This window comes from Venturia canescens, chromosome 8, assembly GCF_019457755.1.
Source record: "Venturia canescens isolate UGA chromosome 8, ASM1945775v1, whole genome shotgun sequence".
Taxonomy (NCBI): Eukaryota; Metazoa; Arthropoda; class Insecta; order Hymenoptera; family Ichneumonidae; genus Venturia; species Venturia canescens.
Window position 1 is genome coordinate 9853463 of NC_057428.1, and position 144179 is coordinate 9997641.

Genomic DNA, 144179 nt, shown 5'->3' on the forward strand with positions numbered 1-144179 from the left:
AGATGCGCAGGAGAGATTTTTCATTCTGAAGAGTGACATCAGTCGGCTTCATTCCAATCGTACGATGTTTAGTATTATTATAGGTCAACACCAATCCATCCACAATATCGATCCACTTGTACGATCCTCGCAGAGTAAACTGCTTCCACATCTTGCCCTTGAGTGTACGGTTAAAGCGTTCACATATCGATGCCTTCATGTTACTGAATGCTGAGTACATAGTGATTCCATAGCGTTGAAGAAGAGCTCGAAATTCATTATTATAAAACTCTTTACCACGATCAACGTGCAATTTCTTCGGTACGCGACCGTTCGCAAATACGGAGCTCATAGCATTAGTCACATCTTTGGCACTTTTTGTTTTCGTTGGAACAACCCAAGCGTACTTTGAAAAGATATCTATGATTGTTAGAAGATACTTGTAACCTTTATTGAACTGAGTGTATGCGGACATATCAACGAGATCTGTTTGCCAGGTCTCGTCTAATCCGCGCATGACTACATGGCGGCGCGGATAATTTTTTCGAGTAGGTCTATGAAGCTCTTTGGCTATTGCTGCTTTCTCCATGCTCTAACGCTACGAGTCGATCATCCAGTTGAGATATTATTTCAGAATTACGGATTGGCAATTGTTCTTGAGTTTTGATAGCCGTCTCGAGATTTTTTATGCGTTCTTCAACACGAGAATAAAGGCTCCGAATCATTTGTTCATCATCGATGACTTTTTCGAATGTTCTCAGCTTCTCCTCCAAATGAATAATGAGCTGAGAGTTGCGTGTAACGAGTTCTTGTACTGTTTCACTTTCAATACGTTGACGTTTGATATTTTCTTGAAATTGTGTTTCCAGACCGTGAAACATTATCTCATGATCATCAATGTTTTCACGCAGGGATGATGTAATGGTGTATAAAAGTCTAACTTGTTCCTGTATAGCACTTCTCATCACTTCAACAGATACAGCATCCTGTTGCTCGATAGCAGCAGCTACATTGCACAGTCTTCTATTATCCATGTCATATTGACCATTGGCGGTAATTTTGAATCCTTCACCGGGAGGACCTCGACCACCGCTGGTAATACTCTTGATCCTAGACAATTGACGACCAAACACGTCAACACTCATGATTCAAATGAATCCACGGAGTGCAGACTTGCCTAATAAATGATGTCAGCTTCGCGCAACTCTTCAATGATTGATATAATTTCGTTGGAATGACTAGAATTTCCGGCTGATTGGGAGGCAAGAAGTAACCGCAATCGATCCACTAATTCATTAGGATTATCCCAATATACATAATCCTTTGTTGTGTGTCTTTGCACAATCATGTGGCGTGGTAGAGCTTTACCGATTTTTCCTCTTGGCGATAAAAGCATGTTCGCTATAACATTTTTGTATTTAATACCTTTCATGCGAATGGGTTGGTTCGGTTTATAGTACTTCCGATGTGCATACGTGCTAGTAACAATTGCACAATAATTGTCCAAATCTGCAGCAGTTGTGATCTCTCTATTTGGCGATTTTTTGAATATCAATTCAAGCAAACCGGGGGATAGTTCGTAAGTCTTGTTCTTAATTGACAAATGACCATTGTCAAAAGTTACTGGTGAATCGCCAATCATCAAGACGCCTCCCCGCATTTTTCGAACTCCATATGATTCATCAAGCTCTTTTTGTTCGCTGGTGTCGAACATTTGTAGGTACTGCTGCAAAAGCATAGGAGATGTTTCTTGCAATATTGGTAACTCCTTCTCAGGTCGTGCTGAATGTTTTTCAGATAATGAATCTGATGAATCCTTATCGGAAAATGATTCTATTGGCTCTTGATCTTCATCATCTTCATGTGCAGTTCTGAACGTATCATTGAAATCCTCGGCCTCTTCCTTCGGAATCGGATTCTCTACTTCTCCCTCCTCTTCTCGTTTCAGCTTTTTTATATCTATTTTATTCTGCTTCTGATCAATTAGCTTTTGCAATGGGGTCACCACCGGTTTGGAAACTTCGCTCAGCTCCTTTTCGGCTGTGATTTTCCCCAATTTCATCATTCGGTACTTCCGTCGAATTGCATTGCTAGCGTTTGCTATTTGACGCAACACCTTTTTCTCGTTAATGAAATTTGCGCTTTGCATATTGACACCGGTGAGATTAGATTACAACTGCGCTCATGTCTTACGAGATTGCAAATTTATAAAACAGTCAAACCCCTTTCTATAACGACCCTCATTCAACTCTCTGTCCTTGTCTATCACAACAAATCCATATCTACTTTCGTTCCAGCACTTTGAGCACAGTTCCTTAAACTGTGTGAATGTCATATCAGTATTGACATGGTCATCATAAATATGCTTCAATTTTATTTCATCTTGACGAAACAGCACCAGTAGATTGGTATTGTCACGTACTAGATGTTTCGGAATGCGCGCATACGTTTGACAGAGATAAAAGCAGTCAACATTTCTGTGTCGTCCCATGCAAAAAAAAGCTCTTATGTTGTTCTGCTTCTCACAAGCTACATCGTCGAAAATCATGATGGAGTTCGGCTTAGCATCCTCAGGTTTAATCACTTGCTCATGTTCCGTAAAAGGAAAGTATCCCACTCCTTTCACAGTTTTAAGCAGACGCTTAAGAAATATGTATTTCGGTTGATTCAACGATTTTGCGTAAACGTATACATTCTCAAATCTCAAACCGTTGGGGTCTGTTATGAGAGTGAGAAGAGCATTAGTCTTTCCACAATTGGAAGGACCACAAAATACTGCTCGGACACTGCTTGGCAATAATTCTCCATGACGTCTCTCTCGCACATTCTGTTGTACAAGCTCATCAAAATTCTTCATTGGTAATTTTGTTGACTGATCGTTAAAACTCATCTTGAAGATAACTGACATTGAACGCAATGATGACTCCTTTATAAAGGCGCTCATTTTAAATTCATCTCAGTATCACTTTATACTTTCAACCAATAGGATGGTGTATAATATGAGTAATTCAGGAGATTCGTCTAATCCCATTGCTAAGAGTTTGAAAAAGTTTGCTGAAGAGGTGGATAGACGGACAGCTTTCTCCGTTTCGAAAGTAGAAAAGATCACGGGAAGTCAAGCATTTTCAGGAAAAGTTGATCCTGGACGATACGGAAACATAGGCGATAAGAAGAAATAGGAATCGAGCACAAACGTCTGTTATGAAAGTGCGTGGTAAAGGATTTGTAAACGATTTCATCAATAAACTTCCTGTAGAATTGCACGCCCCTGGATACCAATACTGTGGTCCCGGTACGAAATTGGCAAAGAGACTTGCACGAGGTGATCCAGGAAGGAATCCACTCGACGCTGCGTGCAAAGAGCACGATATCGCATACTCAAAGAATCGGCATAACCTCTCTGCTCGACATGCTGCGGACAGAGTCCTCGCGGAGAAGGCTTGGGAACGTGTTTGGGCAAAAGACGCGAGCTTTGGTGAAAAAGCAGCAGCTTGGGCCATTACGAATACAATGAAAGCTAAAACAAAACTTGGAATGGGCATAAAGAAGAAAAAAGTGTCATTGAAGCGTATTATTCGAGCTGCAAAAGCGTCAATGGTACCGAGTGACAATGCCGTAAATTCTGCTCTAGCTGCTGCTCGTATAGCTGTGAGAAAAGCTGGCGGTAAAAGAAATATCCAATCACCACGGATTCTCCCAGTACCAGCTAAAATTGGTGGTTTCTTACCATTTCTCATACCTATTTTTGCTGGATTGAGTGCCACTGAAGCTCTCGCTGGTGTTGCACCAGGTATTGCTAAAGCTGTGAATGATGCAAAGGCTGCGAAACGTGCTCTTGAAGAAAGTAAACGACATAATAATGCAATGGAGACGATTGCTTTAGGCAAAGGACTGTATCTCAAACCCTATATGAGAGGTATCGGTCTGAGGCTAAAAAACGTGTAAGGCTACCACATCGAGCACTCATCGATTACGATTTGTCAAAGTTCGCTAAAAAGATGCAAATTCCACATTTTCGTGGCATTTTCATGAGAAATGCATTGCCCAAGAGTGGACCTCGAAAGTATGAATCATCTTTAGTGAACCTTGATGATAAAGAGGGTCCTGGTACACATTGGGTTGCATACGAGAAGAAAAACGATAAAGTTTTTTATTTTGACAGCTTCGGTAATCTTCAACCGCCTCCAGACTTGATGAAATATCTCGGTGTTGGTAGCACCATAAATTACAACTATGAAAAATATCAGGACTATGACACAGTGATATGCGGTCATTTGTGTCTCAAATTTCTCAATGGTGAACTATAAAATGAGCTGTCATATCATTGCTAATATCAGTTGAACAACTGAAACGATGGGCGATTCTTTCACGCTGACACTATCAGGCACATCATCAGTTCTCAAGGCTAACTTTTTTCCTCCGATTGATTTGTTACCGTTCAAAAATTATTTACGTGGGAAATAACAAATTTTATGTATACAAGGAAATTATAACTATACCAACTGGTAGCTACGAAATTGAAGATCTGGAAAATTATTTGCAGATCGCGCTCTCTGATCATAACATTGTCATCAACCTTAAGCCTAAAAATAATACTCTGTGTAGCGAACTAAAGTGTAATCGCGATATCAATTTTGAGCCAAGCGATTCTATTGGTCGATTGTTGGGTTTCACACCGCGCATCCTTCGACCTAATATTGTTCATAAATCTGACCTACCAGTTGCCATAATAAAAATCAATTCACTACGAGTGGAGTGTAACATAACAGCAGGAGCTTACGTAAATGGTCAACAAGTGCACACCATTCTCGAATATTTCCTCGTTGTTCCGCCAAAATATAAGATCGTTGAAGTGCCATCACATATCACCTACCTCCCTATCACCGTACAGGCCATAGATAATCTACAACTGAAAATTGTTGATCAAGACGGAAAATTGGTAAATTTTCAGGGTGAAACAATAACGATCAGAGTACACGTGAAATCTTGAAAATGCGTATTGTTTTTGAGTCGAAAGGAAGTTATAAAATTAATACGACATGCCCAAAGTGGAACAGTCGTCGAACATCTCGCAAGGAGCTAACACGCGAAAATTATCGGTTTCTAAAGAGCCTCGGTCTAAAACCTCGAGAAAAGTACAAATAAGGCTTTGTTATGTCTCAATTTTTTACTTCATACCATGGAGGAGGTCCTAAGAATACAAAAACCAATCATCTTTGACGAGTCCATCGCGCACTATGAATTGCATGGACATCAACCATTCGCATCAGCAACTTTCAACAACAACGATGAGATTCGTATTGCACTTCAGCATCGGGATTTGTGCTTGCTACCGAGCAAGAGCTCATTGCATGTGTATGGTAGGTTGACGAAAGCTGATGGACAATCTGTTGCCGCTACCACGACATTGGTCAACAACGCCATCTGTCACTTATTTGAAGAAATTCGTTATGAGCTGAATGCTGTGGAGATCGATCGATGTAAAAATGTTGGTCTTACACACTCATGAAAAATTATATCTCCCAGAATCCTAGCCAAAAGTCAGTCATGGAAAATGCTGGTTGGCTGGGAGACGAAGAAGCATGGATAACCGATGCAGCTGGTTACTTTGACATCCTTTGAGTATGGTACTTGGCTTTGCTGAGGACTATCGCAGAATTGTCGTCAATGCCAAACATGAGTTGATTTTAACACGTGCAAACTCTGATACGAATGCTATCATACAAACTGCTGATGCTGCGGAACAATTCAAAATTACTCTTTCGAAGATCGAATGGATGATACCATATGTCAGAGTAACTGATCAATGGAAAATTCAACTATTAAATTTTATCGCCAAAGACTCGTACATTCCGTTGGGTTTTCGTGCTTGGGAGTTGTACGAGTACCCGCTACTACCTACAACTACAGTAGAGAACCTAAGAGAGACCTGGACCAGGGATCTCCGGAGGGTGCGGGGATGGGGGAGCGCGGGGAAGGGACCGGCGCGGGGTCTGTTGCGGGGCAGGGTGTGGAGGGGGAACCGTTGTGGAGATGAGTGGAGGGGATGGTCAGAGAGAGAAAGAGGATGCTGGCAAGGAGTTGGGGGGGATTATTATTATTCACGATTAAGTGGACATTTCTTATTTTATTCTTATATCTAAGTACATTTTTTTTCTTCATGAATCTATACAAAACAAATCTTATTCTAAATCTATATACTTATACAAATTTTTTTATTATTAATTTCAAATCTATTTTTGAACGTCCCCTGCAACAGAAAAAACCCCCCAAAAATTCTTAATTTTTTCATTTAGTATGGCTAAAAATTAATGTAAACGAAAGATAACTCACCATCACTTCATGCATATTCTACACATTGCGTGGGCGATGAACAATGATACCGATCTGCCGCAGTTGCTACGCCACCGATCGTCCAAGATGTCATACCTTCCCTTCAGGTGGGTGAAGTGGGCGGTGACTCGCCCATAGACTTCTGGGTCCTGTACAAAGCAGCCTGTGCAGACCCAGAATGCACGATCATCTGCGTAAAAGGATTGGATGCGACAAATCTTCGTCAGCGGGGTTAAGTTTACCGCCGATTCCGGACGCCGCATCATGTCCAGCCAGGAGTCACTCGAGCATTCATCTGGTAACACAGCACGATCACATAAAAACTCTTCTACATCATCATCATTTTCGTCTCCATGAGTGAGGTCGACGATTTCACGCACTCCAGAGCGATCGGCATCCAGCTCATAATCGGGCGACGCACGCGAATTATTTTCATATTCCGAGCAGTCTATGTCAGTCTCATAATCGGGTAATGCAGATCTATTCCGATATAATTGAAACTCTTCATAGAGGCCTAAATCATCCTCGGTAGTAGTAGGTGGCACACTATGGCGACCCCCACTCCTTTCCCCCACTAGTCGGCCGTCGTGCGGTCGACGTTGTGGGTGAGTGGTTCGAGGGTGTGCGGAGGGGGGGGATGGGTGGTGTGTCACCGTAGTGTGCTACGCTTTTGTTTTCGTTAAAATTTATATAAAAATCTAGTTATATAAAAATTTGAAAACTCACCGGCGGAAGCGATGATCTGTGTATGTCTCCGCGTGTCGTGCCCATGCAGTTGGTACTCGCGGCATTGTTTTTGCGTATGCCCCGGCATTGTTTTTAAGCGCCGTGAGAACACACGCACACACACACACACACACATGCGCGCGCGTTACGCGTCGGCTGGGGTGCCGTCGACGTCACCGAACCCCTCGTCTTCGGCTCCTTCGTCGTACCCGCGGTAGTCATCGGGGTGCCACAACTCGTCAACGAGTATGCCCCCAAGGTTACGACCGGCCTGGGTCAGCAGACGGACACTCAAAGGGTGTTGAGCCCCGTGGTTCATGGGGATAGCCGTTAGCGGCTCCTCACAGAAAGGAGCCAGCCCATGAGCCGCGTAAGCGATGTCGGCGAGATACTCCAACCCGTAGAGCGCGCACTCGACGAGCAACGCCGGTATCGCCTCTAACACCGACATAGTGTGATAAAGAACACTCAAATCGTAATAACACCGACATAGTGTGATAAAGAACATTCAAATCGTAATACTCGCTGTCACCGAGATCTACTAGGTAGACCTCGGCACAGCCATCGCTGTCCACATACACAATTTTACCGCGCCAAACCGCGCCCGTACCACGCGGCCCCATTACCGCACAGCTCAGCCCTTGTGTCGCCTCGTCCATATGTATGGGGAGGCCCACATGCTGCTCCACGAACGTCGATCGCATTAGAGCCGTAATATACTCGCGGGTTCTATCGAGCTCGGTGGTAGTTATATAAATAGCGGTCGTGGTTATAAAACGCACGACGCGGCACGCGAAAGCAAAGCGGAGGAACTCATATTCGCGGTAGCAAGGATACATTTTGAACGGGATGCGGGATGCTCGTTCGCGTTTCAATCAAAGACTGATGCGAGAAGAGTCTAAACCGTTTATGCGCGTTTATTGTTTATGATGATCATAGGATTTTAGGCGACGGTGTGAGACAGGAGCAGAGGAAGATGTTCCTACCACAGCTGTATGATAAGAGCGAGCTCGGCCTGCTATCTCGTGAGAAGCACAGCTGTGCGCAGGGAGTACAAGGTATTCGCAACGTCTACAAAGCTGCACGTGGCTGCAGCATCGATGGCGTATACCCTCTCGCTTGCTCTCGCGCTAACGTGTGCCCTCTCGCTCGCTCTCGCACAGGTGTATACTCTCTCGTGAGATGCGTTGCTTCGCGAGGGCGTGAAGTTACCATCTCGCTCGCTCTCATTCTTAAGACGCAGCATCTCGCTCGCTCTTTTGCGCGCTGCGATGGCACAGTGTTTGAGAGCTACAGCAGCAGCGATATTCTATGTCGTCTCGCTCGCTCTCACGGTAGTATGTACCCCTCACTCACTCTTTCTCGTTAGATACAGAGATCTCGTACTACAGGGTTGCAGCAGAGATGTCATACACACGCTCGCTCTCGCTCATGTGGAATAGCACACCTCTCTCTCACAGAGAATCGTTCTGCTTCGAGCAGTCAATCACTATGAGAGGTGCAGATATGAGAAAATCTGTTTTTGTAAGCCATGGTTCGGCCTCCTTATTGTAACCGGACAGGTTCATGCAAGTTTTCCACTCTCTCGACATTTTCTACAATCGTAAAGAGATTTTCATGAACCTCATATTGAAATTCAACAAAATTATGATCAATGGAAAGAGGGTTTTCAAAACTTTCCAACTACCCAAAAAATTGACCAAAACTTCCAACGTTTCAAAAAAGAGATTTTTATAAACCTCATGTTCAAATTTTGAAAAAAAGTCCATCGCTGCGAAAAGAATGATTTCAGAACTTTCCGTCAACACAAAAAATTTAATCATGACTTTCACTTCTACGAGAACGAAATTTTCATAAACCTCATATTGAAATTCAACAAAATTATGATCAATGGCAGGAGAGTATTTCAAAACTTTCGAACTACACAAAAAAATTGGCCAAAACTTCCATCGCTGCAAGAAAGAAACCTTCATAAACCTTATATTGAAATTTTGAAAAAATTGTAATCACTGCGAGGAGAATGATTACAAAACTTTCCGATTATTCAAATAATTTGGCCATAACATCCATCGCTGCAAGAAAGAAACTTTTATAAACCACATATTGAAATTTTGAAAAAACTGTAATCACTGCGAAGAGAATGATTTAAAAACTTTCCGATTATTCAAATAATTTGGCCATAACTTCCATCGCTGCAAGAAAGAAACTTTCATAAGCCTCATATTGAAATTTTGAAAAAATTTTAATCACTGCGAAAAGAATGATTACAAAACTTTCCGATTACTCAAATAATTGGGCCATAACTTCCATCGCTGCAAGAAAGAAACTTTCATAAGCCTCATATTGAAATTTTGAAAAAATTGTAATCACTGCGAAGAGAATGATTACAAAACTTTCCGATTACTCAAATAATTGGGCCATAACTTCCATCGCTGCAAGAAAGAAACTTTTATAAACCTCATGGAAATTTTGAAAAAATTGTAATCGCTGCGTATAGAATGATTACTAAACTTTCCGATTACTCAAATAATTGGGCTATAACTTCCATCGCTGCAAGAAAGGAACTTTTATAAACCTCATGGAAATTTTGAAAAATTGTAATCGCAGCGTACAGAATGATTACTAAACTTTCCGGTTATTCAAATAATTTGGCCATCACTTCCTTCCCTGCATAGAGAATAATTTCAAAAATGTTCAGCTACTTAAAGAATTTAATCATACCCTCCACCGAACATTCCGACTACACAAAAAATTGAATTAAAACTTTCACCACTGCAGAAAGAAATTTTCTGCTTCAGAGCTGTAGCAGTGATACCGTATACCGTCTCGCTCGCTCTCGTCATACCGATCCTTTAGCGAGCAATCCTCTCTCTCGCTCTCCCGTGAGACGCGATGCTTTGTACAGAGCTGTCAAAATTACGCATACGGTTGCAGCCTCTTGATGCCTCTAAACAAACCCCATCGATATATATTCTTTATTATATGCTATTTTTGCGGATTCAACCCATTCACTTATGAAGGGCGTATCTCCGAGGGCTAAAGACACAGCTCGGTCTTCGGGAGAAGATGCTATACAGGAGATGGAGCAATATGCTCAGAAATATGCTTGCAGGCATAAACAAAGCTGTCTCACTCGTGTGCGTGCTTTTTTACGCAAACACCGAGGACCATGCAGAGTGCTATTAAACTTCAGCGACTGCACCTTTGCTGTCTTGAAAAAAGTATCGCTAACATTTTAATTATGATTCACACCTATCTTTTCGCTCGAGATATGTCAGTAGCGATTCAACCGTCATATAGAACGGTGTTTAATGATTATCCCTTACAATGTGGGATGAATCAGTGCATTCTTGTATTTTGGGTCTTTTACGTCTAACAAAACCGCATAGCGCTCAGCTGAGACGTCGGTGTAACGACCTATGGTGTTACGAGCTGCTGCGTTTATCAGGTGATCGACTCGTGAACAGACTTAAATACGTAATCTGGTGGGCCCCTTACGTGCTCTAGTGGTGGCCTATAACAGAGGCATATTAAGTGGTCAACGAGTGCTGGATGTTGTGTATGAGGAGTTACAGTGCCGCGGTGTTTTAGAAGCTTCCCGCATAAGAGGCCTTGTCGATGAAATCAGATGTAAGTACCTTTATCTCGATAAATCACTGTTGTTGGCGGTTAGCAATACAGCAGCTATTTTTACCATAGGCTATCGGCAGTTTTACGATGCGGGGAGTGACGAAGAAGAGGCTCTCGCTGAGGCAACGAGAGCTGTGGAGGAAACGGATCTAGAGCGTCAAACCGCCCACTACCGTGCGTTTTCAACTCTGTTTTGGCATTATTACCCTCGACTTTCGTTTTTAGATATAAAAACTACTGGAGCGGTATTTTTTCAGAACTGCAGCACGAGGAGAGGGCTGAGGTAGAGCCTAGAGCGAGCACCTCGGCAGCCTCGGCCGAGCCGATACCGCTGCAGCCTGAGTCTAATGACGACGAGGCGTCGACTATTCTCAACCCCTCCTTGATGTTTAGCGATCGGCCTGGTATTTTGGGTAAGCATAGTCGTACAGTGATAATAATATAAAAATAAACCGCGTTCATAAACAGAGATTATGAAATAACCCAAACAGCTGTGTACCGGCAAGCCAGAGCTAACGATGACGACGGAGCGATAGCGGGCCCATCGTATCACCACCATCGTCAGCAAGAAGATGACCTCGTACAGCCCGAGAATAAGCTGGGGGTGTATCCGATGGATGCTCAACAGGAGGAGGAGGAGGAGGAGCGTCTAAACGAGGAGCAATTAGACGCTAGACGCTTCGGCCTATGGTTTCAACAGCTGATGGAGTGTGATTCAGGTAAAGAAATAATGCCGCCTTCTCTCTCTTTCTCCCTCACTCGCGCGCTTTCTCTCTCTTTATCTCTAGCCCTTGCGGTATATACAGGATATGTTTAAAAAGGTGTTGTAATATTTACCACAGGGTACTCGTCAGTTGACTCGTCAGCTGACTCGTTATTGGCGTACCGCGATTAGTACCAGGTACACTAAAGTTACAATATGCCTTTTTATCGACGATCTCTACTCTATAACTCACGCCTTTGTTTGATTACAGATATGCAAACGGGCGGGGGAAGAACGCGCAATACACAGGGGAATGAGGCTTTCGGGGATGTGCAACCCCCGGGAGGGCGGATCATCATCACACACGATACAGCCCGTTATTTCAAACGTTTTCAACTACGTGGTCGGGAGATAACATTGCGTATCCGCCAGCCTCACGCTGGTACAAACGTGACAGCATGGCTTGAAGGAGCATTCCGCGATCTTCTGACGCATCTCACGAGTCACTGTGAGGGTGGTGACTACGCGGGGATCTCGTTCTCCGCGAGCAGCATAGCGCACGGCCCCGTTTGGCTTTCATTCCGTCCTGTCCGCGTCTATGCATTTGTAGATATCTGGCAATTAATAACAAACATAGCTCAAAGTGCAGCGTCTCTGGATATTGATGATTCTTTCCATATAAAAGTATGTATTGTTAAAGGCTTGGAGGGTAGGGGGCGAAAAGGTTTGACACACGAGGGTGTTGCTAAAAAATCAATTTTAACGATTCGAAATACCGACAATCTGTGTCTGCCGCGCTCGTTAGTAACAGCACGCGCGTACGCGGAAAGGGGTGAGATACGCTCGGGGGCTCTGCATTCTAGATGGCAGCGTATACGACAGGTTAACGGGTCGCTTCAAAAAGAGACGGCGTTTGAGCTCACGAGCAGCGCAAATGTTGTTATACGGCCCGCTGGCTGTGGTATGCGCGAAATTGCTATATACCAGAATTATTTGGCTCGCGAGAGGTTAGCTATCGTGGTTTTCGAGTTTTTGACTTTGGGGCGACGCGAAAGACCGGTGTTTGACGGTACACAGACGGTTATGGATACAGTAGGCTCAGTCCGGCACACATTATACATTCCGTATTATGAGCGGTCGCATCATTTCCAACCTATCTTGAATCTGCGTGGCGCTGTAGGCAGCTTAAACTTCTGCGCAATCTGTAACACCCGTTCTCGCCGGGAGCATAGATGTTTGAAAAAGAAATGCCCTCGCTGCCTTCAAGCACCGCCCTGCGCGCTGGGCGCAACTGCCGCGATCAGATGCGAGACATGTAACCGCGATTTTTTTTGGGGAACAATGTTTAGAAAATCACAGTTCTATTACCATCCGTCGTAAACGCAGGGTAAATACTGTTTGCGAGTCTCTTCAACGGCGCCGTAACTGCTGTCGCTCGATAAGACCTTTAGAGAAAAAGAAGCATGTGTGCGGGGTGGGTTTTTGTAAAACGTGTAAATCGCAGCAGCCCTATAATCACCTGTGCTATATGAGGCCTATTCGCGTCGATGAGAAGTCAAAAGAGAACATATTCATATTCTATGATTTTGAAACGCAGCAGTGTACGCCTGTAAAAGGTGATCCTGCAACGCATGTTCACGAACCGAATCTTTGCGTAGCTCAACGCGTCTGCACCAGGTGCTGCGATAACGCTTCCATAGACGAGCCGTGCGAGCATTGCAGGGATCACGAGTTTATATTTAGGACGAACCCTGTGTGTCAACTTGTGGAGTTAGCCATGCAGAGTATCCCGGGCTTCTCTCGCATATTTTTAATAGCCCATAACGCCGGTGGCTTCGACGCCCCGTTTATCCTGCGCTACTTCATCGAGGAGAAAAAAACACAACTCCCGTATTTAATAATGAACGGCACTAAAATCATCACAATGCGCGTTGGCAAACTCGTGTTTCTCGACAGCTTGAACTACTTTCACAGGCCTCTGAGCGCACTGCCTAAATCTTTTGGTCTAAAAACTGCTCTCGCCAAAGGATCTTTTCCGCATCTGTTCAATAGACCAGAGAATCAAAATTATATTGGGCCGATGCCGCCCGCAGTCAATTACTTTCCTGACACTATGCGCCCGAAGGAACGCGAGCGTTTTTTTGCATGGTATAACGCGTTAAAGAATGCCTCTTATGTATTTAACTTTTCAAACGAGTTCATAACCTATTGTAAAAACGACGTTACGATGTTGAGACAAGCCTGTTTAGTTTTCCGGAAAATGTTCATGGACAGCAGACGCGTTTGCCCGTTTAGCGAAAACACAACAATCGCGTCCGCCTGCTTTCAAATCTTTCGAAAAAAATTTTTAAAACCTAACACGATCGGTATTATACCTACGGGTGGTTACAGATGGGCTCACAATCAGTCAAAAAAAGCGGTCTCTTGGCTCGTGTGGATGGAGCATTTTTTAAATCGTCGTATCATTCACGCAGGACGCTCGCGCGAGTTTAAACTGCCTCAAAATTTATTAGTAGATGGCTACTACGAAACACCTGATTCAACCCACGTGTTACAGTTTCGCGGTTGCTATTGGCACGGGTGCTTGAGCTGTTTCACTGTAAACAGAGACCGTAAACAAAGCGTCGGTGATACATTGAACGAGCGTCTCGAGAGAACAAACGCTATATCGCAGAGAATCCGCTCAAGCGGCTACATACACGTTAACCGAGATTTGGGGGTGCGCGTATGACCGGATGGTAAAAGCAGATTTAGAGATGAGCGCTTTTGTGAGTGATCACGCTCTAGTTCGAGCGGAGCCTCTCAATCCGCGCCTGCTTGAGCTATTTCACTGTAAACAGAGACCGTAAACAAAGCGACGGTGATACATTGAACGAGCGTCTCGAGAGAACAAACGCTATATCGCAGAGAATCCGCTCAAGCGGCTACACGTTAACCGAGATTTGGGAGTGCGCGTATGACCGGATGGTAAAAGTAGATTTAGAGATAAGCGCTTTTGTGAGTGATCACGCTCTAGTTCGAGCGGAGCCTCTCAATCCGCGCGATGCTTTTTTCGGTGGTCGCACGGAAAACATGGTCACTCTGTACGATGTAAAAGACGGGGAGCAGATACGATATGTTGACGTTTGCTCGTTGTACCCCTACATCTGCAAGTACGGTAAATATCCGGTGGGACATCCAACCGTATACGTCGGTGACGAGTGCAGGGCGTTGACAGGTCCCGAAAATAATATCAGTCTTTCCCGCGTCGAGGGCCTTGTTAAATGTACAGTGCTTCCACCGCAAAATCTTTATCATCCGGTGCTGCCGGTGCGAATGCACCAGCGCCTGTTATTCGGGTTATGTCGTAGCTGCTGCGAAACAATGAACCAGGACGCGTGTCAGTATTAAAGCTATGAGAGTTCTGAACCAGGGATTTCAAGGGGGTGCGGGGACGGGGGAATGCGGGGACTGTTGCGGGGCAGGGTCCGTTGCGGGTGTTTGGAGGGGGAACCATTGCGGGGTGTGGAGGGGATGGTCGAGTGGAGGGAGATGGAAGAGGGTTGGAGAGTTCTGGGGAGGGGATTTTAGGAAAGATTTTTAATGACCTGAAATCGATATAATTCTATTTATTCTTAAAAATAGTTACACTCTTTTAATAATGTAGATAAAAAAAACGAAAAACATATTTTAAACAAAAAATAATATTGTCAACTAATCCTAGGTTAATATAAATTTTACATGTAAAATTAGAAATTATAATTTTTCTTATTATGATAATAGTTAATGATCAGCAACAAAAAAAAACCCAAAAAATCTTAATTCTCAATTTCATCAGTCTATTGTTACAACCGACGTAAATTTTTGTTAAATTATAATTAATATTAGATTAATCAACTACCGAACTTATAAGCACTCCCACTCGAGCCTTACACATTGCCATATATAGTCAGGTCATTCATCCGTATGCGACACACGACGACCACACCCATGTATCGACACTCGAAACCCTGTATACACAACAAACCACCGAGCGACCCTTGGACCCAAGACGCTTAGGCCATAAACTTAAAGCCCCCACCCGACACTACACGAACAACACTACGAAGATGACACATCCAGTTCCCCTAAACTAGATCTGAGAATCCAAAAGGCTTAAAACACTTCCGTTTCCCCCACTAATTTCCGATTTTGGCTCCTATAAAAGGGCGAGATTTCTCATCTTCAGAGCAGTCCGTTCCGTACCTAGAGTCACGATTATACTGTTAGCAGTAGTTCGGTTGTCATTCGGTTAGCCGTCTTATACTTAAACTCTGACCGAACTCCGGGTCTTCTGTAGAAGAGAGCGAGTCGGGTCTTTCTACTAAAAGTTAAAGTCCATTTTTAGATTGGGACTTAGAATAAATTCGAACGTCCGCTTCTCGGACTTAGAATAATTTTGCACATCCGTTACTCGGACTTATGATAATTTCCGATTATCCGCGTAACTCAACATTGTCAAGTAAGCTACAACGAATCGAAATAATCAAAGACACCGCTCCGGTAAAGCATTTAACAATATATCTCATCAAGTTTGTATCCTTCAATTGTATTTTACTAACATTTCATTTTAATATCGGAATATATGGAGAATCCTAAATCTCTCTATCTTATTCCACTTTTGTAATTCTACTAACCCTTTGTTTTCATTAAAGAGTGTATAAGGAATCCTAGATCTCTTTATTCACAACCTTTAATTCCCTTTCCTCAGTCGTAACCAAGATAAAGCAAGACTTCTCGAGGTCTATCGGCGTGCGCCCACGACACTCATAACGAGTATATCTATATAATAACGCTCTGCGTATACATGCTGAATGGAAAAGTCTATGGGACATAACGTTTGCCGCTCGACGTTCAAATACCCGAAACTTTCCTGCACGCCCCTCCGGACGTGACAGATAAAAATTTGGTGACAGCGGTGGGATATTTTCTTAGTACGCTGAGCGCTTTATTCTTGTTACCACTGATGAGATGAAAACTAACAATTATCAAAAATTTTCTAATTACAAATCTTGACTAACGAAATTAATCGAAGTTCAATTAAACAAAAGAAAAGTGATACGAAGTGAATATAACAATGGCAGAACTTGCAAATATTACGCATCACCAAGCTATTACTGATGCTATGCTCACAAGTATGGGCGAGTGTATGGCTCTACAACAGGCACTCATACATGTGCCAAGTTTTAACGGGAAGAATATGCCCCTTAAATCATTTATAGAAGACGTAGAAAACGGTTTTACGTTCGTGCCTGAAGGCCTAAAGACGTCATTTTTCAAGGGAGTTTGCTCGAAACTCAAAGAAACAGCTCGCGACGCGGTAGCTGATAAAACCGTAGAGTCGGTAGAAGACTTATCGAAAGCCTTAAAAGAATATTTTTCACCCAAGAAATCATATCCTTATTATTGTGCAGAAATTCAATCAGTTAGATTGAGACGTGATGAAACAGTGCTCGATTATTATACACGTATTAAAAGATTACGAACCAGCGCCATTGCCGCTTTAAAAGACAAATTTACAGAAGCTGTGGCTACCCGAATGCTACCCATGCTTGACGGAGTAGCACTAGAGTCATTCAAAAGAGGCCTCTCAGACGATTTATTATACGCCATCAGCGTACAAGATCCCCAAACACTCGAGGAAGCGTTTAGAGTCGTACAACGAATAGAACGAGATATGGAAAGAGCAAATGCTCGGAACTCGAATTCATTGAGATATGCTCAATCAGAACAAGATCGCGCACCCCAATATAATTCTAATAACAACAATGGGTATCGTAGAGTATCCTTTCAAGATCGTGAAAATAATTATGATAACAAAAATTCAAATATCAATAGATTTTTTCGCCGCGACACAACACCGCCTCGTGAACAACGACCGATACGCGAAAATTTCCCATCGCGAAGATTCCAAAATAGAAATCAATCACCAAGAAATTTCTATGGTTACCCACCAAACGCATTTTATGGACCACAATATTATCCTCCAGTTCCATATGGACCTCCGATGTACCCTCCGTACAGTGAGTACCCACAGAATTTTTCTCCTTCGCACTCGATGTATCCTACTCCTTTTTATAAACGTGAAAATTCATTTCAAAACATGAGACCAGTATCTCCTCGACCCAACAACACTTCAGATAATTTAAACTCGCAAGACGCCCGTCGAGCGGACACATCGACGAGCGACCCTCAAGCCACGCGTCCCACAGCCGTGAAATTCCTCACGGCAGGAGATTTGTTAGATGGACCAGCGGACAAGAACGCTCCCCAATAATCACTTTACGAGCCCCCGAACTCGAAAACGGTTTTGGACGTTTTCTGATTGATACCGGAGCCGATATAAATATTGTTAAATTACAAGCATTAAAACGCAGATGCATAATTGCGAGTCATTATCAGGAATAACACCAGATAAAATTCATACACTAGGATCAACCGAATTAACGTTATTCGATAAACCAGCAAAGTTTCAAGTGCTAAACGAAAACACTGCTATCCCCGCGGACGGAATTATAGGAATCGAGTTTCTTCAAAACGAAAAGGCGGAGATATCATTTCACCATAACACACTCGTCACCACCTCGAAACCAATAAACCCGATACCGTTTGAGAATGACTCCGAAAACGTTAGGGAAAATCCAAACACTATACGAAATGTAACAAAAGATGACGAAGGAACATCATTTATTTTGAAAGCTCGGACTCGCATGAAGGTCCCAATTAAAGTAAATAACCCAAGTTTAAAAACGGGATTTCTTTCACGAATTCGAACTCCGGAAAATATTTTTATGGGAAACGCAGTCGTCACGAACGAAAATGGAACCTGTTATATTTACGCGATAAACGCTTATGAAGATGATGCTCAAATTGATGTACCTCCTCAAGAATTAATTCCATTCGAATATTACGATTCAGAAGATTTCTTTGATTATGGAAGTGATGGAAGTACTGAGGAAAACCCAGCCAATAGAGAAGAAAGAATACGCAAAAGTCTCCGTTTAGATCATTTAAATTCAGAAAAAAAAACAACACGTTCTTGAAATAATAAAAGAGTACCCTCACTTGTTCCATTTACCTGGCGATAAGTTGCCCGCCACTACAGAAATAAAACATACTATACCCACTACTGACGAACTACCAGTGACCATCAGACAGTATCGATTTCCCCCTGCTCATAAAGAGGAAATTAATAAACAAATAAATAAACTCTTGGATAATAAGGTCATAGTAAATTCAACTTCTCCGTATAATTCACCTTTATGGATTGTACCAAAGAAACCTGATTCAAAGGGAAACAAACGATGGAGAATGGTAATAGATTTCCGTGAATTAAACTCAAAAACCATAAGCAACGCCTACCCTTTGCCGAACATCACCGAGATCCTTGATAGACTCGGTGGAGCGAAATATTTCTCTACATTCGATTTAGCTAGTGGATTCCACCAAATTGAAATGGAAACAAAAGACAAACAAAAGACTGCTTTTAGCACACCTAACGGACACTACGAATACGCTAGAATGCCGTTTGGACTTAAAAATGCTCCCGCTACTTTTCAACGCTTAATGGATGGAGTTCTTTTAGGATTACAGGACAGCGAATTATTCGTGTATCTTGACGATATCGTGCTCTTCGCTACTTCCTTAGAAGAACATGGAGTAAAGGTTCGACGACTTTTTAATAAACTTAGTAACGCGAAACTGTCCTTACAGCCGGATAAATGCGAATTTCTAAACACTGAAGTAATTTATCTCGGTCATATAATTAGTGATGGAGGCGTACGGCCCGACCCTAAAAAGACAGAAGCGGTCGAGAAATTCCCGATCCATAAAACTGTTACCAACGTGCGACAGTTCCTCGGCCTCGCCGGTTATTATAGAAGATTCATAGCCAATTTTTCCGAGGAAGCTAAACCGTTGAGTGATTTATTAAAGAAAAATGTCGAGTTTAAATGGGGTCCCGAACAACAAAAGGGATTTGACTATTTGAAGAACGCTTTATGTTCCTCCCCAATATTACAATATCCAACTTTCGAAGAACCTTTTATTCTAACCACAGACGCATCAAATTACGCAATAGGCGCGGTTTTAAGCCAAGGAAAAATCGGGGAAGATAAACAAAATAGCTTATATGTCACTATTACTAAATTCAGCCGAAAGAAATTATAGCACGACAGAAAAAGAATGCCTCGCGGTCGTTTACGCGATACTGCATTTCAGACCGTATCTATATGGTCGCCCATTCACTCTTGTCAGTGATCATGAACCGTTAAAATGGATTGATTCCGTAAAATTACCCGTTCAACGATTAATCCGTTGGAAAATACGATTACGCGAATACGAATACACCTTCTGTTACAAACCTGGGCGACTTAATTCAAACGCAGATGCGTTATCGCGGAACCCGGTTGTACCTGACGCTACGATATTACCTATATCATCTGGTGCCAGGAAGCCACCGATTACCACGGTTCCCCGTAAAGCTACAGCTTCAAAACAATTAGCAAAAACAATTCAACCACCTGCAAGCAGGGGCAAGCCTTTGTCTACCGTATTGGAAGAGTCGAATGTACCAGGAAGTACCATTGGTGAACGAGTCAGAAATCGTAAAATAATTACGACAGGCCCTCCTGTAGTCCCAGTAAAAATCCCTCGAACTCAAACCCGGGCAGCATCGACAAAAGCGAGCTCCGGCTCCTCTGACACAGAACGAAGACCCCCTACTGCGCGAGCCCGGAACAGCGCTTTTCCTAGCCTGGCCGAAAAGAGGACAATCACCACCAGGGCTACGAAAGTACCAGAACCTCCACCTTTGAAGCGTTACACAGACGCATTACGATTCGCATTTGATATTAATGAGTCTCTAGAGGAAAACGCCACCTCCTCCGAAACGGAAAATTTAACCGCCCCTGTAAATAACCAAAATATAGTTGAAATACAAGGAAGCCCGAAGGTAAATCAATACTGGTGGGACAATAATCAAAACAATGTTGAAGTAAATAAAGATTGCGGAACGCATACAGATGAATATACGGAATCAGAAGACGCAGATAATGAAATAGGAAAGACCCGTGAATCATTAATAACTTTTAGACACCCTGTGGGTAGATCGACACCCGCCGTTACACAAAATGAAGAAGAGCTAAGTAGCGAAGAAGAAGACCGCCAGCAACCTGAACCAAATTTACGACTAAATTTCAACAACTCCGAGAGCGAGTCTGAAGTAAGCAACCCAGAAGTGGCAGAAGCAGTACCAGTCAAAAATCCTGGAAGAACAGTTTCCCAGACCATAATTCCTGGAGTTTATTACCCCCACATGTGCAAAAGCGACAACCTCTTACAAGTAAACACCACAAACGAAAATTTAACTTATCATAAAAATAATTATCTACATTTCATATCAGCCGACTGTGAATTCACGACGGTCGTGTCGAGACTATTGATAGAAACAGACAAAATTTATCCACAAGATTTAAAATTCAAAAAGCCAAAGCGTAAACAAGTTTTAGTAACAAACAAAGGAAACTACAAAATCCTGAGTGCGGTACTAATTAATAAACATTTTGATACATATTCAGTTCAGGAACTCAAGGAAGTACTCCTCACCGTTAAAGACACAATAAATAAATACCAAATTAAAACATTCCGAATTTCAAAACCAGGGAATATGCTAGAAAATTTTAGCCACTCCTTTATTGCGGATCTATTAGAGGAATGTTTAGGAGAATGTGAGTGTGCAGTTACAATTTGCCGCGGGAATGTAACAATTCTAGATGAAGCTATCCGGCAAGAAATAATATCTGAATATCACGAGAGCTTAATCGGTGGACACAAGGGTATTACAAAAACGTATAAGAGAATTCGAGAACGATTCTATTGGCCAAATCTCAAAGATGAGGTAACCGAATACGTGAGATCATATCCCGAGTGTCAACAACAAAAATTGACTAGAATAAAAACTCGTGAACCTATGATCATCACGGACACCCCATATGAAGCCTTCGACAAAATTTCCATTGACACCGTAGGACCGTTGCCCGAAACCCCAAATGGTAATAGGCACATCTTGACCGTTCAAGACAACCTCACAAAATACTGTATTGCCATCCCTATACCAAACATAAAGGCCGAAACAATAGCTGACGCTCTGGCTAGAAACGTAATCATTCAATTTGGTACACCAAAAATCATTCTGAGTGATCAAGGTAGATCATTTGTCTGGAAGATTTTTAACAATTTAGCCAGAATTTTCAAAATAAAACATCTAACCACGTCCGGTTATCACCCTCAAACCAACGGCTCATTGGAAAGAAGCCACATAGTTTTAGCAGAATTCATTAAACACTACATAGATAAATTCGAAGACTGGGATAAACTTGTTCCTTTTGCCATGTTTTCATACAACACATCGGTACACGAGTCCACAAAATTTACGCCCTTTGAGCTAGTATACGGAAGAATAGCTCGAACTCCAAGTTCTTTTCCCCCTCCCGAGAAATTAGAAACCTATGGAAGTTATCTATGTGAACTCACCTCTCGACTCGACGAAATGAGGAGACTCGCGTCGAAATCTTTAATCAAATCCAAGTACCGCTCGAAGCAATATTATGATAAAAAGGTACATAGCGAAAATTTCAACCCTGGAGATATGGTGTACGTACTAAAGGAACCAAAAAAAGGAAAGTTTGACAATTGTTACATTGGACCTTATCAAATTACAGAATTATTAGACAAGCACAACGCTGTACTCGAAACCTCAGGAGGAAAAAGAATTTTAAAACATTTAGATAAACTGAAACCGTATAGAGCCAGAAGAAGCATCGCAACTCCTCTTTAGAAAATGCGTCACATGCCATCGCCGCGCCAGAAAACTAATAAACAGAGAGAGAAACTACCCCAAATTAATGAATAGGGCCTACAAGTATAAAAATCCACACATACACTAGAAAATCACTTACCCCGGATCTCCAGAGGTTCAACACATACAACTACAAGAACTACGGAGTTGTTTACATGAGAACGAATACGTAAACATAACATTTAAACTCTCGCACACTCTCTCTCTCTCTCTCTCTCTCTGCTCCCCACTAGTATGGAAAATTTGGATCATACGAGGAAAATTTTTTTTTTACTCGCAAGGAAGGGATGAGGTTTAACTATAAAAGGGAAGAAAATCCCGACTAATATTCAGTCTAACAAAAATTTTTCGTGATGTCACATCAGAGATTCAGAGTAAAAGTCGTGGTAGTATAGTAGCCAAGTCGTTTTAACTTAGAAAATTTGAGACGAGAGTCATACCCCTTCCAAACAACTAGACGAGGCGCGACATTCACCATCAGAACCATCCAAACGATCAACCTTGCCCACAGGTATTTGAAATTTATTTCAAGCCAAAATAATCAACATATCCCAACAAATTTTTTTTTGTCATACAGAAAATAATTTTTATTTCCAAGTAGTATATTTTGTTCTAAAATCAACAAGGAAACACATTGATGTTTGACGGTAGCCAAATTAATTCTATAAAGAGAGCTTCTCTCTCCATATAGTAGTTTTTTTCTCTTCTTCTTCATGAAATTTTTTTTTTTGAGGCCTACCGACATACACAGAAAAAAAAACCCTTCCGGGACCAAGTGCAGAAACGTTTGCACGCCCATCACAACCCTTTTCCTCAAAGGCGAGATCAAGTGCAGAAACATTTGCACGCTCGTTTCCTTTTTGGGAATAAGTGAAGAAACGTTTTCACGCCCAACTGATACCTAAATCCATTGACAAGAACAAGTGCACGCTTGCTCCTTCCTGCGGTGAGAATAAGTGAAGATACGGTTTCACGCTCACCATACCTTCTCCAATACGGGAATAAGTGAAGAAACGGTTTCACGCCCGTAAAACCTTTAATTAACCATGGGACGAAGTCGTCGTGCCGGAAGAAAATTTCAACTGCGAAAACTTCATGCACAGCAATCGAAACCAGAAACATATCAATTGAAGTATTTTCAAATCAAAAAAATCCAAAAAGAGCTCAGTCAAAGACCATCAATTGTTTCCATCGAAATAGTCACCCCGAAAATTCACATAAATAAATTAATTCCAGTCGACTTACCCCCGAAACGTCCAACTGACAATATACCAGAAAACGACCCACGGTTACCGAGATACCAACAAATCAACAAATAATTCAAAAATTTTTATCTACTTCAGAAGACAGAATCAATTTGTCAACCACCCAGTAAGTCTTTTAATCACGAATCAATAATAGATATTTCCCTTTCTAACATATAGACAACCATATTTAACAAGCATGCATATTTCGGAATCAGAACTTAACTTTTTAAACGAACAAGAAACATTAGATTGGTTATATGAAATCCCTGCCACCAGAATACCGGGTAGGAATTACGAATTCTATAAGAGCATTGCTCAATCCAGATGTGTTAAAACTGTTTTAGAAACCCCTGTATGGTACATAGAAATCTATGCCAGAACTTTTTGTAATGATTGCTACAAAGATATAACTGCGGATGAAACCGAAAAACCCGGGAAAATGGTCAAAACCCACCGGTTAGTGCCAGGAGCGCATCACGGGGCATGCTGTAATATTTGTGGAATAAGATTATTAAAATCACAAACGCCGTATCAATGCGATAATTGTATTCTGGCTTGGATTTTCAATAGAGTTGACGTAGAAAATGGGCGCGAAGTCGTGGTAAATTGGACCGAATAAATTTTCCAAGTTTCTAATTATAAAATACCTGGATCTGTTCCAGGATACCGATCATGCCAAATCTTAGTACAGAATATTACGTAAATTCAACCAGTTCCTCAGCACCACGTATCGTACAAAAACATCTTAAGAGACATTTAGTAATTTTTATTGCTTATGCAATAGAAATTCGTCGATCACGGCGCCAACATCGGGAGGAATTATTAGAACTTTGGAAAGAAGACACCCGTAATAAAAGTCTAGTATGGTGGGACCCCGAAGCAAATCCCGGGGACATTTTTGACCTGCGATCCTTGTTTGGCCTCGCACCCCTACCAGAGAGAGAAACTGATCCCCACTGGGAATGTTTGGCAAACCAATAGTATGGGCTCGTGCATGAACTCACATAAAAAAAAAAATAAAAATAAAAATAAAAAAAAATATATATATATAAAAAAAATTAAAAAAAAAACGACTATATTAACGATAGATTATAACTCTTTAGCAACATCATGAACCCTCCAATACCAATAAAATCGCCGCTGAAGAGAATTGGGAATAAATACGTGGTTTACACGGGCACCTTTTACTCACCGTCACACTTCTACGTGATCAAAGCGAAGAATGTACCGAAGGTGGAAAAATACAGCAAGATCATCGAAAGATTCCTAAAGGCCTTCCCAATTTTCGATATGGGTATGTTAGGATCCCTGCAAACAGGTAGTTGCGCCGTCAAATTGGCTGATAGCTGGTTACGAGGTAATATTCTGGCAATAAGCAATGGGTTTGCAGTCTTAGACTTGGTTGATATCGGAGGAGTATTAAGATTTAACATCTACGACCTTAGGCCTCTACCGCCCTCAATAACTCTTTCTACGGGCAAAGCCATACGAGTCCATCTGTGTAACATAGAACCAAAATTTGAAGGACCCTGGGCCGAAAGCGAGACGAGATTTCTCGAGACCCTCCTGGCTAGGCGACCCTTGAGATTGAAAAGCATGCATTGCAGAGGAAGTTGCTCCTCACTAACACTAGGAATAACCCTGGTAGATATACCCACCGGCCTCGACATACGGCGACTTCTATTGAATCGCGGACTCGCAGTAGAAGGGTTCGTACCCGAATCTTTACTGTCAGACCTACCATCCGACCGTGTCGATGTTCTCCTTCAGGAAACATTGCAACAACAAACAACAGTTTAACCCGAGGAAAAGGAAACCCCACAGGCAATAGAATATTAAAAAAAAAAAAAAAAAAAAAAAAAAATTATTTTGCCCTAAAGTCAAAACACATGATGCCTTCTTCCAAGCCTACTAACCATAAAACAGCAGGACACTTTAAGACCTCTCTAAAGAGGCAACATAGTAGCAATAGGCATGCACCCGCACGTATATCGCTAGGATATAAGAGGCTCTCTAGTTATAAATATGCTATTTCCTCTCATTGACTTCAGTAAATACTAAGGATAAACATACATTTTCTTATTATTAAGGCTATACAAATAACCCTATTCTTATCGATTTAGATTTCAAGTCCAGCAATATAACTCAGCAATAATACCAGTAGGCAATAAATAAGTTTATACATTTTTTTTTTTTATTTATATAAAACGTAATACACGAAGTACAAAACGCGCATATGAATATTCCTTAGTAGATAGCATTAAAAATACAGGACAATGGACATCCACTAACCACCCAAGTTAGATAATCTATATACCCCTAAAAAAAAACAAAAAAAAAGGATAATGATAATAATAATAATAATAATAATGACAATAATAATAATAATAATAATATCAACGCCATGATTCCATTTATACTATATATATTATTTGATTCAAAATTTACTTGACGTTTAAAGATAAGTTTTAAATGCGTACATTAAATTATATAAATTTAAATGATACTTTACCATACGGAGGCATAGTAACCAAAGCAAAATGATTTTAATTATCACACTAAAGATTAGTAATAATCATCGTAATCGATATAAGGATAAATAATAGGTAGTATGTAGAAGGCAAAGACTAGAACCATTAATAACATAGGTTTTATGAAAAAAAAAAAATAATAATAATAATAATAAGGAAAAATAGATAAATAAGACTCGACGACTAACAGAACGGCAAAATAAAACAACCCAACGATGACATCCGGGAACCAGAAACAACTACGAACGACAAACAACGAGACGAGTAACAATAGGGGGGGAGCACATACATGCTAAGAAAAGAAAAACACAGAACAAAAAAATTTAAGTTTCTTAATTTATTCGGCTTCTCCCTTTAGGAAAGCCCTCCCAACCAAAATCTCTCCACTACAATCGAGGAAAATAACTAACAATAATAATACAATTTTTTTTTTTCCTTTCTCTCTCTCTCTTTCAATCGCGATCATACGCGGAATAAATCCCATCGGAGTGGGACCATGCGGGATGATCCCAATCCGTTTCCGGATGTTCATGCCCCCATCGCCCTTCCAGCATCCAACGGATTCCGTAGACGTCGAATCCTTGCTCCGAGTCCAAATGGGAATTGTGTCGGCGAAGTTCATGCCGATCATACCTTCTCCTCTTCATAAAGGAGATGTCCAAGACATCCCAAACATACTGAAATCAAAGAAAAACATATTATTTTCAATATATACCTCACTTCCTTATCTTTCTACCCTTGTTATTATAATACTTACGGCGAAGGTGTGCGTGAACCGACGACGACCCATAGTGGTTCTTCCGGAAAAATTGGAAACGGTAGATACGACGATGTGTTCTCACACGAGAGCGAGGGCTTAGTGAAGAGCTCCCCAAAAAAAAATGACCAAAATTTCTCGCAATGGACGACCCCCACCCTAACAAGATTTTCACCGCTCCACCAAAAATCATCCTCACAAACACAAAAAAATGGAAAGAAAAAGAAGAAAGTGGTGTGTATGCGTACACGCATACATCCACACATATGCCACAAGAAAAAAAGGGGGAAAACAGGGATGTATACTAACACAAATAACACTGGCTTTAACATACTAACGTTTTACTGACCATGCTCCGAGAACTCAAATGTACTTTCTTTTTAGAAAATGCGTATCCTTAAGGCCATCATGCTAGTTTTAGCACTCGAACTCGGAAAGGTCTGGGCATCGACAAAAACACATGACATTAAACAGATCACCAACCTAGCTGGCATCTACTACGAACCGATGCACGAAATTCAGTTTTCCCGAACTGAATGGCGGTTGACAACTTTTATAGACTTGAAGCCCTTTGAAGACTACCGGCCTACCTTTACCGAAGTACCATTAATGGAACTCGTCTGCTTACCATACTTGGAGGACCGTTGCAAATCTTATATCAACAAAGACGACCTGACGATAAAAAGCGATTTAATCAACAAATACTTACTTTACATACGGAAACAAAAGGGCATCGAACCAGTAATAAGCAAATGTAGCATTCCCTTAGGATTTGTCGGAACAATTAGCAAAAGTCTTTTTGGCACTCTGAATACCGACGACGCCGATTACTTCAATACAGAAATAGATAAACTATACGAAGACCAGAAGAAGATAGCCATTCTCGCCAAGAATCAGACTCATATAATAAGATCAGAACTCCACGACCTCTCCGATAAATTATACGACATGGAAAAGGAACACAAAGCAAAATGGAACAACCTAGTAGAAATATTTCATAACTCAACCGACACGATAATGCATATACAAGGTATCAGGGAATGGCGGAACAGCATAGGAAACATTGCCCAAACGTATCTTGAAAGTCTTCGCGTCATCGTGGACGCAATACATTTCATCAAACTAGGACTTCTACACCCGGAACTAATAAACCCCGATACCCTGGACATTATCGTCAAGAGCTTCACAGAAACTCACCATCGTGACTTATTCCCAGTACCCCTCGATGAAATCCACTCCGGAACCCTATCAAAAATTTTCCGTTTATTAGCTTCCTACCACAAGAAGAAAATCATAATAGTCATGCACATCCCACTGCTCGAGCCTACGATATTTTTCCTTTACAAACTCCATCCTTGCCCAATTCCCCAGAAATTTGGAAGCAACAGCCAAGGAGCAGCATACGTACAGCCCAGGGCCTCGCACATAATTATCTCCAGAGACATGGACAAATACACCCTCATCCCCGAAAACGACTATCCCAGATGTCAACACGTCCATAACTACCAGATCTGCACACCAACGTACCCCATCTACGAAGTATCAGCACATCAAAACTGCGAGCTATTATTACTTACCAACGGCGGGCATGGATCATATGCAGATTGTGAAATCAAAATCATGAAGAAGCAAGCCCCACACTGGAAACAATTGGACCACCTGTCTGGATGGTTATACTCATTACCTAAACCAGAAAGAATACAGATTCTGTGCGATGATGATCCAGCCATTATCACCGAAATAAAAGACACCGGAATATTAACCTTAAGACCTGGGTGCATCGCTAAAACCCCATATGTGACCATTTCGGGAACTCAAACACTTGGGGAAACCATACGCTCTACATACATCGCTGCCGCAACCCTGGACGTGAATCTACTCGTTCCTAATATATCACATTACAAGCCTCTTCAAGACGCCGATGCTTCAACGTTTATACCCAAGGTCTTCTCCACAAACTCAATCGGAGCTTTACCCTTCGACGCTAGCTTGAAAGAAATAGAACAAGAACTTTTGGAAATCGCTTCCCATAAACGAGAACAACAAGGACAGGCCTCGTACTCTACAATGGCCATAGCCGGAGAAATACTTTTGACCATTGGGTTACTGACCTACATTTTACGAAGATACCTTCTTTCCTGTGCCTGCGGTGCCTGCACCAGATGTCGAATACCTACACCGCCACCAGAAGACTACGACGACAACACTCAAGAGCCGAAAGAAGAACCTGCTAATAAAAAGACGGAACCCATCTACGAGACGTTAACTCGTCCAGCCCACCCCGTTTTTATCCATGAAATTTCAACTCAAACCACAGTTTAACTCTAATTATAATTCTTATACACTCTTCATTATTACGAACACATTTAATAAATTATTAAAAATAAGAAAAAAAATAAGAAATAATATTGATATCATTTAAATAACCAGGTTATGCATAATGAATTAATGTAATCACTAAACACACTTCCTTTCGTGAACGGTAAAGACGAAGGTATCTCACTCACCTGCATATTCCATCATTAACACCTTAACTGTATCGCACTTCGTGAAGTACACCTCAAAACCACAATGGCACAGGCATTCCAAATAATTAACCTGCTAAAAAAAAAAAAAAAAAAAAAAAATATGCTAATTTAACTAGCATCATCGTAAAAGAACAGGGTATATACCCACGTATATGCAAATGGCTCTCGTTCATAGCCAGAGAAACTCCCAAAACAGCAGTAAATATTTTAGCCGTCTAAAACCAATAATAGAGGTATGTCATCATTTAAGCTATACAGTTCCCTAAGAGTCCTTACAGCCGACCAGCCGAAGAATTTTTTTTTCCTCTTCCCCCCCCCCCCCCCCTCCCCCCCTCTAACCTGATCCTACATCCACACCAAGATACTCAGTACAAACCAGGCAACGAAATCAAAAATTTACAAATTCTGTAATTTTACCATTTAAGCATATATTCAATTTAGAACATATTCAATATGCATAAATTGGTAGCCACCGAGGACGGTGTCTATTCTAAGTGGGGAGGTGTCACAACCGACGTAAATTTTTGTTAAATTATAATTAATATTAGGTTAATCAACTACCGAACTTATAAGCACTCCCACTCGAGCCTTACACATTGCCATATATAGTCAGGTCATTCATCCGTATGCGACACACGACGACCACACCCATGTATCGACACTCGAAACCCTGTATACACAACAAACCACCGAGCGACCCTTGGACCCAAGACGCTTAGGCCATAAACTTAAAGCCCCCACCCGACACTACACGAACAACACTACGAAGATGACACATCCAGTTCCCCTAAACTAGATCTGAGAATCCAAAAGGCTTAAAACACTTCCGTTTTCCCCACTAATTTCCGATTTTGGCTCCTATAAAAGGGCGAGATTTCTCATCTTCAGGGCAGTCCGTTCCGTACCTAGAGTCACGATTATACTGTTAGCAGTAGTTCGGTTGTCATTCGGTTAGCCGTCTTATACTTAAACTCTGACCGAACTCCGGGTCTTCTGTAGAAGAGAGCGAGTCGAGTCTTTCTACTAAAAGTTAAAGTCCATTTTTAGATTGGGACTTAGAATAAATTCGAACGTCCGCTTCTCGGACTTAGAATAATTTTGCACATCCGTTACTCGGACTTATGATAATTTCCGATTATCCGCGTAACTCAACATTGTCAAGTAAGCTACAACGAATCGAAGTAATCAAAGACACCTCTCCGGTAAAGCCCTTAACAATATATCTCATCAAGTTTGTATCCTTCAATTGTATTTTACTAACATTTCATTTTAATATCGGAATATATGGAGAATCCTAAATCTCTCTATCTTATTCCACTTTTGTAATTCTACTAACTCTTTGTTTTCATTAAAGAGTGTATAAGGAATCCTAGATCTCTTTATTCACAACCTTTAATTCCCTTTCCTCAGTCGTAACCAAGATAAAGCAAGACTTCTCGAGGTCTATCGGCGTGCGCCCACGACACTCATAACGAGTATATCTATATAATAACGCTCTGCGTATACATGCTGAATGGAAAAGTCTATGGGACATAACGTTTGCCGCTCGACGTTCAAATACCCGAACCTTTCCTGCACGCCCCTCCGGACGTGACAGAACATTTACTTCGGTCCGAAATAATCGACATGTCCCAACAAATTTTTCAAGTCAAATACAGAAAATAATTATTATTTTCAAGTATCATATTTTCTTTAAAATCAATATAGATAAACATTGATGTTTAACTGAAGCCAATTTAGTTCTCTATCAATAACATAAAGAAAGCTTTTCTTGTCATTTTCCACTTAACGAAATTTTGTTTATTTTTTTTACTAACATACAAAACCTCTCCGGGACCAAGTGCAGAAACGTTTGCACGCCCATCACAATCTTTTTTCCTTAAAGGCGAGACTACGTGCAGAAAAGTTTGCACGCTTGTTCCTTCCTACGATAAGAATAAGTGAAGACACGATTTCATGCTCACCATACCTTCTCCGACACGGGAATAAGTGAAGAAACGTTTTCACGCCGTTTTCATGAGTAACTATGGGACGAAGTCGTCGTGCCGGAAGAAAATATCAACTTCGAAAACTTCATGCTCAACAATCAAGATCAGAAGCGTATCAATTAAATTATTTTCAAATTAAAAATATTCAAAAAGAGCTCAGTCAGAAACCATCAATTATTTCCATAAAAACAATTACTCCGAAAATTCATATTACACAATTAATTCTAGTCGATTCACCCCCGAAACATCCGATTGGTAATATACCTGAAAACGACCCACGGTTACTGAAATATGAACAAATCAACAAAAATCTCTCAAATAATCCAAGATGATTCCATTTATTTTGAGAAGTCAAAATTAATTTGCCAACCACCCAGTGAGTCCTTTGAATCACAAACAATAATTAAATATTTTTCTTTTGACATACAATCAACCACAATAACAAGAATGCATATCTCCGAATCAGAACTTAATTTCTTAAATGAACAAGAAATGTTAGATTGGTTATATTAAATCCCTGCCACAAGAATACCCGGTAGAAATTATGAATTTCATAAGAGCATTGTCCAATCTAGATGCGTTAAAGTAGTTGCAACCGAAAAAACGCGAAAAATGGTAGAAGCACATCGGTCAGTACCAGGCCCGCACTACGGGGCGCGTTGTACTATTTGCGAGATAGAATTACTAGTCTCAAACACCGTATAAATGTGATGATTATATTCTGGCTTGGATTCTAAATGGAGTTGATATAGAAAATGGGCGCGAGGTCGTAGTAAATTGGACCAATTAATGTTCTTGAGCTTTTACCTATAAACACCTGGATCTGTTCCAGGGTACCTACCATCTCAACCAATAGTACCGAACGTTATGTAAATTCAACCGGCCATCCAACACCACGTATCGTACAAAAACTTCTTAAAAGACATTTAGTAATTTTTAATGCTTATGCCATGGAAGTACGTCACGGTGCTAACGTCGAGAAGAGTTGGTTAAGCTTTGGAAAGAGGACACCCGTAGTAAAAGCGTAGTATGGTGGGACCCCGAAGCAGGGGATATTTTTGACCTGTGATCCTTGTTTGGCCTCGCACCCTTTCCTGAAAGAGAAACTGATCCCCATTGGAACAATTTGGAGAAATACAAGCATGAATTCACGCATGGATTCCTCGTATACTCATAATATACTGTTACGTCGGGTGGTTGAATACCTGGATTTATTGGTGATGTACACGGGGAACCGATGTGTAGGTTTATTTTGGATTCTATGTTTAAGAGGGAGTATTAAAGCTATGAGAGTTCTGGACCCGGGATCTCAGAGGGGTGCGGGGACGGGAGAGTGCGGGGACTATTGCGGGGCAGGGTCCGTTGCGGATGTGTGGAGGGGGAACCGTTGCGGGGCGTGTGGTGGGGATGGCCAGAGAGAGGAATAGGGTTGAGTTCTAGGGAGGGGATTTTAGGAAAGATTTTTAATTACACGAAAACGGTATAATTCCATTTATTCTTAAAACTAGTTGCACTCTTTTAATAATAGAGATAAAAAAAAACGAAAAAAATATTTTAAACGAAAAATAAAATTGTCAACTAATCCTAGGTTAATATTAATTTTACATGGAAAATTTGAAAATTATAATTTTTCTTATTATGATAATAGCTGATGATCTGCAACAAAAAAAAAAACCAAAAATTCTTAATTTTTCTATTTCATCAGTCTATAAAATTCATATATAATAAGAATGACTCACCATCAAAATCCGGATCCATTGGACTCCTCATCACTTGGTTCCGGTGCCGTCATTAATCGCCACTGAACTCTCCAATTGATCTCGTCCGGTGCTAATACTTCTTGGAAGTCTTCCTTTTCTTCTTCCGCATCTTCATGACTCCATCTTTCTTCATCACTCACACTTGATCGACTGGAGGTTTTGTTTACTCCTCGTGGATAGATAAATTCCTGCGAAAAATTTCTGAATTTCGCCTCGTGTTGTTCGGCACTACAAGAGACGGGACCCGCCGTTTGAAACTCAAATGTATTTTTTTTCTCGGACTTGCGGGCTGCTTCCAGAGCTCGCATAAGTTCCGTATATTTTAAAGTTTCATTCGAGTTTTCAACTTGTAAATGGAGATTTCCCTATATCGCCTCCAAACATGGCCCTTGTTCTGTAATTTCCAAGGTCCTTTTTTCGTCCCGGGCGAGTTCGATAACAATTTTCTAATGTTTCGAGCTATATCGCCTCCTTTTAGGCTCTAAGCCTTTAATTCGACATAGAATAATTTGATATGGAGCTTCAAAGGTCCACCTTGGAGGCGTATATAGCGATTCCTGGCTCGTGGTAGTTTGTAATTCATAATCTCCCAAATACACGGCTACCTCAGTGCCATTTTTTCGGTAATCGTTCCTCGAAAGAATGCGGGTACGTCTCCGTCGTCTTCTTCCAAATATAGCACAGGTTTTCCCGGGTACAACTCTTCCTCCATGAGCATATGCACTTCAGGATGGTCTTTCTTGATTTCATCTATTGTATACAATAATCGCTCAGGAAATCGATCTTCTCGAGGAATATACAGGCACAATTGTTCTGGGTTTATTACACTCGCGATTTTCACATCTTTATACGTTCCAATAAGATCACTAGTGTTATAGTTTTGGAAATACATTCTATGTGGTTTTTCGCGAGAAAAGAAAATGAAGAGAAACGAGACTGGTAAGTCTTCGGCGGTTTTTGAAGGACTAGATTTTTCTTCTGGAAAAAATTGTCCTCAAGTCTTTGCAGAAAGAAAAAAGAGGGATTTCGCATACCCTTGATACTTCTTCAACTAATGGCAATCCCCTCCAACGACTTTAACCCAAAATTTGAGGATATATATATTGTTTACTACAGCAAAAATCTGTACCTGCAATGACCTGCGGAGACGTGACGAGGAACGGAAAGGAACGAAAGTTTTTTTGACCATTACAGATACCATATGAGATCATGCATGACCTTTTTAAGTCTTCCGGCAAAAAAAAAACAGGACTGACTTTTTTCATGACGTAGTTTAGAAGGTTATGGTCGACAGGATCGGGAAAAGTGCACGCACCCACATGCCCATGATTGACTTATAGTTTCCGTAAAAAAGATATCTTCAAGATGTTCTCCCTCAAAAATGCTCGCCCACCCAAAATTTTTCCCCGACTGAAGTTAATCTAGAGCAGTAATATGAATATGTAAAGGAGATACGGTGATAGATTCTCACAACCACTACATTTTCAACTCTCACATACACCCCCTCTACCAGAAAAAAGTTAACATTTGGGGAAAAAAGTTTGGAGGGGGAATATAAATTTTGTCAAGATGATTTCAAAATTTGAGATTTTCGGGATTGAGTTTTCTTCGAGTTCACATCGAAGTTTAGTTCCATATTCTCCTCATCACCATGGCAAACGTTAATGATGTTGATGATGTGGAAAAGTTTTTAAGTGATCGTGCGGCTTCCTTACAATCGGTGGAAGAATATATTGCGTGGGAAGAACAGTGTGATGCGTTTATCGTGTGCTAACCGGTGCTGTGATTAACAAAAATTACATCGATCCACGAAAATTTCTACAATACTCATACGACTTGGTGGCATTGCAAGTGGTGAACAATATTTTCAAACATAACAGCATAAAAGTTAATACCGAATTTAATGGCGAGTTCACTGTGAACGGCAGGTATGCAAATAAAAGTATAATTACAAAGACGGTTGAACTGCTCGAAACATGTGATATAAGTGATTGGTATCAAAATCATGTTGTTGAGCCAACGCTAAAATCTCTCGACGAATTTCAAGAAAGTGATAGTGGTTGGACATTAAGTTCAATTTTGAATTTAACTTTGAACATTAATAAGTATAATGCTGTGCGCGCGGGTTGCCATATAACTCTATCAAAACATATTAGATCGAAAAAAGCAGTGATCAATGTGAAATCCAATGATAACGCGTGTTTCGGCTGGGCGATCGTTGCGGCCCTCCATCCCGCCGCCAATCATAGTGATCGCCCACCGTTGTATCCACATTATTCTACAATCTTGAATCTTAAGGGTATCAACTTCCCCATGACTCTGGATCAAATAAAAAAATTTGAGAACCTGAACAGCATTTCAATAAATATATATATAGTGCACCGAATGATCTTGTTCAACCTATTCACTTGAGCAAACAGAAAAAGGAGAGACACTGTTACGTCCAGAGGGGACGAAAAATGGGTAAAAAGCAATTCGAGTATTAGAAGAAAAGTCACGCTGCCACCAACCTGCAGGGAAGCTGCAGGATTTCCTTGATGTATTTTTCCAGGTTCAGAAACCGAATAATTTTCTAACAAAGCAAATTAGAATAATCTAGTACGCCTATTTGGTCCCATACGGGCCCCGGGAAAGATTGACGGGATCGCTCGAAGGTTCAAAATGAAATAACACTACGCAAATTGGAACATAAAAAGGGTTTTGTATGAATAGATTTTATATCTGGAATGAGGAATCAATTTTGAGTTACAATGATTTTGAATACTTGAATTACAATGATTTTGAATACTTGAAACTTACATTACCGACGGAAACAATCCTTCCACCGTCGCTCCTTCTCACACTCACTCACACTTGAACAAAAGATTTATTAAGAATAAACACTAAAGGAACGTCCATGAGGCAAGGGGCTATGTGTTGCTCACTTCGCGTTAGTTAACGGAAAACAGGCTTATGATTCTCTGTGCGGTTCACCAATCTTCCAGGATTTACTACCCCGCCGCGAGCTTGCTGAATTATGGAGTTATCCACGTGGACGACCGAGAGTCACTTAAGAGCAAACGGAACTAATTCATGGGAATCCTCGCCGCGGCGACGATAGCTCGAGAGCGATCATCGCGACGGGGATTCTCACCGTCTCAGCATTTCGCTCGTCCACGCGGACGGCCCTCGGAGCCCGCGATCAGGCGATGCTGACCGCGCGAATTCCGAAGACATCCGGCCCGCGGCGACACGAGGCACCGCACAGAGGTCACCCAAGGACGCTCCGTTGCCAAGTCGCGAGTTGTCGGAGGAGGCCGTCGTCACGACCCGCGTATTAACATGGCACGCGGGACGTGACACTCATCCCCTCTAGGGGTTTTTTCGGCGTCCTCGACGAACTTGGCTTTAGTGAGATAATATTTAATAACAACTTATTTAATTTTAGTTTTAACCCTATGTTCCACAAAAAAATTATACTCCAAGAAAGAAGAGAGTAAAGAAAAATTAAAACTAAACCCAAAAAAAAACCACCTTATTAATTATTAGCGCAGCAATAGGATGGTTGTATAGCCCAAAAGAAAAAGAGAGATAGAGAACGCGCGCCTGTTACTTCCCCTTCCGCATCTTCCGGAGAAGTACGGCCGTCAGCTGTCCGAGCTCGGCCGTGCTCGGTCCGTCTTCGTCGCCCATGGCGTTGAGGAGCAGCTCGCCCAGCTGCTCCATGCGTGCCGACGTCGGGATGGTGGGCGCAGCGAGCGAGGGTGGGGTGAGTGTCTCTGGCGTCCGTTGAGCGGCCGCCGTGGCCCGGAGTATACCTCCACTGAGTTAGCCCCCCCTAATCAAATATTTTGGTTTTTTTTCAAGCAAATTTCTTGGGGGTCGTACAGTGGTTAATGGTGGCGCAATTAAATCGTTCAGTGGCGGGTCATTTTTTCAAAAAATCAAATTCAAAATTTTACCCCTGAGTTAGCCCCCTTAAATCGACTATATTGATTTTTTTTTTTACAAATTTCTTGGGGGTCGTACAGTGGTTAATGGTGGTGCAATTAAATCGTTCAGTGGCGAGGCATTTTTTCAAAAAATAAAATTCGTTTGCTACTGAATAATTTAATTGCGCCACCATTAACCACTATACAACCCCCAAGAAATTTGTAAAAAAAAAAATCAATATAGTCGATTTAAGGGGGCTAACTCAGAGGTAAAATTTTGAATTTGATTTTTTGAAAAAATGACCCGCCACTGAACGATTTAATTGCGCCACCATTAACCACTGTACGACCCCCAAGAAATTTGCTTTAAAAAAAACCAAAATATTTGATTAAAGGGGGCTAACTCAGTGGAGGTTGAGAGAAACGTATCTCACCGATGCGTCTCTGCACACAGCTCCTGACTTACCGACAGGACGTTCGCCGCACTCGAGTCAGCGTCGAGTCGCCCATCTAGTTAAAACCTCGCCGCCACAGGCTAGGCGTAACGGAAAAATGTCGCCATTGCCTTTTCCGGTCTCGTTGTGAGCACGTGCGCTAATCATCTCCTCGGTTCTTTCCATTCGATTCGACGCAATAGACGACCGAAGCCAGCTTCTGCCAGCTCCCATCAATCATAAAACGAAAAATAAAGAAGACGCAAACGACTGATATAAATGTAAGTGAATCGCTATTTATATTCATATTATTTATAAAGTTATCTGTCGATTGTTCGGTCGGCAAAAATCCTGCTGCACGGTTTATTCCAAACAGTTCGAAAGAAAATATGAGTTACACGCTATTCTCATTTCATCAGAGAACAAGGTGTAACTATTATTTTCCTCGAAAAATCAAGCATGTCCGAGAAAACCGTGCATCCAATTTGCAGCTATCTCTCTTGCACTGACGCAACTGATGAATTATTGTCTTTGGGTTATGTAGCAAAGAATACCATGGCTGCTAGATCAATTCCTTTCCCGGCTCAAAATCCAACGTATACAGAGCTCCTCACGGTGATTGGAATCCATTTTTTTGATGAATATCGCACAAAATACAGCCTGCCAATGAGCACAATCGATGATATAATTGCAAAAACATGGAGAAGACAGCTAAAATCGTCGGAGCGTTTAGCGGTCTTCAGTTTCCTCCGGCATCATGGGGAAGAAAATATACTCAACATTGAAAGTAAGTAGACCTTTTTATATCATTTTCAATACGTTATTGGGTAATCTGCGATTGAAATACTTACCGATGACACTGTTTCGTTGACTCCTTCCCCGAGGACCGCGTTGAACCTGAAATTGATAAAAAAATTTGATATTGGGTAATCTGCGATTGAAATACTTACCGATGACACTGTTTCGTTGACTCCTTCGCCGAGGACCGCGTTGAATCTGAAATTGATAAAAAAATTAGATATTGTATTATTCGAAATTATTCCAAAAAAATAATATAGATTGTAGGAATGTGCGATTTTTCGCATGCAAAGCCATCATTCGTTCAAGATATAATTTTTCCTTCTGAAACTGTGTGACATTATTAGATTTTTATCGCTTACTCTCGGAGAGTTCGAGATTTTTAATGCAAAGATGTCGTTCGTTTGAAATATAATTTTTCCTCCCAAAAATCGGTGACATTATTGGATTGCCATTGCTGATTGTAGGAATTATAATCGACCAATTTTTTAAATTTTTTTACAGTTTATGAAACCAAGAAATAAGATCGAGGAGAAAGTTGAAAACAAATCGGGCGGACAAGCGGAAAAAGCCCGAAAAAAAATGAAAAAAAAAGTGCAAAAAAATTGGAATTATTTGTCATCGTCAACAAAATTCATTCAAGAGGATCACATTTCAACTGCAGTCTTCATTCCAAGTCGGTGAACTTGTTCCGGCAAGGGTAAAATTAAATTTGTGTAATAATTTTGAAACTTATGTAGCTGAATGTAAAACTTATGTAGAAATATGTAAAAACTTTTTTATTTTCAGATCAGGAATCGCCTACGTCTTCAAAATTTTAATATGAAATTTATGAATAAGGTGACAACCAGTGGAAACCTCGCTACGCCCAGGTACTTGACGCAAATCAGTCACTTCACAGCTCTCTGTTATCTAAAGTCATTTTCACAATTCGAAAAAAAGTTCATTGTATTTTGATTGATATAAAAATTGTATTTTTCAATTCCTTGACTGATGGAACGATCTGGCGCAGTTCAGCGAAAATTTTTTCCTCCCCAAAATCGGTGGGTAAAATTCTGAATTTGATTTTTTGAAAAAATGACCCGCCACTGAACGATTTAATTGCGCCACCATTAACCACTGTACGACCCCCAAGAAATTTGCTTGAAAAAAAACCAAAATATTTGATTAGGGGGGGCTAACTCAGTGGAGGTCCGGAGTATCGCTGTCCGTTCATGCATTGAAGGTGCTGCGCATTGAGGAGCACCGGCCGCCGCTACTGCCGGTCGCGGTGTTACCGACGGCGCTGCGATGAGTCCCGGTGGAGCAGCGGCGGTGCGGGACGGTGGGCGAGGGGTCTCGCCCGCGCGTGTTAGTGGTGGCACGCGCGAGCCCGGGGGGGCCGACTGCGTGGCTTGGCCCCTTCTCTCCCACCGGGGGAGGCAACCGCCGGCGTGTTTCGCGAAGGCGTCCCCCTGGACGTAAACGCTGCACAGGGAGCAGGCCACCTTGCCCTTCCTCCGAGATACCCGGGCGACGCTTGTTTCTAAGCACGCGGCCACCCCTGGGCACCCGCGAAGTTTCCCGCACACCGGGCATTTTGTCGATGACGGAGGGCTGGTACGGCCGATCGGCGTGACCCTCGTTCCTTCCAGCCGCATCTCCACGCCGGGAGATAACCGCCGGGCTGGCGTTCCTGCGTGCGGAGGGCCCGTTGTCGCCGATTCGGGTGTTGTCGTAGGCCGGTTCGTTATTATTAGTTGCCGCGCCGCGGGGATTGCGTCCACCACCGCAGCGGCATCCTCGTACTCCTTGTCCTGGGAGGTCCCTGCGTGCTTTCGCACCTCAGGCCGATGTTTGGCCTCCAGGAAGACGAATAGGCGGAATTTGCGGAAACAGCCGAAGAGATGGCCATCGTCACCTGCTGCGTCGCACAGGGGACACCACTCTGGTAGTCCATCGTGGAATCGTTGGCGACGGAACGCATGGAGGCACAAAAACAAGTCGCGGCACTGCTCTATTGAAATAGAGCATACTGGGCACTCGCGACGGCGTACATATCGCTTGACGATTGCTTGCATATTTTTAGATTTTTTTTTTGTTTTCGCACGACACGGAACAGCACCACACTACACTTTCACTAATGTATTTTCCAAGTAAATTTTCTAGTTCTAAGTAAATAAATCGAAAAAAGAAAGGGAAGAACTTTGTGGCACATAATAGTCAAATTGCTTAAAATTTCGGTCACAACAGGCATATCGGAATAATTTGTCAGGGGAAAAAAAATTTTCTGTGTTTGAGGTAAAAGGCATAACAATACTGGCAATGCTGGTATATAATTTTATAGAGATGACCAGTGCTGATGTTATGCATCTCGCATACTAAAGAGTAGCAAAAAAATTACTGAAACTGTGGTTCATGCCGGAATTTTACAGTGAGCCCTTCTCGCTAATTCGTTTCAAACTATTAGTGGATCAAGCTCCTATAAATATATCCCCACCATCGTGCGTCATTAGATTACACCGAAAAATCACAAACATGGCAGTTTGGAAAGCAACAGAATTGAAGAATTGGCTGCTGTACTATTCCATTCCCAATTTGTCGGACATTATGGGAGAGGGATATTTTCAATACCATAAATTACTCGTGCTGGGAATATACCTCCTCAATCAATCAAGTATTAGCGAAGAAATGATAAGAAGAGCTCGAAATTCACTGCACGATTACGTTTCTCTCAGTTCCAAACGTTGTACGGAGAGATATATATGTCCATAAATGTGCATCTTTTGTTACACCTTCCTGAAGTTGTGACCCGGCTTGGACCTCTTTGAGCAACATCCTGTTTCCCATTTGAAAACCTAAACGGAGTCATGAAAAAGTTCGTCCATGGTACACGATACGCTGATCTCCAAATTTGTTCATTCTTGTCCTTATTCATGGGTGTTAAAAATTTTTTAAATCAAATCCTCACTCCAGAAATAAAAACATCAAAGTTTTGTGAACCGTTGGACCTCAAAAGAAAATTCAAGAATAAATCTATACGTATCTCATCGAGCACGAGTATAATCAGTCGAATCCTGAATCCTGAAAATGAACATGGTCAAAAACTTGAACATTCCCGGCTTTGTCCATACGTAACATGTCAGAATAACGATGTACAAACTTTATAAACTTTCCCAAAACGGCAAAATTTTTTGTAGTCAACAAAATACTATGACCATGAGAACCAATTCTTCTTGCATCAAATATAAATAGAATGAGTCTGAGATGGATATTGGGATAATCCATTATTTTTTTAGAGTCACGGATTGTAATTGGAATCATCTATGTGTTGGCTACAATGCTAATTATCGAGTATATGCAGTCATATCGGAATGCGAAAAATTGAATACATTTTCTGACGATCGGCGAAGTTTAGAATTCATTTTCGAGTGCAAAACATTGAAAGAAGAAAAAGTATTTGCTATAGAGATTTCGCAATTGAAAGAAATTTTTTTTTACAATTAAAATAAACGATACGGAGAAAATGTTTGCAGCGGAACCTGTTAACTATATTGAAAATATATAAAGAATTTATGATCATTTCTGAGATAAAAAATTATTATTTTTTAAATATTTATATACCCACGGATTAAATATCTCACGGTTTTTGTAGAAAATATTGAACTCAATGTTTATTTTTATACTGTAACGACAGGGCAAGTATCGGAATTTTTTTTTTTTTTTTATTTTTATTTTTAGGGGCTTCGAGCTCCATCTTGCACGTGCCCATGCTGCCCCGTTGCAAGTATCGGAATCTCAAACAGCACCACGGGTGCCATCTACCGGCAAACCTGTGAAAGCAAATAAACATTGTTAATAATAATAATTATATCAACAAATTATTTAGTTCCCAAGTCAACAAATAAAGGGAGAATTAAAAAAAATCTTGTTCACAAGTGGAGCAAGCGGCAAGGGGAAATATAAGCAACAGCGTAAAACAGCAAGGAACTCTTCTTGTCCCTCTGACAAGTATTTATACCTTTCCAAGCCAGGGTGAAACCCAAGGTGGAAAGAAAAGTCAGACTTTGTCACGCTCAAGCACGACGGTCTAGGATTACTCCAAGACTGAGCGAGAAGCTTTTGTGAATAGGCTTAGTCTGGTGATTTCTGACCACGGAACACCCAGCGTTGGAAAATCAGAGTCAATCTAGTACGAGTACGATTGTCTCAGATCTCTCTGAGATAGAGCGAAGAAACTCGTGCAAGCAGACTGAATCTGATTGTCTTACCCGATTAACCAGCACTTGATTTGTAAATAGCGAAGGGTGATACTTACAAAATATGTGCCTCCGCTTTTTAATCTATCGCTTCAGGATTTCCTTACATTGATGGCTGCAATCCCAGGAAAACCTGCCAGGGGATTTCAGAAAGAATTAATAAATAGAATCATAAGTTATAACTAGATTAAATAACGCTGCCCCGCGCCTGGCTCAAAAGTAGGGAACGGAGCAGTGTTACATAACCTCAAAGAAAACTTGAGAATTCGGAAGACAATTTGAAGGAAAATTCTGAATGGTCGCTCAAACAGAATTTAAATGAAGGACCTCCTGGACCGACAGATACGGAGATTTTATAGGAAATGCGGGGATGGGGGAGCGCGTTTTCATTCGTTTTCATCATCACACACATTCTCCATGTCTGGATTGTTATCATCATCGTCCGAGATATCGACAATCATAAGATTATTTCTTTGAACACTAGGATCACATTCGCCATTATTCGCGAGATCAATCACTTCGACATCATCGTCGGAAATGTTACTTTCATCACGATAGCCATTGTTCCTGAGATCAATAATTTCGACATCGTCATCGGATATGTCGACAACCATTATTTCACTTTCTTTATTACTACAATAACTATCATCGTCGTTCACGAGATCGAAGATCTCCACTTCACTTTTACATAAGTTGAAACTTTGAGACATTTTTACGTTTTTGGCGAAAAGATAAATTTGACACGAACGCGACTGGCAATGTCACCGATACTTTTTCGAGGAGTGATTTTTGACGTAACGAAACAAAACTTTGATGAGTCAGTAGAGACGTAGAGAGCAGAGTGATTTTGAAGGAGCGGAAGTTTTTTTCAACCATTCCAAACTATCCATGAAGTTCATAATCAAATTTATGACATTCGAAGTATGTCGAATATCCATCATGGTGTAACTAACTGAGATTTACTGACACTGAAAAAAATGTGTTTCGAAAACTTTCTACGGAGATGCCCACCCACGCAACTCTTCTCAAACCAGATTTATCTTGACCACTCAATGGATTTTTAGGGGGGGGGGGGGGGGCGGAGTATTAAAAAAATATATCATGAAATGATTTGGGGTAGTAGAAGGGAAATTCTAATGATGAAATTGGGGAGGGAAATATTTAAAAGACAGTGGAATAAAAAAATTGGATCATTTCTGAAGTCGAGGTCGAGATGGAGAGGTGTGCAAGTATGTATGCTGTCCATCCGGCGAAAGATCCATCGACATTAAGCGCACTCAATCTTCGATAAGGTCCACTTTACACAATGTATACACTATTAAGAAAACAAAAATAGCTCTAAGTCCGTATGACGATAAGTGGTACATTATTCCTGGCACAGTGGATACTTTGCTATGGGGTCACCGTGACGTACCGTAATGTCTTTGAAAGCGATGTAAATAAGTATAAGTGGGTGAGAGCGAGAGAGAGTTTGTACATTCGAAGTGAAATAAAAAAAAAATCTCCGACCAAGCTCAATGTGTCCTTTTTTTCTTATACCTGCTATGTTTCAAGCTCCGCTGCATGTATAGGGAGTGGTCATAAAAAAAAAACCCACAGTCGAAAGGTTTCCTTTTCCATTGTCTTTATTCATAGGTCATTCTTGCTTATCCAACTATTGTGTGTATTGTCGAAACCTAGCCATTTTACAAACAACTGACTGCCACGCTTCTTCAACACTTTTTCAATGAGATATATGTCGGGATTTTTCGCTCCAAGCAGCTCTTGCTTGTAGAAACCACTGGCGATGAGTTCATCTTGATGATCTTTTATATTATAAGTAACTGGATTAGTTTTTCTAACTCGATATATTGTAAATATTTCGGTTGTCCAGTTTGGTGTATAACCTTTTTCGAATACATTCTTAAATTTACTTATGCGCACTTTATCACCGATTTTAAATTTTGCTTGGTTTCCAACTTCGGATCTATTTTATACTTTACGCAACAGTCGTTTTTCATTCGTAGTATTCACATCTTTCGGTTTCATTTTTATCGTACGATGTAATGTATCATTATATTTTATAATTAATGGATCGAGAATATCGATCCATTTCCAGTTTCCGCGAAAACTAAATTGAATCCACATTTTATTCTTAAGTGTACGATTGAAGCGCTTACAAATTGATGCTTTCAAGTTGCTAAATGTAGAATACAAGTGTATATTATACTTTTTCATCAAAGCCTTAAAGTTCATATTATAAAATTCTTTTCCTCGATCGACGTGAAGATTTTTCGGTGTGCGTCCTTTGCTGAGAATCGACTCCATTGCAGCGGTCACATCTTTTCCACGATAAACCTGGTAAAGGTTTGGTAAACAGTATAATCAACAATCTCCCCAAGGAACTACATCTACCGGGCTATCAATATTGTGGACCTGGTAAGAAATTGATCAAACGTCTTGCTCGTGGTGATCCTGGTATAAATCCGCTGGACGCTGCTTGTAAAGAGCACGATATCGCATATTCGAAAAATCGTGAAAACTTGGAAGCACGACATCTGGCAGATAAAATTTTAGCTGAACAAGCCTGGCAACGTGTAACCTCGAAAGACGCAAGTCTTGATGAAAGAGAAAGTGCTTGGGCAGCGACAAACATTATGAAGGCGAAAAAGAAATTTGGTTTAGGTATGAAATACCACCGTATGAATGGGATTCTCTGCCGATAAAGTATAAAACGACAAACAAATGGCTGGAACGTAATTTTCATGGAATATCATGGGATTTTGGTGTTATACCATACGATGCGGCAAGAGGAGTAATTCAGATTATCTTTCGAGGCGCTCATACCATCTTCGTAAAAGGCTGCGAAAAGTCTTTATGGCTGACGAACTTTTTGGATCTGTCAACGGAGATTGTCGATTTGGAGACATTGGACTGCCCATCGTTGAAAAAACTGCCGAAAAGTCCATCGAAATGCGACCACCATCACACCAACGAATCGAAATTTAATTGTGCAACGACAAATGTAAAATCTTTGCAAAGCTGGTTATACGTATATCATGCATTATGTAATAGAGGGATCTTGGAATAAACAAAACATTTTTTTTTCATATATGTGTAATTTTATTTATACAATATTCCTCCTCTTCCTCCTCCTCCTTCAACATGTCATACATTTCATCGACGATTCAGATAAATACATTTTTGCGTTGAGAATATTAGAAATCTCTTTGAGAAAATTCAATAGCGTTACAATCACCACCGAGATATTTCATGTATTGTTGTCCACAATGAGCCGTTTCCAGAAGTTTCTCGAATACCGCTGGATTCTGGTCGAATGCCTTGACAACTCACGGTGACAGGAATATGGTGAATTCATTCCTGATTGCGGCGGTATCTTTTTCCCCATTTGGTGTTTGCAGTCCTCACGTCCGAGACGAGATATTCCTCGTTGACTTGGAGTTCTTTCAGCTTCTTGGCGGGGAGATACTCTGACTTTGCGATGATATTGTTGATGGCGGAGAACTCCATTATGGATGTAGTTTTTTGAGATTTTTTTCACAAAGAGCAAGTCTTGACTTAACTTTACGAAGATGTGAAGTGATGCTTTTTTCTTCTGGACTCTGCTATTTGTAGTTTTTCCATCTATCCCTACCCCAAAACTGAATCATCCCCTTCCACACGCTTTTAAACAGGTTCAAACGTGATCTATATTGTGATCGATGCAGTCTCCTTCGGTGGTCCTTTTTTCTGTACAGGTTCATCTCTTTGATTCCGCCGACGTTATGAACACGTGCATTCTAAACTTGTTCAAACACATTCAGAGCATTTCCTACAATTTCGACGTTGCGGAGCCGAACCGTCAATATGATCGTCCATCGATGATGCATTCCAATGTTCAAAGCAACGACGTAATAATGCAATCTCACTATCGGATTTGTAATATTCGGGTAAACGATCCCATAGAATATCTGTATATTCACCAAAGTATTCTTTGAAGATGGTTGGAGACATAAATTTGGAGCTCCTCCGACGTCATTTCACAGGGATTTTTTATCCGTAAAGTTCCATAGATGTTTACAAGTCGTTCCATAATCGAGCACTTTTCACAATTTCTACGTGGGTCTAACTGAATCAATATGAGTTCGCACCCAGGATTGATTAAAATGATCGAAACACAATTGATATGATTGCACATCCGCATCACACTGCAAATACTTGGGTAAACGATCTCATAATGTAGGAATTGAATTACTATAGTGCTTTAAAAGCAAAGCCTTCGGTGATGATTCAAGTTCATTTTCCGTTAATGTCGATGGATCTTTCGCCGGATGGACAGCATACATACTTGCACACCTCTCCATCTCGACCTCGACTTCAGAAATGATCCAATTTTTTTATTCCACTGTCTTTTAAATATTTCCCTCCCCAATTTCATCATTAGAATTTCCCTTCTACTACCCCAAATCATTTCATGATATATTTTTTTAATACTCCGCCCCCCCCTAAAAATCCATTAAGTGGTCAAGATAAATCTGGTTTGAGAAGAGTTGCGTGGGTGGGCATCTCCGTAGAAAGTTTTCGAAACACATTTTTTTCAGTGTCAGTAAATCTCAGTTAGTTACACCATGATGGATATTCGACATACTTCGAATGTCATAAATTTGATTATGAATTTCATGGGTAGTTTGGAATGGTTGAAAAAAACTTCCGCTCCTTTTCGTTCCTCACTCGCAGGTCATTGCGGGTCCTTAGATTCTTTTCCCCGCAGTAGAAGTTTTTTTTTTTGCTGGAAAAGTTCAGTTGTACATTTTCTAATTTTTGGTGGAAAGTCGTTGGAAGGGATTCAATGCTCGTCATTAGTTAAAGTATTGAGAGTATGCGAAATCCTCCCTCTTTTTCTTTCTTTCTACGAAGAGTTAAAAGGACATTTTTCTCACGAGGAAAATCACTCTGCTCTCTACGTCTCTACTGACTCATCAAAGTTTTGTTTCGTTACGTCAAAAATCACTCCTCGAAAAAGTATCGGTGACATTGCCAGTCGCGTTCGTGTCAAATTTATCTTTTCGCCAAAAACGTAAAAATGTCTCAAAGTTTCAACTTATGTAAAAGTGAAGTGGAGATCTTCGATCTCGTGAACGACGGTGATAGTTATTGTAGTAATAAAGAAAGTGAAATAATGGTTGTCGACATATCCGATGACGATGTCGAAATTATTGATCTCAGGAACAATGGCTATCGTGATGAAAGTAACATTTCCGACGATGATGTCGAAGTGATTGATCTCGCGAATAGTGGCGAATGTGATCCTAGTGTTCAAAGAAATAATCTTATGATCGTCGACATCTCGGACGATGATGACAACAATCCAGACATGGAGAATGTGTGTGATGATGAAAACGATAATGACAGTGATGATGGAAATGATGATATTGATGTTAATGATGAGGAAATGAACGACATCCTCGATGACATCGAGCGCGATTTCGCTTACTATGGGAGGGACGTCGAGCTCGATGAAATCGAGCCAGCAAAGGCCATCACATCGGACGAGGGATTTGAGTCCGACTCTTCCGTGGATGATGGGGAGTCGATACATCGCTGGCCACTCTCACGACCTACGGCACTGGCCATAACGCCTGCAACGCGGACCTGTCGAATAAGTTCATATTATTTGGATCGAATGAACAATCGGATCTGCACGGATTGTTTCACTCGGAACCCTGAAATCTATGGTCACGTGGTGCCCTTCTGCGATCATAACGTGGGGCCGTATGAGACACTGGAAGATATATGGTGCTACAACTGTGATCGAACGCTCTGTGTATTCCCAGCATACAACACATGTATACATTGTAGAAAGTGATGGTGAGTAATTCTATTCCTAATTTATCACTGAATTCCGCATAAAAAAAAAAGAAAAATTTTGAATAGGGGGATTTTATCTGTTGCAGGAGACGGAGTCTTCGAAATTCAAATTAAAAAAGTTTTTGAATTAAATTAAATGACTATTGTAATTTTTACATTCAAATTATTTTTTATAATTTTTATATCTCAATTTTGTATTGAATCAATAAATATGCGAGATAATTTTGCGTACATCAAATTTGCAAAAAAAAAAATTTAAGATGTTAAGAAAATATTCTTTCACCCCCGTTTTTCCATCTCTCTCTTCTCATCTCCCCTCTGTCTCACGCGATTCTTTCAGACGGTTCCCCCTCCACACAGCCGACCCTGCCCCGCAACAGTCCCCGCGCTCCCCCGTCCCCGCAGCCCCCTGAGATCCCTGGTCCAGGTCTCTCCTAGGTTCTCTACTCAGATAATCGCGAAGGAGCCGGAAATTAATATAAATGATGCGGATGAACGATGTGCGCTCTGGTGATATATTTGAAAAAGGTACTGAGGTGTCTCCGTAGAGATTTTACAATGGTTTTACAAACGAATTGTATTGAGTCGATTTTAGTCTCGCGACGATTTGACAAAGGTCCTGCTCGGATCGAGAGTCGCAGTAGACTGATGAGAGATCGAGAACTGAGGAGCGTTACAATCTTGCTCTCTTAAATAAACAGCCCGAGAAGGCACCCCGAGTGCATGAAAAATGACGTGATTACGACTAATAAGCAGTTTTGGCCATGGTTGACACACACGCGCGCACATACGTGCGTCGCGCGTCTCGAGGGTGTAATACGATTCCTTCAGATAAGCGACCGTCTTCGGGAGTGACTTCTCGAGCGTAAGTACGAAGTTGCGCTTCATACACTTTATTCTTTTTATATATTCTATTCTTTCGCACGCTTTATTCTTTTACATACTTTTTATCTTGCGTTGTGGAAAAATATGCCTATATTCCCGTCAAAATCATTGGATATTTAATAAAGATTAGTTATCCATTGATTTCGCTTTATTTTCCTTCTTTTTATAATTATGGAACGAGGGCACGTTACATGTTTGTTTATTAGAATATCAACGATTAATTAACCTTGGTTAATTGGTTCTTGATTTGACCATTAATTATCGCTGAATGACCGCTTTCCGGGATTTGAAGAGATGAAGTAGGTGAAAATGTTTGACAATGGAGCGTGAAATTAATTGCTTATGAATTTTCTTGTGAACAGGTTTGCGAGGGGTGGCTATTGACGGTATCCACGACCGCGGTACGGAGGACCAAATATTGCAGGTAAGAATTTATTGGTCGAATATTTCGTAAATGGGCTATTGTCGAAACTGATTACCGTGAGTGTATGAAAGTTAATTTTTCCAGGGGGTTGTAACGCGCTCGTGAGATCGCGCCAGCACCGGATGGAAGTATCGGGTAGCGTCTGGAGACTTCTGCTGATAAGAGTGGTTAGCAAAAGATTCCTCCGCTCGCGTGAGAAAGAAATCGTGATGACTTCATCTTATATGCGTTTGTGTGACGGAGATTTTAACGGATGTGTGTATGATGGTAAACTAAATGGTGCTCCCGTTACCCCGGGAGTACATAACGGGTAAGCGTTTCTTCTATTTTTCTTTTATTTATAAATTGAATAGCAATCGCGTGCGTGCACGTATCTTTGGACTCGACGATAATTTAGCACCTCGAGTGCTTGATCGTTTTCATATATGATTATATATATATATGTATATATGTATGTACTTGACAAATAAAAAAATATATATATATAATAAGGGCTTCGAAGTTAATTTTTGAGCGACGTAGTTAGTCACCGATGAGGGGGTAGACCCTAGGACCTCTGGTGACAGTTTCTCCCGTTGTCCTCCGTTTCCATAATGCCCGTGAATGAGCTGCGTTTTGACGAGCTTCTTCATCATTGGCCGATTTCCGATAATTCCACACGTTTATCTTCGGAGCGGCCTGAAGTTCCGGAGTGACGTCGTCGTACACCAGGTACACCTGTCTTTCTCCTTCTATCACCTCCTCGCAAATATCGGGTTTTATCCAGGTGTCAGATGGAGAGACATAGTCTTCGTAACGAAGCTCTGGAAAAAAAAACTCTGTTTAAGTTTAAAATCATGCCACTCATTTCTCACACTCACTCACAAACACTGCACAAATTCACGAGATTTTCTAACTCTTCACTTACGCGTTGTTTCACTTCTTGAACTCGATTCGATCACTTCAAACACTGGACTGCTAATGAAGTGAAGATCATCTAAATGAAGACGACGATGGACACCTCGCCCCCCACTCCATATAGATGCTGAATTTGCAATTTAATATCTTAGGCTCGCTCCCACGATAATACCTGAACTCGAGTTCACGGTGCTGTCTTTTCTATTTTCACTTAAATTTATTTTATTTGAATGGATTTATTCGATCGTCCGTATAATGGTTTTTAAGATATTCATGTTTATAGTTATAATAGAAATTATTATAGAACACTTATTGATGAAACCTTACTACTACAAATTATTTTCCAAGAAATTTAGTGTGGTTTTCCGTCGTAGACTGTTACGAGTTGACAAATTTCAAATCGAAACAGCGTAGTAATTTCGGAAATCACTGCTTCCAACGAATTTCGAACAAAATCAGGGTATTGTTCACTCATTTTTCCCCGAGTTTCTTCGATTATTTTTTGCAAGTAGTCTTCTGTCTCGAGGATTCGCAGTACATCCTGTTGTCCACCGCCTTGTAATGTGGAGATCATGGGTGATGGAGATTATGATGCTCACACACATATTTACTGCTGCGCTCTCACGCTTAAGTTTTTGTACATGAGCGTCGATGCACTTGCTGACTTCTTTCAACTTCTAGAAGGTCGATCCCTGTAGGATAATATTGCACTGTTGCATTCCGATGGGAATCCCTCAATTGCTGCTAAACTAGTGTTGCTGAAGCAGACTGCTGATTGTTGAAAGCAGGAGGTAAAAACGGTGCAATGCGATCCATGAACGATTTTTGTTCCAAGCATTCTTTCAATGTCCCGGCGTGGCCCTCCAAAATAATGTGAAATTCGATCATAGTCCGATTTAAAATTTTGCCATCCCTCGATATTGAGAGTTACTCCGATGAAAGAAATTGTCAACAATTTGGTGTAAGAATTCCGGTTTTAGGAGAAAGCTCTGTTACGTCCTGGGTTGAATTTAAGTATGGGAAATGAATGAGAAAATTAATCTCTCAAATTCAAATTTTTGTTCACGTGGGAAAAATTGAATTAAATGAATTTAATATTGACTAAACTAGTCTTGATCTCAGTTTTAATTGAATTAGCTAAAAAGGGTAATAAATTCACGAATTACGTTATTTAGGGCAAGACAAACAAAAACAAAATAATAACTCGAGAACAAGATCAAATTTAATCGGAATTGAATTCAATTAATAATAAAAATATTTTATGTTTCAGAAAAATTTCCACACACGCAAGAGGAGCGTAACGCGAGAGAGAAAATGGGGATTCCGAGTTTGCGAGGGGGAGATTTACCTTGCGGGACCGGAATTCGTGAGTCGACTTTATCAGTGTTAAAATCGGGTAAGTATGTTCAAAAATATTAAGTAGCGTAAAGAATAATAGTAATTTTAATTTTGACTCACCCTTTTCGAACGGAGAGGCGTAGAGGGTTTTAATCCAATGTAATGACCTCGATGGAGTCTTCAAGGTCGTTCACGTCCGCGGAAGGGGGTGGTGGTGCCGTAGATGCCTCAGAGATTGATTCGAGGATCGGTTTGTAAACCTCCCTGGTTAGCGAACTTGTACCTCCGAGAAGACGTCCGTTGGGGAAATTCGGTTCAACGATGTAAACTTTCCTCTGGATAATTACGTCGGAGACGATGCGAATATTACGTGGATTTACACTCACCGATTCGAAATTGTTCGTCAAAAAATTTTCGCACGATTTAATATCGTGTTTACACTCGACTGGAGTAAGCTCTTTCACCGCGAGAGCGAGAGCCCTATCACGTTGAATTTTGTTGAATCGTGTTGAAATTTGTCGAGTCCGAGCCGAAGTAATTGGCTCAAAATGTTAATGTTATTTCCGCATTTTTGCGCGGGTCTACCGGCTGCAACCGCGATAGCTTTCCGAATTTTATGTTTTTGTCCGGCACGGGGCTTAGGCATGATACTACATGCACAATATCGATAAAGATTTCACTCTTTCAAAAAAGGAAAATTGAAGAAAATTGCGTAGAAATGCGATTATTCATCGTCAAAAGAAAAGGGTCAATAGCGTTTAAAAGGGTAATTTGTGGTTTTTTGGCAGGTCGAAGCGTGCCCGAGAACAGCACAACAGCTCGCACCGAGAGCAAAAGGGTTGAAAAATGTGAGGCGTGCCCGAGAACAGCACTACAGCTCGCTCAAAAGGAAGGATCAAGGATGACAAGGCGTGCCAGAGAACAGCACAACAGCTCGCCAATGAAGGTAAGACTGATAATTTATTGCAATAAAATTCTGGGATTTTATGAATTAAATTTCGATAAAAGAAAGCGACAGAAAAGAATGCAAAAAAAACGTTGAGAGAGTGAGATCTCTAGATAAAATTGAGAATAACGAATCAAATCGAAATAATTAAAATAACGATGATAATTACGTAAAAAGACGAGTGATCACTGGTTAATAAACGATGAACACTGATATGAATTTTTGTACATATATTGTTACAAACTTGAATAAGCTTTAAGAGACTGGTTACAAAAAAAATAAATAAACCGACAATAAAACTTTTCCGATTTTTTTTCAGCTGCCTTCGGGAGTATCCGTGTTCTCAAAAACGGCCGGAGTTCGACTGGCTAGCTGCGGAGAAATTCGGGAACTGACTGGTGGGAAGCTGGATCGTCCTTTATGTAGGCCGACGAAGATTCCACGCACACACGCGCGCGGACTGGCCCATGACGTCACACTGCTGGAGCTTCCCTGCGTTGACTTCGGATCGTCTGTGTAAGTGGTGGTGACACACGGATGGAAGGCACGTTCGCTCAACGCTGAAATACTACTACTACTACTACGATCCAAAGTCTCTTTCACGTAAGTATATAAAACTCTTTTTCTAAGTCATTGGTTAATTAATTCGAAATTAATTAAGCATTGATTTTTACATTTTCAGGTTTAGGTTTAGGTAAGTATATAGTTTTAAGTTTAATTTTAAGTCTAGATTTAATTAGTTCTAAGTCTAGATATTGAATTCTGTAAATAATTGTAATAGTTCGAATGTGAGCACTTTTCCCACTTCGTTTAAGCGTAGTAATCCCCAAATGTACGCGATTATAATTCGCGTTTTCAAAAGAAAATGTTTTCCAAAAAATTAAATTGTTTATTAATAATAATAATTGTTTTTTTATATCCCAAAATTAAAGATTATAGATTACTGTTACTAACAAAACATAACCATGGACAAATGCGTTTGATTTTCAGTTCTTTCCGCGGGTAGCTGACGATTCCGCGGTTTCTCGCGGTTTTCCGCGGTTTTTCGCGGGCCGATTTCCGGCGAGCGGACAAACGCAATCGGGTCGTGTGGGTACTCATTTTACAGGATTCCGCGAGACGAAGCGATTGGTGATGGTAAGTTTTTTGTAAACATTAATTTGTTAGTTAATAGAAAATTGACTTGTCGTTAAATTTGTTGTTGTGAAGTTTGTTGAAGATTATCGTATAAATGTTTGGTTTGAAGATAATTATCGTGAGTTGTTCTTTAAAAAATTGAATAATTATTTAGCAAAATTGTGGAATAGTAGAATTTTAGTTTCGGCGACAATGAATTTGGAACAGAGAGTTTATTTAGTTGTGTAAGTGGTTCCCGACGGAGTTTGTTACGCGAGCCCCGACTCGGGATGATTTTACGCGTAGCTCAGCTCGCTCCACCGGACGTTTAGTTTATCTCAAGTGCAAAAGACGCCTTTCGCTGGCCAGATTCTCTTTGTTCGATACTTTTCTCTCGACTCGTTTCTAACTGACACTTTTTGTTTATTCTGTTACAGTTTTTGGCTACAAGCGACTTTCTTTATCTATTTTTCGTCTCCGCTTCATCGCTGCGACTCGTTTATGTCTACAGGGCTTTCCATGGCAGTTAAGTATTTACTTATATTATATATTCGACCTTTTTATTCTAAATAATCATTTACTTCATTTTCTATGTCGCAGAAGGCGTTCTACGCGGAGGGTACCCCTCTTCGCTGCGTATCGACGGATTACATGGGACATTCCATGCGAGTGGTGAGTATATTTATCTTTTGTTTCTATAAAAAAAAAGTGTTGACAAAAGTTGTAACGATTTTCCTCCAAAAAGAATGAGTGGTTAGCTGATAGGCCGCTACTATGTTTTATCACAAATAATTCCAAAAATTTTAATTTTCTTTTAAAATTTTACAGGGTGTAGACACGAGGACGTAACAGTTCAAAACCCAATGCAATTATTTTTCCGAATGAATTATTCATCCCGTAAACAACTCCCATCACGAGCTAAGATGATGAAGGTGAAACACGTTGCACCTCCGTCATTGTTCCGGTATACTCCATTTCTTTGATGCTTCAGGTTTGTAGACACTTGAAATAATAATAGCAGATCGGAAAAGAATTCTGATTTGTATTACCGCCTCTGTTTTTGCGGTAATATATACGTTATATATTACATGTTATATGAGGGATTCTCTGTAAAACCGGCCACTTTTTGTCGACCATCTCAGATCTACCCCATAACTGATTATATCAAAGTACTACTAAAAAGCACTTTATGTGAATTTTTTCAGATTTTTAAATTCATAATTTTAGAACATACCGTTTTATTATCAAATGGATATATCTCGGAAACCTGAAGTAACTGAAAAAAAATGTTTTTACATAAAAGTTGTAGTTTTGTGTTAGCTTTCGAGCGGACGACTCAAAATAATTTTTACGTTCTGGTAACGATGATTTTTTACGAAAAAAGGGAGAATTATTTTTTTATTCAGAAAAAGCCATTTTTTTGGCTAAAAAATTACAGAGTTTTCCAATATGTCTGACGATATCGCAAAAAAATCGCCAGAGTTGCACGGATCGAAGTTCTAGAGTAAATCGGACAATAGGTCAAATCATCGTTTGTCGAGTTTTTCATTCATCTCATTTGGCAGCCCTTCCCCAAAGAGTTTTTTTTACTATTAGATATCGATGTGAGTAAACCTAAAAATTTATTAATTACAAAGATTGCGATATGCAAAAATCGGACAATTATATTTAATTCTTTAGCAATTTTCATGAAAACTGTAACGAGAAAAAAAAACCAGTTAAAAGGTGACGAATATTTGATCAAAGCATCAATTATTAGTTGTCAGTGAGAATTGATATTAAGGTGATGGATCAGTCGGTATATGGAGATCGAAATTTCGAAAGTTGATTTCTGCTATACCGTTCAACCGATTGTGTTGAAATTTGAACTGTGAATACAGTATAGTGCAAAAATTGGGCTGACATGAGGTTTTTTTGAAATTTTGATTTTTGTTGTATTTCGTATTACCATCTGAGTAATTGTAGAATAACTCAGTAAATATCCATCGAATCGCAATTTGGCGAATGTCAGCCCATCCGCAATAAAAAAAAAAATACACATTTTGAGCTTTATTCCATTTAAATCGATCAGGAAATGAAGGAGAAAGAAGCGTTTAAAAATTTATTGAAAAAAATTATCAACATCGGTTTATCGAAATGTGCGCGACCATCAGTTTCTGAAAAGACAAACGAAGAAGCATAAGAGAAAATGAGGTTTAGTATACGTCGTGAATTTGACAGAAAGTCTTCTTATGTAGTGTAGTGCTGTGGAAAAAGTGTAGTGCTCAAGAATAAATGACAAAATGTAAAGAGGAACGTGCTCGATGTCGAAATGTACATCGGTGGACACCTCGAAGCCTTGGACTCGCTGCAAGCGTGTGAATATTGAAATTTTGGAGAAGATGGAGCGAAAGGGAGCAGAAATAACTGGGGAGAGAAACAGCGAACGAACATACGAAATTTTCAATAATTCTGATAAATTTTCTTTTTTTTCAATTCAACTGTTTATCTATGTCTACCGCTTTTTCAAGCGAGAACCCAGCGGTCTTCACTGCTGGAGAGTCCAATTCTCATTGAACAACCCATAGATGAACATCGTTGAAGATCTTCGGAAAGAACTTAACGTTCTTCCGGATAAACAATATAAATTGTTTATCGAATTCTACCGCTTTTTACTGCTGGAGAGTTCAATTCTCATTGAACAACCCACTGATGAAAATCGTTGGAGATTTACGGAACGAAAATCTTTCCTTTGTATAAACAATATAAATTGTTTATACTATTTTACTGCTTTTTTAGCGAGCAGCGGTTTTTACTGTTCATCCATCGGGTTCTTTGTTGAAACCCAATGAAAGCATCGCGCTGCGATACCCGTCCGTGGTCTGTGCAGTAGCTCGTTTCGAGTTCTGCAGTACCGGCAGAGGAGGGGGGAGTGCGGCAACATATTATCATGTGATCCATCACCTTAAAAAAGAAAAAAGTTTTTTCATAGTAGCGTAAATCGAATTTCAATCAAGTGAAATCAAAGCGCTGCAAGAAAGAGAAGAGTGGAAAGATTAGAAGCTTTATAGGCATACGGGTGGTGTTCCGCTGACGAGAGAGCACTCTATCGGTAGCCCTCTGGCTGATTTCTGCCAAACCAGAAATCATGCTAGACGGTAAAGCTGTCCTGTTACAATAATTCTGAAAAGGCTTCGATTGAATATGAGGCATTCCACGCCAAATCAACCACCTTGGGACCTGACACCTTCCGATTTGGCAGAAACTTTTTATCATTTTCAACTCTACTAGGTATTGCATCATATATGTACAATAAGAAGTCAAGCTAATTCTGGTAATGTATCACATGCGTACATATTGAAACCTCGAAACCTGAATTTCCAATTAATTTGAACCAAAATTGGTGCATAAGGACTTTTTGGGTCACTAAATCTAATTTTTACTTGGCATCCCTTGAAACGGGTGAAAATCGAGGGTTATGGGTGAAATTGTTAAATTTTTCAATGGAAAGTTTTTATGCGATATTACATGAAAATTTCATGTTACACACTAGAAGCTTTTATCAAAATAAAATCAAATTCGCTACCTGGGAATGGGTGAAAAATAAGGGTTGGGGGTGAAATTTTCAGATTTTCAATGGAAAGTTTTTACGCTATATTACAAAAACGTGTACGTTTTGAGGGAATCAGACTCTTTTATCGAAATAAAACAAACTTTCTATCTGGCAAAGGGTGAATAATAAGGGTTGGTGGTTCATTTCGATAGAAGAATCTAGTGTCTTAAAAAACTTGAAATTTTCATGTAATATATAACTTCCCATTGAAAAATGTGAAAATTCCACCCCAACCCTCATTTTCACCCCTTTCAAGGGTAGTTAAATGGAAATTAACCTTTTAAGCGGCAATGACGCCATATGGCGCACATTTTTTCTGGGCCCAAAGCGGCAATGACGCCATATGGCGCACATCGATTATCTCGTGATTAAGTCAATCAATTATCACCAAATTTGATACTCGGGGGTTTCTGGGGTCGCTGATTACGAATCCGCTCTCAAAATTTCGAAATTCGAAATGGCGGATCCAATATGGCGGCCGAAAATGCAAAAATTCATTCGAATCGGATAAAAATTGGTACTCGGGGGTTTTCGGGGTCGCTGATTACGAATCCGCTCTCAAAATTTTGAAATTCAAAATGGCGGATCCAATATGGCGGCCGAAAATTAAAAATTCCTTTTAATCGGATAAAAATTGGTACTCGGGGGTTTTTAGGGTCGCTGATTACGAATCCGTCCTCAAAATTTCGAAATTCAAAATGGCGGATCCAATATGGCAGCCGAAAATGCAAAAATTCATTCGAATCGGATAGGCATTGGCATTCAGGGGTTTTCGGGATCGCTGATTACGAATCCGCCTACGAAATTTCGAAATTCAAAATGGCGGATCCAATATGGTGGTCAAAAATCCGAAAATTCATTTGAATCGGTCGAAATTTAGTATTCTTCGGGGTCGCTGATTACGGAGTATATAAATTGAAAATAGAAGATTCTCTATGACACATATGAATTGATCATGTAAAATTTTTGCAATGGCACCTTTCTCTTCATATTGATTTTATATTAACCCTGAGTTTTTCAAGTTTTATATGTGAATAAATGTAACACAAATACTATTCAAAATTGCCCCGTGCATGGTCGGCATATGAGATATTGTTTTCGAATTATAAATTTTGAGGACGGATTCGTAATCAGTGACCCCGAAAACCCCCGAGTACCAATTTTTATCCGATTCAAATGAATTTTTCATTTTCGTCCGCCATATTGGATCCGCCATTTTGAATTTTGAAATTTCGAGGGCGGATTCGTAATCGATGACCCCAAAAACCCCCGAGTACCAATTTTTATCCGATTCAAACGAATTTTTTATTTTCGGCCGCCATATTGAATCCGCCATTTTGAATTTCGAAATTTTGAGAGCGGATTCGTAATCAGCGACCCCAAAAACCTCCGAGTACTAAATTTCGTAACAATCTGAATACTTGTTTTTTCCCGCATTTTGGGCACTATGAGGCGAATTGGTTCTGCCGCTTAAAAGGTTAAGTTTGCGAATGAAATCAGCAACGTAGAAAACTCCCAATAGTTACCATCATGAACGGGGATGGACATTTGATCGCTTCCCTTTTCCTCTTTTATTAATTGAATAGCACTCATTAATAATTCAAGTGATAGGAGATAAGAGGGGATAAGATATGCAAACATGATTGATTCTATAAAGATCCTTACATTTTTGTCTAGTCCCATCAGCGCTAATTCGTTTTCGAAAGATATTTCTATTAACAAAGAATCTTTTGCTAATCCTTTGTCTCTTTTTATCAATTCATTCAATTCATTACCAAGATTTCGGAAGTTTAGATTGATTTCATTGAATGTATCATTGTATTTCCATTTATGCAGCGCTAATTCGTTTTCGAAACATATTTCTGTTCACAAAGAATCTTTTGCCAATCCATTGTCTCTTTTTATCAATTCGTTCAATTCATTACCAAGATTTTGGAAGTTTAGATTGATTTCATTGAATGTATCATTGTATTTAATAAAAGGCCTTTACTTTTCTGAAGGAAGGGTTGAATTAGGTGAGTCGGATTTCTGAATAATTCCTCAAGTATTCTATATGCAAATTCGGTACCGTCGAAAATTCTGTTTTCTCATAATTTTCTGGCATCGGTCCTCAATATTTCAATCAGTATTGAACACTGAAACAAATTCACATTAGCATATTTTATTCTATTTGCATGAAGAATTACTTCTTTTCTATTTTTATGGATCTTGTAATCAACATCTGAAATTTTTTTCAATTATTTCGTAGGGTCCCTCGAATGGGACTTTCAACACGTTTGTTTTGTCATTAGCTGTACTTCCTTTTCTTAATCAGATTGAGTCTCCAGGATGGAAATCTTGTCGATTGATCATTCGGTCGTATTGTTCTTTTGTCCGTAATTTTACTATCGATTATAAGACATGTTTCGATGTCTTATAATACCAATTTGCTCGTCGAGAATTCGTTCGTCCCAGTCATCAACGTTTTTATTTGTAAAGCGGCGAAGATAATCTTTTAATACTTGATGACTTCTCTTCAAACTATAACTGCTTTCGAGATGAAAACTGGCCCCCGTAAAAAAATTTACCACTAGCCCAATATTATATCAGTAACGTCCTGACAGTACTCGACGCTTGGCCAACATCTCCCGTTGACATTGGTCCAGAGCTGTTTTAGAGTCGAAATGATGATTACGGTCCAGAGGTTGGTCCAGCGTTGGCTGTCTTAGGTTTATTATTGGCCCAATTTTGGCATTTCCATGGGCCTAGTTCCATTGATTCCGTTGCGCGACTGAATTTTTAAAGGGTTCATGCTCACACTGTACTAATTCAGCATTGGCTTACATTCCGCATTTCGTTATATCGCGTCCCTCCGTCTGTTCAGTCATCTGTCAAGCAGCTGTCCGCGTTCTTCCGTCTCAATATGGTTTTCGTATAGGTGGCGACTAAGCGCCACCATTCGGGTTCATGCAGCATAGATACCGTCGGAAGTAACTGTGACCCGTTAAGAGCTGGGTGACGCAAAAACTTACATCGCCAAACTTCCTTCCGAGCCATGGCCTCAGGTCCCGTATGAGTCGTCTCGTCTAGTTACCACCTCGTTCTGTTGTCCATCGTCCTTGTTATATGTCTATCGTTCTTTCGCGCTCGGCTATTGCCACGTTCTTCCGTCCTATGTCCGCGCTGCTTTCGTAGATCCTCTGGCGCTCAGAGGTAAGGAGATCCACGGGATTACGCCCACCACCACCAAAACGGCCGCAGAGACTGTTCGGTAGGAGCACGCGATTCGCAATGCGCCCTGTCTCTGTACCATCGTAATCGTCTTACAGTACTTCTTTGTCTTCAGGGAATCTGCCCATATTTCCGCGCCGTATAGGAGGATCGAGTTAGCTGTCGCCATTAACAGTCGCCGTTTACCCGGTTTCGGTCCCGTCGTGTTTACTATTAGGCGGCTCAAGGATGCTATCCTGTCTGCCGCCCTCCGGGCTGTCTTCTGTATGTGAGGCCAGAAGATCATCTTCGTATCGAGGATTACCTCAAGGTACTTGACTGCCCCCTCGGTCTCCGTCTCGTGTGCCCCCACTCTCATGAGCAGTATCGTCTGTATGCATCTTCTCGTAAGAAACGTCAGTTCTGTCTTTTCTGTTGCGAGTTGCAGTCCGTGGTCTGTGATCCATCATTCAACTCTTCCCATGGTTTGGTTCAACGTCAGCTGCGCCAACTTGGGAGACCGCTCTGTGATCACCGCCGCAACGTCATCAGCGTAGGCGACGAGGGTTACTCCGAGCGTATATAGTATATTATATATAATAGTATATTACACACCTAGGGCAGGAAAATAAGGAAAGCCTCGACCGACAATTACATGTTATCTGAGGCTTTACTTTTTCCTGCCCGAGGTGTGTATACGATTTTTCTGTCCGACGTAGGCGGAATGCGGCAACTTCGGCCCGGCGGGCAGAAAAATTATTTCTTTTCGCATTTTATTATTTTATGTCGCGTGGATGCGTAAATACGATCAAAATGATCGCAAAAATAACACGAATTAAAGAAAAATGATCACAAGTCAAATCGATGTAACAAAAATAAATTAATAATGAAAAATGAAAAAGCGACTACGACGCATGCGCGGGGAGAGCGTTAATGGGCTATAGGACGCGTACGTGACTTTTAGCAATTGTAATTATTCGAATCATATTAAACGAAGTAACAATGCCAAATTAAAGAAGAAATTAAATAATATCTGATCAAATTGAAGTTTTTGTTGTTGAAAATCGGAATAAGCTGAAAATCATAAAAAGCGGTAGTCCGCGCATCGAATGTTAGCCCGCTCAACCAACGGGCGAGCGTGAATCATGGCAACGGGCCAATCAGAGAAGGCGTTAGAGAAAGGTGCGCAGAACCGATAGAAAACGGAGATTTTCGGCGCTCGAGAATTTTATGGTGGGGACACGGGTATAAGAAGCGCTGCGCGACTCATTCGTCAGACAGTTCTCCCTGGCTAAAAGATCAACTCGGACCTCTCTCAGTACACCTCTACATCAGCCTCAACAATAATAAACCTATCCTCAAAATTTCTAATTTCTGGGGTTCCCGTTGCGCGGACTCTCGGATCGATTCGGCGACGTCTCAATCCCATAGCCCGTGGACGGTGAATTGCCTATTTCCTTGGATGCCTGGATTCTCGGAGCGACTCGACGACATCTCGATCCCATAATCCAGGGTCCGCACCTAACCTTAAAAATTTCCGGTTTTCCATTGTACGGAGTTCTCGGATCGATTCGGTGACGTCTCGATCCCATAACACGTGGATGGGAGGTTACCTTTACCCTGTAGATGCTCGGACTCTCGGAAAGATTCGGCGACGTTTCGATTCCATAGCCCGCGGTCTACATCCTACCATTTCATTTTTTTTCTCTTTCTTATTGTTCGAGGGGGGATTAAAATTTATCCAATTATTTAAATTAAATTCTCACTTGAAAAATATTGTCCGAAGTGGTCCAGGCATTTTTCTAAACCAATTTAGAAAAATAATCATCCAAGAAGCGATAGATAGTACTCGATTTTATATCGAGCCGAGAAATAAGATTAAGAAGTTGTAAAAGCGAAAAATACTCTGGGATTTATTTGATTTTAAAGCGAGCATAACAGGACATCGGAAAAATCGCGAATTATAGCACGAAGCACTGAATCGAAAGGTTTTTAAGTTTGAGGCATATCGAAAGATTAAAACAAACGCGACCATTAAATTTAAAAATTGTTTTTTTTTTAATTACTATTTTTTGTACAATTAAATTCCGAAAATTGAGAAATTAAAAATTATCTCAGACAGAGAATTTGCAACGTTTTCGGGTCTTTCGGGTCTTTTTCTCGCCAGATCCGATTAAACAGAGCAAGACAGTTTAAAACAAAAAACACAAAATTGTTTTAGAATCAGCGAACCAAAGCGCAAAATTTCTTTTATTTTTGTTAGAATTCGGTTAAATAATTAAATAAAATTGTATTAATATTTTATTACTTATTTTATTTTTTACTAAAATTAACGGTGTCCGGCTTTCCTTCATACCTGCTCCTTATTATTAAGGTTGCTCGAACCGACGCGTGGCGGCGTTCAGGCCAGGTCGGCAAGAGAGTTTCGTTACAATATATTCTTATAATATATATATTCTTATTATAAAGACCCTCCTGCAACAAAAAAATAGAAAAATTCTTAATTTTTATTGAATATATTCAACAAAAAGAAAACATTAAAGAATAGAAATAACTTACCATTAATTCATGCATATCCTGTACATTCCATCAGTGATGAATAAGGAGAGTGACCTCCCACAATTGCTACACTACCGGTTATCGAGGCCGTTATAAATTCCTCGTAGGTGTGTAAAGTGAGCAGTCACCAGCCCGTCGACTTCAGGGTCCCGGACGAAACAGTCCGTACATACAAAGTAGTCCCGTTCATCCGTGTAATACGATTGAATACGACAAATTTTAGACGCCTGTGTCATATTCACCACCGATTCAATATGTTTTTTCATCGTCAGCTGCGAATCATTTTCATGTTCCGAGTAGTTTACATCAGTTCCATAATTGGGTGATGCAGATTCATTACGATATGATTGAAACTCTTCATAGAGGCTTAAATCATCCTCGGTATCGTAGTTTTCGATACTCGAAGATTTCTCACTTGCACTTTTAAGAGCCGGCGTAAATATTGTTGAATTGCAAGCATTAAAATGCATATGCATAATTGCGGGTCATGAATTTTTAACATTATTAGAAATAACACCAGATCAAATTCATACACTAGGATAGACCGAATTAACGTTATTCGATAAACCAGCGAAGCTTCAAGTAGCAAACGAAAACACTGCTATCCCTGTGGATGGAATTATAGGAATCGAGTTTCTTCAAAACGAAATGGTCGAGATATCTTTTCACCATAAGACACTCGTCACTACTTCGAAACCCATAAACCCGATTCTGTTTGAGAACGACTCCGAAAACGTCAAGCAATATACTGTAACCAACCCACTCACCATTTGAATTGACTAGCTCAGTTGTGAAGGGTGGTTAAGTTTTACGCGGCTTAGAACGCTTTTATTCGTGATTAGCATTTGCGCGCGCTCGAGAAGGAAGGAAACCGTGAGAAGGCCACACCGAACTTGCATGCACAAATTACAATAAATTTCTATGCAGACGCAGGGAAGACTTCCAAACTTACCTTTTAGACGCTGCTCAAAAAAGTTGGACACAAGGTGTAAAATTCTGGCTTCGGTTTAATGAATTAGCGTGTGAAGTACGCAAGCCTGTACAATCTCTCGATCCCTGGTTTGTCGTGCGCTAACCGCGCAATACAGTATATAATTCGCCTAATCGCCTAACTGGCGCTCGAAATACAATTCTCGCCTACTGGCGCTTAGAATAAACTTTGTCTAACCGGCGGAAAAATTTCTTTGTAAAAATTTTGTGTATCCTAAGCAACAATAACTCTGGCCTGTCTACACGACGGTATCTCTTCTTCTTCTGTCGCCTGGTCCTCCTTCTGCATAGATCCCCCGTTAGGAAAAATATTGGAAATCGATGAGTGGGATCGAAGTGCGTGAACTCACTGCACCCTGCACGTGGAATCACGATATCCCGTCGCTCTTTGCCGAAGCGCTGATTGGCCGCTGGAGCGGCGTTTCAAAAGGCGCAGATCTTGCACGTGCGTGAAAAATATTCGAAATAGAGGGATTAGACAATGCCGTTTCTTCCGACAATTGTCTGAACAGGACCATACGTTAAATATTCCTTTTGCGCTTTAACGGCGCAGCAGTACGTTGTATAAAAAAAAGAGAATGACGGTTCGTCACAATACAAACACTATACGAAATGTAATAAAAAACAACGAAGGAACATCAATTATTTTGAAAGCTCAGACTCGCATGGAAATCCCAATTAAAGTAAATAAAGCAAGTTTAAAAATAGGATTTCTCCCACGAATTCAAACTCCGGAAAATATTTTTATGGGAAACGCAGTCGTCACAAACGAAAATGGAACATGTTATATTTACGCGATAAACGCTTATGAAGATGATGTTCAAATCGATGTACCCCCTCAAGAATTGATTCCATTCGAATATTGGGATTCAGAAGATTTATTTGATCATGAAAGTGATGAAAGTACTGAGGAAAACCTTGTTAATAGAGAAAAAATAATACGCGAAAGTCTCCGTTTAGATCATTCAAATTCAGAAGAAAAACAACACGTTCTTGAAATAATAAAGGAATATCCTCACTTAGTTCATTTACCTGGTGACAAGCTACCTACTACTACAGAAATAAAGCATACTATACCCACTACTGACGAACTACCAGTGACCATCAGACAATATCCATTTCCCCCTGTTCATAAAGAGGAAATTAATAAACAAATAAATAAACTTTTGGATAATAAAGTCATAGTAAATTCACCTTCTCCATATAGTTCACCTTTATGGATTGTACCAAAGAAACCTGATTCAAAGGGAAACAAACGATGGAAAATGGTAATAGATTTTTGTGAATTAAATTCAAAAACCATAAGCGATGCTTACCCTTTGCCGAACATCACCGAGATCCTTGATAGACTCGGTGGAGCGAAATATTTCTCTGCATTCGATTTAGCTAGTGGATTCCACCAAATTGAAATGGAAACAAAAGACAGACAAAAGACTGCTTTTAGCACACCTAACGGACACTACGAATACCCAAGAATGAAATTTGGACTTAAAAATGCTCCTGTTACTTTTCAATGTTTAATGGAAAGAGTTCTTTTAGGATTACAAGATAGCAAATTATTCGTGTATCTTGACGATATCGTGCTTTTTGCTACCACCCTAGAAGAACATGGAGTAAAAGTTCGACGAATTTTTAATAAACTTACATTAGTAACGCGAAACTGTCTTTACAGCCGGACAAATGCAAATTTCTAAACACCGACGTAATTTATCTCGGTTATATAATTAGTGACGGAGGCGTACGGCCTGACCCTAAAAAGACAGAAGCGGTCGAAAAATTCCCAATCCCTAAAACTGTTACAAACGTACGGCAGTTCCTCGGTCTCGCCGGTTGTTATAGAAGATTCATAACCAACTTTTCCGAAGAAGCTAAACCATTCAGTGACCTATTAAAGAAAAATGTCGAGTTTAAATGGGGTCCCGAACAACAAAAGGGATTTGACTATTTGAAAAACGCTTTATGTTCCTCTCCAATATTACAATATCCATATTTCGAAGAACTCTTTATTTTAACTACAGATGCATCAAATTATGCAACAGGCGCGGTTTTAAGCCAAGAAAAAATCGGGGAAGATAAACCGATAGCTTATATGTCACTATTACTAAATTCAGCCGAAAGAAATTATAACACAACGGAAAAAGAATGCCTTGCGGTCGTGTACACGATATTGCATTTCAGACCATATCTATATGGTCGCCCATTTACTCTTGTCAGTGATCATGAACCACTAAAATGGATTGATTCAGTAAAATTACCCGTTCAACGATTAATTCGTTGGAGGATACGATTACGCGAATATGAATACACTTTCTGTTACAAACCTGAGCGACTTAGTTCAAACGCGGACGCGTTATCACGGAACCCGGTTGTACCTAATGCCACGGTATTAGCTATATCATCGGATGCCAAAAAGCCACCGATTACCACGGCTCCCCGTAAAACTACAGCTTCAAAACTATTAGTAAAAACAATTCAACCACCTGCAAGCAAAGACAAGCCTTTGTCTACCGTATTGGAAGAATCAAATGTACCAGGAAGTACAATTGGTGAACAAGTCAGACGCGGTAAAATAATTAGTACAGGTCCTCCTGTAGTCACAGTAAAAGTCCCTCAAACTCGAACTCGGGCGGCATCGACAAAAAAAAGCTCCGGCTCCTCAGATACGGAACGAAGACCCCCCCACTGTTCAGGCTCGGAACAGCGCTTTTCCTGGCCTGGACGAGAAGAAGACAATTACCACTATGATGAGTCTCTAGAGGAAAACGCAACCTTCACTGAAAAAGAAAATTTTCCCGCCCCTGTAAATGATCAAAATAGAGTTGAAATACAAGAAAACCCAAAAGGAAATCAATATTGGTGGGACAATAATCAAAACTATGCCGAAGTAAATAAACATTGTGGTACGCAAACAGACCAATATATGGAATCAGAAGACGTAGATAATAAAATAGAAAAGACCCGTGAATTATTGATAACTTTTAGACACCTTTTGGGTAGATCGACACCCGCCGTTACACGAAATGAAGAGGAGATAAGTAGCGAAGAAGAACCCCGTCGGCAACCTGAAACAAATTTACAATTAAATTCCAACAATTTTTAAAGCGAATCTGAAGAGAGCAACCCAGAATTTGTAGAAGAAGTACTAGCCAGAGACCCTGGAAGATCAGTTTCCCAGACCATAATTCCTGGAGTTTATTACCCTCACATGAATAAAAGTGACAATCTCTTACAAATAAATACCACAAACGAAAATTTAAATTATCATAAAGGTAATTATCAATATTTCATATCAGCCGACTGAGAATTCACGACGGTCATACCAAGACTATTGATAGAAACAGACAAAATTTATCTACAAGATTTAAAATTCAAAAAGCCAAAACGTAAACAAGTTTTAGTAACAAACAAAGGAAACTACAAAATATTAAGTGCGGTACTAACTAATAAACATTTCGATACATAATCAGTTCAAGAACTCAAGGAAGTTCTCTTCACGGTTAAAAACACTATAAATAAATATCAAATTAAAATACTCAGAGTATCGAAAACCGGAGATATGCTAGGAAATTTCAGTCACTCCTTTATTGCAGATTTATTCGAGGAATGTTTAAGAGAATGTGAATGTTCGATTACAATTTGCCACGGGAATGTAACAATTCCAGATGAAGCCTGTAACGAGATTTTTTCCGTGAGGGTACGATCTAGTCCCTTCTCGGCTCAGCCACCTCAGCTCGTACGACTTTCTGACGACGGAAATAGACTGGGCGCCAGGTACGAAATACCGTCGAAATAATCGACTTGATTTTGTCTATTCCCGGGATGGTAACACATTGAAAAATTATAGACTAAAGTATACGAGGGAAACGATTGACAGAGGACGGGCCGGCTACTCATGAGTATATTTACCTTTTGTCGCTGATTGTGGCATTATGAAATGGAAAATTTGTTTCAAAAAACTTTCGGTCAATCGTTTTTTGAATGGGATCAAAATCTCTCTGCCGTCGGAACACAATCTATTCAAAAATTTCCAATGCCGTTAGCATTGGAAAAAAGTCTTCGCTGCTCATTTCTAGACAGAATCAAAATTTGGGTGGGTATATATGCATATGTAGATATACAGAATGCCTGTACGGGATTTTGATCGTTCGCTGTTTCGACCCCCACCCCAAAATTTATCTTCAAATTGTAGTGAAAACAGCTAAAATTTTTGAATCTTATTCGGTCCAATGAACACTATGTTTTTTGCTCTTTTGTCATTTAGTTGTAGCATAATAAACCCCAAAAAAACAGCAAAAATGATGTGAAAAAAGCTGAGACAAGTACATTTACGCCATCCAAATAGTCGTTTCGTTATCGAACGATCTGGCGCAGTTTATCTCAAAATTATTTTTTTTTCCAAGCGGGGGTTTGGTAAATAAGTTTCCGATACTTCGTAATTTGCATGAAAAAACCTGTTTGTTTATTTACATTTGTATATTTGGATATCTATTTTTAATAAATAAATTTTATTTTTTATCATCATCGGTATAAATTTTCCTTGAGTGGAGCTGTCGACATCCTATTGCCAATTTAGTTGTGTCTGTCAACGCTAACAGTATTTCGACGCTGTTCCGCCTCTTCTTTCGCAACATGGAGGAGTCATTTAAAATCGATCCATGTCCCGTTTGGACGGAGGTAGACGGAAGCTCCCCGAGTCTGACGAGAAGAACTCTAGGCCATTGGATCCCCGATTCCGAGGGAGACGATCCCCGCGATGCCGTGGACAGCATCATCGAGCTGTCCATTTTCTCCGTTGCTCCGGACGATCCAGAAATCTCGTCGTCCTCGGCGGCGGAGAGAATAGAGCTCTTCGCACCCACGCCACGAGAAGCGTCGACCTTTCCAGACTCTGTCGGCGTCGACGCTCGCGGTGTCGTGGACAGCATCATCGAGCTGTCCATTTTCTCCGTTGCTCCGGACGATCCAGAAATCTCGTCGTCCTCGGCGGCGGAGAGAATAGAGCTCTTCGCACCCACGCCACGAGAAGCGTCGACCTCTCCAGACTCTGTCGGCGTCAACGCTCGCGGTGCCGTAGACAGCATCATCGAGCTGTCCATTTCCTCCGTCGCTCCGGACAATCGAGAAATTTCGTTGTCCTCGGCGGTGGAGAGAATAGAGCTCTCCGCATCCACGCTCACGATGGAATCGCCTCTTGTGGAATCGGGGCCATCATCTGCCTCCGCCAATACCGTTGGTCCCTCAAATTCTCTGGCACTTCCGCCCGCCTCCGATTCGGTTCCCGAATGGGAATTTGTCGACTGTTGAAAAGAAAATTTAAGAAAAATGATTATTAAAAAAAGAATGAAAAAAAAAATTATTAAAAAAAATGATTATTAGAAAAAGAAAGTTAATTTATTGAAAATTTTTTCTTACCTCTCGTCTTAAAAATTCCTTGATGCCGTTCTTGTACGTGAGAATGGCTGTCCGGGTCTGCCGGCGTAGGTCGACATCTGATAAGCAGCAGAATTCCAGACAAATCTGGTGAACGATCTTTTCGCTGTCTTGTTGTGTCTCCAGAAGCTCCAACACTTGAGAATATCGTTTACAGACTTCGAAGAGTCTCAGAAGTTTCCGGTTTGTTTCCACTCCATAGCGATGCGTGACTTTGGCATTCGGATCATCCATCAAAACTGTAAACTGGCTACTGTTCGAATAATCGAAAATTCGGATGACCGAACATGAGTTGTTTGTTGAGAGAAAGACTAAGTTGAAACGCTCAAAATTATAAAATATATAATATATATATATTTTACATTCAACGGCACTTGATATTTTTAAATACTATTAAAGTGATCTATCAGTTGCTTGAGTGCGAGAGAGATCCTTATCCCGGACGCGGCGAGTAGAAGCTCTAGACCCGCCGCTTTGCTATCCGCGCTTCGCGCGTGGAGGAGGAAGGGAACTTCTCCTTATCTGTATGCGTAGCAGGCGTCGAAGCCTCTCGGGTACTGCGAAGGGGGACGGTAAACCGGTTCGGACCGGTTAGAACGCGCTCTTTCAGCACGTGGTTCATCGTTTAAATTTAGAACGCGATTATAATATTCTGACCACGCAAAATAACGAGAACGTCTGTCATAACCATACACAGAATTATTCCAATACGAATACAGCTCTCTACACTTAGTAACCTTGGAAGGAGTAATATGCAAATTATACGTATTCAAGAAGTAAATCAACAATTCCGGACTCCGGAATTGTATAATTAAAATAGTTTCATTATCTTTGTTTATGGCAGATCACTATTTTCATTTTAATATTGTGTTCTTACTAAAGCAATTATGATTTTGTTGAAAGTGATGTTATTTATTACTTTTTAGAAATTAAAGGTGAAAAATATCAAAGATTCGATTGAGGAATTGAAGATCACTGTTGTAACTCTTTCGTGTACAAATACTTTTAACACTTACTGAGAGCTCGCTTTTAAGGTCAGGTCTAACTATTTCATCACAAACTTATGTTTTCAGATTGTTGATCCAGATTTAAAACTGCTCAATATCAACGCAAGGTTCCCAGGTGCTCGCAATGATGCATACATCTGGAGCATATCACCAATTCGCCGAGCTATGGAATTTCATTACAATCGAGGCGAACGAAAAACTTGGCTTATTGGTAAGTCTCACCGCGTTGAGGTATTTGCTTCAATGCTGCGTACTTCATAGTACTGCTAAAAGCTACATCATATCTCCATAGAATAGTAACTTCTGAAAAATGATTTGTTTTTCTTCACATATACATTCAAAGCATTTGTAACGATAAAAATATTTTTCAGGTGATGCTGGATACCCATTAGAACCATGGCTCATCACGCCCTTGGCTAATTATCCTGAAAATACTCAACAATTTCAATACACGCAGCAGCTTTATAAGGCAAGAAATGTTGTTGAGCGATTCTTTGGTGTTTTCAAATCTGTATGGAGATGTCTTTCCTATCAGCGTGTGCTTATGTATGAACCAGCATTCGCTTCAAAAATAGTTAATGCCTGTGCAGTGCTGCATAATATGAGAATACAACATCGTTTGAATAACGAAGTATTTCAAGCAGCGATAGCTGATCATCGTCAAAATGAAAACATTGATGTAGATTTCGATAACGATTTACCTCAAAGAGGCCCACGCGCTGTAGTGCTGAGGATCCAACGGCAAATTATGAGGGAGAGATTCCCTCATTATCGCGATGCACAAGATATGATAGATGAGCACGATGAATGAACTATGTTTTTTCTATTTTTATTGGCATTCTATAATTACTAACTACGATTTGTAGCTATTACCATCAAATGTATTATTTTTACTGTAAATAACTACTGTAACAAAAAATGTGGAACGCGCTTGTACATAACGAAATTGTAATATGAAATTCACTATAAATATCCATGTACACTTTCATTGTCATATGTATGCGATGCTTCGTATTGCCGGAATTGTATTAAAATGTTGAAAGGAACGTTTTGAAAATTAAAAAACGATTTGGAATATATTGTAATTTGTTTCCATTTTTTAAATATTTGGCATCGAGCTGGTTATAATATCAAAAATATGGCACTTTAGTCTGAGGTTAAAGAACTATGTAAACTTATACACTACACAAGTAACTTTCAATAAAATTCTTAATGATTTAAATATAAAACATCTATATAAACAAAAAACTCTATTTAGATAAAAAAATTTCAATTCCTTTTTAAAGCGTCAACACAGTCTTTTATTACAACAGTGAGCTGCGAAAATGCCTCGTCTCGAGTTTTTTGACTTTCGACCAAGGTACGAAAAATTTCGTTCCTCTCTTTGTCATTGTCCGCAATTTGTTGCATAGTTTTAGCAAACATCTAAAAAAATAACAATTTTAAAATTTGATTGAAACGACAAATTTGTTAGAAAAAGAATAAGCATATCAGAGACCTGTACTATTTATTTACCTCCATGCACAAAATTTGTCGTTCAGCTAGATCCACAAAATCGTCCCGTGCATCTTGCAACTGTATGCCCAGCCTATTGGGACCTTGAAAATATAACAAAAATTGTACGCATGTTTTTGTACGTTGTGGCAATTGAATGAATGACTATAATCGTACTTACAACGCTTTATGGCGTTTGTGACTCTTCCTGGTCGACTTGGGGTCTTTTGGCGACTTGAATTTTTGTCGGATGCTGATAGTGCATATGATGGTTTCTGCGGACTCGATGATTGACACGGTTCGGATAGAGCAGCTGCTTGAGCGTCTGTTGCTGTTAATGCCGTTTTTTGCTTTTTCACTGATTTGTTTTTTATCAGAAACAACTCAGTTTCATCGGTCCCTTCTAATAGGTCGTCCAGCTGGTCATAATCTAAAATAGAATAGTATATGCTTTGTTCTGCCATCAAAGTAGTTTCAGTCAATTCTGAAAGTTGAAAATTTTACTAACTAGTATAATGGGTGCTGTCACTGATATCACTGTTGCTACGCACTGTCAAGGAATTAGCACCGATTTCCAATATATCTTCATCCCCCTCTGCGAGTAGCTCAATGGCGTTGGCCTGAAATAATTAAAGAAGAGAATCATGTATCGATTTATCAATTTTACTGTTGAAGTATCTACAAACTTTCAAGCTATGAAAGAAATAATCGTTTAAAATACTATTGAAATGTTGACACTCTATTTCTACCACACAATTCAACTTATGGAGTTTGCGAATATTTGCACCAAGAAGGTGGTTACAACTGTTTTCAAAGACATATTATTACCTGTTCTTCTGGGAATGCATCCGGACTCTCAACACCTTCAACGTAATCGTGACCCATTAAGCCCAAAATTTTTTGATCGCGCTCGGTTAGTTTTACAGGAGGACCCGTAACATTTCCTGTTGCAGCTTGATTGGCACGTATCTTTGCCACTTTTTGAGATACCAATGTTTTGTTGTCTCGCCACGTCTATAAAAATGTTTTATATGTACATAATTTAGAGCTGTAGAAAAATCTTGACGGGAAATATTGAAATATCCCTTTCATGTATTAATTATTTTTCAATAAAAACATAACGCTAATGACTTACGGATTTCCATGACTTCACGTCTTTTGTTCTTCCATCGTTCCACATCTGATTTAACTCTTCCGCTAACTTCTCCCATGAAGCGGACAAATCAAATTTACCGTGCAAAGATTGGAATTTCCCTGTAGCAACATGGGGATTCTGTATAAAATAATCGACCATAAAATCGATTTGTGATGAGGTTGCCTTTGCTTGCCTTTTCCTCGCACCTACTGCCGTACACATTTTGTTCCTAAAAGAATATTGAAACCACGTTTGATTGATTTGATGTACTTAAGCAAATATATATAACAGGGCTGTCAATCCCGAGACTCTACCGAGTCTCTTGATATATACCAACTACGAATTTACGGCTGATTGTTCCATTTTCAGGAAAATTCTACCTGCAGGTTGTAGCATCGGATAACAGACTTTTAACTATAAGATAAAATCTAATAAAATTCACCGGGTGATAGAAAACTCGGTCCTAAATACGTATGTATAACCTACAATTCTACCTGTCATATTATAATATATGTATTAAATATTTTCGTTACAAACGTATTTACTTACTGCGATTGTGGAGCTATTGTCGAATGAAATAATTTTTTTACTTATAAATATCGAAAATCACGTCAAAGTACATGCAACAACAAAGGCACCATTGAGATTAAAAACCATGAAAGGCACAAAGAAACACGATTTGTAAACAATGCTTCCCATTCGACGATTACTAGTTATTTATAAGAAGTTACTAAAATGCCGGTGGTTCTCAACATCAACCAACGAAAGATTTTACTATTTCACGTAGTCAACGTCACTTCCGCAAAGGCTTGAAACGTAACGACGACGTTAAATAACGACGTTTCGTTATCGCATTCTGTAACGTCGAGGCAACGCTATTTGGAGTTACGGAATCATACAGTCGTTATCCGTTTGTCGTTACACTCGGCAGACGTCGCTATCGTTACCATAACGTTCCGATTCGTTATAGGCATAACGAGTTACAGAATCCCGCTACAGGGTGGAGATTGTCCGAAAAAACACTAGGGCTCGAGAATCTAGCCTAACGTTAGAGCTTAGTTGCAAACGCTAAGCAGAGATGTCACCACGGTCGTTTCTGTCGGTAAAAAGAGTCAGTCAGCAGGGGTTCTCAATTTTATTGATAATTTAATACAGCACTTAATTTCATGGCTAGTTTTTTAGTCCGGAAACCGTTTTAAAAATAGTGAATGAAGAAAATTTAAGAAATAAAGGGACGATAAATGTTATGTGTGCGTGTGTGTAAATGTGGCAATCGTGTTTTTCCAAGCCCGCTCTTAAAAATTAAATATTTAAGAACCTAAATTAACCTAAATAGATTATTGCTCTCCAAACGCAGCCCTGGTAGCACGTACTGTTCTGTTCTGTATCTAACTCTCAATTCTAAAGTATGGTTTTGCCCAGTGGCCAATGTTTTTCCGAACATCACGTGCATACGTTTAAAACTTAATCTGTTTTACACCCGCACACTGCAAGTATACGGATTTGGAGCTTGTTTGCGGTTGATTTGCGCTAAATTATATCTTAAAATGGAGAATAGAAAAAATACAAAAACACCCAATTTAGCAGCATTCGAGATTATTGAGGTATTTATTTCCTTTAAGGTTATCTATCAGTTGTACGGTCGGTAAAAATCATAGTACACGTTAATTTCAGCGAGGCTCGATATTTCGAGGAAAATATGAGTTTTTCACAGAACATTGCGAAAGTCCTCAAATGCGAATTGTGCTATGGTTTGATGACGGATCCATGCACCAGCACTTGTCCCGACAATTGTAAGATTGTAATCACGTTCACTCTGAATTTTATTTGATTTTTTTCTATCTTCACTTTCGATAAACTTTGTGATTCCAGTTTGTTCGGAATGCATCACTACCGCTCTCAGCACTAAATTCCAGTGTCCTATATGCAAAACACACTTGACACGCAACGGTGTATATTGGAACAAACCTTTGAACGGTGTTGTGGATTAAGTCAGATTATCGATCTCTCAGTCTTCCAACATTGATTTTGGAAATCTAGAAGAGCTGCTGGTGTTTCGAAAACTTAAGGTACAAATGAACGACACCTGAAAAAACTTCATCCGTTAGAGCATAAATCAAGTTTTGGTAAATTCACAACAGGAATCTATGGAGTCAAGAACAACATCGTTATGCCAGAATGGAAGGTTTGAAGATTTGTTAGATATCAGCAGTTCCAAAAGTGATGTTCAGTGTTCGGGTGTCGTTGCCAACGATAGCCAAAAAAGTCTCGAGACCGACAATCTACTCCGAAATATATGTGATGATCCACAGCTATCTCCCTTGATTTCCTTATCAGATGAAAGTAGAGAAAGCATGAAGTTATTGGACCGTAAGAACAAACGTTTACGAATTTAAATGTTCGTACACTGCGAACCTGATAGATGCAACTTTGATGAATGCAATTTCTCCCACAGGTGTAGCGACATATCTGTTGCAACTATCGAGTTCGCAGCGTAATTCTATTTATTTGATACTAAATTGAGATTATTCATGAGAACAATTTTTTTGTTTTCTTACAGACAGGCACCCAGATTTGACTTTGACGGCGAGTAGCCCGTACGGATCAATTGATGATGAAAGAAGTAAGTATTTAGCGTCAATATGCTGTCGCATATCTAGATGAATGAAATGTTTTTTATCATATAAAAAATGAACTTCTTATCATATAAAAAAGAACATATAAAAATGTGTTCTTGTTTTATTAATTATCAACCATAATATTTCAGATCGCAAAAAGAAAATGTGACGTTATATAGGTCTACGAACGTTTTTCCTCACAACTACAAGACCTATTTTTGATAAACTGATTTGCCTTATTTATATTATTCACTAACTATGCGAACGTTTGTTACATTTGTCCCGCACTTCGTAACATCAAACCCCGGCCGGTTCGTTATTACCGCACAGCTATCAAAGGGAATTCGTATATATAACCTACATTATTACACATGATATATAATCACGCAACTGATGATATATTTACACTGGACAATATTCCGCGCACTCTGGTTTAATTCAAAGATTATCTCAGTTGACACTTATTTCCAATCGAACGAAATAATGAAATCTTGAAAAGTTTCGTTGACATATGCATCACGCATTTTTTTATATCTTTTATTTTCACACACAGATCACAGTTTACATTTACGCGACCACTTTTATACCGGTTCAGTATACCACAAGTTTTAACAAAATAAATATCAATATGCACTTCGTTAGATGACGCGAAAATTATTTTTGTTTTCCCACACGCACTTCATAACATCATAACCCCAAATGTCAACATGACGTGAAACTTCAGGTGGTGACTTTCGAGTACTTTCGAGCTCTCGAGCTCCTTAGCTTTCCGCCAAACTTCCTTGCTCTTTTTCTTGAATGTCATTGGCCCAAAAATTCTCTCACCCTTCATTGGTTGCAACAAAATTTCTCTCACCAGGGATTGGTGATCATGGGGGCCAAGGGGCCTATGTTTGTAGCGGTTGGAGTACGCGTATACAGATACGTCAAATCCTGAATGTGTTAGTAACGTTTGCATAATCTTAAGCCCGTGCAAAGTTTTTTCTCAGAAATTACGACACCGAGCATGCTGATTTTGGGCTCATTCGACAGAGAACTTCTTAATTAGCTAAAAGTTCAATTTTCAAAGCCGTACATAACTCATGAGCTTCGCAATTAAAGAAAATCACATGCCAATTTTACTCCCACCACCGCGAATCGTTTTATTCAGAGAAAGTATAGTCTCGACGAGAGCCTCAGGCCAGCTGACGACAGGGCTGTCAATGTACTTGTCCCGAGACTCTACCGAGTCGCTTGATAAAAATGGCATTATTGATGGAAAATATTTTAAAATTAAAAAAAATTTTTTTATTAATATACTTATTCAAACTTATCTTTAAACGTCAAGGTTAATTTCAAATATAAAATAATATATAGTATAGGTAGAATCATGGCGTTATTTTTTTTCTTATTTCAGGGGCATATAGATTATCTAAATTGAATGGCTAGTTCATGTCCATTGTCGTTTTTCCTTAATGCTATCTACTAAAAAATATTCATATTCGCGTTTTTGTACTTCGTGTATTTAAACTGCTGTTTGTTGTTGCAATGTTTCCTGAAGGAGAACATCGACATGGTCGGATGGTATGTCTGATAATACAGATTCGGGTATGAACCCTTCTACTGCGAGTCCGCGATTCAATAGTAGTCGCCGTATGTCGAGGCCGGTGGGTCTATCTACCAGGGTTACTCCTAGTGTTAGTGAGGAGCAACTTCCTCTGCAATGCATGCTTTTCATTCTCAAGGGTCGCCTAGCCAGAAGGGTTTCGAGAAATCTCGTTTCGCTTTCGGCCCAGGGTCCTTCGAATTTTGGCTCTATGTTACACAGATAGACTCGCATGGCCTTGCCCGTCGAAAGAGTTATTGAAGGGGGTAGGGCTCTCAGGTTGTAGGTATTAAATCTTAACACTCCTCCGATATCTACCAAATCTAAAACTGCGAACCCGTTGTTTATTGCTAGAATATTACCTCTTAACCAGCTATCAGCTAATTTAACGGCACAACTTCCTGTTTGGAGAGGTCCTAGCGTACCCATATCGAAAATTGGAAAGTCCTTTAAGAATTTTCCGATGGCCTTTTCCACCTTTGGTACATTCTTCGCTTTGTTCACGTAGAAGTGTGAAGGTGAATAAAAAGCACCAGTGTAAACCACGTATTTATTTCCAATTCTCTTCAACGGCGATTTGATTGGAATTGGAGGGTTCATGATGTTGGTAAAGAGTTGTCAACTCGTTAATATGGTTTTTTTTCTTTTCTTTTATGCGTATACGGGGAATTCATGCGCGTGTTCACGCTATTGTTTTTGCCAAACTTTCCCAGTGGGAATCAGTTTCTCTCTCAGTCAAAGGTTCGAGGCCAAACAAGGATCGCAGGTTAAAAATATCCCCGGGATTTGCTTCGGGGTTATACCATACTAGACTTTTACTACGGGTGTCTTCTTTCCAAAGCTTAATCAACTCCTCTCGTAGTTGGCGTCGTGACTGACGTACTTCCATGGCATAAGCAATGAAAATTACTAGATGTCTTTTTAGATGTTTTTGTATGACACGTGGAGTTGAGTGACCGGTTGAATTTACGTAATATTCTGTGCTAATGGTCGGCATGGTAAATATCCTGGAACAGATCCAGGTGTTTATAATTAAAAATTTGGGAAAGTTAATTGGTCCGATTTACCACGACCTCGCGCCCATTCTCTACATCAACTCTATTAAAAATCCAAGCCAGAATACAATCATCGCATTGATATGGCGTTTGTGATTTTAATAAATCTGTTCCACAAATACTACAACATGCCCCGTAATGTGGGCCTGGCACTAACCGGTGTGTTTTGACCATTTTCCCCGTTTCTTCGGTTTCGTCCGCAGTTATGTCTTGATAGTAATCGTTACAAAAGGTTCTGGCATAGATATCTATGTACTATACAAGAGTTTCTGAAACTGTTTTAACGCATACGCATCTGGATTGAGCAATGCTCTTATAGAATTCGTAATTTTTACCCGGTATTCTGGTGGCAGGGATTTCATATAACCAATCTAACGTTTCTTGTTCGTTTAAAAAATTGAGTTCTGATTCAGAGATATGCATGCTTGTTAAATGTGGTTGATTATATGTTAAAAGGAAAATATTTAATTATTGTTTTGTGATTCAAACGAATTACTGGGTGGTTGACGAATTTATTTTGTCTTCTCGAAGTAGATAGAATTATTTTGGATTATTTGTTGATTTGTTGGTATTTCGGCAACCGTGGGTCGTTTTCGGGTATATTGTCGATTGGATGTTTCGGGGGTAAATCGACTGGAATTAATTTTGTGATGTGAACTTTCGAGGTAATTGTTTTAATGGAAATAATTGATGGTTTTTGATTGAGTTCTTTTTGAATATTTTTAATTTAAAAATAATTTAATTGATATGTTTCTGATCTCGATTGTTGAGCATGAAGTTTCCAAAGCTGCTATTTTCTTCCGGCACGACGACTTCGTCCCATGGTTAGTTAAGGATTTCACGGGCGTGAAAACGTTTCTTCACTTATTCCCGTGTTGGAGAAGGTATGGTGAGCGTGAAACCGTATCTTCACTTATTCTCACCGCAGGAAGGAGAAAGCGTGCAAACGTTTCTGCACTTGTTCTTGTCAATGGATTTGGGTATCAGTTGGGCGTGAAAACGTTTCTTCACTTATTCCCAAAAAGGAAACGAGCGTGCAAACGTTTCTGCACTTATTCTCGTCAATGGATCAGGGTTGTGATGGGCGTGCAAACGTTCTGCACTTGGTCCCGGAAAGGTTTTGTATGTTAGTGAGACTCAACGAAAATTTCATGAAGTAAAGAGGGACGAAAAAAAAAAAAACGAAAAAAAAAAAAAATACATGGAAAGGAAAGCTCTCCTTACGTTATCGATAGAATTAAGTTGGCTTCAGTCAAACATCAATGTTTTTCCTCGTTGATTTTAAAACAAAAATATGACACTTGGAAATAATAATTATCTTCTGTAAAAAAAAATTTTGTTGGAATATGTTGATTATTTTGAATAAATCTCAAATACCTGTAGGCAAGGTTGAATGCTTTGATGGTTTTGATGGTTAATGTCGCGGTTCGTCTAGTTATTTGGAAGGGGTGTGATTTTTTTTTCTTTGGCTCGAATTTCCTAAGTTAGAAGCGACTTGACTACTATACTACCACGAACTTTACTCTGAATTTCTGACGTGACACCACGAAAAATTTTGTTAGACTGAATATTAGTCGGGATTTTCTTTCCTTTTATAGTCAAACCTCATCCCTTCCTTGCGAGTACGATAAGGAGGAAGAAGAAGAAAAGGAGAAGATTTTCTCGTATGAACCAAATTTTCCATACTAATGGAGAGCATAGAGTGAGAGAGATTGATTGATTGATTGATTGATTGTTGTTTATTATGCCTCTGGAAAACCATGGAGGCAATTTAGAACAATAGTTAGATACAATATGGATTACTAATTGCTAATACTTAAAATAATAATCTCTCAATATAATTCTTATATAACAATATGACAATAATGACAATAATGCGATTATATGAATAAGATAACGCAAGATTGCATAAACAGAATACATACATAATACATAATACAGTAAAATACTAATATTATAGCAATTATTATTGACTGAATATCATATCATTGACAAAAGTCCAAATCAATTTGTATTTAGAATTTCAATTATATCATAATCATGATCATGATCGCGATCGCAATCGTGATTGAGGTTGCATTAGTCAATTCAACTACAATACTTCCTCGTGCTCGTAATTCAGATCTCTTTCACATGTAAGGAGATAATCTAATAATTTGTTTTTAAAACTACTAATAGACGAGATCGATGTAATCTCCCTAGGTAGAATCCCATAGGTAACAACCCGAGACACAGAAAGAATTCAAGAACGTAGTGGTTCTATACGCAGGAATGCAAAAAGTGGCACCAGGGCGTCGATCAGATCGCCTAATGTCGGTTTGAATACTACAGAATTGCTCAGATATATAGCTCGGTGCTCGCCCATAGACAACACCATGTATCGCAATCGCTTGGAAGTACTGGCGCCGATTTTTTACGGAGATCCAGCCTAGTTCAAGCCGGGAAGGAGTTATACGTGAATCCTTCCTCAAGTCGAAAATAAATCTCACACATGTGTTTACTAACCGTTGCAATATAAGATTCAATTCTTCGGTTAAGGGATGATAAACTACACAGCAATAATCGACAAGAGGAAAGATAAGCGACATGATAAGTTTCTTGCGCAGCGCACGTGATAGGAGATGCTTGTTAAACTTTAATTTATGAAGCGCTGCATTGACCTTCTTCGAAATTTCCGCAACATGGCTGGTCCAGTCAAGATTTTCATTGAGAATGACTCCTAAATTACGAGCTTCACGCACATAGGGTATAGGTGTATTGTTAACTGCTACAAGAGGTAATCGCTCAATGGAAATTAACCGAGTGCGGGCGTTACTCCCGAACACCATAATCTTGGATTTTCCAGCATTTAACTTTAACCCATTAGTTTGAGCAAAGTCATAAATAACATTTATATCATAACTAATCTTACTGAGAGCATTATTTAACATATTAATATCGCAGGACAAATAAATTTGTGTGTCATCTGCAAACACCATATGATTGGTGTATCGAATATTTTGAGAGATGGAATTTATGAAAATCATAAAAAGTAACGGCCCTAAGACGGAACCTTGAGGGACACCTTGAGATGTTCGACACCAATTTGAGCAATTATTAAAATCATCAACTACTGTCTGACTTCTACCTGGCAAATATGAGTAGACAAATAACCTGACAATCAACCTGACAAATATGAGAGAGAGAGAGAGAGAGAGAGAGAGAGAGAGAGAGAGAGAGAGTGCGAGAGTTGAAATGTTATGTTTATGTATTCGTTCTCATGTAAACAACTCCGTAGTACTTGTAGTTGTATATGTTGAACTTCTGGAGATTTGGGGTATACGATTTTCTAGTGTAGGTGTGGATTTTTATGCTCGTAGGCCCTATTCATTAGTTTGGGGTAGTTTCTCTCTCCCTTTTTTTTTATTAGTTTTGCTGGTACGGCGATGGCATGTGACGCGTTTTCTAAAGAGGAGTTGCGATGCTTCTTCTGGCTCTATATGGTTTCAGTTTATCTAAATGTTTTAAAATTCTTTTTCCTTCTGAGGTTTCGAGTACAGCGTTGTGCCTGTCTAATAATTCTGTAATTTGATAAGGTCCAATGTAACAATTGTCAAACTTTCCTCTTTTTGGTTCCTTTAGTACGTACACCATATCTCCAGGGTTGAAATTTTCGCTATGTACCTTTTTATCATAATATTGCTTCGAGCGGTACTTTGATTTAATTAAAGATTTCGACGCGAGTCTCCTCATTTCGTCGAGTCGAGAGGTGAGTTCACATAGATAACTTCCATAGGTTTCTAATTTCTCGGGAGGGGGAAAAGAACTTGGAGTTCGGGCTATTCTTCCGTATACTAGCTCAAAGGGCGTAAATTTTGTGGACTCGTGTACCGATGTGTTGTATGAAAACATGGCAAAAGGAACAAATTTATCCCAGTCTTCGAATTTATCTTTGTAATGTTTAATGAATTCTGCTAGAACTATGTGGCTTCTTTCCAATGAGCCGTTGGTTTGAGGGTGATAACCGGAAGTGGTTAGATGTTTTATTTTGAAAATTCTGGCTAAATTGTTAAAAACCTTCCCGACAAATGATCTACCTTGATCACTCAGAATGATTTTTGGTGTACCAAATTGAATGATTACGTTTCTAGCTAGAGCGTCAGCTATTGTTTCGGCTTTTATGTCTGGTATAGGGACGGCAATACAGTATTTTGTGAGGTTGTCTTGAACGGTCAAGATGTGTCTATTACCATTTGGGGTTTCGGGCAACGGTCCTACGGTGTCAATGGAAATTTTGTCGAAGGCTTCATATGGGGTGTCCGTGATGATCATAGGTTCACGAGTTTTTATTCTAGTCAATTTTTGTTGTTGACACTCGGGACATGATCTCACGTATTCGGTTACCTCATCTTTGAGATTTGGCCAATAGAATCGTTCTCGAATTCTCTTATACGTTTTTGTAATACCTTTGTGTCCACCCATTAAACTCTCGTGATATTCAGATATTATTTCTTGTCGTATGGCTTCGTCTGGAATTGTTACATTCCCGCGGCAAATTGTAACTGCACACTCACATTCTCCTAAGCATTCCTCTAATAGATCCGCAATAAAGGAGTGGCTAAAATTTTCTAGCATATCTCCCGGTTTTGAAATTCTGAGTGTTTTAATTTGATATTTATTAATTGTGTCCTTAACAGTGAGGAGTACCTCCTTGAGTTCCTGAACCGAATATGTATCAAAATGTTTATTAATTAGTACCGCACTCAGGATTTTGTAGTTTCCTTTGTTTGTTACTAAAACTTGTTTACGCTTTGTCTTTTTGAATTTTAAATCTTGTGGATAAATTTTGTCTGTTTCTATCAATGGTCTTGATACGACCGTCGTGAATTCACAGTCGGCTGATATGAAATGTAGACAATTATTTTTATGATAAGTTAAATTTTCGTTTGTGGTGTTTACTTGTAAGAGGTTGTCGCTTTTGCACATGTGGGGGTAATAAACTCCAGGAATTATGGTCTGGGAAACTGTTCTTCCAGGATTTTTGACTGGTACTTCTTCTGCCACTTCTGGGTTGCTTACTTCAGACTCGCTTTCGGAGTTGTTGAAATTTAGTCGTAAATTTGGTTCAGGTTGCCGGCGGTCTTCTTCTTCGCTACTTATCTCTTCTTCATTTTGTGTAACGGCGGGTGTCGATCTATCCACAGGGTGTCTAAAAGTTATTAATGACTCACGGGTCTTTCCTATTTCATTATCTGCGTCTTCTGATTCCGTATATTCATCTGTTTGCGTACCGCAATCTTTATTTACTTCAACATTGTTTTGATTATTGTCCCACCAATATTGATTTACCTTTGGGCTTCCTTGTATTTCGACTATATTTTGGTTTTTTACAGGGGCGGGTAAATTTTCTGTTTCGGTGGAGGTGGCGTTTTCCTCTAGAGACTCATTAATATCAAATGCGAATCGTAATGCGTCTGTGTAACGCTTCAAAGGTGGAGGTTCTGGGACTTTCGTAGCCCTGGTGGTAATTGTCCTCTTTTCGGCCAGGCTAGGAAAAGCGCTGTTCCGGGCCCGCGCAGTAGGGGGTCTTCGTTCTGTGTCAGAGGAGCCGGAGCTCGTTTTTGTCGATGCTGCCCGGGTTTGAGTTCGAGGGACTTTTACTGTGACTACAGGAGGACCTGTACTAATTATTTTACCGCGTCTGACTTGTTCACCAATTGTACTTCCTGGTACATTTGATTCTTCCAATACGGTAGACAAAGGCTTGTCTTTGCTTGCAGGTGGTTGAATTGTTTTTACTAATAGTTTTGAAGCTGTAGTTTTACGGGGAGCCGTGGTAATCGGTGGCTTTTTGGCATCCGATGATATAGCTAATACCGTGGCATTAGGTACAACCGGGTTCCGTGATAACGCGTCCGCGCTTGAACTAAGTCGCTCAGGTTTGTAACAGAAAGTGTATTCATATTCGCGTAATCGTATCCTCCAACGAATTAATCGTTGAACGGGTAATTTTACTGAATCAATCCATTTTAGTGGTTCATGATCACTGACAAGAGTAAATGGGCGACCATATAGATATGGTCTGAAATGCAATATCGTGTACACGACCGCAAGGCATTCTTTTTCCGTTGTGTTATAATTTCTTTCGGCTGAATTTAGTAATAGTGACATATAAGCTATCGGTTTATCTTCCCCGATTTTTTCTTGGCTTAAAACCGCGCCTGTTGCATAATTTGATGCATCTGTAGTTAAAATAAAGAGTTCTTCGAAATATGGATATTGTAATATTGGAGAGGAACATAAAGCGTTTTTCAAATAGTCAAATCCCTTTTGTTGTTCGGGACCCCATTTAAACTCGACATTTTTCTTTAATAGGTCACTGAATGGTTTAGCTTCTTCGGAAAAGTTGGTTATGAATCTTCTATAACAACCGGCGAGACCGAGGAACTGCCGTACGTTTGTAACAGTTTTAGGGATTGGGAATTTTTCGACCGCTTCTGTCTTTTTAGGGTCAGGCCGTACGCCTCCGTCACTAATTATATAACCGAGATAAATTACGTCGGTGTTTAGAAATTTGCATTTGTCCGGCTGTAAAGACAGTTTCGCGTTACTAAGTTTATTAAAAAGTCGTCAAACCTTTACTTCATGTTCTTCTAAGGAAGTAGCGAAGAGCACGATATCGTCAAGATACACGAATAATTCGCTGTCCTGTAATCCTAAAAGAACTCTATCCATTAAGCGTTGAAAAGTAGCGGGAGCATTTTTAAGTCCAAACGGAATTCTAGCGTATTCGTAGTGTCCGTTAGGTGTGCTAAAAGCAGTCTTTTGTCTGTCTTTTGTTTCCATTTCAATTTGGTGGAATCCACTAGCTAAATCGAATGTAGAGAAATATTTCGCTCCACCGAGTCTATCGAGGATCTCAGTGATGTTCGGCAAAGGGTAAGCATCGCTTATGGTTTTTGAATATCATTCACGGAAATCTATTACCATCCTCCATCGTTTGTTTCCCTTTGAATCAGGTTTCTTTGGTACAATCCATAAAGGTGAATTATACGGAGAAGTTGAATTTACTATGACCTTATTATCCAAAAGTTTATTTATTTGTTTATTAATTTCCTCTTTATGAGCAGGGGGAAATCGATACTGTCTAATGGTCACTGGTAGATCGTCAGTAATGGGTATAGTATGTTTTATTTCTGTAGTAGCGGGCAACTTATCGCCAGGTGAATGGAACAAGTGAGGGTATTCTTTTATTATTTTAAGAACGTGTTGTTTTTCTTCTGAATTTAAATGATCTAAGCGGAGGCTTTCGCGTATTCTTTCTTCTCTATTAGCTGGGTTTTCCTCAGTACTTTCATCACTTCCATAATCAAAGAAATCTTCTGAATCGTAATATTCGAATGGAATTAATTCTTGAGGAGGTACATCAATTTGAGCATCATCTTCATAAGCGTTTATCGCGTAAATATAACAGGTTCCATTTTCGTTTGTGACGACTGTGTTTCCCATAAAAATATTTTCCGGAGTTCGAATTCGTGGAAGAAATCCCGTTTTTAAACTTGGGTTATTTACTTTAATTGGGACCTTCATGCGAGTCCGAGCTTTCAAAATAAATGATGTTCCTTCGTCATCTTTTGTTACATTTCGTATAGTGTTTGGATTTTCCCTGACGTTTTCGGAGTCATTCTCAAACGGTATCGGGTTTATGGGTTTCGAGGTGGTGACGAGTGTGTTATGGTGAAATGATATCTCAGCCTTTTCGTTTTGAAGAAACTCGATTCCTATAATTCCGTCCGCGGGGATAGCAGTGTTTTCGTTTAGCACTTGAAACTTTGCTGGTTTATCGAATAACGTTAATTCGGTCGATCCTAGTGTATGGATTTTATCTGGTGTTATCCTGATAATGTTAAAAATTCATTGATCCGCAATGATGCATCTGCGTTTTAATGCTTGTAATTTAACAATATTTATATCGGCTTCGGTATCAATCAGAAAACGTCCAAAACCGTTTTCGAGTTCGGGGGCTCGTAAAGTGATTTTTGGGGAGCGTTCTTGTCCGCTGGTCCATCTAACAAATCTCCTGCCGTGAGGAATTTCACGGCTGTGGGACGCGTGGCTTGAGGGTTGCTCGTCGATGCGTCCGCTCGACGGGCGTCTTGCGAGTTTAAATTATCTGAAGTGTTGTTGGGTCGAGGAGATACTGGTCTCATGTTTTGAAATGAATTTTCACGTTTATAAAAAGGACTAGGATACATCGAGTGCGAAGGGGAAAAATTCTGTGGGTACTCACTGTACGGAGGGTACATGGGAGGTCCATATGGAACTGGAGGATAATATTGTGGTCCATAAAATGCGTTTGGTGGGTAACCATAGAAATTTCTTGGTGATTGATTTCTATTTTGGAATCTTCGCGATGGGAAATTTTCGCGTATTGGTCGTTGTTCACGAGGCGGTGTTGTGTCGCGGCGAAAAATTCTATTGAAATTTGAATTTTTGTTACCATAATTGTTTTCACGATCTTGAAAGGATACTCTACGATACCCATTGTTGTTATTAGAATTATATTGGGGTGTGCGATCTTGTTCTGATTGAGCATATCTCAATGAATTCGAGTTTCGAGCATTTGCTCCTTCCATATCTCGTTCTATGCGTTGTACGACTCTAAACGCTTCCTCGAGTGTTTGGGGATCTTGTACGCTGATGGCGTATAATAAATCGTCTGAGAGGCCTCTTTTGAATGACTCTAGTGCTACTCCGTCAAGCATGGGTAGCATTCGGGTAGCCTCAGCTTCTGTAAATTTGTCTTTTAAAGCGGCAATGGCGCTGGTTCGTAATCTTTTAATTCGTGTATAATAATCGAGCACTGTTTTATCACGTCTCAATCTAACTGATTGAATTTCTGCACAATAATAAGGATATGATTTCTTGGGTGAAAAATATTCTTTTAAGGCTTTCGATAAGTCTTCTACCGACTCTATGCTTTTATCAACTACCGCGTCGCGAGCTGTTTCTTTGAGTTTCGAACAAACTCCCTTGAAAAATGACGTTTTTAGGCCTTCAGGCACGAACGTAAAACCGTTTTCTACGTCTTCTATAAATGATTTGAGGGGCATATTCTTCCCGTTAAAACTTGGCACATGTATGAGTGCCTGTTGTAGAGCCATACACTCGCCCATACTTGTGAGCATAGCATCAGTAATAGCTTGGTGATGCGTAATATTTGCAAGTTCTGCCATTGTTATATATATTTTTTTAAATTATTCACTTCGAATAACTTTTCTTTTATTTAATTAGATTTCCATTAATTTCGTTAGTTAAGATTTGTAATTAGAAAATTTTGATAATTGTTAGTCTTCATTTCATCAGTGGTAACAAGAATAAAGCGCTCAGCGTACTAAAAAGTATCCCACCGCTGTCACCAAATTTTTATCTGTCACGTCCGGAGGGGCGTGAAGGAAAGGTTCGGGTATTTGAACGTCGAGCGGCAAACGTTATGTCCCATTGACTTTTCCATTCAGCAATGTATACGCAGAGCGTTATTATATAGATATACTCGTTATGAGTGTCGTGGGCGCACGCCGATAGACCTCGAGAAGTCTTGCTTTATCTTGATTACGACTGAGGAAAGGGAATTAAAGGTTGTGAATAAAGAGATCTAGGATTCTTTATACACTCTTTAATGAAAACAAAGGGTTAGTAGAATTACAAAAGTGGAATAAGATAGAGAGATCTAGGATTCTCTATATATTCCGATATTAAAATGAAATGTTAGTAGAATACAATTGAAGGATACAAACTTGATGAGATATATTGTTAAATGCTTTACCGGAGAGGTGTCTTTGATTACTTCGACTCGTTGTAGCTTACTTGTCAATGTTGAGTTACGCGGATAATCGGAAATTATTATAAGTCCGAGAAGCGGACGTTCGAAATTATTCTAAGTCCCAATCTTGAAAAATGGACTTTAACTTTAATAGAAAGTCTCGACTCGCTCTCTTCTACAGAAGACCCGGAGTTCGGTCAGAGTTTAAGTATAAGACGGCTAACCGAATGACAACCGAATTACTGTTAACAGTATAATCGTGACTCTAGGTACGGAACGGACTGCCACGAAGATGAGAAATCTCGCCCTTTTATAGGAGCCAAAATCGGAAATTAGTGGGGGAAACGGAAGTGTTTTAAGCCTTTTGAATTCTCAGATCTAGTTTAGGGGAACTGGATGTGTCATCTTCGTAGTGTTGTTTTCGTGTAGTGTCAGGGTGGGGCTTTAAGTTTATGGCCTAAGCGTCTTGGGTCCAAGGGTCGCTCGGTGGTTTGTTGTGTATACAGGGTTTCGAGTGTCGATGCATGGGTGTGGTCGTCGTGTGCCGTGTACAGATGAATGACCTGATTATATATATCAATGGCTAAGGCTCGAGTGGGAGCGCTTATAAGTTCGGTAGTTGATTAATCTAATATCAATTATAATATAATTAAACAAAAATTTACGTCGGTTGTGACATTCTATAAAATCTTTATAAAATTCCTATAGATTTTTTGTAATTGTATAATATAATTTTTTTTTTAATTCTATAAAATCCCAAAGTTTTCTCCTTTATCTTCGTCCTCGATTTAGGCTGGCAGCGATTTTTTGACTACCCGCGGCGAGCTTTCGGTAAAAAAAAAATTTGAAAATAAGTTTTCAAATAAACAATTGTAGGAATTTTTTTTTACTAATGCCACTAGATAATGAAATCAATAAACATCAAAAATATGTGCAAATAATGCACAATCTTTTGATGACATGAAAAAATAAATAAGTTATATGTAGTATCTGGATTTATTCCAGTAAATGGTAGTGAGGAGGTTGTGAAAAGTAAGATCAGCGAGGAGAGTTAATATATTTATTGAAAAGAACTTAAGGAAAGGCTACAGGATGCGGACACGTCCGCTCGGTTCGGCACTCTGACTAACTCTAACTTATTTTTTAGCATTCCATTCTTTGCAAACTACGCGACATCTGTTATTCGTCTGCCCGTGCATCCTTCTTTATTTTATGATTTTACTGTCGCCGAGTGACTTGAGTAGTCGTGACGGGAAAAACCTCGGTCGTCCGTTCCATTTTTTCTAATATCCTAATCCTTAATTTACGACTTTGCTCAAGTACTACACTCACTCATGCACTCCCTTAAAATGAACTCTTGTCTCGATATTACATATATTTTCAATGCGTTAAGTTACAAAGTTCCGAGAGATTGCGATCGATACAAAAAATTGAATAGAAATTTATAAACTTCGAATATTTTACGAAGCTATGTAATTATTTTATTATTGAAAAAACAAATTTTGAAAGTTTTCGAAAAGAGTTCGCAATCTTATCGCTCCTGTCAAGTGTCCCTGGGAGCGACTCGCTTAAAAATGAATTAAGTCGCTACTGCGACTCTAGATATGAAATCTAAATCTCCGTAGCTGCTTTTCTTCTCAACTCTGAATTTTACTACTAGTTTAAGATTCCCTTTCCTCGTTCATTTGTAGGTGTTCCGGTCTTCCGACGATGGCCGACGCCATGTGTATCGCCCTCGGGCGCGAGAATTCCGTCTGGATGAACGCTATGTGGTGGAGAAACAATGGAGTGGTCGGATATCCGTTGGGTTTTGGGGCTGCATGTCGGCGGCTGGAGCGATGGCTCTATGCGAAATCCCAGCAAGAATGAATTCTGGGGATTACGTCAACGTTCTTGAAAATACCATGCTCCCGGCCGCCAGAGCTCGCTGTCCACTTGATCAGTACCCACGTATCCAATTTATGCAGGATAGATCTGCGGTTCATACTTCCCGTGAGACGATGAGATGGTTTGACGAGCATCCAGACGTCACCGTAATAAATTGGCCCCCCAAATCACCAGATTTGAATCCGATTGAGAACTTGTGGAGTATGTTTTATTAGAATTTACTTTTATTTTCCTAGATACTTGTGGAGCGCATCGTTAAATACGCGGAATATGTTATTGGCCATAAAATTAATTTGAATGGAAATTCCTAGACCCCTCATAGGTATCATGGTTCGAGAGTGGGAATCTGGTGAAGACAGAAACCGGGACGCTCTCGTGGCACACGTGTATCGTGTTTGGCGAGATATCGAGGCGAGGGAAGAAATTTCCCTCAATCTCGTTAACTCGATGCCAAACCGCATGCGGTGTGTCATCGAGAACAACGGATTATGGATCCCTTACTGAGAATCCTTCCCTGTAAGCATCACTATATCTTTGGAAATTTCATACCATTTTTACATACAGAAACCTTAACCGGTAACATTTATAGCAAAAACAGAAATTTTCAATAAATTTTCTTACGATTTTATCTTATTACAGCAAACCAAGTGTTATTCCACAAGTTCTCAAGCGGATGCAACTTCAGAAATTTAGTTAGCCATATTATTATTTGGATCACCGGACGCTCGTTAAAACATGCATTTGTTCTCAAAGATGTGACTTCGCAACGATCTTTCATGAATTCGATCCGTAGATGCTAATTACTCGGAAAACCAGTTGTGGTGATGGCAATAACATATAATTTTCTAGAAAGTCAACGTAATCTTCGAATTTTTTGTTTTTGATTGTTTAGCACCAGAGTTCCAGCAGCGAATATGCATGTCTAAAACCCAGCGAAGATTCAATGGCTTTATTCGTGAACCACATAGCGTTTCTCCAGTGAAATAGTGGTAATGCGGCCTCTCAGACGTGAGCGCTGTTCCGTTCACCATTTTTTCGGATAGCTGATAACGAAGCTGAATCGAAAAAATAACTCCAAATAACATTTTCATTCATTTTTCAAAAGTAAGATGGTGGAACATAAATTTTACTTCTAATTCGGTTTAATTCCTCGTATTTTTTGAGTTCGGGGTGAAATGCCCATTTATATTTTAAATTTATTTTGACGCAGTCATCTCTTTTACATGAAAGTAGGACATCCCTTTATTAATAAATGTGTAACTTCTCCCTTTCATTGTTCCAGTTTATAGAACGTTCTGGATCTCTCGAATTCCTCAAATTACCGAATATGGCGATAAAAACATATTTTTCTGTCAAATAAAAAGTTGTTAAGTATAAATCTTTTCTCGACTCTGTTATTTATTACAATTCGCACCTGTTCCTGTTCCTGTTAGACCTCTAGGAGGTTGCTTCCAGCTAATTTTCCTTGAAGGAGGATGATTGTATTCGGTATTTCTAATGTTTTTTATTTTTGAAAATTTTTGGAATATCGGATTTTTTGAAAGGTCCTTGTGATTAATATTGGAAGAAAATAACAATAGTATATTACACACCTAGGGCAGGAAAATAAGGAAAGTCTCAGATCACATGTAATTGTCGACCGAGGCGAAGCCGAGGCTGACAAACATGTGGTCTGAGGCTTTACTTTTTCCTGCCCGAGGTGTGTATACGATTTTTCTGTCCGACGTAGGCGGAATGCGGCAACTTCGGCCCGGAGGACAGAAAAGTTATTTGTTTAACGGTTTCGAAATGCGAACTTTATGATAACGTTTTTTCAATAAAACTAAGAACGCTAAGTTCCATTTACAAGTTCACAGATACTTTCTCAACGTAATGCAGCCAAATCTCTTGAAAAATGTGATTTTTCTGTATTTTTTGCGATATCCTTTTGCCGTAAAGAAAGCCACGACGTTTACTCTCTTTCAAAATCCAGGAAAAACTAGTTTTTTTAATGAAATTTAATGTCACAGGTCAAAATTCATATGCCAGCGAAAAACTGAAATTCTCACATGATTTTTGGTTCATTAAAAATTAGAGGAACGTAAGTATCAGAAGAAAAATCCTCATTGACCTGCACAAATCCAAGGAAAATTTCTCCCTTTCAATATCCGGAAAAAACAAGGTTGTTTAATGAAAATTGAATATCACAGGTCGAAATTAATATCTCGGCCGAAAACCGGCTTTTTCCCGGGATCTTTGTTCATGTCATAATTTCCGTCTTCGTTCTTGTCTTTATTTGTGTCTTCGTTCCAGTCTTCATGTCTGTCTTCGTTCATGTCTTTATTTCTGTCTTCGTTGTCGACTTCCTTTTCATCGTCCTTGTTGTTTTCATGCTACTCTTCGTTCTCGTCTTCATTCCTGTCTTTGTTCATGTGTTTATTTCCGTCTTTGTTCTCGTCTTCATTTTCGTATTCGTTCTGTCTTCATTTCCCTCTTCGATCTTGTCTTCATTTCCGTCTTCGATTTTCTCTTTATTTCCGTCTTTATGCTCGTCTTGATATCTGTCTCCGTCCTTGTCTTCATTTCTGTCTTCATTCGTTTCTTCTTACCTGTATTTTTTCGTCTTCATTTTTTTCTTCGTTCTTGTCTTTATATCCGTCTTCGTTTTTGTCTTTATTTTTGTTTTCGTTCTCGTCTTCATTTCCGTCTTCGTTCTTGTCCTCATTTCTCCTCCTCATTTCTTTCCCTGAGATAAGTCTCGAGTTAAGACTCACCCGCTTCAGATTTCTTCAGATTTTCGGAAAAGAATTTTTCAGAAATTTGTTTTTGAAATTTTTGAAATAATTTTAATGTTTATTACAGTGAAAACGCAGAAAATGTTCCCTCTGAATATTTTACCACGCGCCTTATAATTCCCGAGTTAAAGCGATTTTAAAAATTAGCATTTCGACGAAAATTGATTTCCAAAAAATCTCCACCAAAAATTCTAAAAAAATTCTAGCGAGTACAGAATGATCGAATACATATTTTTGCCCTCCGGATAATTTCACCAAAACCTCATAGTTTTGTCGTTACGCCGTACTTTCTAGAAACGCTATTTTTTCGCAAAAAATGGGATAACGAGGCGAAAAAAAATCGCACGCAACTTTTTAATAAACGAAATTAAAGCTAGTACTCTCCCCTTTACGTTTTTCATGGTAAATATCTATGGAAAAATTTTCTACGAACCGTGCGCGCGATTGTCAAGAGCCAAAAAAAGGTTGAAAAACGGCCAACTTAAAAAGCATGTACCGGAGCAAGAAAAAGTTGAAAAAGGTTTTATAAGAGCACAAATTGAAGCTACGTGTATCCCCTTTAAAACCGCATTCGCAAAATTTTAATAACTTTGTTTTTGATTGAACAATCTAACTTTTAGTGCATCAAGAAATTTCAACTAGCGCCCCCATACTTTTGATCGGGAGTGTATAATACTAAACTTTTTCAAAAACAAATTCAAAGCTGAGGCTTGTGCCTTTGAGGATTCGCTAGCAGAATTCAGGACAAAGAATTTCATCTCAAAACGCGGTCCAGTTGAAAACGAATAAAATAAAGCCAAAAAACGAACGTTATCAAAATAACATAATACAAAAATGTCGGTTTTCCACGAACGGAGACAACTCCAAAGGCGAATTTTTGTTTTCTATGTCAGATTTTTAGGCTGTACAAAAAGCGGTGGCAATTGGATTCATCTCCTTAAACGAATACGAAAACTTAACGGCCTCGAACCCTCGCTATTCGTATTGAGAACAGAGATTGCTCGATCGTGTTAGAAAAAATCTCGAATTTTCAATAATAGAGACGATTCCGATAGATAATGCGCTTTCTTCGTATAGTTTTTGGTTTGCTCCGATCGTACAAGCAATGATGACAATTGGATTAACCTCCTTGAATGAATCACGAATGCTCAGTAAGCTCCGACACTCGTTATTCGATTTCAGAACAAAGGTTGCTCGATGATGTTCGACAAAATCTCGATTTTTCAAGAATAGAGACGATTCCGATAGAAAAGGCGCTTTCTTCGTATAGTTTTTGGTTTTCTGCGATCGTACAACCAACGATGACAATTGGATTAACCTCCTTGAATGAATCACGACGGCTTAGTAATCTGCAACACTCGTTATTTGATTTGGGAACAGAGGTTGCTCGAACATGTTAGAAAGAATCTCGATTTTCCATTAATGGAGAGGACTCCGATAGAAAATGTGGTTTTTTCGTTTAGTTTTTGGCATGCTTTGATCGTACATCAAACCATTACAATGGATTAATCTCTCTCAATGAATAACAAAGGCTCAGTGGCATCAAACACTCGTTGTTAGACTTGAGAACAGAGAATGCTGCACCAAATTCGGAAAAATGTCGGTTTTCCACGAACGGAGACGACTCCGATGGCGAATTTTTGTTTTCTATGTAATTTGTCAGATTTTTAGGCTGTACAAAAAGCGGTGGCAATTGGATTCATCTCCTTAAACGAATACGGAAACTTAACGGCCTCGAACCCTCGCTATTCGTATTGAGAACAGAGATTGCTCGATCGTGTTAGAAAAAATCTCGATTTTTCAATAATAGAGACGATTCCGAAAGAAAATGCTCTTTCTTCGTATAGTTTTTGGTTTGCTCCGATCGTACAAGCAATGATGACAATTGGATTAACCTCCTTGAATGAATCACGAAGGCTCAGTAAGCTCCAACACTCGTTATTCGATTTGGGAACAAAGGTTGCTCTACCAAATTCAGAAAAATGTCGATTTTCCACGAACGGAGACGACTCCGATGGCGAATTTTTGTTTTCCATGTAATTTGTCAGATTTTTAGGCTGTACAAAAAGCGATGACAATTGGATTCATCTCCTTAAACGAATACGAAAGCTTAACGGCCTCGAACCCTCGCTATTCGTATTGAGAACAGAGATTACTCGATCGTGTTAGAAAAAATCTCGATTTTTCAATAATAGAGACGATTCCGATAGAAAAGGCGCTTTCTTCGTATAGTTTTTGGTTTGCTCCGATCGTACAAGCAATGATGACAATTGGATTAACCTCCTTGAATGAATCACGAAGGCTCAGTAAGCTCCAACACTCGTTATTCGATTTCAGAACAGAGGTTGCTCGATGATGTTCGAAAAAATCTCGATTTCTCAAGAATAGAGACGATTCCTATAGAAAAGGGGTTTTCTTCGTATAGTTTTTGGTTTGCTCCGATCGCACCTCAAACCATTACAATGGATTAATCTCTCTCAATGAATAACGAAGGCTCAGTGGCATCAAACACTCGTTGTTCGACTTGAGAACAGAGAATGCTGCTCCAAATTCGGAAAAATGTCGGTTTTCCACGAACGGAGACGACTCCGATGTAGAATTTTTGTTTTCTATGTAATTTGTCAGATTTTTAGGCTGTACAAACAGCGCTGACAATTGGATTGACCTCCTTGAATGAATGACGAAGGCTCAGTAAGCTCCAACACTCGTTATTCGATTTGGGAACAGAGGTTGCTCGATCGTGTTAGAAGAAATCTGGATTTTCCATGAATGGAAAGGACTCCGATAGAAAATGTGGTTTCATCGTATAGTTTTTGGTTTGCTCCGATCGTACAACCAACGATAACAATTGGATTAACCTCCTTGAAGGAATCACGAAGGCTCAGTAAGCTCCAACACTCATTATTCGATTTGGGAACAAAGGTTGCTCTACCAAATTCAGAAAAATGCCGATTTTCCACGAACGGAGAGGACTCCGATGGCGAATTTTTGTTTTCTATGTAATTTGTCAGATTTTTCGGCTGTACAAAAAGCGATGACCATTGGATTCATCTCCTTAAACGAATACGAAAGCTTAACGGCCTCGAACCCTCGCTATTCGTATTGAGAACAGAGATTGCTCGATCGTGTTAGAAAAAATCTCGATTTTTCAATAATAGAGACGATTCCGAAAGAAAATGCTCTTTCTTCGTATAGTTTTTGGTTTGCTCCGATCGTACAAGCAATGGTGACCATTGGATTAACCTCCTTGAATGAATCACGAAGGCTCAGTAAGCTCCAACACTCGTTATTTGATTTCAGAACAGAGGTTGCTCGATGATGTTCGTAAAAATCTCGATTTCTCAAGAATAGAGACGATTCTTATAGAAAAGGGGGTTTCTTCGTATAGTTTTTGGTTTGCTCCGATCGTACCTCAAACCATTACAATGGATTAATCTCTCTTCATGAATAATGAAGGCTCAGTGGCATCAAACACTCGTTGTTCGACTTGAGAACAGAGAATGCTGCACCAAATTCGGAAAAATGTTGATTTTCCACGAACGGAGACGACTCCGATGTAGAATTTTTGTTTTCTATTTAGTTTTTGATATTTTTAGGCTGTACAAAAAGCGGTGGCAATTGGATTCATCTTCTTGAACGAATACGAATACGAGACTTAACACCCTCGAACACTCGCTATTCGTTTTGTGAACGAAAATCGTTTCACTAAAGTAAAAAATATCTCGATATCTCAAAAATGGGCATGAGTCCAATACAAAATCTGCTTTTTTTGAATGTTTTAGATATTCTTCGGCCGTTCACCAAAATAAAATAATGAAATTAGTTCTCTGCATGATTATCGATGTCTCGGTGCCATCAAACACTCGTTATTTGACCAGGAGAAGTAAAGTGTCTCGCCTGTGTGCAAAAAATCTCGATTTTTCAAGAATGCAGATGAATCCAATGGAAAATGTGGTTCCTTCTCATATTTTGCGCTATTTTTTGTCCGTCCAACAAACTATTTTAATAGATTCCTCTCCTTGCATAAATAACAAAGGCTCGATTGACTCGAAAACATGTTATCCGACCTGAAGGCAAAGATTGCTCCACCAAAGTAAAAGAAATATCTATTTCTTCAAAAAGAATACGATTTCGATGCTACGTAGTGTACCGTGGTGTATTCTTCGGTATAGACAGAGCAAAAATCGTTGGAACAGGAATTTACCTCTCCGATTACATAACGATGAACGTTTAGTCGCCTCGAACACTCGCTATTCGTCTCGAGAACGGACACCGTATCTCCATACTCAGAAAAATTTCGATTTCCCATAAACGGAGACGAATCTAATGCAAAATATGGTTTATCCCGGTAGTTTTTAATATTTTTTGACCAAACCGAAGATGACGATGAAGAATAATCCGTCACGGAAAGTAGTGGGAAGCAATCTTCTACGGGCCTTGCAGGAACAGGAAAAAGTGCAAATAGAAATAAAGAACCAAGACATAGCAAGATTGATACGGAAAAACTTTTTATTTATTGAATTGTTTATTGATTTTTTATTTATTGAAATTTTATTTACGTGAATTTCTTTTTTTTTTAAATATTTTTCTTTCCTTCGTTTGAGAATCCACAAAAGTCGGGTGATTGAGGAGGTGCGAAACGTGGAGTTGTATTGGAAGCGAAGAGATCCCTTGATGTAGATGGTTCCATAGACTGCACCAACGAAAGAGAGAAGTGACACATTTATTAACAGTGGGATCACCCATTTTCATGTGGAAGAGATGACTTGATTAAAAATACATTTAAAATCAAAAATTCAATTTGGCCCCGAACTCGATAAAATTTAGTAGAATTGAGTAGAGTTGGACAAAAATGAGAGGTTCTATGATCGTACTTTGAAAATTCGAACGAAGATATTATTCTTAGAATTCCTATTTTGGTTCTAGATTTGTTGTTAGCCATCCGGAAATATTCCCAATTACGAAAATACCCTCCCTTGGGACGTGATAAAAAATATTTCGTTGAATGCCGATACGTAATATCATTTTCAATTAGTTTCTACTAGAGATTCCAATGGCCTGATAGCAATGATGATTTCAAACTGTTCGTGTTTATCGATATTACGAAATAAATTAAACATTCACCTGGTCCTTTTCTCTTCCATCATTCGCATAAACTGCTGATTTCATCTTTTCATATTGCGCAGCTGCATTTCCAATATCGTAAAAAGTTTTACTGTACAAAATGTATATTTCTTCCATATCCTTATGGTAACCTTCAAGTTTAGTGATCGAATAAGAGGAAATACCTATACCCTTGACCCATATTTATTGACTCATAATGAAAATGGGTCAAAGTATGCATGCAATTCAATACAGGAGAAAAGAAATGAACATAATACTTACAATTCACTATTTTCGGTTCGTTTTGAAGTTATTTTCCGACTACTGATGAAATCGTTCAAGAAGTCGCTATTCTTGCTTACAAATTTCCTAATGTAATCACGCCTTTTATCAGGTACCGGCCAGTCATACACAGATTTAATGATCCCGTCAATGTCTTGCGAGTTGAACGTCCGTGGATTTTTTCCATTTTCATGAGACGTAGCAATCGCAACAACTACGCACCCAAAAACTTCGGGAACATTTTTAATATTTTTATCGAATTTCTTTATATTTGTTCGATCATAGCTTTGAGACGACATATTGTTCGCTTGAACACTTCAACTCAACTGATCAGTTATGTACTTTACAATGCGGCGGAGTACCGAACGGACACACCGACCCGACACTCTGCCTTCTTCCCCCCGTATCTTGTAGGAGAGGAGAACATCGGTACGGTGTCCTCGGCTCGCCCAAGAAATGGGGGGGGGGGGGGAGGGAAGATGAAAAGTGTCTAGTTGATAGGTGTCAAATTGACACCGTATGCTAGAGTCGACGACAATCTCTTTCGTGAATTCCTTATCGATTCCTCACTGGTACCGTGTGAGGAGATCATGTAGTTAGTAAAATGTTATGTGATACCAAGAAAGGCATGCAGAAAACAAATCCCCCATTAGTCTCTAATATTCTTTCGCTGAAATGGAAAAGAACAACCGCTGGATTTATCTTCCTCAAAGCTATCAAAAACCGCATATTTGGGTCACAAATTATATCGATTCACCAATTTTGAAATGAGCCTGGTTTCCAAAATAGGCATGATGATTTTTTTCTGTAATACCAGGATTTTTTTGACAAAATTCGTGACACCCTTTCTCCATGTTCTTTGATTCTGTCGTCGTTCATGATTTGTTCAAGGAGGTGAATCCAATTGTCATGGCTTGTTGTTGTTCTAAAATTACTCAGAAAAACATAATTTCGCATTGGAGTCGTCGCCGTTCTTGAGAAATCCTGATTTTTCCCACATTGGTGGAACAATTTCTGTTCTCAATTCGAATAACGACTGCTCGGAGATACTATTCGGGGAAAATCGAGATTTTTTCGAATTTGGTAGAGCAATCTCTATTCTCAAATCGAATGACGAGTGTTTGAGGCCACTGAGCCTTCGTTATTCATTGAGAGAGATTAATCCATTGTAATGGTTTGATGTACGATCAAAGCATGCCAAAAACTATACGAAGAAACCACATTTTCTATCGGAGTCCTCTCCATTCATGGAAAGTCGAGATTTTTTCTAACACGATCAAGCAACTTCTGTACCCAAATCGAATAATGAGTGTTAGAGCTTACTGAGCCTTCGTGATTCATTCAAGGAGGTTAATCCAATTGTCATCATTGGTTGTAAGTAAATCAAAAACTATTCGAAGAAACCGCCGTTTCTATCGGAATCGTCTCTATTCTTGAAAAATCGAGAATTTTTCTAACACGATCGAGCAATCTCTGTTCTCAAATCGAATAGCAAGGGTTCGAGGCCGTTAAGCTTTCGTAAGTAGATATACAAGGCCGGTTCTGGATACTTTTTTGCTGAGTCATTGTCACGATGACGTCATCATCTAGAACCTTCTAGAACCTTCGATGACGTCATTTCGAATGTTCCAGAATGATGACGTCATCGATGACGTCATTTAAAAAAAAAAAATAAAAAAAAATAAAAAAAATAATAAAAATTTTTTAAAATGACGTCATTTCGAATGTTCCAGAATGATGACGTCATTTCGAAATGAGACGTTCTTTCCTGTTTTACCGACTGAACGAAATATTCTATGAGACGTTCTGTTCTTTTTCCTGTTTTACCGACTGATTGATACGACATCATTTCGAACGTTCTGGAACGATTCGAACTGGATCCAACGGAAATGACCAATCAGATGATTTCGAATATTCCAGAATTATGACGTTATTGATGATTTCATTTCAAGATCATTTCGAAAGTTCTGGAACGATGACGTCATTTCGAATGTTCCAGAATGATGACGTCATTTCGAAATGAGACGTTCTTTCCTGTTTTACCGACTGAACGAAATATTCTATGAGACGTTCTGTTCTTTTTCCTGTTTTACCGACTGATTGATACGACATCATTTCGAACGTTCTGGAACGATTCGAACTGGATCCAACGGAAATGACCAATCAGATGATTTCGAATATTCCAGAATTATGACGTTATTGATGATTTCATTTCAAGATCATTTCGAAAGTTCTGGAACGATGACGTCATTTCGAATGTTCCAGAATGATGACGTCATCTCGAAATGAGACGCTCTTTCCTGTTTTACCGACTGAAAATTTTGGAAAAATGTTGGAACCGTAGATGTCGCAATTAATAGGAAGCCTGATATCAATACATTCCAAGAATTTCCAAATCTGATTGATGACGTCATCCTGATTTTTAAATTCTGGAAAATTATATGTCAGAGTGGGGATGTATCCTATAAAAGGGATTTTTCCTTTATCGTCACTTTATGCTGAACACTTGAGCGATACCGTTAACAACAAGCCGAACAATGGAAGCCATTTTGGATTTGCAAGGTTTTAAGATGCCTATCAATAAATTCGTATTAAAAGAGCTGGCAGTCATTAAAATTTATCCCAGTGCCGAAGCTTATGAGGAGTTTGGATGCCTTCTAGTTAAGCCTCCATGTGAATGGGATAGTTTACCAGCCAAGTATAAGAGTCAGAATAAGTGGTGTGAACGCAACCATCATGGTATCCCATGGAATACCGGTGATATTCCTTATGATGAAGTGAAGAACGTATTTGACATTATTTTAAAAAATGTGAGTTTTCTTTATGTGAAAGGATTGGAAAAAAAGCAATGGATCACCGATATTATAGGAAATTCAAAGTTGATCATTAATATGGAGGATTTGGGTTGCCCCGCATTGCGAAAATTACCAGCACCAACATATCAGCATTACAAGTATCACAATGGGGTACGCGAATACAATTGTGCCTTTGAAAATGTTCAACGTTTGAAGGAATGGTATTTGAAGCATGGTGTTGAAAATTCATCATTTCCACGATCCTTAAGAATCTTCGCTACATTGGGAAGTCTGAGAGCAATGAAGACGGAGGATATCGCTTGTCTTCCTCAAGAATTTATTCTAACTTATGCATGGAAGGACATTGACGATGTATGGGACAGACTTCCTAAAGAATGGCGTATCGATGAGGATTTCATGCGTTATCGCCGATGTCGAAAACACCATCAAAAAACGGATACCGATGAATTCGATGGACCTATACCGTTAATCATAAATTGTCTCAAATGTCAATTTTTTTCTGAAAATCTGTATGATGAATAAAATATTTACATGTTTTCAAAATGTTTCCAAGTTTTTTTGAAATCTAACAATACTGCTTATAAAAAGAGATAAATATCAATTACTGATTAAGAAAGAAAATGACTCATCTTCATCTTCAAATATGACGTACTATAGTTCAGTCATGAGTCGCACTATAGAACAACGTAGCAGCGATAGTTCGAGCATGCTTGCAACATGATGCTCTGTGGAGTTAACCACGTGGAGAAAAAATAATTATTTATATTTTTCTGGGTTATCTAGTGACGCAAATATGTATAATCAAGTTTGCTCTATGATCCAAGAAAAAGTTTTGTATTATTACCTGCTTATTCAAATACGTTTATAACACATATTTTTCCGTAGTGGTGCGTCTTATCTCCTGTAACCTGATCTTCTTTTGCGTGATTCAGTGATGAGAGACCCACGAAATATGCATTACGCAATTAGTAGTACTAATTGTTTAATATAATGTTTTATGCGAAGTACCCTTTATAAAAAATTTATTGCATATGAATTTGTAAATAGTTATAATATTTGATAAAAAAAAAAAAAAAAGCTATGGAAATGCATCTGAACTTTAAATGATTATATATTGAATATTCTTACTGATCCATACTTTTGTAGAAACTTCAAGAACCATCTATCGTTAAGAAAATGTTCTATTATAAAAAATATCATTTTTTCCATTTGAAAACAATTTTTGATTGTGAGTATTCTATCACTTTTATCATTGAAAACATAATATACATTGTTTGTTCATATAATTTTTTACTTTGAATATTATTTTGAAATTTATTTATTAGAATGTTCTCGAGATTCTTATAGAAGTATATGAAGAAATTTCTAGAATTATTCAAACAATTTTGAAAACTATCTAAAGTAACCTATCATTTTACTTGATTCAAAGAAAACATTTTGTAAAGAAGTCTGTATATTTGAATTATAAACCAATGTAATGTTATAATTAATTTTTAAAAGAATTTATCGAGAATTTATATAAGTCGTATTTAAATCTTTCCCGAATCTATAAACATAAACATTTGAGCCTATATAAAACGACGCATCGACGAGTTGGACCCATCAATCGCTGAGAGTCACCGAACAATCCACGTCATCAATAAATCAAATTTCGTGAGTAATTTTTTAAAAGTCTTCCAACGTTAATTGTGCGGATTGTTAACTAAAAAATCATAAAAAGTGAAGTGTAAGAATATTCCATAATTAAATTTTTTATTCGAATTTCTTAAAGATCATGCAATCGTCAACCAACACCATAACCGTTTCGATCAACATACCGAGACCGTGGCTTTCGGCGTGCCCAAGAATGCTTTTGGAGAGTATCCTACGACGGGCGCTACGATCATACATCGTAGCAGATAACGATGTTTCTGTGAAAATCGCTGGGATTGAGGCCCAATTGATCGAAGGATATCACGGTGAATTTTGGTTTGTACCAAATAATTTCCTCAACGAGGAAAACGATGATGACGACGTCATCGTAGTCAACAACGAAGACGGCGACGACAATGTCATCGTAGTCAACAACGAAGACAGCGACGAAGACGATGATGACGACGACATCGTAGTCAACAACGAAGACGGCAACGACAATGTCATCGTAGTCAATGACGAAGACGACGACGAAGACGATGATGACGACGTCATCGTAGTCAACAACGAAGACGGCAACGACAATGTCATCGTAGTCAATGACGAAGACGACGACGAAGGAATCGTGGTCAACGATGAAGACAACAACGACGACGTAGTTGTACTCAATTAATAATGGTGAGTAATTACATTTTTTTTTAATTAAACTTCTGTCTGCAAACGTTTTTTTTTTCACACCTCATGTCTCTAAAACGTGGGTGGACCGTTTGCGTTTCATTCATTATTTCGCGAAAATTCAATTTTTTCATAATTTTTTCTATTCAACTGTCAACGAGTCAATGTTCTTGCTCAGACACGAACGGTTAAGAATTATAATTTCAATAAATTTTTCTAGAAATTAATGTATGTTTATGTTTTTTTGTTCAGTATTATCAACTGCGGATGGCTCGTACCACGATCGTCATTATCATCATGATCATGATTCTGATGATCATCATCATCGTCATTCACAGAATCATCGCGAAAAAAATAAATATAAATGTTATTACAGAGTAATTTCTATTACAGAGTATTTTCTTGAATAAACGAACGATTTATAATTTCTTACGTTTTCTTTATTTTCCGCTGACCTGCCTCACTCTCTTTCTGTGGCTGTTCGATTGACGATACGTTTCACATTCTGACTCAGGAAATAATCATAACTAAAATATATCTAATTTCGAAACCTGATAAAATTCGAATGTGTTGGAATTGAAGAAGTAAAAAATTTTTCTCTCCAAATTTTTCAAAAATCCCATCGTTTTACAGTAATCTCAATCAATGTACTCGAGATTCCGCTGAAAAATATAAATGAATATATCGAAAAATCGAGGAGACAAAATGTTTTATCTCAACTCGCGACCCAGTTGAAAAATCAAGCGATTCAAAATACCAACGTTTTTCCAAAACGATGCAGCACCCGTAATAAAAGTCGTAGAGACTTTTCAAATACACCAAAGTAAAGCTAAATGCCTTCTCCTCAAAATACGCCTTGTTGCATTGAAATATCTAAACCAGCGGCGCAATAGTACTAAAAAGAATATGAGAACTTTATCGAAAACTTTTCCCTGGTAATATATGAGGCATTCCATGCGGTTTCGAACAGTCAAAAAGTTGATTTCTCCTAACAATTAAAATTTTGTTAAATTTCTTAATTATATGAAAAAGAGACGTGTACATTCTTTCAGAATTTTTCGATCCCATTTTTCGAGTTTTTCAACTTTTGAAAATTTTCTAAATACCTTTATATTCTGAAAGTTTACGATCAAACAGAAAAATATTTCAGACAGAAAAATTGTAGTTTTACGTATATTTTGTGAAAAAATTTTTGTTTGATTTTTTTCGAGTTTAAAAAATGACTATTTTCATCAAAAATAGACGAATTTGAAGATTATAAAAAATGTTTATTTGATCACCACGATTCGATAAAACATCAATATTTAATTCAGAGCCAGAAACATGAGGTTTATACCATAAAACAGAAAAAATTAGCTTTGAGCTGGCAAGATGATAAGAGAATTCTGTTACCTGACACAACGGACACTGTACCATACGGTTATAACAAAAAATAAAAAACTCATTTTTGTATGTGTGTGTGTATTTATTCAACAAACCTCAATTTTCACCCCTTGGCAGATCGGGGGTGAACACGACTCCATAGTTCTCGAAAAATCCCAGCTCAATTTATCAACGTTCAAAGTAGAAATTTTTGGTTGAAAAAAATTTGCAAAAAAAAAAACCTGATAAAATTCGAATGTGTTGGAATTCAAGATGTAAAAAATTTTTCTCTCCAAATTTTTCAAAAACCCCGTCGTTTTACAGTAATCTCAATCAATGTACTCGAGATTCCGCTGAAAAATATAAATGAATATATCGAAAAATCGAGGAGACAAAATGTTTTATCTCAACTCGCGACCCAGTTGAAAACCAAGCGATTCAAAATACCAACGTTTTTCCAAAACGATGTAGCACCCGTAATAAAAGTCGTAGAGACTTTTCAAATACACCAAAGTAAAGCTAAATGCCTTCTCCTCAAAATACGCCTTGTTGCATTGAAATATTTAAACCAGCGGCGCAATAGTACTAAAAAGAACATGAGAACTTTATCGAAAACTTTTCCCCGGTAATATATGAGGCATTCCATGCGGTTTCGAACAGTCAAAAAGTTGACTTCTCCTAACAATTAAAATTTTGTCAAATTTCTTAATTATATGAAAACGAGACGTGTACATTCTTTCAGAATTTTTCGATCCCATTTTTCGAGTTTTTCAACTTTTGAAAATTTTCTAAATACCTTTATATTCTGAAAGTTTACGATCAAACAGAAAAATGTTTCAGACAGAAAAGTTGTAGTTTTACGTATATTTTGTGAAAAAATTTTTGTTTGATTTTTTTCGAGTTTAAAAAATGACTATTTTCATCAAAAATAGACGAAAATAATTTTTTGTCATTTTGAGATTGTAAAAAATTGGTGATTCAATAATTACATAAAAATTTCTCGTTAAACTGTAATTATCGCGATCACCCCCTGATCATGATTACAGTACGAATTCTTTGCGGTAATATTGCAAAAAAATACAAAAAAAGTTTTTTTCAAAAATGTTCATGTTTTTCATGTTTTAATCAGCCATATTTTTTCCTTCATGTCTGATCAGAATTTTGAGCCTGTATTCTGAAAGAGCATAAAATTCTACGTTAATATATCTGAAAACAACATTTTTTCAACACCGTTAACTTAAAAAATAATCGTGATGAAAGATTGGTAAAAAATCGAGGTGCTTGGGTGTTAATGGGTTAAGAAAGAAAATAACTCATCTTCGTCTTTCAAATATGACATACGATGGTTCTGAGCCGCACTATAGCACGACATATTCGCGATAGTTCGAGCCTGCTTGTAACACAATGCTCTGCGGAGCCAGCCACGTGAAGAAAAAATAATTATTTATGTTTTTCTGGATCGCCGAGTGACGCGAAATAATCAAGGATAGCAAAAAGTGATGCACGTGCGAGAACTGTATTTCGTGAGAGTGAGGCAGGTCAGCGTAAAATAAAGAAAACGTAAGAAATTATAAATCGTTCGTTTATTCAAGAAAATACTCTGTAATCATGATCAGGGGGTGATCGCGATAATTACAGTTTAACGAGAAATTTTTATGTAATTATTGAATCACCAATTTTTTACAATCTCAAAATGACAAAAAATTATTTTCGTCTATTTTTGATGAAAATAGTCATTTTTTAAACTCGAAAAAAATCAAACAAAAATTTTTTCACAAAATATACGTAAAACTACAACTTTTCTGTCTGAAACATTTTTCTGTTTGATCGTAAACTTTCAGAATATAAAGGTATTTAGAAAATTTTCAAAAGTTGAAAAACTCGAAAAATGGGATCGAAAAATTCTGAAAGAATGTACACGTCTCGTTTTCATATAATTAAGAAATTTGACAAAATTTTAATTGTTAGGAGAAGTCAACTTTTTGACTGTTCGAAACCGCATGGAATGCCTCATATATTACCGGGGAAAAGTTTTCGATAAAGTTCTCATGTTCTTTTTAGTACTATTGCGCCGCTGGTTTAAATATTTCAATGCAACAAGGCGTATTTTGAGGAGAAGGCATTTAGCTTTACTTTGGTGTATTTGAAAAGTCTCTACGACTTTTATTACGGGTGCTACATCGTTTTGGAAAAACGTTGGTATTTTGAATCGCTTGGTTTTCAACTGGGTCGCGAGTTGAGATAAAACATTTTGTCTCCTCGATTTTTCGATATATTCATTTATATTTTTCAGCGGAATCTCGAGTACATTGATTGAGATTACTGTAAAACGACGGGGTTTTTGAAAAATTTGGAGAGAAAAATTTTTTACATCTTGAATTCCAACACATTCGAATTTTATCAGGTTTTTTTTTTTGCAAATTTTTTTCAACCAAAAATTTCTACTTTGAACGTTGATAAATTGAGCTGGGATTTTTCGAGAACTATGGAGTCGTGTTCACCCCCGATCTGCCAAGGGGTGAAAATTGAGGTTTGTTGAATAAATACACACACACATACAAAAATGAGTTTTTTATTTTTTGTTATAACCGTATGGTACAGTGTCCGTTGTGTCAGGTAACAGAATTCTCTTATCATCTTGCCAGCTCAAAGCTAATTTTTTCTGTTTTATGGTATAAACCTCATGTTTCTGGCTCTGAATTAAATATTGATGTTTTATCGAATCGTGGTGATCAAATAAACATTTTTTATAATCTTCAAATTCGTCTATTTTTGATGAAAATAGTCATTTTTTAAACTCGAAAAAAATCAAACAAAAATTTTTTCACAAAATATACGTAAAACTACAATTTTTCTGTCTGAAATATTTTTCTGTTTGATCGTAAACTTTCAGAATATAAAGGTATTTAGAAAATTTTCAAAAGTTGAAAAACTCGAAAAATGGGATCGAAAAATTCTGAAAGAATGTACACGTCTCTTTTTCATATAATTAAGAAATTTAACAAAATTTTAATTGTTAGGAGAAATCAACTTTTTGACTGTTCGAAACCGCATGGAATGCCTCATATATTACCAGGGAAAAGTTTTCGATAAAGTTCTCATATTCTTTTTAGTACTATTGCGCCGCTGGTTTAGATATTTCAATGCAACAAGGCGTATTTTGAGGAGAAGGCATTTAGCTTTACTTTGGTGTATTTGAAAAGTCTCTACGACTTTTATTACGGGTGCTGCATCGTTTTGGAAAAACGTTGGTATTTTGAATCGCTTGATTTTTCAACTGGGTCGCGAGTTGAGATAAAACATTTTGTCTCCTCGATTTTTCGATATATTCATTTATATTTTTCAGCGGAATCTCGAGTACATTGATTGAGATTACTGTAAAACGATGGGATTTTTGAAAAATTTGGAGAGAAAAATTTTTTACTTCTTCAATTCCAACACATTCGAATTTTATCAGGTTTCGAAATTAGATATATTTTAGTTATGATTATTTCCTGAGTCAGAATGTGAAACGTATCGTCAATCGAACAGCCACAGAAAGAGAGTGAGGCAGGTCAGCGGAAAATAAAGAAAACGTAAGAAATTATAAATCGTTCGTTTATTCAAGAAAATACTCTGTAATAGAAATTACTCTGTAATAACATTTATATTTATTTTTTTCGCGATGATTCTGTGAATGACGATGATGATGATCATCAGAATCATGATCATGATGATAATGACGATCGTGGTACGAGCCATCCGCAGTTGATAATACTGAACAAAAAAACATAAACATACATTAATTTCTAGAAAAATTTATTGAAATTATAATTCTTAACCGTTCGTGTCTGAGCAAGAACATTGACTCGTTGACAGTTGAATAGAAAAAATTATGAAAAAATTGAATTTTCGCGAAATAATGAATGAAACGCAAACGGTCCACCCACGTTTTAGAGACATGAGGTGTGAAAAAAAAACGTTTGCAGACAGAAGTTTAATTAAAAAAAAATGTAATTACTCACCATTATTAATTGAGTACAACTACGTCGTCGTTGTTGTCTTCATCGTTGACCACGATTCCTTCGTCGTCGTCTTCGTCATTGACTACGATGACATTGTCGTTGCCGTCTTCGTTGTTGACTACGATGACGTCGTCATCATCGTCTTCGTCGTCGTCTTCGTCATTGACTACGATGACATTGTCGTTGCCGTCTTCGTTGTTGACTACGATGTCGTCGTCATCATCGTCTTCGTCGCTGTCTTCGTTGTTGACTACGATGACATTGTCGTCGCCGTCTTCGTTGTTGACTACGATGACGTCGTCATCATCGTTTTCCTCGTTGAGGAAATTATTTGGTACAAACCAAAATTCACCGTGATATCCTTCGATCAATTGGGCCTCAATCCCAGCGATTTTCACAGAAACATCGTTATCTGCTACGATGTATGATCGTAGCGCCCGTCGTAGGATACTCTCCAAAAGCATTCTTGGGCACGCCGAAAGCCACGGTCTCGGTATGTTGATCGAAACGGTTATGGTGTTGGTTGACGATTGCATGATCTTTAAGAAATTCGAATAAAAAATTTAATTATGGAATATTCTTACACTTCACTTTTTATGATTTTTTAGTTAACAATCCGCACAATTAACGTTGGAAGACTTTTAAAAAATTACTCACGAAATTTGATTTATTGATGACGTGGATTGTTCGGTGACTCTCAGCGATTGATGGGTCCAACTCGTCGATGCGTCGTTTTATATAGGCTCAAATGTTTATGTTTATAGATTCGGGAAAGATTTAAATACGACTTATATAAATTCTCGATAAATTCTTTTAAAAATTAATTATAACATTACATTGGTTTATAATTCAAATATACAGACTTCTTTACAAAATGTTTTCTTTGAATCAAGTAAAATGATAGGTTACTTTAGATAGTTTTCAAAATTGTTTGAATAATTCTAGAAATTTCTTCATATACTTCTATAAGAATCTCGAGAACATTCTAATAAATAAATTTCAAAATAATATTCAAAGTAAAAAATTATATGAACAAACAATGTATATTATGTTTTCAATGATAAAAGTGATAGAATACTCACAATCAAAAATTGTTTTCAAATGGAAAAAATGATATTTTTTATAATAGAACATTTTCTTAACGATAGATGGTTCTTGAAGTTTCTACAAAAGTATGGATCAGTAAGAATATTCAATATATAATCATTTAAAGTTCAGATGCATTTCCATAGCTTTTTTTTTTTTTTTATCAAATATTATAACTATTTACAAATTCATATGCAATAAATTTTTTATAAAGGGTACTTCGCATAAAACATTATATTAAACAATTAGTACTACTAATTGCGTAATGCATATTTCGTGGGTCTCTCATCACTGAATCACGCAAAAGAAGATCAGGTTACAGGAGATAAGACGCACCACTACGGAAAAATATGTGTTATAAACGTATTTGAATAAGCAGGTAATAATACAAAACTTTTTCTTGGATCATAGAGCAAACTTGATTATACATATTTGCGTCACTAGATAACCCAGAAAAATATAAATAATTATTTTTTCTCCACGTGGTTAACTCCACAGAGCATCATGTTGCAAGCATGCTCGAACTATCGCTGCTACGTTGTTCTATAGTGCGACTCATGACTGAACTATAGTACGTCATATTTGAAGATGAAGATGAGTCATTTTCTTTCTTAATCAGTAATTGATATTTATCTCTTTTTATAAGCAGTATTGTTAGATTTCAAAAAAACTTGGAAACATTTTGAAAACATGTAAATATTTTATTCATCATACAGATTTTCAGAAAAAAATTGACATTTGAGACAATTTATGATTAACGGTATAGGTCCATCGAATTCATCGGTATCCGTTTTTTGATGGTGTTTTCGACATCGGCGATAACGCATGAAATCCTCATCGATACGCCATTCTTTAGGAAGTCTGTCCCATACATCGTCAATGTCCTTCCATGCATAAGTTAGAATAAATTCTTGAGGAAGACAAGCGATATCCTCCGTCTTCATTGCTCTCAGACTTCCCAATGTAGCGAAGATTCTTAAGGATCGTGGAAATGATGAATTTTCAACACCATGCTTCAAATACCATTCCTTCAAACGTTGAACATTTTCAAAGGCACAATTGTATTCGCGTACCCCATTGTGATACTTGTAATGCTGATATGTTGGTGCTGGTAATTTTCGCAATGCGGGGCAACCCAAATCCTCCATATTAATGATCAACTTTGAATTTCCTATAATATCGGTGATCCATTGCTTTTTTTCCAATCCTTTCACATAAAGAAAACTCACATTTTTTAAAATAATGTCAAATACGTTCTTCACTTCATCATAAGGAATATCACCGGTATTCCATGGGATACCATGATGGTTGCGTTCACACCACTTATTCTGACTCTTATACTTGGCTGGTAAACTATCCCATTCACATGGAGGCTTAACTAGAAGGCATCCAAACTCCTCATAAGCTTCGGCACTGGGATAAATTTTAATGACTGCCAGCTCTTTTAATACGAATTTATTGATAGGCATCTTAAAACCTTGCAAATCCAAAATGGCTTCCATTGTTCGGCTTGTTGTTAACGGTATCGCTCAAGTGTTCAGCATAAAGTGACGATAAAGGAAAAATCCCTTTTATAGGATACATCCCCACTCTGACATATAATTTTCCAGAATTTAAAAATCAGGATGACGTCATCAATCAGATTTGGAAATTCTTGGAATGTATTGATATCAGGCTTCCTATTAATTGCGACATCTACGGTTCCAACATTTTTCCAAAATTTTCAGTCGGTAAAACAGGAAAGAGCGTCTCATTTCGAGATGACGTCATCATTCTGGAACATTCGAAATGACGTCATCGTTCCAGAACTTTCGAAATGATCTTGAAATGAAATCATCAATAACGTCATAATTCTGGAATATTCGAAATCATCTGATTGGTCATTTCCGTTGGATCCAGTTCGAATCGTTCCAGAACGTTCGAAATGATGTCGTATCAATCAGTCGGTAAAACAGGAAAAAGAACAGAACGTCTCATAGAATATTTCGTTCAGTCGGTAAAACAGGAAAGAACGTCTCATTTCGAAATGACGTCATCATTCTGGAACATTCGAAATGACGTCATCGTTCCAGAACTTTCGAAATGATCTTGAAATGAAATCATCAATAACGTCATAATTCTGGAATATTCGAAATCATCTGATTGGTCATTTCCGTTGGATCCAGTTCGAATCGTTCCAGAACGTTCGAAATGATGTCGTATCAATCAGTCGGTAAAACAGGAAAAAGAACAGAACGTCTCATAGAATATTTCGTTCAGTCGGTAAAACAGGAAAGAACGTCTCATTTCGAAATGACGTCATCATTCTGGAACATTCGAAATGACGTCATCGTTCCAGAACTTTCGAAATGATCTTGAAATGAAATCATCAATAACGTCATAATTCTGGAATATTCGAAATCATCTGATTGGTCATTTCCGTTGGATCCAGTTCGAATCGTTCCAGAACGTTCGAAATGATGTCGTATCAATCAGTCGGTAAAACAGGAAAAAGAACAGAACGTCTCATAGAATATTTCGTTCAGTCGGTAAAACAGGAAAGAACGTCTCATTTCGAAATGACGTCATCATTCTGGAACATTCGAAATGACGTCATTTTAAAAAATTTTTATTATTTTTTTTATTTTTTTTTATTTTTTTTTTTTAAATGACGTCATCGATGACGTCATCATTCTGGAACATTCGAAATGACGTCATCGAAGGTTCTAGAAGGTTCTAGATGATGACGTCATCGTGACAATGACTCAGCAAAAAAGTATCCAGAACCGGCCTTGTATATCTACTTTCGTATACGTTCAAGGAGATAAATCCAATTGTCACCGCTTTTTGTACAGCCTAACAAAATCGAAAATTACATAGAAAACAAAAATTCTTCATTGGAGTGACCACTCCGTTCGTGGAAAATCGACATTTTTCCGAATTTGGTGCAGCATTCTCTGTTCTCAAGTCGAACAACGAGTGTTTGATGCCACTGAGCCTTCATTATTCATGAAGAGAGATTAATCCATTGTAATGGTTTGAGGTACGATCGGAGCAAACCAAAAACTATACGAAGAAACCCCCTTTTCTATAAGAATCGTCTCTATTCTTGAGAAATCGAGATTTTTACGAACATCATCGAGCAACCTCTGTTCTGAAATCAAATAACGAGTGTTGGAGCTTACTGAGCCTTCGTGATTCATTCAAGGAGGTTAATCCAATGGTCACCATTGCTTGTACGATCGGAGCAAACCAAAAACTATACGAAGAAAGAGCATTTTCTTTCGGAATCGTCTCTAATCTTGAAAAATCGAGAATCTTTCTAACACGATCGAGCAATCTCTGTTCTCAAATCGAATAGCGAGGGTTCGAGGCCGAGCTTTCGTATACGTTCAAGGAGATGAGTCCAATTGTCATTGCTTTTTGTACAGCCTAAAAATAACGAAAATTACATGGAAAACAAAAATTTTCCACGAACGGAGACGACTTGAATGGAGAATTTTTTTTTTTCGCTGTTTTTTTTTCGCGGTTTTTCGCTGAGATATGAATTTCGACCTGTGATATTCAATTTGATAAATAAGCTCGTTTTTCCTGGATTTCGAAAGGGAGTAAACGTCGTGGCTTTCTTCGTAACAAAAGGATATTGCAAAAAAACGCAGAAAAACTACATTTTTCAAGAGATTTGGGTGCATTACGTTGAGAAAGTATGTCTGAACTTGTAAATGAAACTTAGCGTTCTTAGTTTTTTTGGAAAAACGTTATTAAATTCGCATTTCGAAACCATTACACAAATAATTTCGTTATTTTCTTCCAATATCAATCACAAAGACCTTTCGAAAAGTCCGATATTCCAAGAATTTTCAAAAAAAAAAAAACATTAGAAATACCGAATGCAATCCGTCGTCAAGGAAAATTAGCTGGAAGTAACCTCCTAGAGGTCTAACAGGAACTGGAACAATATTTAACAACATCGTGAATCACGGAGCTGTCGACCTAGACAGTGAAAGTCGTAAGGAATTATACCTAGACATCAAAAACCATAGAACCGTCGACCTAGACATCGGAAACCATGGACCCATCGACCTGGACATCGAAAACTTTGTAGCCGTCGACCTGGACATCAAAAACTATGGAGCCGTCGACCTAGACATCGAAAACTATGGAGCCGTCGACCTAGAAATCGAAAACCATGGAGCTGTCGACCTAGACATCGGAAACCATGGAGCGGTCGACGTAGACATTGAAAACCATGGACCTGTCGACCTAGACATCGAAAACCATGAAGCCGTCGACCTAGACATCGAAAACCATGAAGCCGTCGACCTGGACATCGAAAACCATGGACCCATCAACCTGGACATTGAAAACTTTGTAGCCGTCGACCTGGACATCGAAAACTATGGAGCAGTCGACCTAGACTCCGAAAAACCATGGAGCCGTCGACCTAGACATCGAAAACTATGGAGCCGTCGACCTAGACATCGAAAACCATGAAGCTGTCGACCTAGACATCGGAAACCATGGAGCCGTCGACATAGATATCGAAAACCATGAAACTGTCGACCTAGACATCGAAAACCATGAAGCCGTCGACCTAGACATCGAAAACCATGGAGGCGTCGACCTCGACATCGAAAACCATGGAGCTGTCGGATTTTTATATACTCTATTCATATAACTTTTATGTTGTAGTATATGTGCGAATCGTATATCAAAAATATAATCAGAATGCTATTGAATAGTATATGAAATCATGTAATGTAATCGGCAAAAATTTATATAATTTTCTTATATTTTTCATATATTCAAATTTAATAAAATGTATCATTCGGTCGATCATCAATGTTTAATGTTTTTTTCGTCAATATATTTTGCTGAAAATAATATTTCTCAATCAATTTGAAAATAGCCTCCTTTTCTAATGTTATAAAGTTTTAGTGATTATCGTTTTTTTCTTTCTTATTGTATTTAATAACATCCATATTTTTCCAGGTTTACATTTCTCTTTTTCTTGTCCATTAGAAGTAGTCTTTTCTTAGTTCGACAATTTTCGAACGATTAACCTCTCGATTAGATTTCCCTTTAAACTTTGGACCGCGGCTACGTCATCCTGGCGCTATCATGTTTTTGTGGGATTATTTTTAACCGGGGGTTAGAATCTACGCCTGACACATCAATCTGAAACTCGTCCAAACTTCGAAGGACTTCAACAAATGACGATACACAGTCGGTAAAATCGTCGCTCATTCGAGCTGACCAGGCATTAATGCATAGTACTGTACATCACGAACGAGACAGAGACCACAGCTATCTGGGTAAGGGGGGCCACCCAATCGCGAGTCTCCGACCGCGGAGTAGGCGACGATTTCGTCTGGGCCAGGGTGGGCGCTGTCACTGACGTCAGCGTCTACCTGACGCCCAACTGCACTGCGGTGGAATTCGAGAGGAAGGTGGCGCTCCTAGAAGACGGAATCAGGGACCTGCCCGGGGATGTCATCGTTGCGGGGGATCTCAACGCGAGGGCGACCGAGTGGGGAATGACAGAAACGAACAGACGCGGACGACTGCTACTGGAAATGGCCGCAAGGCTGGACCTGGTAGTGGTGAACGCGGGAAACACGCCGACGTACAGACGACCAGGGTTCGGAGACTCCATCCCTGACGTGACGCTGACGTCGGACGGAATCCTGTCACGGCTGAGGGGGTGGCGGGTGATCGAGGACTATACAGCCAGCGATCACCAGTACATCACCTTCGAAGTGGCAGGACGGACAGAAACGAGACGAACTAGCTCCCACCGACCCCAGCGGTGGAACCTCGACAAACTCGAGGGACGTAAATTTTCTGAGGAGTTGATGGCAGCACCAGCTCCAATGACGAAAATTCCCCCCGAACTGACTGGCCGGCAAAGGACGGAGAGACTGACGGACGAGACGGCCAAACTAATATACGGCTTGTGCAACAGCACAATGCCGAAACGACGACAGATACAGAAAAGACGACCACAATACTGGTGGACGGACGAGATCGCCGAATTCCGCAGGATTTGCCTGGCAAATCGGCGACGAGTGACGAGGGCTGGGGGCGGACCCGAAAGGGAAAACCTTCAGGCCATATACAAAACAGCACGGAAGACGCTGACGAAGGCAATACGGGACAGCAAGACGCGATGCTGGAGGAAGCTCTGCGAGGAGGTGAACGAGGATCCCTGGGGAACCGGTTACAAGGTTGTGACCGGCAAACTAGGGGCCCGAGTTCCACCAGAACTCAAAGACGTCGAAACAGCAGGACGGATTGTTGACGGATTGTTTCCGACGCACCCGATACGGACGAATGTGACGGACGACGCTGACGTACCGGCGCCCCCCGTCTTTGTCGCCGAGGAGCTCACCAGAGCAACGAAGGCGATGAAGACTGGTAAGGCGCCGGGACCAGACGGAGTACCGGCTGAGATCCTCCGGCTCGTGGTTCGCCTACGGCCGGAGATACTTCTCGACCTGTACAACACGTGCTTGACGACAGGAACGTTCAGCGATCGGTGGAAAGAGGCGAGGCTCGTCCTTATCCCGAAAGGTAGGGGCGACCCTAGCACGCCCTCGGCCGTGGAGTTTACTCGACACGACAGGTAAACTCTACGAACAATTACTGAGACCGAGACTGACGGACGCGATGCAGGCCGGAGGGGGTCTCTCCGACCCGCAGTTCGGTTTCAGGAGGGGTCGATCGACGATTGGAGCAATCCAAAAGGTGGTTGACTCTTTCCTGGAACTGGACAGACACTGCCACGCAGCCTGACCTATCGTGCTGGTGGCGACACTGGACATCAGGAATGCTTTCAACTCGGCCAGGTGGGTGGATGTCTTGGAGGCGCTGAAAATCAACTTCGGGATCCCACCTTACTTGGCTCGGGTTGTGGAGGACCTGAAAAACAGACGTATAATGTACGAAACGATCGAAGGACAGGTAACGAGACAGGTCACCGCTGGGGTTGCCCAGGGGTCGATACTGGGACCTGACTTCTGGAACGGCTTATACAACAGCTTGCTTCGGCTGGAGATGCCGCTCGGAGTGATCCTCGTCGCCTACGCTGATGACGTAGCGGCGGTGATTACAGAGCGATCTCCGGAACTAGCACAGTTGAAGTTGAACCAGACCATGAGACGAGTTGGACGTTGGATGACGGACCACGGATTGCAACTCGCAACAGAAAAGACGGAACTGACGCTCCTTACGAGAAGACGCATACAGACGATACTGCCCATGAGAGTGGGGGCACACGAGACGGAGACCAAGGGGGAAGTCAAGTACCTTGGGGTAACCCTTGATACGAAGATGACCTTCTGGCCTCACATACAAAAGACGGCCCAGAGGGCGGCAGAGAGGATAGCATCCTTGAGCCGCCTGATGGCAAACACGACGGGACCGAGACCGGGGAAACGGCGACTGTTAATGGCGACAGCTCACTCGATCCTCCTGTACGGTGCGGAGATCTGGGCAGACTCTGCACAAGCTGTTCTGGTGGTGGCGGGCATAATTCCCATGGATCTCCTTGCGTTTGAGTGTAAGAGGATCTACGGGAGCAGCGCAGACATAAGACGGAAGAACGCGGCAATTGCCGAGCGCGAAAGGACGATAGACACTTGGCAAGGACGGTGGACAAACGGAAACCATGGTAACTGGACGAGACGACTTATACGGGACCTGAGGCCGTGGCTCGGAAGGAAGTTCGGGGACGTGAATTTTTACGTTACCCCGCTCTTGACGGGGCACGGTTACTTCCGACGGTACCTCCACAGAATGAACAGAGTACGGACACCTGACTGTAAGTACTGTGGACATGAACGAGACGACGCGGAACACACGTTTTTCGTGTGTGACCGCTGGACAGGAATAAGACAAGAAATGGAAATAACAGTTGGCAGTATTACCCCGGAGAACATCGTCGGGGTGATGCTGCACGAACCCGAATAGTGGTGCTTAGTCGCCACCTACACGGAAACGATACTGCGACGTAAGAACGCGGATGGCTGCTTGACGGATGACTGAGCAGACGGAGTGACGCGACGTTACGATAACGGTGGGACAGAACGGACGAACGAACACAGACAGAACCCCCAGTTAGAAGTAATATCAACATAGTCCCTGGCTGGGGGGAAGGACAACAAGGAGGTGGCGGTTTTAGTTGGTAGGCCTATTTTTTTGGGAGTCCCACATACCCATGTAGTCCGTAAAACTACATGGAATCCGTAAAAAGGATTTCCGCAACTCCTTGGTAAAAAAAAAAAAAAATGTCAACGGAACGTTACTTTTTGCAATAAATGTATTTATTCTTCATATGAAACGAAATTTTTGTATGAACTGAATTATTACACATTTCAAGAAAAAATTGAAAAAAGAATTTGATGTGGAGACAGTCACACATCTAATTTTTCAAAATAATATCCTTCTTCGTTTTTCATTAATCTTCCAACCACATCGTTGAAGATTATGACGTTGCTCGATATATGGGAGCCAGCCATCTCCGCCACGTGGATGGTGATACGAACAGCGTCCAACAAAGCGTCTAGATCTGGATAACCCTCCACCCATTCGCGTAAGAGGGCAACCGATATTGTCCTCGGTGATTCCATTTTTCTGACCAATTCGAATACAATTAGAATAATTCCAAAATACTAACCCTATTAGGATATCTTCGATCTTTGGAAACTTGAACCATTTTTTTTTGTTTCGTAAATGTGTGTATTTTATGTGAAATGGATATGTTATGTGAAATGGATATGTTATGTGAAATGAATATGTTAATGATTAAATGTTTGTTAAATTTATTTTTTGCAATCTCCATGATGTGTCCTCAAAGTAGAAGTATTGAAGAGTGTTCAGGTATTTTATATAAATTTTTCATTGTAAATTAGGTGTTCTAACATGGTTCAGGTCTTCAGAGATTTACGACACCCTGTTACCGTAAATTAAGTTAAATACTCAAAATATTATAAATAGATCTAGATGAGAAAAAATTTATTAGTGCGAATCTTCCAAAAAAATTTTATTATAGAAAAAAAGTTAGTAAACTCAAATGTCATACTAATATCTCAAAATATTATGAACAGATCTAGATGAGAAAAAAAATTTATTATAGAAAAAAAGTTTAGAAAAATCGCTTCAGAAAGATAAACTAATTAGCAATATTTCCTGTTACTTACTTCAACGTTTGAGAAAAATGATGTAGAATATTGCGAAGTAAAGTATTGCGCTGTGGAGTTTGCAATGTGAAGTATTGCGATGTTAAGTAACACGTTTACACTTTAAATAATAGCAGCTGTCGACAACTTTGTCTTTACAATTCGGAAGCACCGGTTAATATGAAACTTCACAAAATTTTTTTTTTAAATATTTCAATTGTTGTAAATTAAAAATATAATTGTGATACTCGTAATACAAGCGGTTTGATACTCTTATGTGAGTCTCCAGAAACGAAATGATGACCGCCCAGCGTGGTCTGACTTTTCATATGATTCTTTTATGTATATTTTGATATCATCAACACCTCTTGGACCGAACGCAGATTCTCTTCTTTCAAATGTTTATAATTCACACCATCATATCGTCTAGCCCATGCGTAGAAAAGTAATATGAGATGACATTGCTGCGCAGTTTCATGAATATTCGATTGAACGTTCATAAATTTTTCCATCTCGGTTTAGTTTTCAGAGGTAATTTTCAGACTAGCTACTTTTCAAAAAGTTCTGGAAAAATTTCCTTGGAAATGTTTCCTCAGCTTTGCTTATAAATCGATGCGCAAGCAACATTAGAGCACCAGTTTAATTCAGACTTTCAGTATCATCACTGCTAGTATGGATTCGAAAAAGTCTTTCATCCTCATCAGCATTATGGAGGGTGCTTATAAACTGATTATCAAAAAAGGAATTTCGAATACAGATGTCGAAAAGTGGAAAATACTTGGAACTAGAAATATCAGACTTTTAAATAAATTATTGAAAACGGCATCGTCCGTTGGAGAAAAAACGAGAATTTCAACGACTGTGGGGATCTTGAAATCATTGAGGGCTCGGTTCGAACAGTTTAGAAAGAGAGGAGAAGGTGTGCGAAGACAACGACGCAGCGATAGAGTAGTGTGGGAAGAAATAGAATCAGCTTTCAAGGGATGAATAAGAACCGGCGTCATCGTAAATTTAAAGCATAAAGATTTGGAACATTCTCTCAATTATGCGAAAGAGCTTAACATCAAGCGATTGAAAAATATTTTGCTGACAGAGGGAAATGTGAAAGTGAACGTGGTAATGTCTTGTAAATTCAATTGCTTGAAAAACGGAGAAACAATTGAAGAGATAAATTTTTTCAACACGCGAAATGAAGCAATTCTACCAGCAACGAATCTGACCGAGTGGTTTGCAAAGCACGTGAAAGATCGATTGGCCGTAAAGATCGAAGACTTCCAAGAAAGAGATTCGGGCTGGGCGTTGATTGAAATCATAAATCTGTTTGTCAACGTGAATCAGTATACACCACTCCAAGGCGGTTTCTCAACTTTCATCCAGTTACCAAAATATATCGTAGATAAAAAGGCTGTCATAAATATTAGAAACAATGATTCATACTGTTTTCTTGGGTCAATAATGGCTGCGTTATTCCCTATAAGTAATAACGCTTTCAAGACGAGTTCTTATCCACATTTCAGTACCGTTTTGAAATTCGAAGAATTAAGCTTTCCCATGACTCTCGATGAAATTTGGAAATTTGAAAAAATGAATAACTTGACAATTAACGTTTATGGAATTGATTATAATGATAAGCGTGGTCACAATATTGTTCCCCTTTATTTGAGCAATCATAAATCTGATAAGCCTACCATTCATCTACTCATGTTAGAAACTTACTCTGATGAAAATCCAATCTATCATTTTGCATGGATTCGTAATTTGTCGCGATTGTTAAGTTCACAAATTTCACGGCATAATGGTTGTATTTGGATCTGCGAAAGATGCTTGAACCACTTCCAAATGAAGGATAGCTTAGCAAAACATAGAAGTGACTGCGAAAAATTGAATACATGCAAAGTCGTCATGCCCAACGGAGAAGAAAAGTTTTTATCCTTTCAAAATTTCAAACGTAAAGAAAGTGTTCCATTTTGCCTCTACGCAGACCTTGAATGTCTTTTGCAGCCTGTGAGCGTCACTTCCAAGTCGAGCACGTTGTATCAGAAACATATACCTCACAGTATTGCATATTATTTGAAATGTACCTTTGATGAGTCTATTTCTAAATTGAGAAGTTATCGGGAAAAAGACTGTATCGAATGGTTTGCAAACGAATTGCACCAATTGGCTAAAGATTTAACTCCTTTTTTAGAGTCTGTTATACCGATGGAATTGTTGAGCAATGATCAGAAAGAATCATTTGATTTCGCAGAGGTTTGTCATATTTGTGAGCGTTTATTTACTCCTGAAGATCAAAAGCATCATGACCATTGTCACTTCACAGGAAAATTTCGTGGTGCAGCACATCGAGGCTGCAATTTAAACTACAAAGACGCTCAATTCATTCCCGTTATATTTCACAATTTATCGGGATATGATTCTCATTTTTTGATTAGAACTTTGGCAACATCTTTCGAGGGTTCGATAAAACTTTTACCGATAAATAAGGAAAAATACATATCATTCACAAAACATCGATATGTTATTGTTCTTGGAAAGAGGTATTCGAGGCGGTGTAGCTCAGTGTTCTAACAGATACGCTAAAGCTAATAATAAGTATATCGGAGAATCGTACGATCCCAGTCTGTTGATTACGGCTCAGACTTTGTCTAAATGCATCAAAGTAACGTTCAAAAGTGCTTCGATTGACCGTGATCAAAGTACAAAAAAAATTCAAAATATGGTAATCTTTGTAACGGTAAAAATCGCGGAATAATCTTCGGAAAAATTTGAAAAACATCGGTTACGTACTCTTTAATATGAACAACAAGTGTACCAAATTTCAGATTTCTACCGTCGTTATTATGGGAGGCAGATAATATTTAAGTAACAAGTTTGATAAATACACGTGTTTTGCATTTAAAACTTTAACTCTTCGGTGACACCTGTTTAAATTCTCCTAGCCCATTCAAATTTGGTGCACATTTTTTTTTTTATGTTGATGATGTTTCCGCGAAGGAATTTGCAAAAAAAAAAGTAACCCGAATTGCGGCCACCCTAATGTGCATGGATAAATTCACTCGCTGGTAAGTTTTTCATCGGGTACGGGTGATTCTATTCGAAAAGTACAGTTGGTAGGGAATACGGGCATCCGAGAGTCGGGGAAATGTCGAACTGCTACGATGGCTAATAGCCCTACGGGGTATATGCCCGGTTGGGCATTTGACACGATGTCCAAATACCACAGTAGGAGAGTTGTGTTACGTCGCGGTCCCGTGCCTGGTTATCGTTGGTCTGAGACGAATAAAATTTTGTCTCCCAACCACACCCGCACAAACTGACACGACACAACAGAAACGTTGAGGTTCCTAGGTTGAGAGGGAGGAATTTACCCTCCGGGATTGGAACCGAGTGCGCTGACGATTTGCGGTCAAAAATGAGTAGGAAAAGGGGTTGTAAAAATGATGAAATAACGTGCACTTACCTTTTCCTTGGAGCGGTGAAGCGTTTAGGGTATAAGATGACTTACGGGGTCTCCGGAGGAGTCTCGACTTCCGGGGGTTCAGGGGTTCGGACCCTGAGTACCGTTGACGCCTCCGAAGAGACTGGTGAGACAGGGCGGTACAATTTAGGATTACCCCCGGGATTTAAGCCCAAAAGACGCCCGTTTGGGTATTCTTTGCTGATTATGTAGACGTTGCAGATGAAAGTTATAGTAGAAACTACTTTGATGCTTGGTTTCGATGGTCGTTCCAGATTTACGGATCCGGAATTCGCAATGTTTAATATTTTTAGAGTTCGGGATGAGTGAAAATAAACAAATGCCACGATCTGGTGAAATGAAATGCACTTATTCCCTTTTATTAGCACGGGGAATCGGTCGAAATTACAAAATGTCGATTGAACCGATTTACATCGGATTACGATGAGTAAAATAATTTTATAATTGATATTCGCGGTGAGTATCTGGGGAAGAGAACTTCATCGTTGTTACAAAACGAAACACGCAAATCTGAGCAACCAAGGTATCGAAGGTAAATATCGCGGTGCGTATGCACTCGAAAAGTCAGTGGATTAAACGGAAATTTTCGGGGTAAACACGCTCGAAAATTCCCGAGATGAGCCGAAATTGCGAATTCTTGGGATGAGAACGTACACGTGTTCGAAGTGTGAGTTATCGCGATTAATCCGAATTGGGAATTTAGATTTCAATTTATTGAAACAAATCGCACTTGAAGTTTAAATTGTCGAAAGAAAGGAACGTTCGAAAATCAAATTATTAAATTATCAAAGAAAGGCAACTTGAAATTTATTTGCTGATTGTTGAAATAGAATTTACTTGACAGTTAAATCGCAAATCATCACGACACGTCAAGGTCGAATCGTGAGTTGTGGGAGTAAAAGTAACCTTGGAATTTAAATTTGGATCGTTGAGATAAAAATCGTTCGAAGGCTAACTCGTGAATTATTAGGATCTTGAAATTTGAATGTGGATCATCGAAATAAAAATCATTTGAAGGTTAGTTTGTAAATTATTCAAGTCATGAAATTTTAAATTTTGAATTATTAAAATGAAAATCGCTTGAGAAATTCACTTGTAAATTATTAAAATCGTGAAATTTTAAATTTGGCTTGAAGGAGGGAAAAAAAATAAAATAACTTGAGAAATTAATTTGTATTTAAAAGCGATTTTGGAAATTAAGTTGCTGAAATAAGTTCACAGTGAAAATTGCCGAAAATGAAGACACTCGAAGGTTAAGTTGAATTGCCAAAAATAAAGACGACCTTGAATTTAATTTCGAATTTGTCGGGCTAACTTCACTCGCGAATTAGACTGGAACTATTGAAATAACAATAATCTTGAAATCGGATTTGAATTAGAATAAATTCTCCTGAAAATTATATCTTCAGCTGTTGAAATTAGAATTCGCTCGAAAATCAAACTTCCAATTGTCGAAATGAAGATTCACTCGATGATTAAAATTGTATTTAATGAGACACTCACTTTAAAGTTAACTTTTGAATTGACGAAATTAAATCCTGCTCAATAAATAAATTTCAATTTGCTAAAAGAGTCAAAGCAAAACAATCCCAAATTTAGAATTCCGAATTATTTAAATAACGTAAACTTGAAGTTTAAATTTCGAATTAACGAAATAAACTCAAGATTGAAATTCCTAATTCGAATAATTGGAACAAGCTTCGAATTTGAATTTCGAATTATCGAAACAAATGCGAGCTTGTGAAGTTAAATTTGAATTGACGAACGAAACCTTGAAATTTTAAGTTTTAATTATTGAAATGAACTTACTCGGAAATTCAGTTGGAAGTGGGCGAAATGAAACGAAGATGAAAATCTCGGACAACACACACTTCAACACTTGTTAAAATGAAATGAAAATTGCAAGTTGACGTTGAGCGACGGACTTGAGAACTCTCGACGCGAACAGTCACTGTTAATAATGATGGTCGCGACCACGATACGACGGTTGCTAAGATTTTAGACACAAAAATACAAAAACAGAGAAACGAGGAAAATTTGAGCCAATACCGACCCTCAAACACTCTCGTTTCGTGGGTACACTCGCGAATTCTAACTATCGCCGGCGCAAAAATGGTTAGAGAAAAATTACTAACTCGTAAATAACCGGACAAGAGTATATTCGAAGAGGTGACCAAATGAAGCGGGCGAACGAGGATCGAAGACTAACTAACTCCTTGACACTTTTCGACTCCTCCGATTCGCGAATGGAGGGGGTCCAGGCATTATTCTTTCGCTAAGTGTCCCACGGTAACTGGAGCTATAGGGCCGACCATGCACGTAGACCGGATGCTAGCAGTGCGAGAAATATCAGTAGAAACTCCACGTGCGTCGCTCTAGACTAAACCGAGGCGAGCTCGGACGCCCGGATGGAGATAAGAGATTTGCGTCGCCTCTCGGCAGACGCTGGCTTCGCGTAATCAGAAACTATGGGAAAGTATTCGTGCAACTTTGACTTATACAGGTCGGCTCGGAACTCTCTCGTTACCGTGAGAAACTTAATTTTGGAACGGTCTTACGTTTTCGCTATCGCTACGAGACATTATTTTTATAGTACTCCTGTGGTTTTCTTAATTGATTGTTAATATAACAAATATTTCTTAAAATCCCCCAAAAAAAAATAAAAATTCATTTACGGGGTTGAACCCGAGGACGTAACAGTTGCAACGAAGGCATATCGGGCAGACCGGTGGGTATGGTGGGGATGGTTGAGCCTGAACGGTGCGAAAAGTGGGGATACGCGAGCGTCGGGGAAACGTCGAACTGGTACGATGGCCAATAGCCTTACGGGGCATATGCACGGTTGGGCATTTGACACGATGTCCAAATACCACAGTAGGAGAGTTGCAACGAAGGCATATCGGGCAGACCGGTGGGTATGGTGGGGATACGCGAGCGTCGGGGAAACGTCGAACTGGTACGATGGCCAATAGTCTTACGGGGCATATGCACGGTTGGGCATTTGACACGATGTCCAAATGCCACAGTGAAAGAGTGACACAATGGAGATCTGCCCTGGGCATTTGACACGATGGAGAATTGCCCAATGTCTATTTGACACCCTGCCTACCAAGAGGATCATATTTTCTCATACAACGGACACACTCCCATGGGGATATCAAACATGTACCGATATGAGGTGTGAATAAATGCACAATTTTCGAGTATGACTCATTCATTCCAAAGACCTTCTTTCATCAGTCACTGACCTAGGTTCAACTTGTTTTTACAACCGAGTGACCTACTCGGAGCTTGTTTACGAATGGAGGAGTAAAGCAGAGAAAGAGTTGATGATCAACAGCACCAGTAATCGAAAATAAAGAACACGTTGTAGTTTTTTTAGATTTATTATTAGCAAAAAAATTATAAATCAGATTTATTAATCTAGCTGTTATGAGAATTATCGAAACCCAACCACTTATTTACAAGTAACTTATTTCCACGATTCCGCACAATTTTTTCTACGAGATATATATCTGGATATTTGACGCTTGTGAGTTTCTCTTGATAGAAACCACCCTCAATCGATTGGTTTTGATAATCCGTTAGCTTTTATGTCACGGGGTCGGTATTCACGATTTGACTTATAGTAAATATTTCTGTTGTCCAGTTTGGCGAATAGCCCTTCTCAAAAACATGCTTGTACTTGCTGATTTGCACTTTATCACCAATTTTAAATTTTATTTTTCGCGTACGATTAACATAAAATTTCCTGTACACGCGCAGGAGGGATTTTTCATTCTGAAGCGTGACATCATCCGGTTTTATTCCAAACGTACGATGTTTAGTATTATTATAGGTCAGCACCAATCCATCCACAATATCGATCCATTGGTACGATCCTCGCTGAGTAAATGGCTTCCACATCTAGCCCTTGAGTGTACGGTTAAAGCGTTCACATATCGATGCCTTCATGTTATTGAATGTTGAGTACATAGTGATTCCATAGCGTTGAAGAAGAGCTCGAAATTCGTTATTATAAAACTCTTTACCACGATCAACATGCAATTTCTTTGGTACACGACACCGCGCAAGTACAGAGCTCATAGCATTAGTCACATCCTTGGCACTTTTTGTTTTCATCAGAACGACCCAAGCGTACTTTGAAAAGATATCTATGATTGTTAGAAGATACTTGTAACCTTTATTGAACTGAGTGTACGCAGACATATCAACAAGATCTGCTTGCCAGGTCTCGTCTAATCCACGCATGATTACATTGCGGCGCGGATAATTTTTTCGAGCAGGTCTATGAAGCTCTTCTGCTATCGCTGCTTTCTCCATGCTCTAACGCTACGAGTCGTTCATCCAGTTGTGATATTATTTGAGAATTACGGATTGGCAATTGTTCTTGAGTTTTGACAGCCGTCTCAAGATTTTTTATGCGTTCCTTGACACGAGAATGAAGGCTCCGAATCATTTGTTCATCATCGATGACTTTTTCGAATGTTCTCAGCTTCTCCTCCAAATGAACAATGAGCTGAGAGTTGCGTGTAACGAGTTCTTGTACCGTCTCGCCTTCAATACGTTGACGTTTGATATGTTCTTGAATTTGTGTCTCCAGACCGTGAAACATTATCTCATGATCATCAATGTTATCACGCAGGGATGATGTAACAGCGTATAAAAGTTTAACTTGTTCCTGTATAGCATTTCTCATCACTTCAACGGATACAGCATCGTGTTGCTCGATAGCAGCACCTACATTGCACAATCTCCTATTATCCATGTCATATTGACCATTGGCGGTAATTTTGAACCCGTCACTGGGAGGACCTCGACCACCGCTGGTAATACTCTGGATCTTAGACAATTGACGACCAAACACGTCAACACTCATGATTCAAATGAATCCCAGGAGTGCCGACTTGCTTAATAAATGATTTTAGCTTCGCGCAATTCTTCAATGATTGATATAATTTCGTTGGAATGACTAGAGTTTCCAGCTGATTGAAAGGCAAGGAGTAACCGCAATCGATCCACTAATTCATTTGGATCATCCCAATATACATAATCCTTTATTTTATGTCTTTGCACAATCATGTGGCGTGGTAGAGCTTTACCGATTTTTCCTCTTGGCGCTAAAAGCATATTCGCTATAACATTTTTGTATTTAATACCTTTCATGCGAATAGGTTCATTGGGTTTGTAGTACTTCCTATGTGCATACGTGCTAGTAACAATTGCACAATAATTGTTCAAATCTGCAGCAGTTGTGATCTCTCTATTTGGTGATTTTTTGAATATCAATTCAAGCAAACCGGGGGATAGTTCGTAAGTCTTGTTCTTAACAGACAAATGACCATTGTCAAAAGTTACTGGTGAATCGCCAATCATCAAGATGCCTCCCCGCATTTTCCGAACTCCATATGAATCATCAAGCTCTTTTTTTCACTGGTATCGAACATTTGTAGGTACTGCTGCACAAGCGCAGGAGATTTTTCTTGAAATGTTGGTGACTCCTTCTCAGATCGTGCGTTCAATGAATCTTTGTCAGGTAATGAATCTGATGATGAATCCTTATCAGAAGATGCCTCTAATTGCTTTTGATAATCATCTTCATGTGCAGTTCTGAATGTATCATTGAAATCCTCAGCTTCTTCCTTCAGAGTCGGATTCTCCCAAGCTGCTCCCTCCTCCTCTTCTCTTTTCAGCTTTTTTTATATCTATTCTTTCCTGCTTCTGATCAACTAGCTTTTGCAACGGGGTCACCACCGGTTTGACAACCTCGCTCAGCTCCTTCTCAGCTGTGATTTTCCCCAATTTAATCATTCGGTGCTTTCGTCGAATTGCATTGCTAGCGTTTGCTATTTGATGCAACACGTTTTTCTTCTTATTGAAGTTCGCGCTTTGCATATTGACACTGGTGAGATTAGATTACAACTGCGCTCATGTCTTACGAGATTGCAAATTTATAAAACAGTCAAAACTCTTTCTATAACGACCCTCATTCAACTCTCTGTCCTTGTCTATCACCACAAATTCATATCTACTTTCGTTCCAGCACTTTGAGCACAGTTCCTTGATCTTCATCAATAAACTTCCTGTAGAATTGCACGTCCCTGGATACCAATACTGTGGTCCCGGTACGAAATTGGCAAAAAGACTTGCACGAGATGATCCAGGAAGGAATCCACTCGACGCTGCGTGCAAAGAGCACGATATCGCATACTCAAAGAATCGGCATAACCTCTCTGCTCGACATGCTGCGGACAGAGTCCTCGCGGAGAAGGCTTGGGAACAAGACGCTTGGGCAAAAGACGCAAGCTTTGGTGAAAAAGCAGCAGCTTGGGCCATTACGAATACAATGAAAGCTAAAACAAAACTTGGAATGGGCATAAAGAAGAAAAAAGTGTCATTGAAGCGTATTATTTGAGCTGCAAAAGCTTCAATGGTCCCGGGTGACAATGCCGTAAAATCTGCTCTAGCTGCTGCTCGTACAGCTGTGAGAAAAGCTGGCGGTAAAAGAAATATCCAATCACCACGTATTCTCCCAGTACCAGCTAAAATTGGTGGTTTCTTACCATTTCTCATACCTATTTTTGCTGGATTGAGTGCCACTGGAGCTCTCGCTGGTGGTGCAGCAGGTATTGCTAAAGCTGTGAATGATGCAAAGGCTGCGAAACGTGCTCTTGAAGAAAGTAAACGACATAATAATGCAATGGAGACGATTGCTTTAGGCAAAGGACTGTATCTCCAACCCTATAAGAGTGGTATGGGTCTGAGGCTAAAAAACGTGTAAGGCTACCACATCGAGCACTCACCGATTACGATTTGTCAAAGTTCGCTAAAAAGATGCAAATTCCACATTTTCATGGCGTTTTCATGAGAAATGCATTGCCCAAGAGTGGACCTCGAAAGTATGAATCATCTATAGTGAACCTTGATGATAAAGAGGGTCCTGGTACACATTGGGTTGCATACGAGAAGAAAAACGATAAAGTTTTTTATTTTGACAGCTTCGGTAATCTTCAACCGCCTCCAGACTTGATGAAATATCTCGGTGTTGGTAGCACCATAAATTACAACTATGAAAAATATCAGGACTATGACACAGTGATATGCGGTCATTTGTGTCTCAAATTTCTCAATGGTGAACTATAAAATGAGCTGTCATATCATTGCTAATATCAGTTGAACAACTGAAGCGATGGGCGATTCTTTCACGCTGACACTATCAGGCACATCATCAGTTCTCGAGGCTAACTTTTTTCCTCCGATTGAATTGTTACCGTTCAAAAATTATACTTTAGGCCTCGTAGAATTATTGACCTTCAACTCAATTCCTAATATTGACGTGGGAAATAACAAATTTTATGTAGACAAGGAAATTATAACTATACCAACTGGTAGCTACGAAATTGAAGATCTGGAAAATTATTTGCAGATCGCGCTCTCTGATCATAACATTGTCATCAATCTTAAGCCTAATAATAATACTCTGTGTAGCGAACTGAAGTGTAATCGCGATATCAATTTTGAGCCAAGCGATTCTATTGGTCGATTGTTGGGTTTCACACCGCGCATTCTTCGAGCTAATATTGTTCATAAATCTGACCTACCAGTTGCCATACTAAAAATCAATTCACTACGAGTGGAGTGTAACATAACAGCAGGAGCTTACATAAATGGTCAACAAGGGCATACCATTCACGAATTTTTTTCCGTTGTTCCGCCAGGATATAAGATCGTTGAAGTGCCATCGCACATCACTTACCTCCCTATCACCGTACAGGCCATAGATAATCTACAACTGAAAATTGTTGATCAAGACGGAAAATTGGTAAATTTTCAGGGTGAAACAATAACGATCAGAGTACACGTGAAATCTTGAAAATGGGTATTGTTTTTGAGTCGAAAGGAAGTTATAAAATTAATACGACATGCCCAAAGTGGAACAGTCGTCGAACATCTCGCAAGGAGCTAACACGCGAAAATTATCGGTTTCTAAAGAGCCTCGGTCTAAAACCTCGAGGAAAGTACAAATAAGGCTTTGTTATGTCTCAATTTTTTACTTCATACCGTGGAGGAGGTCCTAAGAATACAAAAACCAATCATCTTTGACGAGTCCATCGCGCACTATGAATTGCATGGACATCAACCATTCGCATCAGCAACTTTCAACAACAACGATGAGATTCGTATTGCAGTTCAGCATCAGGATTTGTGCTTGCTACCGAGCAAGAGCTCATTGCATGTGTATGGTAGGTTGACGAAAGCTGATGAACAATCTGTTGCCGCTACCACGACATTGGTCAACAACGCCATCTGTCACTTATTTGAAGAAATTCGTTATGAGCTGAATGCTGTGGAGATCGATCGATGTAAAAATGTTGGTCTTACACACTCATGAAAAATTATATCTCCCAGAATCCTAGTTAAAAATCAGTCATGGAAAATGCTGGTTGGCTGGGAGACGAAGAAGCATGGATAACCGATGCAGCTGGTTACTTTGACATCCTTTGAGTATGGTACTTGGCTTTGCTGAGGACTATCGCAGAATTGTCGTCAATGCCAAACATGAGTTGATTTTAACACGTGCAAACTCTGATACGAATGCTATCATACAAACTGCCGATGCTGCGGAACAATTCAAAATTACTCTTTCGAAGATCGAATGGATGATACCATATGTCAGAGTAGCTGATCAATGGAAAATTCAACTATTAAATTTTATCGCCAAAGACTCGTACATTCCGTTGAGTTTTCGTGCTTGGAAATTGTACGAGTACCCGCTACTACCTACAACTACAAAGCACGTTTGGGTTGTGAAAACCTCTACGCAGCTCGAAAAACCTCGATACGTTGTTTTGGGATTCCAAACAGCTCGCAAAAACAGCACGACTAAGAACGCGAGTCGCTTCGATCATTGTAATATCAGAGACGTCAAACTCTTTCTCAACTCACAGAGTTATCCTTATCGAAATTTGAATCTTGACATTGATAATAATCAGTACGCTCTACTCTACGATATGTACGCAAATTTTCAGTCTTCTTACTACGGGAAGGAGTCTGAACCACTGTTGAGTAGAGTAGACTTTTTGAAGTACGCACCACTTGTTGTCATTGACTGTTCGAAACCGAATGAGTCATTGAAATCTGGGCCCGTTGACATTCGATTAGAATTCGAGTCAACAAATCCCATCCCACCACAAACCTCTGCATATTGCTTAATATTACACGATCGAATTATAGAATACAACTCAATCAGTGGAAATGTCAAGAAATTGATTTGAGGTGGTGGGGATTAAAACATAAAAATATCTGTAGAGGATTCTTTGGGTCAGTAACGTTCAAGATATGGAGTACGTGGTTGATCTGCAGGGTTGTAAGAGACCCATTAACGAATTTGTGCTGAAAGAATTCTCGGTTATTTCATTAAACGATTCCACATCTCTGACACTATCATTCAAAGCCCCATACGCATGGTATGATTTACTTGTGAAATACAAATGTACGAACGCATGGTTAACACGTAATTACCATGGAATATCTTGCAACCATGGTTCTGTGCCCTACAACGCAGCAACAGCAATCATCCAAAGCATTTTACATGATGCTAGAATTATCTATGTAAAGGGCTCTGAGAAGAGAGAATGGTTGGCGAATTTTTTGTCAGAAGGATCCGAACGCATTATTAATATTGAAATGCTTGATTGTCCAGCGCTTCGAACGTTGCGGAAACATGCAAACACAGGATGTCCTCATCATGGAAATTCCCTCAAGTACAACTGTGCTCACCAAAATGTTCAGTTGCTAAAAAATTGGATTCTCAAACGTAATGATTAAGAATTTTTTTTTCAACTTCTATGTATATTTCACATATGTGTAAGATTTTTTCATGAAAATAAAAATTTGGAAAAAAGATTTTATTGATTTTTACATTTATTTCAAAAAGTAACGTTCTGTCACACACAAAGTACAATGGTAGTTGATATTTCACTTAAAATTACATCGATGGTGATTCAATTAATTATTCGTATTTAAATTCAACATGATTGTATTGCCCTCCGAGATAACGCATGAATAGTCTGTTCTGATAAGAGGCTGTTTTCATATCCTTCAGAATATTTTCTTCATCACTCAGGAATTTTGCAAATCTTGGCGGTAAAAATACAGCCGAAGTCGTCTTCTATTTCCAGAATTATCCGGGCACCGTATTTTGTTGTAACTTTACGTATATTGGTGACTTTATAATTCTTCTCAAGCTCCAAATCCTTGAGTTTTTTTACTTGGAGATATGCAGTGAGGCAACCAACTTTATTGATTTTTGTGAAATCCATGATTTTCACGTTTTTGAATGAAGTCACAAAAAAAATATCTGGTTTCACTCGTTCTTCAAGTCTCAAACGAAATATTTCGCAACTTTTTCGTGAGATAATTCAAATTAGATTTTGTTTCAATTAAACTTTTAACTTCTTCGATGTTTTTCAATAGTAGTACAATTCGTCGTCGAAGATCACGTTGTTTTAGATCGGTACGACTGATTTGACAACTGAGTACAGAATAAAATTTGACACGCATAGTTTCAGTCTTATATATCCTGCTATCTCTCTAAGAATGTTCTGGAATCTTTCAAAGGTCATCGAAGCTCAACCAGCTAAGGGCAAAATACATGACCTAATTTTTCTACGTCGAACCTTCAGGACGTTGGCCTTCATGACACCAAATCTTTCAACACCGTATCGGGTTTCAATCATCGCGGCACGATTCTTGAAAATGTTTTTGTTGAACCATTCCTGCTAACGGAACGCGATACGTCGAACCCTTCATGACACCACATTTTTCAACGTCGTATCGGATTTCAATCATCACCGTATTGGAAATATTTTTTGTCGAACCAATTCCGTCATCGCGTCAACCTTGGGCGAATTCCCGGAATCCTTCAATTTTTCCCTCCCCCTCGTCGAACCTTCGATGATGACGTCATCATCCGAAAATGTCATCCTTCGAGAACATTCCCCCTGGGGAACGAGCGACCCTGATTACCCCGCAATATCCTGTGATGACGTCATCCTTCGAGAACATTCTGACCCGCATTACCCCCAGGAGAGTGACCCCGCAATAACGTGACGTCATTATCGAACCTTCGAGAACATGACGTCATCGTCAAGGACACGCTGCGTCATCATCGAACCTTCGAGAACATGACGTCATCGTCAAGGACACGCTGCGTCATCATCGAACCTTCGAGAACATGACGTCATCGTCAAGGACACGCTGACCCGCATTACCCCCGGGGAACGAGTGACCCGCATTACCCCCTGGATCCAGAACTCTCCTTGTATATCTACTATTCTTTGTCATAAAAAACGATTTTGTAAAAAATTTTTAAAAATTCAAGTGTTCTCAACGTCGCTGCAATCAGTCATGTCGTGGCAGCCTAACAAAAAGGATCCAAAGGATGAGTGGGATAAGTCGTCGGAAAAACCGTCAACAAATCGATGTACCGTTTATGAAAATGGACGATGTATATGTGGTAAAGAAGACCGTCATAAGCTTCTACCCAATAATAATAAACGATGATGATTTTGTAAAAGATTTTTAAATAAAAAACAAAAAATATATTCTAGTGTTTTTATTATAGCCATATGGTACAGTATCCGTAGTATCGGGTAAAAGAATTCTCTTATCATCTAACCAACTTAATGCTAATTTTTTCTGTTTGACAGTATTGACTTCATGTTTTTTGCTTTGAATTAAATACTGATCTCTTACTAAATTTTCGTGCTCGAATAAACATTTTTTATAATCTTCAAAATCGATTTCCCTTAATGTCGATTGTTTGATACCCTTGGCACGTTTTTTAGCACTCTCTTCACCAAATACTTTAAACGTATACAATTTCGCTCGAAGTCCGATAAATTCCTTCATAATTTTTCCATTCATCTCATCTTTCATTAGACCGAGAACTTTCTTATTTGCCAAAGGTATTCCATAAATATTATTCGCTGGATAATCGGATGTATCAAATTTATGTATATCGCGCTTTATATATTCACATATATCGGGCATATTAAAGTGGTATAGAAGGCTATCAGTGTCCGTGTACATTAGTTTTGCCCGATCGCCAAAGGTATTTTTAACGTAATTATAGTGAAAATCATATATGTATGTTTTTGATAGATCAAGGACATAAAATCCAACGTAGCCAACAAGCCTTTGCAATTTCAGTCCGAAATTTAAGCATTGTTTCAAATTTTTGTAATGAATAACGTATTTATTTTTCGGCAAAAATGTTTTCATTAATTTTGAATGTTTATTGTGAGGAGGTGCGTTGTGCTCGGGACAAAGAGGCAGATCTTTATGCAACTCGAAAAGCTCCTCAGGATATTCCAAATCTACTTCGAAAATATATCCTGTCGAAGAGTCATCGGGGATATTGAGAATATCTATAGGCTCGGACTCCCATTCGAAAGAACCAACGGGTAGGTATTGGGACATGGCTGCACCGTACAAATTATTCACGTCAAAGTACATTAAATACGATTCCTCTTTGCTTGGATCAAAATCGGCTCCCATGTACCGATTGTTTGCATGAGCATATCTATTGCAACACTGCGATACACCACCTCGAATGCCTTTTTCGATAAACAGGAGCATTTCAGGATCTGTGAGGAGTTCAAGTTGAACACCCGTACATTTGAGCATCGCGTCAAAAGCAAGTCCCGGAGCTGTAAAATAATGTACAGGATCCAAGCCGTACGTCGAAGAGCAGTTGCGTCGAAAATTTTCAAATATATCAGCCAATAGTAAAACGTCTGTCTTTAAATATAAATCGGAATATTCACCCAATGAAATAATGTTGAAAATATTCCAAATGTTTTTTGCGTGTTCGTAATCTTGCTCCGAAATGTTTGCATTATTTAATTTTGAATAAAAATTTTCTTTCGATGGCAACTGCTCTTCGTCGAGTTTCTCCCACGAGTCCACGTATTCGTAAGGGAAAACTCCCTTCCTCGTGAGCAACTGGAATTCCTCTACAGTACTAGAGTGCTTACGTGTGATTGACTTATCCTCATCCCTCAGGTATGAGGCTAATTTTTCGAGACTATTAGCCATAAACCTGAAGGAGTCGATAAACCGTAAATTTACATTTGTACCTTCAACGTATTTCGTGAATGAAATGTATCGCTCTTTGTTTATAGGGAGAAGTTTGACTGTGCCGTTGAATCGTGTAGCCAATGTTTTGATTAAAAAGTGTGAGTCATAGCCAGAGAGATTGTGAAAAACTATTGGGATACTATGAGATTTCGTATAATTCAAATTGCATCCAGGATGCGCAGCACCCCGATAATTTCCTGTGAAATGGCAATGATCGCGGTGCTTTACATCCGCGGAGTCGAACGGCTTTTAACAAATATGACATTTTGTGGCATTTCTAAACTGTATTTTTTCATCCGATGTGAGTGGTTTCATCGGCACAATATTTGTCAAATAAGAATTAACTGTTTCTGCGATTTCGTGCAATTGATCGATTCATTTTTTCAAATTTGCAAATGTCTTTCAAGGTAATTGGAAAATGTATGCCGTCGTATTTCAATACTGTTGTTACGTCCAGAAGGGACGAACAAAGATGATGATTATTTGAGACGGTCTATGTGTAGTGCTGCCACCAACCTACGTGAAGCGTAGGATTTCCCGAGATTTTAGATTCGCCTATGGTCCCGTACGGGCCCCGGGGAAAGTTGACGGGAACGCTCAAGGTGTCAATAGAACTCGGACAATTTATTACTTGTAATTTATTGAACAAATAGTGCAAATTTATTGAAAGTAAGAAAATAGTGAGAAACGTAGAACATGAACAGAAAATAGAAACTTACAGTTATCGGTTTTGAGGGGACAATTCTCCCCTCCCTTTTCCACTCTTGCACACCGCAGCACCGCGCTACAATTGACGCGCGGTGGTCTCACACGCTTACACACACACCGAAGGGAAATAACGAAAAATTATGAAAAGTGAGAGAAGATTGATAGAGGGGTGCACACAAGAGTCTGCAAGACTCGGCAACAGAACGTCCGTGAGGCAAGAGGCAGTGCGTTGCTCACTACGCGTTATTAACGAAAGTTAGGCTGACGACCTCTGTGCGGTTTCACCTTTATTTCAGGTTTTACTTAACCGCCGCGAGTGGCTAACTTACGGAGTTATCCGTGGGGACGATCGTCGTGGCGTGATATTCCCGCGCCGTCAGCACCCCGGTCGCACCCAAGGATATTCCTCCTCGAAACCCGGGTCAGGCGATGCTGAGCCAGCGGATTCCGAGGCCCACAACTCGCGACGGCACGAGGCGACGCACAGAGGTCGAGCCAAGGTCGCTCTGTTGCCAAGTCTCAAGAGCGTCGTCACGCCCCGCGGATGTGCCCTAACGCACGCGGGACGTGACACTGTCTCGAAGTCGGGACAGAGATGGCCAATGTTCCTTACTTTGATATCGCGCTACACGAAAATTACTCGATACTAAAGTATCGAGTATCGCAAATCTTTTCGTTACTTCGATACTCAAATATTGGCGAGTAACCGCTACTCGATATATCAGTAGCGAGTAACGAAAAACATTTCGATACGCGATATTCTATTATCGAGTAACGAAAAATATTTCGATACGCGATACTTCAGTATCGAGTATCAAAAAATATATCGATACGCGATACTTTATTATCAAGTAACGAAAAATATTTCCATACGCGATATTTTAGTATTGAGTAACGAAAATTATTTCCAACCGCGATACTTTTGTATCGAGTAACAAAGAATATTTCGCTGCTCGCTATAAAAGTATCGCGTATGAAATTTCATTTCGCTACTCGCTATAGAAGTATTTGTCATTCTATTTTCGCTACTCCATGTAAATTTATCGGACATTAAAATTTTTGTAGTTCTTATAACCAATAAGTAAAGTGACGAAATAAATTTTTCTGAACGTGGGACATTAGGGAAAAAATAATTCAATGTTGTGAAAATTTCATTAATGAACTCTATATATTACCATAAAGTATGTACATGAAAGTGTTTGTAACAATATTTCGCCATTTTCGACATAGAACATAGATCAAAAAACAAATATAGTGAGAAGATAATACAATATTTTACAAATACAAGTTTATAATAATAACTGCTCGCATCACCATGAATTTAACAAAATGATTTTGATAAACTAATATAGGGTGATTTTTTTAATTTTCCTACAGTTAAGAACGAAGCATAATGATGTGCAAAATTTGATTTTTATTGAGAATGCAAGTATCCTTAAATTTAAATACGTAGCCATTACTTCCGCATAGATAAGTTTACTCGATTACTGTCATTTTTATAGATTATTGTAAAATGTATGAAGCAGCCACAACAGTTCGATGTAATCGTGAGAGAGTCACTAATTTTACAGTAAATATTCACGACAACAACCATTTTTTGAACAAACAATTGCATACCCGTTGAATTGATCCGAAATCTGAGCAAATGGCGATCACTCGACCAATCCATGATAATTACATTAATTTTAGCAAAACCCTTTGAAATCGTATGAATAACCCGAGTAGTCTATGAAAAAGAAATTCTTTCATCATAGATATCAAAGCAAATGGCGATCACTCGACCAAACTCCGATAATTAGATTAATTTTAGCAACATTTTTGGTGACCTCAGTAATAATCCGGATAATCAAAACATAAATGTTTATTTGATCATAAATTTTTAAGCATATGGCGATCACTCGACCAAATCAGGAGAGTTACGTTAATTCTAGCAAAATTGTATGTAACAATAGGGGCTCTCGACTAAGCGAGGGAAGAAATGCTAATTCGACCGCAGAGATTGGAGAAAGTAATGGTTGTTGAAGCACATTACAATAAATGAATGGTTTTTTTTCCTCTCTTTTTTTTTTCTTTCTCAGACTTCGTTGAAGTCGAAGCTTTTACGGAATTTACTTTTAATAGTACCCTTTGTTCAAAGTGCGCATCTGTTAAGCGATTCCATTTCGGTAAATCCATCATTGTGGCATAACTAAATAATCGCTCAACCGGTGCAGACGATGGTAATGGTGTGTTGAACTTAATAAATAATTTTCTTATTAGAGGATAGTTTATTAACATGTTTAAGTCGGTGCTCGGATTCGCCATGTATTTTGCGATTTCAACACTCACATGTCCGCTACTGACTGGTACTTCTGTTTCTGGCTCTTCACCAAAATCAAAGAAATCATCTTCCGATGCAGGGATGATTTTTTCTGGAGATTTCGGACGCTCTTTACGAAACTCCTCCGTTGCTGCCATTGAAAAAAAGTTCTCCACTTTTCGGCGGGCAAAATCAGAAAAAGAAGCGACCCATCGTGATTTAAAACGAGGATGGCTACAGGCTGCAATAACTGAACCAGCAATTTTATCTTCGAGTTCGAAAAATGGTTTAAATCTCTCATCTAGTGATTTGATTAAACCATTAGTCAATGTTGCTAATCGTGAGTTGCTTTCCGAAGTCTGTACCGCCTTCAATTTACGTTTCAATGATACTAAGGAAGGAAGGAGATATCCGTAGTGACAAAACGTTTCCCCTTGAAGAATATCAATCGTCTCTGCGATCGGTTTCATGATCTTCAGATATTCTTCGATGTACCTGAAATCATTTTCGGTCAATATGTTTTTTATTCCGATCTTTGGACTTACTTGGACGATTTGGATCTTATGATCAACAATCCGCTGTAAGGCATCGTATAGCGAGTTCCATCTTGTAACCACAGGACGGAGTAATGCGACACCCACATGTTGTTGGATGATTTCTTTTGATTTTGGAGAACGAAGACAATTCCATATAAGCATACACTTCTCTACAGCTCCAAAATGCTTCGTGGCGAGATGATCGGAAGACTTGATAATTTTCACGGAGTCTACAGCCGCCAATAAATTCAAAGTGTGACTCGCACACCGCAATTGCTTTGGCAACGACCTAAAAGATTCAACTTCGTCGTATGTCGCATTATCAATTTCAAGAGTATCTTCCTCGTCGTTATCTGAAGTCAACTCTGTTATAGACGATAGGCTATCGTCAAGATTTTGGGTTTCAGTATCTCTCAAATCCACATCTAAAATTTAACAGAACGTAAAATGTAATAGTAAATAATGTACTGCTCAGACAGATATAAAGTGATTTGCAGTAAGCGAATAACTTGCCAGTTACAAAACTATCAAGTGAGTTAACACCAAATTCACGGAAAGCTTTCGCAAAATTGGATCCATTATCCGTAACAGTAGCGACTACTTTATCCGAGTTCAATCCGAAAGAATCATGGATGTCCAACAAAGCTTCTGCTATTCTTGCTGCTGAATGTGTCCCAGGAAATCTCTGGCACGCAATAGCAACTGATCTCCGCATCAACGTTAACGAATCAATCTGTAATATGTACATATTGAAAGAAAAATATGCCATTTGCCTTCCTTTTACTTGATTATTAATATGCAGTAAGAAAACTTTAGTTTTCGATATCGATTAACAATTTACGTAGTGCCGTACCCAGTGAGCCGTTACACCTAGGAATCGGCGACTTCGCGAGGTCCATATATCTGCTGTGGTGCAGACATAAGTTGCTTCTTTTTCGAGACTATTGCGAATAATGTTCATCTCCTCTTCGAACAAAATGCCAATCCGCCTACAAAGTGTGCTCCGAGACAAGTGCTTTAAGGACTTGTTACTTTGCTTGATTTCTAAATCTACATGGATCGTATGAATAAATTTTCAATAAATGCAACAATTAAATAGAATAACTCCCGTCTTTTTGCCCTCCGGGCAGTCGGAAGTTAATAATTTGGAAGCATTAGTATGAAATCGATTCATTTTTTAAAACTTTCAGAAATTCATAAATCTGTAAAATTGAGAGAATTCTTTTTCTTACAAGAGAACATAATTTTTATTAGGACTCACCATCAAATATTTTTTGAAAAGTAGCCATCTCGACAGTGCTGAGGGGGGCCATACTTTGAATTAAATAGTTGGCGACGTTCTCTTCCCATTTTTTTTGAGAGAATTTGCACGTTGTAACAATCTCTCGTTCTCGGACTTCTTGTTGTTGCCGTTTGCTCAATCTATAATTTTCGAATTCTTCGAGCTGTGTTTCATGCATCGACTATCGGTATAATGCAAAGCATTAAAAAACAATCGCTAATCATTTTTAAACATGAATATTCGTAGAGCACAAATCATCGTTGATTTACCTTAATGTGTTTTTTCAAATTAGATAGAGTTCTAAATGATCCACTTATCTCATGATGGTATGGACATAACTGGCATACCCCCACAAGCTTTCCATTAAGCACCGATTTTTCAACGATGATTTTGAAAAATCTGCCATCAGAAAAAACGTGGTTGTCGCAGGCGTCCAAAAGCTTATGAAGATTTGTGCGTTCCACGATATCAGAGTCAGTTCCATCGTCATCATTATGAGCCGGATTAATGAATTCGATATTCTCTTCCGCTATATCTATCGACATATTTCACATTTATACCTAGCCGACCAAAATTATGAAAATTCTTCTTTTCATCTGGTCCAAAGAGCTAAACACAGTCCAAAGAGCTTTTTTCTCGGAACTTCAACGAAAATGTTAGTACATCAAAAAAAAGTAATTTTTCCAAAATTTCCGATTTAAACAAAAATTGTTAGATATCGTTCAAGCCATTTTTCGATATTTTCCTGTTTTTTTCTCAAAAATCGCGAAACCCAAAAAATTTTTTTTTGTCCTCACAGCAGAAAGTGTTAGTGCTCCATGAAATCATAAATCTAATGAAATTTTGTCACTCCAGTCACTCTCAAAAAAATGTAAAGGTCACCTCGCATAATTTATTTCTTATTTTCTGTATATTGAGCTGTAAATGATGAGATTAAAAAACGTGTGGCCACAAATGGTAATTCTTGTCGTCCTTCCAAAAGAAGGGGTGAAAGTATTTTGGAAAAACTGTGTTTTACAATTTTGTGGCATTCAAATTCTCTATTTCAAAGTCTGGTATTTCACCGCAGAAGACGTTATAATTTGAGAATTTTCTAGTATTCCCATTTGGTATCAAAATTAGTAAAATATTTTGACCGAATTCTGATGGAAAATGAATGTAGGCTAATGAATACAAAATCACAAAAATTTTTAATTCCGAACTATTTGTTTACAATCAAACTATCTGAGTTTGTACAGGATGGCAACTTTGAACAATAGACCTATTTCGATCTTGTTAATTGTTCACACATCGCGATCCCAAAGGTTTTATACATGCAATGTACAAAAGTATGTGTAAAATTATCGGTTAAATAATGAAGAATTCATATTTTGAAGCCGTCGTATTTCAACATGAATGTTATACGATTTATTCCGATTACTTAATTTCATCAAAATTCCGCGACTGACCTTCAACGAATTACTCCAATTGATTTCTCACAAGGAAAACTATTTACTTCTTGGGTATATTTTCTCCCGAAAAACAAAAATCATAGGCTTGAAAACCAATTTTTTCAGATGATTCACTAGTAGTAACTTACTTTGATCTATGCCCTGTGAAGAACAGCTGGCTTTCTCCGCCATCATTTGTTTCTTTTTATAATTTTCTACAAGAAAAAAGATAATCAAGTTTATGAAAATGTAATCTGCAATGAAATGATCATTGTTGATAAATGACGGGCTCATAAAAGCCCGTGGTTGCTCGGCAATAAGAGCTACAATATAATTTTGTGTTCGCCAAGTAGTGCTCCGCTATTCTGACGAGTGTGAAAGGAATTTTTTTTTCTTATTTTTGCGGGAAGTGAACAAATTTACCTTCCCTGCCCCTATATTATACATAAAATTTATTAACTTAAAGATCTGACTTCATGAATCTTTAAAAAAATATATAGATATCTGTTTCCAAAAAAAACATTCATATCGAACTTTGTGATTTCAGCCAAAAAAGCTGTTTATTTGGCGTATTTTCAACGATATTTATAAAATAAAAGTAAACTTACCTCAGTAGATAAAATACTTGAAAATGTCTGCTCTATCTGCACACGCCCAATACATCCAAATATTTGTGGAAATATTATATATTCTTCGGTCATAAAAAAAACGAAAAAATATATTTTCACTAGCACCAACACGAGTTGCACTTTCACTGATTGAATTAAATTTGTAGTATTTTTTTGCGGTCATGAAAACGTGACAATTGAATTAGATACCCAATAATATTACTTCGTGTGAAAGAAACACTTATACATTATGTTCTCACAAATTTCCAAATTCAACTGAAAAAGAGTAAGAAGTCGTAACAATATCGTATTCCTCATTCCTCGGTGATCACGTGAGACATCGTACTCCAATGTAAAAGAAATATACATATATTGTACCAGAAGCATTCACAGTAAACGGAGAAACAACGAATTCAAAACAAAGTGACTGTGTGTATTTGCTGATGAACAGGCAATGTAAGCATCAATTTTCATTGATCTTCAAATCAGTTTGTGTGGAATCTCCGACGCAAGCGGTAAGTACCCGTCAATACCTAGCGAATAATTAAAGTAACCAATGTGTGAAAATAACGTTGAAATAACCGGATATTACGTTAAACATAATTGTTATCTCACGCATTGGTCAGTCTTCACTCGTAATGTTTCATTTGAATTGGAAGAAATAACACATGTATTTAAATCGAAACTCTACCAATGAAGTTTTAATGAAAACTGAAACCGTTTTGGATCATTTCCATGGGTTATCTTGAATATTAATGTTCAGAAAAATCATTTTAATATTATTTCGATTATTTTTTTTCAATAAATAAAATCAGTCAATATTTGATGAGAGTGATTATCTTGTCAATTTGCCGATATACTTCTAAATTTTCATAGATTTATCTTTTTCCTCTCTCTATCTCTCTCACTCTTTCATTCATTCTTTTTTGTTTTGATACTCTCAGAGACCGTGTGTATTCATGCTTTTGCACGAATGTCTGTGTGCTACGTCCTCTCTCGCTCGCTCTTGTTTATCCTATAATCTGTACGAGAGATTTTCTGCCCTGTGGTCAGCCGTTCAATTTACGTACATTTGGTTTTGTTTGATTTCTTTTTCTCCTTCACTTCTCCTTTAAACGTAAGAAAGAGTGAGAGAAAGAAAGAGAGAAAAACGGAAAGAATAAATATTTTATGCAATCGCTTGAACTTTCTTTCGAGGGAGATTCATATAATTTGGAAAATGAGAAATAAAAGGAATTTTTTTCGCCTATATTTTTTTTCTTTACACAATTTAAAAAATAACAAAAATATCTGGAATTTTTCTTTATTGTAAAAATCAAAAAATCACATGGAAAATATGAAAAGATATGAAGAAACATGATGGAGTGAAAAAAAAATTACATTTTCCCGTTTCATTTTCAAAAAAAAAATTCTGACTTTGAAAAGTGCAAAAAATCACTGTACATTTCTTGGTTGTTAAGAGTGAGAAACCGATAAAACTTCTAAAACTTCTGGAAAATACAATATTTCCTTAAGTATGTATAAGTAAATAAGTAAATAACGAATGATTGAATGAGGAAGAGAAAGCG

General features: G+C 39.1%; 6 protein-coding genes across 15 annotated transcripts; 3 read left to right on the plus strand and 3 right to left on the minus strand.

Moving 5' to 3' along the window:
- Positions 1-10365: 10365 nt before the first annotated feature.
- LOC122415232 (uncharacterized) lies at positions 10366-12003 on the plus strand. Its single transcript, XM_043427218.1, has 6 exons — positions 10366-10390; positions 10546-10842; positions 10926-11081; positions 11160-11387; positions 11511-11569; positions 11643-12003. Exons 1-5 carry the CDS (start codon positions 10366-10368, stop codon positions 11561-11563), a joined length of 759 nt encoding a protein of 252 aa, XP_043283153.1. The 3' UTR covers positions 11564-11569; positions 11643-12003.
- Positions 12004-37515: 25512 nt separating this feature from the next.
- Positions 37516-75913, plus strand: LOC122414764 (putative nuclease HARBI1). Of its 7 annotated transcripts, XM_043426339.1 has the most exons (13): positions 37518-37684; positions 37948-38190; positions 38706-38901; positions 38991-39073; positions 51763-51888; positions 52619-52776; positions 53096-53379; positions 53459-53470; positions 53767-53913; positions 54330-54564; positions 54721-54883; positions 70726-70870; positions 71031-71738. In XM_043426339.1, the coding sequence occupies exons 11-13, from the start codon at positions 54875-54877 to the stop codon at positions 71468-71470; spliced, it is 594 nt and encodes a 197-aa protein (XP_043282274.1). In that variant the 5' UTR covers positions 37518-37684; positions 37948-38190; positions 38706-38901; positions 38991-39073; positions 51763-51888; positions 52619-52776; positions 53096-53379; positions 53459-53470; positions 53767-53913; positions 54330-54564; positions 54721-54874; the 3' UTR covers positions 71471-71738. The 7 variants fall into 7 exon arrangements, 5 of the variants coding, with proteins under 5 accessions (XP_043282272.1, XP_043282274.1, XP_043282273.1 ...); XR_006261812.1 differs by lacking the exons at positions 70726-70870; positions 71031-71738 and adding exons at positions 75161-75357; positions 75430-75658; positions 75849-75913 and having other exon boundaries at positions 37516-37684; positions 53096-53913; XM_043426338.1 differs by lacking the exon at positions 53459-53470.
- On the minus strand, positions 68678-70130 carry LOC122414763 (uncharacterized). Its single transcript, XM_043426335.1, has 2 exons — positions 69635-70130; positions 68678-69519 (listed from the first exon to the last, which is right to left on the minus strand). Exons 1-2 carry the CDS (start codon positions 69884-69886, stop codon positions 68728-68730), a joined length of 1044 nt encoding a protein of 347 aa, XP_043282270.1. The 5' UTR covers positions 69887-70130; the 3' UTR covers positions 68678-68727.
- On the minus strand, positions 71755-98720 carry LOC122414762 (uncharacterized). 2 transcript variants are annotated; one of them, XM_043426334.1, is made up of 7 exons: positions 73838-74170; positions 73289-73517; positions 72982-73167; positions 72662-72773; positions 72335-72583; positions 72175-72257; positions 71755-72084 (listed from the first exon to the last, which is right to left on the minus strand). In XM_043426334.1, exons 2-7 carry the CDS (start codon positions 73508-73510, stop codon positions 71929-71931), a joined length of 1008 nt encoding a protein of 335 aa, XP_043282269.1. In that variant the 5' UTR covers positions 73511-73517; positions 73838-74170; the 3' UTR covers positions 71755-71928. The 2 variants fall into 2 exon arrangements, with proteins under 2 accessions (XP_043282269.1, XP_043282268.1); XM_043426333.1 differs by lacking the exon at positions 73838-74170 and adding an exon at positions 98395-98720 and having other exon boundaries at positions 71860-72084.
- A 3970-nt stretch (positions 98721-102690) lies between these two features.
- Positions 102691-103874, plus strand: LOC122414642 (coiled-coil domain-containing protein 1-like). Of its 2 annotated transcripts, XM_043426103.1 has the most exons (3): positions 102691-102863; positions 102982-103520; positions 103770-103874. In XM_043426103.1, the coding sequence occupies exon 2, from the start codon at positions 102985-102987 to the stop codon at positions 103513-103515; it is 531 nt and encodes a 176-aa protein (XP_043282038.1). In that variant the 5' UTR covers positions 102691-102863; positions 102982-102984; the 3' UTR covers positions 103516-103520; positions 103770-103874. The 2 variants fall into 2 exon arrangements, with proteins under 2 accessions (XP_043282038.1, XP_043282037.1); XM_043426102.1 differs by having other exon boundaries at positions 102691-103520.
- A 4656-nt stretch (positions 103875-108530) lies between these two features.
- LOC122414644 (coiled-coil domain-containing protein 1-like) lies at positions 108531-109713 on the minus strand. 2 transcript variants are annotated; one of them, XM_043426111.1, is made up of 3 exons: positions 109541-109713; positions 108884-109422; positions 108531-108635 (listed from the first exon to the last, which is right to left on the minus strand). In XM_043426111.1, exon 2 carries the CDS (start codon positions 109417-109419, stop codon positions 108889-108891), a length of 531 nt encoding a protein of 176 aa, XP_043282046.1. In that variant the 5' UTR covers positions 109420-109422; positions 109541-109713; the 3' UTR covers positions 108531-108635; positions 108884-108888. The 2 variants fall into 2 exon arrangements, with proteins under 2 accessions (XP_043282046.1, XP_043282045.1); XM_043426110.1 differs by having other exon boundaries at positions 108884-109713.
- Positions 109714-144179: the final 34466 nt, after the last annotated feature.

Bases quoted from the DNA above. Each gene is read 5' to 3' on its own strand.
- LOC122414763 (XM_043426335.1), bottom strand. From the start codon at position 69,886: ATGGATGATCCGAATGCCAAAGTCACGCATCGCTATGGAGTGGAAACA. The intron at 69,520-69,634 runs GTAAGAAAAAAT...TCTTTTCAACAG, and splicing joins AGGAATTTTTAAGACGAGAG to TCGACAAATTCCCATTCGGG.
- LOC122414642 (XM_043426102.1), top strand. From the start codon at position 102,985: ATGCAATCGTCAACCAACACCATAACCGTTTCGATCAACATACCGAGA.
- LOC122415232 (XM_043427218.1), top strand. From the start codon at position 10,366: ATGTGGGATGAATCAGTGCATTCTT. The intron at 10,391-10,545 runs GTATTTTGGGTC...TACGTGCTCTAG, and splicing joins GGATGAATCAGTGCATTCTT to TGGTGGCCTATAACAGAGGC. The intron at 10,843-10,925 runs GTGCGTTTTCAA...GTATTTTTTCAG, and splicing joins GCGTCAAACCGCCCACTACC to AACTGCAGCACGAGGAGAGG.
- LOC122414764 (XM_043426336.1), top strand. From the start codon at position 70,405: ATGCAAATTATACGTATTCAAGAA. The intron at 70,429-70,725 runs GTAAATCAACAA...TTATGTTTTCAG, and splicing joins AAATTATACGTATTCAAGAA to ATTGTTGATCCAGATTTAAA. The intron at 70,871-71,030 runs GTAAGTCTCACC...AATATTTTTCAG, and splicing joins ACGAAAAACTTGGCTTATTG to GTGATGCTGGATACCCATTA.
- LOC122414762 (XM_043426333.1), bottom strand. From the start codon at position 98,693: ATGTCGTCTCAAAGCTATGATCGAACAAATATAAAGAAATTCGATAAA. The intron at 72,584-72,661 runs GTTAGTAAAATT...ATTCTATTTTAG, and splicing joins TGACAGCACCCATTATACTA to ATTATGACCAGCTGGACGAC. The intron at 72,085-72,174 runs GTAAATAAATAG...TTATTTTTTTAG, and splicing joins GACAAATTTTGTGCATGGAG to ATGTTTGCTAAAACTATGCA.
- LOC122414644 (XM_043426111.1), bottom strand. From the start codon at position 109,419: ATGCAATCGTCAACCAACACCATAACCGTTTCGATCAACATACCGAGA.